This window comes from Amborella trichopoda, chromosome 3 (assembly GCF_054954075.1).
Source record: "Amborella trichopoda isolate Santa Cruz 75 chromosome 3, AtrichopodaSantaCruz75HAP2 v2.0, whole genome shotgun sequence".
Lineage (NCBI taxonomy): Eukaryota > Viridiplantae > Streptophyta > Magnoliopsida > Amborellales > Amborellaceae > Amborella > Amborella trichopoda.
Window position 1 is genome coordinate 1,796,678 of NC_142338.1, and position 144,179 is coordinate 1,940,856.

Genomic DNA, 144,179 nt, shown 5'->3' on the forward strand with positions numbered 1-144,179 from the left:
ATGCAGTCATTGTTTTTAGAGTTTTAAGAGCGGATAGCATCACGTAGCGGTGCGAGTTATAAATCTCTCGGAAACAAAAGGCCTCCTTGTATAAAAGATTTATTCACTTTAAAACTCAAGTAAGAAAGGCATATGATATTAAGCTTGTAGCTTAAAGTGAATCTCGAAATGCTATCATTTTTAGCTTTGATTTCTTTTATAATTATCTTCTTCAGCGGTCTAAGAAGGATGAGGATTTGAACTTTTCATTAACCCATCGCAATCCCAGGTAAAAAACGTGGCTTGTATTCGGTAGGCAGCCAACGTAAAACCTTGCAAAAATTTTGCATGAATCCAGAATAGAGCAAAATGGTGGATCCGGATTCTTGCAGCTGACCCCAAGTCATTGGGAAAGGGAAAGTATACAATGAGACCATTTACCTTTAATACAAAGTGGTCATAATTAAACTTGACCATTGAAATTGAATAGTTGTACTTATTCCATTGACCAAACTCGAACTTCAAAATAAATTTTCTCGCATTTTATTACACACCCAAACTATCAGATTTCACATCAGATAATTGCAAGTAATTGTAACCTCCTCGTATCAAATGTAAATGATCTCATAATATACAATCCCTTAGGAAAAAAACTTTGATAATAGATGGTATCTTCTTCAGATTTATATCTCAAATAGTGGCATAAAACTCCAATGATGATGATCTTTTTTAGCTCTATATAAGGCTGTTCGATCATTATTTATATTTTCTTTTGAGGTTGATTACCAAGGTGAAGTGGTTCCATCTTTAAAGTTTGAGGTTGTAAATAAGACCGGCGATGGGAGGGGCTGGCCCTGATCATACACGACTCAATTAGAAATAGTTAATAGATGAAATTTTACTCAAGCAAGTGAATGGAAAAAATGGGTTTATAGATGAAATTTTACTCGAGTAAGTGAATGGAAAAAATGGTCCATAGGAGCATATAATGTTTTTAATTTTACTTTTAGCCAAGGTTTAAAAATCCGTTCGGCAAGTTGAACCCGCAATCTGGAAAACCAGTCTGGGTTGGCATCACAATTCTGAATCAGCAATCTGGTAAAAAGAATTGGTCATTAAAAAAATAAAAATTGCAGCAATAAAAAAAAAGTGAGACTCGATTAACCGACTCCCTAACCGAACCAGCTATATTGAGTATTACAGATTCCCAATATATTGAGTATTCCAGTGATTTTTTTTTTTTATTTTAAACATTGATTTTACGTGCTACGGTGTCTCGTTGTTATCCTTCACCCAAATCACAAAGGAAATGTTCTCACCATGAACAATTGTTTGGGGTTTTTCTTTTACCGAAATCATCTTATACGTTCAAAGTTGGGTTCAAGGAGCAAAGCTGCAAAAACTTTAATTGTATAATTCAAACAAGAATTGTATGCAATGAAATTATTAGTTTTGATACACACACGTCACGAGCACTCAAGTCATAAGATGTAAAATTGATTAAAAATAAATAAAATATCGTCATATGTAAAATTCAACTGATCAAGTGTGCCACTTGCATTAGCATTAGGGTGCGGTTTGTATAGAGGTTAGGCTCTAAACAATCAAATTAGAGCCCACCTTCAAATAGTGTTGAGAAATATGGTTTCAATACTAAAAACCTTTGTGATAGCCTTATATTATATTTTCATCTTTATTTATAAAGTTTAAAACTTCAAAAATAGTGTAGATCAAGAGATCTATGAAAAACTAGAAAATATTGAAAATTGCTGATCCAAAAATGAGTTACAAAATATACTATTTTCAAAACTTGAAATCCATTTTTTTCTCATGTCCATGCATCTTGATGGCGAGATGATAAATTTGAGGATATTCGGACATCAAAACAACATCTTCTAGTGAAATTTTTGAGGTAGGCTCCAATTTGATTCTTTAGAGCCTCAACTCTATATAAACTTTTCCCTTAATATTAATAGCTCATGAACTTTTTGCATCAAATATAACCATCTCAATGTATAGATTGATACAAATACCACAAACATAGTTTTTTAAAAGTATAGTTTCATTATACTATAATGACATGATATCATTTATCATATATACTTCCCCCACCATCCAACCATCCAATTCACATATCAAATGAGCCACTAACCATTTGATCTAGGTTCGGTGCCTCAGAATATTTTATTTTTTAAATTTTTTTTGTACAAATTTGATGAATATAAAACTTGGTAGACATCATCTTCTCAATAAGGCGCACCTAAAAAAAATATTAAAAAGAACTTTTTGATAAAATATAATAATCAAAATATCCCTTAAAATTTTAAAAGGTATTTTGATCATTTTATTTTATTTTAAAAAAGATGATTACTTTTTGTTTAAAAAATTATTTTAATATATAACTTAACTATTAAGCAATAACAAATTTGAAATTTGTACAAAAGTACAATAACATTTTAGAAGTTAGTGTCTAGAATTTTATTTGCAAAGTGCTTGTCTTTTAGTAAAAATTTCAACTTTACCTTTTATAGAGATGACAAAAGTACCCTTTATCTCGTAGTAATATTTACAAAACTGCTCTTATTAAATGATGATGATATCACAAAAAGTAGCTTTTTTTAAAAAAAAATAGATTATCCCTTCACAACTCTCTCTACCTTTAACCTTTGTAATTTGAAGGGTGGTGAAATTTAGATTATCCCATATATATATATATATGCAAAATGATCCTGTGAGTCAGTGGGCTCACAAGAAAAAATAAGCCCAACAGCCCAAATTGAATCCGAACCTATCGGACAATCAAAGATGTACAATAGTATTTTAATTTTAATTTTTTTTCTATAAATCCAAATCACTTGAAATTTTAGACATGCAATATTCTCATCAAGCCGCATATAATAAAAATATAAAAATAGTAATAATCCGCAAAAAACAATTAACCAAAATACCTTCGAAACTTTACGGGGGTATTTTGATCAATCTTTAATGTAAAATATTTTTTTCATATTTTTCAAAGATTAACTTATTTTTAATAAACACATGTCTAAAATTTAATTTGGATTTGTAGAAAAAAAATTAAAATTCAAACACTATCAGGCATCCGTGATCATCATATCAGCCAGATTCAATCAAGGCCGTTGGGCTCATTTTCCTATATATATATATATATATATATATATATATATATATATATATATATATATATATATATGTTGTCAACCTACAGGCTGACTACTACAGTGTTAGCCAATGGCCCAGATTGAATCTGGACCGATCTGATGGTCACAACCTTATTTCGTATTTGAATTTTTTTATTTTTTTCTACAAATTCAAAAAAATTCAAAGGTATTTTGATCAATTTATATTTTTTGAATTATTTTTTAATAGTTTTATAAGATTCTACTATTTTTTATGAATAGCAATTCAAAATTTCAAATGATTTGGATTTGTATTAAAAAAATGAAAATTCAAATACGAAATATGATCGTGACCATTGGATTGAGCCCAAATTGAATATGGCTAACACTATAGCCGCTGACTATTATATCTATTGCGGTACAACCACAAACAAAATAGCTCCTTGGCAATCATTTTTTCATGTTAAACCGCTATTCATTTCACTTAAGGCATTAGAAAGTGTTTTTCTATACAGAAGAAAAGCCTTACATAACTCCTATATGTTAAAATGAATAGTATTTTCGCCTATAGGCTCTCCACCATCCGTTTTTATTGCACGGTGGGGATTTGACACTACCACGGACTCAAGAAAAAGAAGAAAAAAAAAAAAAAAAAAAAAAAAAGGAGGCAAACGAAAATAATCTTGTAGTGATTTTTAGGTGGTTCCCAAAATATCAGATCGGAAAAAGCCTCCTGCAGGAACGTGTTATACTCATCTCTTAAAATAGAAGCATATTTTCTAAGTCACTTCACTTAAGAAGATTAAAAGTTCGCATAAAAACTAAAGTTCCCATTGATAAGAAGAGCAAATTTTATGGATATTTGGACTTTGGAGTCTCGTTATTTATTACGAACTAGCAGTAAGGGTAGCAGAGTTCAAAACTCGATGATGAGTAGGCCGATTCTGATTAAGACAGTGGGTGGATGGATCCGGTTTGACGGATCCCAAATTTGTGCTGATTACCCTGGTTTTCAACTTTTTCTTTTTTTTCCCCTTCCCTAATATGTAGCACTATCCAACTCAGGAATTGCCTAAGTTGGACAGAGCGCATCAGAATCATATCTCTAGCAATTCAGGGGCCAATTCAGATTTTTAAAATACTAACAGGTAGTAACAGCGTTACAGAAGAGAATAGGATTCCAAAAGTGGTGTGGACTTCTGCACATCACTCAAATCTATAAACTGTGAAAAACACCAAACAATCTGTGTACTTCTGTAGACAACCACATAGCGCAGTAAATCCTTTGTTTGTTTCTGGTGAGCTTATACCAATAAAATGTACAAAGAAAAGAGAGTGAGAAGTTTTCGTAAGTTGCTCAAAACGTTACACAATATGGGACCAATGCCACAAAAAGCACAAAAGATATAGCAGACTGGTATAATTAAATAGAATTTACAGGAAATTAAGAGCTAAACAAAATCAAACAATTTGATAAAAGTGCTACAATAGTAGTATAGTAATAATGGGACAAGAAAACAAGCTTTTGAAGAGGAGCAGACATCAGGAAAAATGTCTCCTAAACTGAGACAAATGACAAAAAATTTGCGGTGACTTATATGGAAAATATAACATAGCTTTTTGTAAATTATACAAATACAATATATGAAATTTAAAATTACTAGCACACCCGTAGTTGTAGCGGCAAACCTGGCAGTAACAATAACAAAAATAGCAGTAGCAAGTGATGAACAGAATTTGAGAAGCATAAATGAAACCTTATATCACAAACCACCAACCGAGAGAAGCAGTGATAAATTTACATTTTTTATATTTATGTACCAACATAACTTAAAAAAGTATTGCAGTTAAAAAATTGCAACTCATTGAGCTCAAAAGGAATAAGAGATTGAGTAAACCACATATATCAGAATGGAGAAGTACCAGTTATTTTAGGTAACCATCTCGCCGATCCTGCTCCTCAGATGCTTTGTTGGCAGCTTGCACGGATTTGAACCACAAAAAAGCCTACGTTGATATTTCAATTTAGAGGATAAAGAAAACGTACATTGCTATTTAATCTAGAGGAAAAAATAGTATGAAACCTGGTGAATTAAAAAAATATCAAATAGATCGACTTACAGAAGTGGGTACACCAGTAATGGCGAAGAATCCTAGCAGAGGAGCATAAAATATGCTATCTGAATTGATTACTCCAAAAACAGGCCTTTGATTAGCATATTCAAAGACAGAACCAATCTGTAGCCATGTCAAAATAACAATTTAATTTAGCATGTGAGATCTGAACTGAAATCAGCACTGAAGTCTCTCCCTCCCTCCCTCCTTGTGTGTGTGCACGTGTTTGTCTGTGTGCGTGAACGCACACAAGGAAAAAATGAATTTGCAGAGATTTTTTGGTCAACTAACATTCTTAGTCTGATTTTGGCTAGTTGAAGCCACTCCGGTTATATCTTCAAGTGTAAGAAACTTACCACATCAGATAGTTCCTATCAATGTTTTTATATTCGCCTCAGGCCAGGAACTTGCTGCTGCCCCAAGGTGAGTTACTTGGACGAGTCCGATTGGACTCGCCCCAGCAATGTACACCATGGAAAAAGGTTAAGAAATAAAAAATCATTAAAATAATAAAAAATATCAAAAATTAAAATAAGTACTAGAATGCACTGAAACACTATAGAAGAGGAAAAAAATATCTAAAAGAGGGATTATTCGAAAATTTAATGTATACCCTGAATATTTCAGAAAAATCAAGAAAAGGAAAAAATAAAAATTGGATCCAGTGAGAAAAAAAGTTCCCAAATCATCTTTAAAATCATCTAAAAACCTATTTCTAAATATTTTCTGGTATTTTATCATTGTTCTATTTTTTTTACTTTTTTTTTTTGTTGTGCCTGCTTAGTTGGGCGCCCCAATTCGCCTCGCTCTATGGGCGAGGTCGAGTAACTCAGCAGAGTCCACTCTTAAAATGCTGGTTCCTATAGTTAAAAATCCATGATGAAATAATAACAGCACCAAGAGTATTGAACTCTTAATCAAGAATGGCCATAGTTGATGAAAGAATCTCACTTTTTCATTAAAAAACAATCCATTCACCACTGATTCGAAAAGACAACCACTTTGGACAAAGCCCTAACAATTTATTCAGATCGCTAGTTAGCTAAATCAGTAAAAATACCGCTGCAATGGCAGTTATGGCAGAGGCAAGAAGATAGGCATAAAAGGGAATCTCAAAAGGGGATTGAGAACCATCAGCTTTTCCATCATCACGAGCCCAAGGAGGAGGCTCATCCGAATCAGGCCTTGCCCAAGATGGGATTGTTTCATCTGTCTGACTTGGTTTCGCTGAACCTTCAGTGGCTGCCATTACTCTAAACATGAGAGCCTTTTTGCCCACTTGGCTTGAAGATCCATGGTTTATTTTCTTTAGAAGACCATACACATTTGATGGCTTTATCAGTAAGGTGGGATGCAATTTAAGATGCAATGGATCACAATTCCTCAGTGCATGAAGCACTAGATGTGAACAACATAAAGATAAAGAGACAGCCATTTACTCCTCCTCCCCTTCTCACCCTTCAGTGACTCCACATAAACAGACCCAATATAGCTGCAGAGAAATATACAGAAACAAAACTCTCAAAATATATATAAAGGAAAACTAAAATAAGCATAAATTTATGCCGATATGCTGGGATTAAAAATTACCAAAGATTAAAAAGATAGCTTCATTTTGTCCAAGCAATCATAAATGAATAGGAATAGAGACCAAATTTCTTGCACAGAAAGCAGACTGTATTTTTTTTGTAAGGCGACTATATCATTAGTTTAAAGATGAACTGAAAGATTTAACTCTCCCAACCCCCCTCAAAAACATAAATAAATAGATACAAGGATGATTCTTTTTTCTGCATAGTAGCAGGAGACTTGTTAAATCATCTCAAAAAACAAAAACAGGCAATGAAGAAATCGAAAGGGCCACAAACTTAGTGAGACTTAGTCATCATGGCAGTATAAAGATTTCATTTTTCAATCATATCATTCTTACAGGTTTGAACTTGGAAAGACAGTACCGAACAACACACAAAATATCAAAATGAATGCACAAAATACATACTCCCACCCTGCTTGACTAGATCTTTTTTGTAAATAATATTAAAAGTATATATGAAGTCAAACTCCAGGAGTAAAGAGTACAAACAGACAGAGGCATATACATGAAAGAGGAGGATACAGGGAGAGAAAAGCAGGCATAAAAAAGGGGAAGGGGAGGGTTGGGAACGCAAGAGAATTAAAGGAAAAACAATATGCGTAGTAGTGAAATGGTACAAAAGACCGAGGGAGGGCTCCTCTATATTATTGCATAAACATGTCAACTGTCAGACCCACACCATCTTGAGCCCATTTTCAAAGTCTATATTGGCTTCTTAGAGGATGTGAAAGAACAAAACCATAAGTGACCACATCCCTGTAACCTCATTAAAATACAATCAAACTCCATGGGATAGGTTAGATACCTGTGACCCATCTGATAACATTGATGAGAGTCACCCCAAACGACTGATGCCTTGAGACAAAGCTCCGGTGAGTTCTAAAGTCCTATGAATAGAGCTCGAGCTTAAGCCTCTATCTGGTCTAATAGTCGCCCTGTGAACAACTGGAAAAACTCATCTACACCATAAAACTGCTGCTATAATATCTCTAAACTCTCCATAGACCAAGCAATTATTGTTCCACAAATTCTGTTACCCATTCAAGCCCTTTGTTAAGATGTGACATGAATGAGGCTAAAGCATGTCACTATTAATACACCTTAGGAATTTTAAACCAGAAAGGAAGGAGAATAATAGTAGGGGATTCAAAGAATTCAATAGCTTCAGTGAGGAAGGAAAAATCAGTAAAGCACCCCCATGGAGATTGAGGAGCATTTTTTATGAGATTCCTTCAGCAATTAGTGATTTTTCTGTTTCAATTCACCACTTGTAGAGTAAGACTAGGGTGCTAGCTGATAGATAGGCGTGGGAGGCACTCCATAAATCAGCTATTTTGAGTATCTTTTTTGTAGTCCATTAGGATTCTGTAATTGAGACAAATTTTGTAAACACGTACTTGTGATGCTTTTTGAAATATTAATGAAAGTATTGATTAGCTATAAAAAATGTTAAAAAAAGAAAAAGAAAAAAAAGCAACGACTGATGAAAGTAAAACAGTTCATGGGAATTAGCCTTGGGAACTTGTTAAACACCTGGAGAGGAAATACACCTAGGTACCAATGGATATAGTACGCACTATTAAGACCAGATGCTATGAATCTACCATATAAGACACATTTGGTTGCAAGATGGTACTCATAACCATATTCCATATACTATGAGAAGACCATTCCCCTGTGAGAAAGTGACAACTATTCAGAGTCTTTTTGCTATCAAGATTCAGGACCGTCAATGGGCAAGCAAGACGTGGTATTTCTATCAAACGTCCAGAAAAAATTTCTAATGTCCCCACCTCTGTTAACAAAAATGCCTAGGGAACATGTCCAGGAGTGGGCAGGGAGTCGCCTAGGTACTACGTTTGGCTAGACATTGCACATACCACGCATAACAGTCCCCAGTACTTGTACAAAACTTTTCTTTTAGAAGGAAACTGCACCAACATACAAGAAATGTGTACCAATTGAGTCGATTAGAAGTGTACAGAATCGGTAAATAAAAAAATGAATTTATACAAAATTTATTTCATTAGTAAAACAATGTGTAAACATCTTCCTATAAAATTTTGATGATTTTGATTATGACTTATCTACTTTTTTTTTATCATTTTCTCTATTTTATATTTCCCCCCTTCAATTTTCTGAGTTATTTCAACCTATAAATAATCGCCCCCCCAACCCCTCCCTTTTAACAATTTTCTGAGTTATTTCAACCTATAAATAATTTTTTTCCAAATTCCATTTTTCATATTTTCTCATCACTTTCAGACTTTTAGTGCTCTTCATGGTTCAGCTTGGTTTATTGATCTATTTTACTTGTAACTTTTTTTAAAAAAAAAATTCATAGGTGTTCTAGAAATGTACAATACTTGAGCAAGTACACCCAGACTTGCCCAAGTAACTCAGGCCCTGGTTGAAGCTGATAATTTTTCTATTTTCTAAGTTTTAGGTTTTTGTTGGCTTATACAGGGCTCGCCAAGTTACTCAGCTTCAACCAGGGCCTGAGTTTCAGGCCCACATCGAGCTTGAAAATATTGCAATTATGTGTTTCTGGGTTCTATGTGGCCATAAAACTAGTTCTCCTTATATATCAATTTCCATCATCCATGTAGTAGCAAATAGAATTAGCATCAAGGAATTATTTTTTTTCAATTAAACAGAGAAAGGAACCAATAATCACAATAAATGAAATCTTCCGGTTGAACTTTCGTATGAGAATCACATAAAGTGGAATATAATTCAAGATGCATGGAAACCCAAAGAATCAGAGAATGTTCAATAAAATAGATGAGAAATTACAGGGAACGTAATGAGATAAAAAATATGCTCCCAATTAAAACAAAGAGAAAAAAAATGGAAGAAAAAATAAGAGGTACCGTGGATATATGGTGCAGAAAAACCACAGCTGTGAAGCTTCAAGAGCAGAGTGAAGTTGCCGTCCTAAATAATTGAGAGCTCCAATGGCTCTTGGTAAATTAGGGTTTTGCAAAGATCAGGCACCCCAAACCAGAGCCTCACGTTGTAGTTCTGTAAAAGAAAAAACAGTGGTGCGATAATATTCGCGGTAAAATGAAAAACTGGAAATTTACGAAAATATTCCTTTGGAATTTAAAAATAAAGAAAAATACGCGGTTAGCATGCGGGGCAAGCCCGCACATGTAGAAATGCGGGCTTGACAATAAATATAATTTGATCCTAATTTTTTAGAATATATAATCTTTAACATGGACATCATGAAAAAAGTGAATCCGTTGTAAATTTAAAAATAAATCCTCGACCATTTTATAGGGAATACGACAAAAACCTCTTTTGACTCAACGTTTTTTACATTCGCCCCTGATTAAATTTTATCGCAATTTTTACTCCAAAACTAAGTTTTATAGTAAAGTCTCTCAAGTCAAAAAATCATAGTTTGAATTAAAAATATATTGTCCATGCATTACATTCTCGTAAACGCTCAATCCTCAAAACAGTTGGGCACATATTACTACCGGACTAGAACCCATGATACATATACTACCAAACCGCAGCAACAAACTGCTAGATACGCATGCAACTTATAGGGCTCGCAAGAAAATCATAGGGCTCGCAAGAAAATCTGCCAAACCAACAGACTTGGCAAACATGTTGGACTGCAAATATGCCGAACTGAATAGCAAAGAGAGAGGTATTTTAACTAAGGTGACGGCATTTTGGTTTGTATTTTACTATTTTTCTTTTGTTTGGGGGTTCTTTGCTATAAAATATAGTTTTGGGGTCAAAATTGAGGAATAAAGTGGTTGGGGAGGTTATCTAGAAAGCCTATTTTAGAGGGGTATCTGTAATTTTTTTTATTTTATTTATATTAATGTCCCACTTCTTAGAGTATGTATTATAATTTAATTTTGATATTTTTTATGAATAAAAAATTGGGTTGTTCATACGTCTCACTGTTATTCACCAATAAAAATAAAAATTTAAATTAAATAAAATAACTAAAATAAATTTCAATTTTGAACAAAATAATTCAATTATTTATTATTATTTAATCATTATATGTTTTGAGCATATAGAAAATATGAAATTAAACTACCAAACACATTATTAACAAGTAGGGCACAAATATAGCATATAATATATATAGGGAAAGCATATAACAATACGATTTACCTTTGGTACAAGGTGGCCATAATTGATCTTGACCATTGGATGTGAAATTGGGTGGCTACATTTATTTCATTTATCAAGCTCAAAGTTCAAAAAAAAAAATTCAAACTTTGTGACACACCTAAGCTATCAGATTTCACATCAGATGGTTGTAAGTAATTGTGACATCATTGTACCAAAGGTAAATGATCTTATTGTATAATATATATATATCTATATATATATATATTATATAGAGCCGAGGCTCTAAACAATCAAATTAGAGCCCACCTCAAAATTTTCACTAGAAGAGGTTGTTTTGATGCTCAAATATCCTCAAATTTATCATCTTGACATCAAGATGCATAAGAGAAAAAAAATAGATTTCAAGTTTTGGAAATAGTATATCTTTTAACATATTTTTTGACAGTCAATTTTCAAGTTTCTATATATCTACTTGATCTATATATTTTGACCAGAATGAAAGTGTCTTGCATGTATGTTTTGTCGGATCGTAGTTTTGACCAGAACGACAAGTGCCAGACCACTTGTTTTGACTGCATGACCGCAGTTTTGACCATAATGAAAAGTGCCAGACCACTTGTTTTGACTGCTGGACCGCACTTTTGAACGAACGAGGGAAAGAGGAGAGAGAGAGGTGTGGGTAAAAGTGTTAGGTAGTTTAGTATTTTTTTTTTCGGTTGGGAGGTATTTGCTAGGAAAGTATGTTTTAGGGTAAAAAATGAGAGAAAAAGTTGGGTTGGGGGTAAGCTGCATAGGAAATGTATCCTTACGATTTTTCTGTAATGTACTCATATATGTATATATATATATATATGAAAAAGCTAACAACAGCTGAGCAGCTATAATGAATAGTAATATAGGTGAAATAGGAGCCGTCAAATCTTTATTATGTAGTTCAAAAAATATATTACTATATGAATTTTAATATTATTTAAAAAAACCGGTTCATAATGAAATTTTAAACTTGTATACTAATAAATAGGGTGCACAATTAAAAATATATAAAAAATACTTCCCAAAATATAAAATTACTGAAATACCCCTAAAAATGATAGGGTAATTTGGTCATTTAAAATTATTGAAAATAAATTTTTTATATTTTTATTTGGTACACAATAGTGTTAGGTATATACACCCAAAATTTCACTTTAATCATATTTTATGAAAAAAAATTAAAATTCATATGATGAAAATCTGACGGCTCTAATTATGCATATATTACTATTCATTATAGCTACTCAGCTATTGTAATGTTTACACCTTCAAATAGTGTTGAGAAATGTGGTTTCAATACTGAAAATCTTTGTGATAACCTTAAATATATTTTCATCTATAATTATTAAATTTAAAGATTAAAAATTAATGTATATCGAGTAGATCTATGAAAATTTGTAACTTGAAATCTATTTTTTTCTCATGTCTATGCATCTTGATGTCGAGGTGATCAATTTTAGGATATTTGGGCATCAAAATAACCCTTTCTATTAAAAGTTTTGAGATGGGCTCTAATTTGATTGTTTAAAGACTCGGCTCTATATATATATAAAAAATTTTAAATTTTAAAAATGGTTAAAATCAAGTAGATCTATAAACATATGAAAATATCGAAAATGGACGGTGTTGATAATATGTTGTAAAATGCACTATTTATGAGACTCAAAAGCTTTTTATTTCAAAGTCATACATCTCGATGTTGAGATGATCAATCAAAATTTCAACATTAAAACTACCTTTTCTGGTGGATTTTTTAGGGGCATACGTAGTTCTACATTATAAGGTAGCATATTTATGTAAACTTTTTCCTATATACATGTACACGCATACATATATATATATACACACACATACACACACACACATGGTGACAATTGTTCGGAAGTATTTTAATTTTTATCTTTTTTTACTAATTGGAACGATTCGAAATTTGAAGTGTGTGTACGTCTTAGTGAGGGGCACCTAATAAAAATATGAAAAAAATAATCCACTAAATATAAATTGACCAAAATACCCTTATAGATTTTAGGAGGGTATTTTGATCAAATTATATTATGTAAATTATTTTTTTCATATTTTTATTAGGTGCACCTCACTAAAATATAGACACATTCTAAATTTCAAATCATTTTGATTAGTAAAAAATAAAATAAAATCGAAAAACTATCAGACAACTGTGACCGTGTGATGAAGTTTGGATGGTGATGAGGGTAGGCGAAATCACTGTTCATTTTCGCCCATAGACGTTTTGTAGTATCTTCATATATATATATATATATATATATATATATATATATATATAACACAAAACCTTACAAAGAAGGGTGCGGTTTGTATAAAGCCAAGGCTCTGAACAATCAAATTAGAGCCTACCTTCAAATAGTATCGAGAAATATGGTTTCAATACTGAAAATCATTGTGATGGCCTTAAAATATATTTTCACCTTTATTTATAAAGTTTAAAGCTTAAAAATTAGTGTAGATCAATAGATTTATAAAAAGTTGAAAATTGACGGTAAAAAATTGTGTTACAAAATACACTATTTTCAAAACTTGAAATCTATTTTTTCCTAGTATCCATGCATCTTGATGTCGAGATTATCAATTTGAGGATATTTAGGTATCAAAACAACCTCTTTTTATGAAAATTTTAAGATAGATTAAAATTAGATTGTTTAAAGCCTCAGCTCAATATAAACTTTTCCATACACAAAAAGTATAAACTCAATGAACTTCATCTCTCTTTCTATTTAGAGCCATAAGGAAGATTTATTATGCTCAAAGTGCTTTCCGGATAGTATTTGAGGTGAGGCTTTTATTTTGCTTTCATAAACCTTATGTCCCGTATAAACTTCATCTATTTTTATTTTTTGTTTTCCATTTTATAAATTATTTTATAGTGAAATTTAGGGTATGCACGTGTCCATAAAAACAATAGAAAAATATCTTTGATGAAAAATACCAAAATACTTTTGAACTTGAGGGTTAAATTATATCCCATAGTCTCCATCATTTAAGTGATTTAGGTTAAGCCCTTGGTAATTTGTCATATCGTGAATCTGGCATGTCAGATTATGAATATGGCATTTTTAGAAAAACATCAATGTTGAGATCCCCATAATAAGAATAGGGATTGTGTATGATGAGACCATTTATGTTTGATACAAGGAGGTCATAGTCATTTTTAGCCATTGGATGTGAAACCTAATAGATTGAATTGTGTCACAACATTTGAGAAATTTTATTTTTGACTACATACCCAATCAACGGTACATCCACAAACCACCCAATATCACATTCAACGTTTAACAATATTGTGACTTTCTTATATCAAAAGTAAATAATTTCATTGTATACATTTCCATAAAAATAAAGTTTACACTAATTACTGAGATGTTATCAATATTTTTATTTCCATGCTTTTGTCAATAAATCTATTTGGAATCGATAAGCGAAGAGGGCTTGACAAGCAGTTCAACATTTGCTCTCTAATTATTTGTAATAAATATGGTGGATCTATTTACTAAAATGGTATAATTATAATTAGGCGTTTTTTAGTTGGAAGAAGTTCATAAATTATAATTAGGTGTTTTTTATTTTGGAAGAAGTTTACATGAGGTGTTACTCAAAAACTCATTGGAAAATGCTGTTTTGATGTTGAAAAACCTTCTCATTGATCGTGTATACCTCAAGATGTATAAATGGTTAAAAAAAAAAAAGATTACAAGTTATACAAATAGTACATCATGTGACCCGATAACTGAACCATTTATTTTCTAGATTTTTTGTTAAATATTAATTTTTTTCCATCTGTATTATTTTTTGAGTTTAAAATTTTATAATTTAGCATATTGTCAATTGGTCACAAAGTTTATGGCACCATAAATGTATCATATGTCAAAATTTGAACGTGCACCCTTTGATTATTTAAGGTGGGCAGGTGGGCACCTTATATAAACCTTACATTTTTCATTTTGTATATGTTTTTCCTTTGGCTTATGTTGGGGACCATATTCTCTCCCTCGATAGTAACACGTGAGCTTGCTCTAGTCTACTTCCGAGTAGTATCAGCTATCAATTTCGATGATTTATTGGAATCTCGATGGAGTATACTATCTATTTACTCCGTTGGGTAAAACCCAATTTGAGAGTTGTTTTATGACCCCAAATCTTGGGATGTAACCTCCATAATTCATGTGCTATAAGATTGAAAAAAATAATGGGATTGTCTACAAAAAAACTATTTATCTTTTGTATATAGAGGTCACGATCATTCTTGTCCCTTCAATTTCAAAATGAATAGTTGTAAGAGTGATATTGAATAGACGCAAAGTTCTAAAAAAATAATTCATGTACTTTGTGACTCACCTTAAGTCATCAAATTCGATATCTAATGAGTGAGAATGATTGTGACCTTCATATACAAAAGATAAATAGTATTTTTATAGAAAAAAAATACCTCAAGATTGAATAGAAAAATCAAAATTTTGAAAGGTGAGATCTAAGTGTCAAAAAACTCAAATTTGTTATTATTATGATTTTTCTGATGAATATAATCATCTAATTATTTTTCGGTGGTTCCTAATATTTTGTATCGATGAAATCTTCTTATGCTAGTTTCTACCCAAGGGATTAAGTTTTACAATATGTTCCTATAGGAATGGGAGTACCATATGCACAAGAAAAATATTTTCTATAATTTTCTAAGGGGATATGTCATCAATAGCTCATCGTCCTCCAATCCAAGGGTTGGATGGAGATGGAGAGAGAGTGGTCGACCATCAATCTATATCGTGTTTTTGAGGATCATCTCTCCATCGCCCTCCAGTCCGTAATTGAACGGTGATAACCCGCAATAGCAAGTATGCCCTCCGATCACGAGTACGTGTATCTTACCAGAGGAGTGGAGGACTTTTCATTGAGCGTGGGTTATTGCTAAAAGGTTTTATACTCCCGTGGGGGTGTAATGTACATTTACTCCCTCAGGTAAAACCCAATGTAGGTGTAATTTTAGTCCCCAAATTTTGAGAATGTTCCCTCTTCAACCCGTAGATTAATTTCAGTATATAAAATTCTAAACCGAACCATCTAAGTACTAGAAAAGAAATAAGGTGCAATTTGTACGAGGTTGCAATAAGGAATAAAGTTGCAATATTATGTACCGCCATTTTATTTGATCGGTATAGATTTAAAATATTTTTTAAAATAATATTAATACATTATACATCTTTCAAGATATTGCTCAATTTATACGGTACAAATAAAATGGGTGGTGTAGATTATTGCAACTTTATTTCTACAACTTTATATAAACTTTTTTAAAAAATAATGTCTCAAGATTGAATTGAGATCATGTAATTTTTGAAAGGTAAGATCTAAATATTAAAAACTCAAAATTTAAATATTTTATTTTGAAAATAGTAATATAGTGACTTTAGGGTAGTTCCCAAAATTTAAAACTGAACAAAAAAAATCATCCAAATTAGGTCTTATGATTGCAGAGTACCTATGCGTTATTTTCCCGTGGGAGTACAATACATGCGAAACTCTTATTAAAAAAAAAAGAAAAAAAAAAAAAAAAAAAAAAGGATTAAGGTTTTATAGGGCTATGACTTTATAAATATAAAATAAAACCTCATCACAAATTCTCATCCGGAAAGTACTTTCACATCAAAAGTCTTCATAATAGTGTAAAATAGATGATGGTAGCTAACCCTTATTTTTAAAGTAAAATAGATGATTTAAATGATTTGTTGTAATATATATTATTTTAAAAATTTAAAATTATAATGTTAAAGCTGAGATAATCGATTTATAGGTTTTTTTAACCTTTGAGGTTGCAATTTTTGATGGGTTATGAGGTGAGGCTTTATTTATTTTGATAGGTCTCAAGCCCTATTCAACCATTTTCCTAAAAGGAATGGGTAGGAGTGTATTTCAATGCAAAGATACGGATATTTTGAGTTTTGACCATTACCCATATTTCATCGTCATTAATCATTCACCATATCGTTGCAGAGAAACCCTAAAAAGGAACCATTTAAAATATCTCTGAAACTCCTGCGTCTTTTCATTCATAGCATGTGTTTTGGATGCAAAATCTCAGAATATGTACAAGGAAGTTTTCTAGGGTTTATTCGGAGCTATCGGTAAATTTTTGGGCTTTTCTGGTGCAGAGAAATCCGAAAAAGGTTTCCTGAACTCCATTGAAGAATTTGTCGGAGGTCCAAGCTTTCTTCTCTAAGATCTGAAACTCTATTAAAAGGTTACCAGAACTTTGAGGCGCATGTTTTAGGGCGTATAGAAGGCCCGCTCGTTCCTTTCATATCATGTGAGATCTTGTTTGCTCTGGAAATCTTTTTAATTCACAAAACCTCTTAACCCTAGATCCCTGACCACAATTTGCAAAATGTACGGAAGAATGGGTTTTCAGCCACATAGAGGGGTGCCCTTATGCTAATTTTTTAAAGTCACTGAACTGAGCCACTCAACAGAAATTCAATTCTGAGTGCAGTCAAGCTATCACAAAGGGAACACCTATTGTTTTCAGTATTGAACACTTTTTTTGGTTGTTATATGAAAATTATAAGCATGAGATTTCATTTGCATTTTGTAGATGAACTTTAATTCGCATTTTATACTTGGAGTGATGAACGTTAATTCATAGTATAATTTAGGTAGTATTCAAATATATCAATAAGATTTTTGGAAGTTTGAATTTTGGTTAAGCTTGAATTCTGGTTCAGAATGAACCATATAATGGATCATGAGGAACTAGAACTAGAGGAAGAACATGAAACTCCAAATCAAGTTGATACACAAATTGAAGAACCCAATTTGACTGGAGACCCATCTGAAAGCTCAGAGGATGATAGCTCTGAAGCTGAAGAAGAAACTCTATTAGATAGCCCCCCTGTTTTTGTTGAGCCTTCTGATGAACCCAACTCTTTAATTCAAAACAATGACCAAAATCTAGACAATAGAAACAATGGAGTAAGAACCCCAATAGCTATTGAGGACCAAGTTCTGAACCAGTCTGGTGTGGCCCATGAAGATTATCATCCCATAAATGGAGACCTTGCAAAGAATGTCAAGATTGAGGAAGAGAATGGATTGAAAGGTTCACACCATGAAAATGGTGATAATTTGGAAGACATCCGAGCCCAAGGGAATGCGAGTGAGGTCCGACAATCTGAGGAAAATTGCTTGCCATCTGTGGCTATGAAACAGGAAGTAAATGCAGATGGCTTAAACCATTCTTTCCCTCTTGATACTCGAATAGTAGAGGGTGATGATTCTGGTACAGAGGAGGAGCAAGCTGCATTTATGAGGGAGCTGGAGGCTTTCTTCAAGGAAAGGAGCATGGAATTCAAGCCCCCAAAGTTTTATGGAGAGGGCTTGAATTGTCTCAAGTAAGTTTTTCAAGGCCTCTTTACTCGTTCTGCTAGACTTTAGAAATCTGATGTTTATGGTCGTAAAGATAACTCCAAATGCCTGTTGTTCTGTTTTGTAGACTGTGGAGAGCTGTCACTAGGTTGGGTGGTTATGATCAGGTATGTTTGATTGTAGGTGTTTCTCCTTTATTTATTTATTTTTCTTTTTCTTATGTTGTTTAGAGGTGTTTACCTTGATTTTATATAGATAATTCATTGCTATATTGTCCTTTTTAATTTCAATCGATACTTTCCTATTTGTTTGTTAATTTTATGACATGCTACACATCTATTCATTACATAATGTTCAATTAGTTTGGTCTTGGATGAAACTAATGGTTGCTAGCTTCTCTCATTTCAAAGTATCAATTATGCGGTAAGCATCTTGACTTCATTGCTATATTTGTTTGTTATACATTCAGGTTACTTCATGTAAATTGTGGCGCCAAGTGGGAGAGTCTTTCAAGCCCCCAAAGTAAGAAGTTACATAGTTTTTTAACACTTTTTATGAGTATATTAGATCTGCACATTTATTCAAATGGAAAAAATCTATCATTTTTTCTGTTTTGCATAAGGGGAATGTCATGACTGGCAAGGCACTTCATTATTTTTCCTTTTCCTTCTTAGTTTTTACCACCTTTTGTTTTTAGTTCTGCCTACGATGAATCATTAACACCTAATGGTCCATTAAAACATTTGCTAATGACTCCTTTGTTACTAGTTAATTTTCTTTAAAACGTTTGTCAAATATACGTTTGAAATTCTTGGTTGTAAGTAGGCTATTGTCTTGAATGAATCTTTGTTTCATTTTTTTTCTCTTGTTTATTTTCTACTAATGAAAACTGTTAATTGAAAACATAAAGGAAGTGAATGTTTCCTTGGATCATGCATTAGTTATTCAGGCTGACATCAATATTAGGATGCTTACACTGAGTCAGTATTTCTTTTGGCTCAGGGCTGTGTGGCGCTCTCTCTCTCGCTAATTCTTTTTTTTTTTTGGGTATTAGAGGAACTGAGTATGAATTGCGTTATGAATCTTTTTTTTTTTTTGGTATTAGAGGAACAGAGAATGAATTGCGTTATGAAAAGAATAAGGTTATTGCTAGTCAGAAATGCAAATGGAACTTTGCAGAAATCATGCACTTGGAATTGTGTATATTTGGATTATGTTGATTGAAATTCATTAACTAAGTGGAGTTGCATAATTTTTTTTTGCTTTATTGATTCCAACCCATTATTTTTATTTATATTTTACATATCTTCATTTTTTCGCTGCTGCTTTTTCACCGAAAGATGTGTTTATTTAATGATTTTATGATGTCTCCACTCTTCTCCCCATTATTCATGATACTTATGATGATGGCTAACTCTCTGTTTGGCATCTTCCCATATTGCAGGACTTGCACTACAGTCTCATGGTCATTTCGATGTTTCTATGAAAAGGTGATACTTCTTGATGAATCTAGTCATCTAGTGTATTGGCAATATTTAATTTCTGGTTCAATGATCTTTTGTTCTTTGGCGGCGTCATTAGCACATATGAGGTGTATATAAATTGAAATGCTTGATTGCTCCTGGGCCTTTAGTCCGGCAAAACACCTGCTTTGTAAGATGGATTGTGAATTCAAACTCTTGATTATTGTCCAAATAGCAAACCTAGCTGTCCTACTCGTTCTCTTACACATGAAAACACCCAGTAGATGGATTTAATTAGTAATTTAATGCTTCCAGGTCTTCAAATTCTCTAATTTCTGATCTGTGCATATGTGTTAGTGTGTGTTTTGGATGTGAGTGCATGCGTGTGCGTGCATGTGTGTGTGTGTGCCAAATGCAACAGTATTCTCATTCTTGGAGTGGGTTTGCATACCTTATGAGGACAATTTAGGGCTTAGTTAAGATCTGACCATCTTATGCAACTATGGAGAAAATGAATATTTTGATAGCCCAAAAAGAAAAAAAGAGTTGAAAATCTGATTCCACTTACTATTCTCTGGCTTGGCATTGATGGAATTAATCTATTAGAATTTTTTATGATTAATTTCATCATTGAAGGAAAGCAAGAGTTTGAATGACTGTGTTGTGAACCATCAATTGAAATATACTTCTAAACTGTCAAGAATAGTACTACGGTAACTAACCCCCAAAAGTGTGATTATTAAGACATATTACCTCCTTGGAAGTCCGTGTTTTCTCCACCATGTTTGCTTGTAGTAGAAAAACCAACTTAAAAAGAAAAAAAAAAGGACAGATGTTCTGATTTGGTTATGTAGTTAATGCTGCTGGTTTTCCTTTGGCTGGCAATTGCTCAGACCCGGTCCAGTGAAAGCCCAGGCCTGGGCCATTTATGTCGCCTGGGGAATGGTCCGGATTTCTTATCCGGCCAGGCCTGGCCTAGGCCCATCACATATAAAAGGCCTGGCCTGGCCTAGGCCCATCACATATAAAAGGCCTGGCCTGGGCATGACCTGGCCCGCCCAGCCAAACCATGTCAAAGGGCAAGGCCTGAGGGCCAGGTTCGGTTTGGCCTGTTGCAAGCCTAGTGCGGACTTTGGACTCCCACCACTGTCCTGCATTCTCATAACAAAGGGTATCTTGTGTAAACATAAAATGTATCTAAAATAACCTGAGTGGTTGGGCTTGGTGAACTGGCTCAGTTGGTCTGTGACTTTTGGGTTTGGCTGTATTCCTGTTTGGTGCCCTTCCTGATTCTCGTGTCTTCGATGCATGATATGGGCAACTTGGACCAAAACTGATTTGTACCAGCAGATCCAATCTTGTTTGCAAACACTAACTTTATAAGTCATGGAGTTATTTTTGACATATGATGGAAGGAGTTATTTTTGACATATGATGGAATCACCTAATGGGCTATGCGTCAGTTGGAATTAGAAAAGTCATTATTGTTAGTTGTTTCTCAATCATGTAATTTTTCTTTCTGATTGGTTTTACAGGCACTTTTGGATTATGAAAGGCATAAAACCCATGGTGGTGAGCTCCCAACACCTGCTGCTTCTCATCAAGATCCTTCGATGCCTTTGGCTGGTGATGGCCAGGTGAGCTGTTTAGGTTAGTTTATAAGTATGGATTAGGGCTTTGTTGTGGTGATAGAAATGCTTTACTTTCTTTTGTTTTAGAATTGAGAAACTTTGTGCACCATTCCTTCTCTCCGAGTGTGAATGATGATTGGTATGGGAAGGAACCACATGATTTTTACAAGGATGTGCTACAGTTTAGCCTCAATCCATGACTGTATCAGGTACACAATGAAGATACTGCTCTTGTTCAGGAGTTCCATGATATTTAGAAGTTGGAACATTGAAATTGTTTCCGATTACAAGAATATGGTTTGTAATTTCTGGTCTGGTAGAAATCTCCAGGCTAGTGGTGCCACCTGTAGGCCTTTGTGAAATTAATTTTGGTGGAAGTTCACATGGTGATCCTCTGCTTTCTGTTATGGCAGCAGTTCCAGAGACAGTTCTAGAGATGTGACCAATGGCATTGAGGGTTGCTAGACTCTGATCTTACTGGGCTTTGGCAGTCATTCTCAGGATCATTGATGATAGCGGGGAATCCTGTGAATGTTATAGGATTGGCTTATCGGAAAAATGTTATACATGGAGGATGGTGGATGTCATGAAAGAGATATTAATAACATAGAGTGTATAAGTTTTTATCATGTCCTTTGGATTTGAAGTTCAGATTTGCTAATGGGGATGCTAACTTCATGAGGATACAAGGGATGAACAAAGTTTCAATGTTCTTTGGGAACTTCTTTCTTACACTTCACTTTTATTTTTTTTGGGTATATCAGTGGGGAATACCGGCCCCTACCCGTTTTTATAAATAATTAGCGGTTTTCGAATGTGTCAGTGAGACTGGAAACCTAGACCGGTAGCTGACGCTCAAGTGGTGTTACCACCACGATCTCAACCCCATTCCCTTCTTATGCTTAACTTGGCTATCAATAGTTGCATATCTGTTATCCTTAGCAGTGATACAGTTTGATATCTACTCGTTTAGTGAGTCCATTCTTGTAAAATTCAACCCACCTTGGTGCCTGGATCTGGAGGTGGGTCAAGTTTGTTTTAAAATTCAGTCTGCCTAGGCGCCTGGGTCTTGAGGTGGCCGAGTTCCTAGGTGCATTCCCTAGGGATATGTGGACACTGAGTGTGGGGACTTACAAAACATGCTGGCCTTTTGGGCCAAGATCCCAACTAGGAAAAACATGCTGGCCTATTGGGCCAAGGTCCTGACTAGGCACCCACCTATCACCTTGGGCCCCTTATGGGCCAAGGTGGGCACCTCATTCCCCTTGCCTGAGGTGGAAAATGGCCTTGGGTAGGGAATTTTGGGTCCTTTCCTCTCCCTAAAAGGAACGAAAGGGTTTTAGTGGGTACTCTTCCCATCCAGAACTTTTAGCTTGATTATGAGAGAGAAGAAGAATCAAGAAGATCTGTGAGATTTTTCTTGGTGATTTAAATTTTTTTTTGTGCTTAAGAGTATAAAAACTGATCTTTTGTGCGACTTGAAGTGGTGGGAATAGCGGTGTTTTGGCAACCTGAGCTCACTGATTTGAGCCAACTTCGATTAGGTTTTAAAAAACTAGTACATTTCGATTTTGGATTTATGTTTTGGCAACATTTTTAACACTGGGTTTGGATTTGTTTGTTTTTCAAATTTGGTTTTTGTTTTCGCTTGTTTGTTCAAGTTTGGGTTTGGATCTGTTGCCCATTTTCAATATTGGGTTTTGGATTGCAGTTATTGACATTTTATCAAGATTGGTTTAAGTTTTGTGACTTTTTTATCGTATTTTAGTGTCCCTTTTCAATATTTTGATATTTTTTCTTAATATTGGGTTTGGGCTAAGTGACGTTTCTATATATATATATATATATATATATATATATATGAGCAATGATCCAATGCAACGGTTGTATCATAGTATATTGCAACAACACTTCTAGAAAACCATGGTTGTGGTATTTATATGACCTCAAATTTTGCACACACGGTCTCTTCATCGCAATAATCAATCTCCCAAAAAACAAAAGTTCAATTTGAACCCTAGATATGGTCAAAATGAGTCCCCTCCAAAAACGAATCTAGACCATTCATTTTGTGAATTTCAAGATCTTAGCCTTTATAAACTCAAAATCAAATTTTTTTTTTTTAATATTGTTCATCTAATGATAATAAAGCCATCCAAAAAAATTGGAAATGAAAAAAATCCTTCTGAGGCCTAAATCTAAACATCTCACCAAAATGAACTGCGTATGTTAATTGGGCTAAAAAAATAATTTCTAGGTTGTGTTTTCAAATTTTCCTTTTTTTGTGATTATTCATTAGAATGAAAAGAGTGTATATTTCAAAATTTGGATCAAACAAATGGCCATAAGATGGTTTTTTAAGGTTGTTGCATCATATTACTATGCAACGGTTGCATGAAATCATTGCTCTATATATATATATATGGAAAAAGCTGGGATTAGCCCACTAGCTCATATGAACATATGAGCCCAACAGCCCAGATTGAATCTGAGCCGATCTGAAGGTCACGACCTCATTTCGTGTTTGAATTTTATTTTTTTTTGACAAATTCAAATTACTTGAAATTTTAGGCGTGTGTTCTACTCATCAAGACGTATCAAATAAAAATATAAAAAAACTATTCACGGAAAAAAATGACCAAAATACCCCCAAAACTTTTTGGGGGTATTTTGGTCAATTTATTTCATGTAAAATATTTTTTTGATACTTTTCGAAGATTCAACTATTTTTGATGAGCACACTCCTAAATTTTCAAGTGATTTGGATTTGTAGAAAAAAAATTAAAATTCAAACACTACCGGACATCCGTGATCGTCAGATCGGCCTAGATTTAATCTGGGCCGTTGGGCTCATATGTTCATATGGGCTAGTGGGCTAATCCCAATTTTTTCCTATATATATATATATATATATATATATATATATTTCATAAGTTCATTCTGGGTTTTTTTCTTTTATGTTTTTGAGTATGTATTTCTGACGGTTTATTATCCAAATCACCCCCCCCCCTTCCTCTCTCTCTCTCTCGTAGCGCTTCGAACACGAGTTGCCTGCCTAGGCAGTGTATTCTTATTGGTTTAGTCGATAAAAAGTTAAAAACTTAAAGAGAAGGATATCAGTGGAAGGATTTTACCTAGTAGGTTTTGGAGAGGGTTTGTACTGAGTAGGTTTTTGGAGAGGGTTTGTACTGAGTAGGTTTTTGGAGAGGTTTCTTTGGGGTCAAAGGAAAGACTTGGGAAGGTGGTTGGGAAAATGGAAGAAAAGTTGGGGGCATATTGGGAGTGTTTGTCAGGGAGGGATGTGCAGAAGCTGGGTCCCTCGCACTGACATAGTAACTTCAGCTCTTTTGAGGTCCTTCTACTTCTTGTTTTCTAAGATACTAAGCTTGCTCATAAATAAAACACAAAACGCACTATTGTATAATCGACAAAAAACTTTTGATGTTATTAGACCCATACCATTTCTGGGATGATACTTCAATTTGAGATTTATTTGGAACATTGTTAATTGTAATCAACTGTTATTTGATTTTTCTCCCCTTCTGGAATTCATTTGGTGTAGGTTTGCATTTTCATGATTAGGCATTTCCTTTTTAAATATAAAACTTGCCTTTCCAAGAAACCAGCTGAAAGTATGGAAATCTCTGCAGCTCACCAACCAAGCATCTGGATCAGGTAGGGCTAGAAGAGACGCAGCAGCTCGTGCCATGCAAGGATGGCACTCTCAACGCCTCCTGGGTAATGGTGAAGTTGGGGACCCAATTATCAAGGTGAGTGAGTTTTGAAGTGCCCCCTAATAGATTGTAAAGCTCAAGTATGGCTCCATTTTTGTTGGACTTCTATTGATGTAAATATCTTATATTTGTAGGATAAGACCCCAGTTTCTTTAATTAAGCGTGAGAAGCAACTAAAGAATCTTGGTATGGTTCTTCATCTAAATTCACTTCATTCATTTGTTTTCAGTATCCATTACTGTTACTTGTCTTACCATGGCTGTCAATAATTCTCTCAGGGACTCCTAAAAGAAAGAAGCCATCGTCCTTGGAACGTGCCGTTAAAGCTGCCAGAACAAAATCCATTACAAAGCCACAGTAAAGATCATAGGCTTAAGTATTTCATGTTCTTTCTGTTCTGTCACCCTTCACATAACCTATATGGATATGTTTGATGGATTATGTGTTTTTGATTCTTCTATGATTTATATGGTAATCACCTTTTTATCTTGTATGGGTTGGAGTTGATTGGTTTCTTATTTTAAGAATTCGAGCTCTTGGCTTAGAATGGTCAAGGTGTTGAGGATTGCAACACTACTTCCCTAGTTTGAATCCTACCATTGAACAACCAACAAAAAAATATGGAAAATTGTTTCATGCGGGCTGGATCGCATGACTACATATGTGGTCCAAAAAGTGTAACGCATCCATCTTAAAGATGGATGCAAGTAGGTGTTCCATCTAAAAACAATGGAAACTAACGGTCCAAATATTTTCTTACTAGAATTATTATTTGTAGTTTTTGAAATTTACTTACTTTTTCATATTCATGATCTCCATGTTAGAGATTACATGTCCTTAAAATTAAGTAAAAAAATCCATCTCAAAAATAGATTTATTAATAGGCCCACATTTCTACATATGCGGGCTTGGGCTCATAGAAACCAGGTCCAAAAAATATGTTAACTGTTTTGTTGTGTTTTGGAAGATTTCTACTTAAATTATATCATTTTTTGTCTAAATAAACTGTATCATTTTTTTGTCTAAATAAAGTATAGGCATTTTGCACGGATTGTTTTCACTTTTAGCATTTCATTTTTTTTATTGGTACATTTCGTATTTGGAAGGGAAAAATCTTCTTATCAAGGGGACTAAGCGTTAATGCCTTATTTTTTCTGCTTTTACCAGGATGGATACAATGGTTGTTGATGTTGGGCCATGTGCTGATTGGGTGAAGATCAATGTTAGGCGAACTGTAAGTTATTTCACTTGAGTAGGATGATGATGTTTCTAAAATTGTTTTGTGTTGGATTATGTTCCCCCTTTGAGTTGTCCTTTTTAATATTTGATAATAGTTTTCTCTTTGTTTCTTGTTTTTTAATATTATGTTTATTCTATACTTATTGTTACCCATGTTGAGTTGCTGTTTTTATATGGTTTTGGTTACTCTTGTTTCATTTTCTGACGTTTTATTTATTTAATTTTGTTTATTATTGGTGAAATGGTTTTACTTTTGATGGGATTTGAATCTCACTATCCAGAAAAGTTTTATGAGATATCAATTATGTGGAAGGTTTAACTAGTTGCTTCTGTGCTTTTGTACAGAAAGATTGCTATGAAGTTTATGCTTTAGTTCCTGGGCTTCTGCGTGAGGAGGTAATTAAAAAGCATTATGATTCAGATCTGTATGATTTGATATTGGTGTTTCTTTATGGAAGGGGAAACTGGGAAAAGTACACTGCTCGAAATAATTTAAAAGGTGGTGCCTATTTTGAGATATTTATTGAACTAATTTGTAAAACAATGAAAAGCCTTCTACCAATTGTAAGAAACGATAGACTTACCCTTAGTGCATTCTGAAGCCGTCGACATAAGTACAATAGTTTACTACTTGGACTCAGCATGGGACTTAGTCACATGCTGAGTCCATGATTTTGAGAATTTATTATTTTCTAAAAAATACAAAGAATTCACAAACAAGAGGCCAAAAAAAATCTCATCTCAGGAATACTTTACCCATTCATTTGGAGCATGCTGCATATGTGCCATGTGTACCCTCACACTATGCATGCAGTGTGTTGATGGTCTGTTCAGAAAATAAATGGCAGAGGTGAAGTACTCTATGGACATGATACACTAAGGCCGTTCCTCCCATTTTTCCTGAACTGATTGTGGATGTGTTGCCTGTGCACATAACGACATATGCACTCTGAATATGCAATAATTTTCTTTGTATGGAAGCTTCTACCTCTCATTGAAGTGCCCTGCTTTATACTTGTTCTATGTGCATGGGTGGAGTTATATTCTATATGTTTGGTCGTATGGTTACATTTGCATATATTTTCTGGATATGTAAGATGAAGTTTTGAAAAACCATTTGGCAAATGAAATGTCTTATTTGACCTAGATTAAAAGAAAAATGAAATATGTTGCACAACTTTGGCCCTTGCTGTTCTGGCCTTAAATGCCACCAATAGTCTGATAATAGTAGTGATGCAACATTTTTTTTTGATATCAGTGATACACCAATAATCTATGTTGTTAAGGTAGATTAATTGGGAGTGTGAGTTTTTATTTCTTTCCGTTACTTTTTTTTCCCTTTAATTAGTGTAAAGAATATCTCTCTTTCAACTTTGTAACAAGAATTCCTGCCAAAATAGGATTCGCAATCAAATCAATTTTTTTTTAGAATCAAGGGATTTTAAATAAGGAATTCCTGCGAAACAAGGGATTTTCATCAATTATTAGAACAACTGGTATTTATCTCAACAAATTAAATTTATAAATTAGAAAATAGATAAAGTATAAAATTTCATCATCCTCGTCAAGGCATTTCCCAACTAATTGGGGAAAATACATAAAATTTAAGAAATAAAATTAAATAGTGAATGAAATTTTCAAAAAAAGATATTAATTGATTTGAGAATTTAATTAAAATAATAAGTTTTATTGAATCTGGAAGATCTCTTGTATAATATCTTTATTGAAACTAGACCAATGTGCAACGCCCTCGCCATTTGCTTGTTTATTATGATTACAAGAAAGGTGTCATTATTTTATTCCTGTAGAAAATGAAATCTGAAGTTATGTGCTGTGCAAATTCAGGTACGTGTACAGTCCGATCCAGCAGGACGTCTGGTCATCTCTGGTGAGCCGGAGCAGCCTGATAATCCTTGGGGTGTTACCCCCTTCAAGAAGGTCAATCCATTCTCTTGTTCAACCTTTATTAAACTGTGTGCTTTATTAGCTTCCTAGGTGCAAGGAATGGGTGGCTTGGCTTCGGTGATTAGGCTGGTGAAGCTACAACTTGGCATCATGGGTTCCATTGCTACCCTGTTGATGTGTCCCAAAAAAAAAAAAAAGAAAAAAAAAGAAAAAGAGTCCCAGTCGTAATTTAATCACAATAAAACCTGATTTATTCCGGCTTATAACTGCCGAGGTTTCCAATAGTGGGACTTTGTTTGTCTCCCCAAAAAGTATTTCAAATTTCTTATAAAATAATGGAGAAGTATTCTATGACCCATATGGTCATAGAAAAGTTTAAGGTCGCCTGTCTAATCAATTGATTGACGATGATTGAGAGAGTTTTCCCGATGAGAACTTGATGTGGACGCAAGTGTTATGACCCACTCTTCTTCCATCTGTCCATCGATCTATTTGATATAGCACATTAGGACTCATGAGTTAGCCTTTTCATGATAATATGGATCATGGGCAAAGGGTAGGCCCAAAATGATATGGTTGGAATTAGTGAGAAAATATATGAAGATTGATAGAGCAGAATGACAGACCAGGATTTGTGTAGCAGACCCTAAATAGTTGCGAGAAGGCTCTGATTATCACGGCATAGTTTTTATAAAAATATTTGAGTTGTAATTCTACTTTAGCTTTGCTCACATGTTTAATGTGGTGAAATTTGTTAATCTGTAAAAGAAAGGGAAAATAATTTCTTAACACCATTTAAAAAAAAAAAAAAGGCACAAGAAAAAATTGGGTAAGACAAATTGGATGCTTGATCTTCATGCCGTTTGGCGCAAAACATGTGTGGGTGCTCTCTAATATCATTTGTCTCTTACTTTCTTAAATTGCTTATTGCATTTTATTTAGGTTGTGAGCTTGCCTTCGAGGATCGATCCACACCAGACATCTGCAGTGGTCACACTTCACGGGCAGCTCTTTGTGCGCGTGCCTTTTGAACAGTCAGAATTATAACATGCTCTAGCTTCTGATGGTCCCCTTTCATGGCTCTTGGATATTTTGTGATCTTCATACACAGAAAATTAGCTGAAAATTTCTGAAAATTAAGGGCAAAGAAATGAAGAATTCCAAGGGAAACAGGGAAGCTGACTGTATCCATGTAAATGGGGTGGGCCCATGTTTTAGGGGGGCCCTATTGATTTGGGATGCTGATCTACTTGAAAGTATGTGATGATGCCATGTGGCCGTGGAGGGCTGGTGAACATGGTGCCTGTAATTATATTATTAGGTTTTAACTATGGGTGGCTAAAGCTCGGTGTTGGTCACAATGGCCTCCCTTAACAAGTAGGTTCTAACAATTTCTTTTTGGATTTATATATTGGAAAGTAGCTATTTAGAGTATTGGAAGGTTCACATGCGTTACTGTCCTTTTTATTTGACTCCTTTTTATGTTGCAAATGATGTATATCTCTACATGATAATTAGATATTGTTTATCTCTTTAAGGGCTTGAGTTCTGTTCTTCTGTCCCCTGTATCATTCTCTCTTTTTCTTTTTTGTTCTTTTTGAATTACTTTTTTTTTTCTCTTTTGTTAACGCAGTTTTTGTCTTTCTTTTTGTTTTGTATTGTTATGATATATGTCTTAGATCCATTGTCCACAGCTTCTCAAGGGTTGATGTTCACTGACAAACCTTGAGAAATCTGAGAAGCAACTTTCTAGTGAGTAGACATGGTTGGCAGCTATAGCGCAATTATTTCAAATAAATTTCCATGACCTTTTAATGGAGGCAAGAAGCTCTCTCTCTCCAGAAGCAACTGTCTAGGGAGAAGACATGGTTGGCAATTATAGCACAATTATTTCAAAGATATCTCCTTGACTGTTTAATGGAGGCAAGAAGCTCTTTCTCTCTCTCTAACGTTTTAATGGAGGCAAGAGTCTCACCCTTTCATTGAATGGGACTTCTCCATTTTTCAATGAAGTTTTAACCTTGCATATTTGAGTGCTCTCTTAAATTTTGTTGGTATATCGTTTTTTCAGTGGATTGTATTGATTAAAGGATTTGGTTTAATCAAAATTGATCCAACCACCAATAAAATAGATTGGATTGAATTTAAAAAAAATAAAAAAAATAGACATGATAGTTTAAAAATATAAAATATATTTAAAAAGTTGTTCAAATTCATTTAGCTAGTGGAATAAATTAAAATCGGTTGGTCTGATAATTCAAAATCAATCAAATTTTGATTAGTTTTCGATCATATATCTTTTTTTACCTCGAACATAAACAACCAAGACACTGGTAAGAGGTTTGAGTTGACAAGCCGGCTTGGCCCGATATTGATAACTATGTGTTTCTATGTTTTTATGTGTCGTTTGAATGTCCCTTTTGATTTTACACGCATCGTTGTTGAAAAATGAGCCAGATTTAAAATCAAAGTCATTGTACTGGACCATTCTATCTGTTCAATCAAACTGAACATTGGTACCTTAGTCAGTCTGGTCTAAAGAGCTTAATTTGGTTATGGTCGAAGTCTAATTTAGTTTTGGTCGAAATAAGTGTTTGATCTATTTTAGCTGGTCATATTATTAAGTTTTATTGGTTAAAAAAAAAGTTGAGAGCCTTGGTTTAGTATTTTTCATAGTTTTAACCAATGGTTTAAAAACCGGATCGGTGACTCGGATCGGGCTTTTCAAAAACCGATCCGGATCGGCGAATCGGCGATCCGGATCGGAATCGGGTGAATCGGTCAGAATAAAGCTTCAAAAAAATCCGAAAAAATTATTAAAATTCATTATAAATATTGGTTTTTAGGAATTCAATAAAAAATGAGGGTACTCCATTAAGAATTTTCATGTTTTTGAATGAATATGCGAATATTGATATGTTCTTTCCCTGCATGAACCGCCATTCAGCATTTAATTTACAGTATTTCGTGCTCATCCCTACACTGTTGCTGTTGGGACTCGATATGTGAATAATATGGCTGGGATAGGGTGGCCTCAGAATCATCATCTCTCTCGTTTTCTCTTTGAATAATATGGATTAAAAAAAAAAAAAAACAAATTTTCAAAAAAATCTATCATGGATTAAAAAAAAAATCACAAATTTTCAAAAAATTCTATCATGGATTACAAAAAAAAATTCGATCATGGATTAAACAAAAAAAATCACAAATTTTCAAAAAATTCAATCATGGATTACATAAAATTCGATCATGGATTACATAAAATTCGATCATGGATTACAAAAAAAAACAAACAAAAAAAACAAAAAATTCAATCGTGGATTACAAAAAAAGAAAAAAATAGTTCGATCATGGATTACAAAAAATTCAATCATGGATTACAAAAAACTCTATCATGGGTTACAAAAAAAGCAAAAAAACAAAAAATTCAATCATGGATTAAAAAAAAACAAACAAACATTTCAATCATGGATTACAAAAAAAAAACAAATATTTCGATCATATATTACAAAACATTCGATCATGGATTACAAAAAATTCTATCATGGGTTACGAAAAAAAAAAAAAAAACAAAAAAATCGATCATGGATTACAAGAAAAGAAAACAAACATTTCGATCATGGATTACAAAAAATTCTATTATGGGTTACAAAAAACCAAAAAATTCGATCATGGATTACAAAAAAAATCTATCATGGATTACCAAAAAAAAAAAAAAAAAAAAAAAAAAAAAAAAAAAAAAAAAAAAAAAAAAAAAAAAATTCCGTACGGAATCGCCGATTCACTGTTCGGACTCGCCGATTCCGTACAGTGAATCGGCGATTCACTGTACAGAATCGTCCCGGTTCTCTCTAGAACCGGACGATTTCCGATTTTCGGGCGATCCGGTTCCTTTTTCACTATTTCCGAGTCGAACCGGGCGAGTCCGATTCGACTCGGCGTTTTTTAAAACGCTGGTTTTAACTATTATTTTAATTTTTTATATTTTTTAAAAGATGATATGGTTAAACTGATTTTGAATTGGCCATAACCCTCTTTAGTTGGATGGTTCCTTGTAACTATATTTCCCTCACAAGTTTGAGGGCATGTACAATCCTTGCAATGTTATCAAGATTGAACTAATAAGTGCCAAATTGGTAATGGATATGGTTTATTCAAAATTGATATAGTCGGTCAAATCGGTTTAATTGGATTTTAAAAAAATATCAAAATATATATTATAGTTAAATAATATATAATGTATTAAAATAATAGTTACACGCTTTGTTTGGGTAGTCCACAGGGTTGAAACTGGCCAGTTGGATTGGTTAAAACTGGTCAAATAATGGTTTTGACCATTACCAAATTAGATTTTTACTCCGAGCCACCAGTTGAAGGTTTGAGCGGTTGGACTACCAAAGATATATTAGATATTGATTTTGGCCAGATTAAATTCAGTTTTTACTCTAGATCCGACTAGAAAAGGCACCCACAAGGTCGTGATTTCTCACAGCCCACAAAGACGGAACCTAAATAGTAGACCCATGGGACCAAGTTATACAATTAAACCGGTGCCTAAAACGCTCAGCTGAGAGCATTATGGCCACCTAAAAATTTCTAAAACCATCAATCACATGTACGTCGAGATCTCAATTTCAAAGAGGAGAAAGAAAGGATTTTAAATTCTCCAGTTCCCAAATTTGAAATCAATCATAATCAAGAGTCCAAGCTTAGTCTTGTGACGATGGCAAATTTTGAGCTCCAAATCTGATTTTTTATTGATCGGTTGACCTTTCTGAAAAGTCTGATTTTTATTGATTTTATACTCTTACTAACGAATAGCCCGTGCACACACGCGCACCAGAGAGAGAATTGTGATCTATTTTTGTGAAATTTCTTGGATTGCATTACAAAATATTTACGTATTTAATAGCAAAAACTAATGGATGCAGTTTATATGAGAACCAGGTTTTACGATTACAAAGTAAAATCTCACCCTAAACCCTTATTTTCGGCATCGAAAAATTTTCATGATGACTCTAAAATTAATTTCAAAATTTTTCATAATGATTTTAAAATTAATTCTTAATACCAACTATGAAATTTGAAACTCCAAATATTATAATATTGCAGATCCGTAAACACTTATTTTTAAGGTGAAATGGATAGTCTAAAACCCTATTTACCGTTAAAAAAAAAAAAAAAAAAAAAAAAAAAAAAAAAAAAAAAAAAAAAAAAAAAAAAAAAAGACAGCCTACAACCCTATTTGCCAAATTATCGTGCATAGTCTACTTTGGTGCAGTTTGAACTTCTAAAATTTCAGATTGAAAAAATCATTGTAAGCGGCTCATTTGACAAAGGTAGAATTAAACTATGCTCCCTCGTACGTGCTCTTTCAGAATGCTCGTTAAGTGGATCGCAAAATTTTGGGCCTGAAAGATGCTTGTAATACAATATGGTCGGATGGGAGCATATCGTACAATCTTTCATATTACCTATGAGCAACTTTCAATACACTTTAAAGTTTAAACTTTTTAAAGTGTTCTTTATGGCTTGAATTTGTGCAAGAGACTCAATTCTTGATTTTGATGTCAAACCAGATTGCAGGCGTATGCACAGTCATTCAGTAGGAGGATTCTGAAAGGTTGTTTTCCTTCTTGGACCATTTAGTTATTTTATTTGTTTGATATACCAATTTCATGTTTTTCTCTTTATTTATTCTATTCTTGGGGTTTATATTTCTTGAAATCTGTTGTTATATTGTGGGGATCTCATTTCATGCAATTTTGAAGTTTTTTGCACTCTAGTATAAAAGTGATCTTTTGAACTTGTGAAGGGGAGGAAGCACAAATCTTTATTTTTTATGATAAATTTAAAGAAAATAAGGGAATTAAGGGTTAAAATCCCCTATTTATCTCATCAGAGTGGATGAGGAGCAAGCGTTTACTGGTATCTTTTGAACTTTGAAGGGGAGGAAGCAGAAATCTTTATTTTTTCTGATAAATTTAAAGAAAATAAGGGAATTAAGAGTTAAAATCCACTATTTATCTCTTCAGAGTGGATGAGAATCAAGCATTTATTGGTATCTTCTTTATGTTCTGTAAGACTTCAATAACAAAAAAAATCTAATTCTTTCTTCTCTTATTAATCCAGACCCAAAAGCCATGGCACCTCAAATACCATTCAACCCCATATGGTCCTCCATCATGGATTATTAGAAATCATTATTATGAATCATGGAAAAGCAATCCATGATGTTGTAAGAAACTCCTTCATATTTAGCCTGTTTAAAAACAAGAACTTGTTCCCCATGTATTTAAAATTCAACAAATTGGAAGAAGCTCACCATGTGTTCAGGACAAAGCCTGTGAGGAATGAGGCATCATGGAAGGGTCTTCTTCTGCACTGGCATCTCCATTAGGGTCAAGATTGTCCATTGCTCTACTTAATTGCTCTAACTCTTAGTCACGGAACATCAAATTGAACCACCATTTTCTATGGAACCCTCCTGCCTCATGTTTGGAAATACAGGAGGCTAAGTGCCATTGGGTCCTTGAAGAGAGATGGTTTAAAGCTCATTTGGAAATCCTAAGAAAGCACAAAAGTAAGGCTAAACTTAAGGCACACAATAATATATACAGTAAGCTAAGAATAAGAAAAAGCAAAAAAGATGTCTTTAAATTAGCAAAATGAGTGAGAAAAAGTGTAGAGATCTAGACTATATTAAATGTATTAAGAGTGAGGATTTGGCAAAGGATGAAGAGGTAAACGAAAGGTGGAGAGGTTATTTTAAAGTGTATTGAATGGCGAGCCAATCGGTACAAGGAACTGTTGGCATAAATGAGGGTAGAGGTTATAGATACATTCGTAGGATTAAGATATCGAAAGTGAAAGATGTTTTGAAGATGATCAAGATAGGAAAGATTTTAGGACCAAATGGTATCTTGATAGAGGTTTGGAAGTGCATGGGGGAAATTGACATTGATTGGTTGACCAAGTTGTTCAACAAGGTGTTGAGAACAAATAAATGCCAGATGAATGGAGAAAAGTACTGTAGCACTTATTTACAAGAACAAAGGAGACATAGAATTGTGTGAATTATTGAGAGACCGAAGTTATGAGACACACTATAAAGTTATAAGCCATAGGAGGACAAAGGGTTTTGGGGATGTGGGAGAGAAAGGAAAGTTATCTCTGAAAGAGTTTTGAAGGTTTCTTTCCACCAGCATAGATTAGTTTCTCTCTCAAAAGGCTAGCTTTTAAAGCACCTCTATCTTGATTATCCTTTTTGTTCTATTAATCCTGTCAGTCCAGCTTACACTATTCCATAAGCTAATTGGCTTACAGAATATTCTTCCTCTGTGTGTGTGTGCTCGCATGTGCACACGTGCGTGTGTGTATATGATAAATCATATGGCTTTCTTCTTTTTATTTATTTATTTACATGTGTTGTATCTCAATGTCATTGAAAACTTGTGGTGACATTATTTTTTCTCTGGTTAGGAGAATTATGAGAAAGAACTCACACAGGTATTGTTATTGGAACAATATGAGATATGATATAATTTAGTCTCACTCCTAAGAATTAGGAAGAGTGATATTCCAAACAATATGTGGAATTGATCTCTCCGATAGAACCCTAATATGTGGAATTGATCTGTCCGAAAGAACCCTAATATGTGGAATTGATCTTGGCACCTCCTCTGATAAGAAATCAGGTGAGCACACCTCCTCAGCCATTGGATGTCAATAAGGAGCAACTAGAATGCATTGTTAAAATTTTGTATAGTTCTGTTACACCACCCCAAGTCGTTAGATGTTAACAACAGACAACTAGGGTGTGTTGTTCATGTGCTCTAAATGATGAACTATAGTAGAAAAGTGAACTCCTTGTATATGAACCCTAATGTAATCACTCGTGGTCATATTATGCATCTCTTTCATGCACACATTTTACCACTCTCTCTCTTAATTACATGCCTTCATAATATCCATTTATCTCTTTTTATTTTAATATTTTCTCTCTTAATTACATGAATATAAGTCCTTTCCCAAGGGTGATACTGGGTATTATGTTCTTTTCTAAATGATAATGAGTTTCAGGCTAGTGGCATTTTGGTAATAGTCAAGCAAAAAAGGGCAATTGGCTCAAAAGTTTATATGTGCTCGTCTTCTCCTCTTTGCTCTCTCAGACTTAAAGCAAGGAGCAGCATTTTGCTATGCCTCGAGGAAGCCTCAAACTTCTGATAAAGACTACCCTGCCTTCATGTAAGTGTCTAATTCTCCATACCACCCTTCTAGCTTTTCATCACAGACAAGCTTATACTGTTATCTCTCTCTCTCTCTCTCTCTCTCTCTCTCGCTCACACACACACACACACACACACTACATAAAAATTGTATTTTTATGTCTTCTTGGTTCCTGTCAAGTTTCTCTCTCTAGAATACTTATCCAATTTCTCTTTTGTTCGTTATGTGATGGAGACGATCCCTTTTATTATAATTTCATCTTATGTGTTTATTTCCTTTTCTCCTGTACCTATAAATATTGTTTTTTTATCTTGTCCTAGCAGGATGTAATTTCATCGTAATTCTTTTCATTGTTGTTTAGATTTTTCAATTAATCTTCTATGGAAAATCCTAAAGTGCTTCTTTGTTCAGTCACATCATCATGGGTTTTATTTCATTTCTTCAATGTGTTCTTCATATTTACCAAAGGCTTGTGAGAAATGATTGATTTGGCTATTTTGGGACATGTTCTGTTGAAGCCTTTCCCTTTCTTTCTTAACTCACACATATTTTCCCCTTCCAGGTCCGATTGGCTTTGTGCTTGCTGACTCTCTGCACTTATCTAGTGGAAAGACTAGTCTTGAGCGTTCTCCTGCGTATTATGTTCCTAATAGAGACTTCTCTGTCAAAAGAAATGCAGAGGAAACTGAATTTGCCTGCCAATTAGAGGAGACAATCACATCCAGTAACATCAAAACTGATGGTGTCTCCCATTCCAAATTGACTAGCATGTATGATCATACAGAACCAGAGTTGGATTCTTGTAATTTGGCTCTTGAAGGTGCTAGTGAAGCTGGAATGGTTCAAAAGCTTATGAAGTCATTTCAAACTCGTGAGGAACTAGAATTTGCTCTTGACAATTCTGGGTTAATTATAACTAAGGAGTTGGTTTTAGTGGTGCTACATAGGCATCGATCAGATTGGAAACCTGCGCTTTTCTTCTTCCAATGGGCCTCTAATCGAGGGAATTATTCTCATGAATCTGGTGTTTATAATGTGATGATTGATATCTTGGGTAGAATGAAGCGTTTTGATGAAATGTGGCATCTTGTAAAGGAAATGTACTCATCCAAAGATGGGCCTTCATTTGTAACAGAGAGAACATTCGAGATCCTTATTAACAGATATGCAGCTGATCACAAAGTCGAGAAAGCCATTGAGACATTTTACAAGAGGGAGAATTTTGGCCTAAAGCTTGACAAAGTTGCTTTTCAAATTCTTTTATTGGCTCTTTGTCGTTACAAGCATGTTCAAGAAGCAGAGTCTCTTCTTTATTTGAAGAAAGAGGAGTTTCCTCTTGAAATTAGGAGTAGAAACATAATCCTTAATGGGTGGTGTTTAATGGGAAATTTACGGGAAGTTAAGAGGTTATGGAATGATATAATCTCTTCAGGTTGTGCACCTGATCTTTATACATATGGGATTTTCATAAATGCATTAACCAAAGGTGGTAACTTGGGCAGCGCTGTAGAGCTTTTCAAATCAATGTGGGAGAAAGGATTAACCCCAGATGTTGCAATATGCAACTCTATATTGGATGCTTTGTGCTTTAAGAAGAAGATACCCGAAGCTCTAAGTATATTTAATGAAATGAACGAGCGAGGTTGCCTCCCTGATGTTGTGACATACAACTCACTTATTAAGTACATGTGCAAAATAAGGAGGATGGAGAAGGCTTACGAGCTTTTGGATGTAATGGAGCAAAACGGGTGCACCCCAAATGCTAGGACTTACCATTTTTTCCTTAGGTCAACTAAGAACAAAGAGGAGTTCTCTGAATTATTGAAAAGAATGAAAAGAACAGGGTGTGTCTTTACGAGTGATACCCAGAATTTGATTTTGAGGATTCTTACAGGCTGGGATGATTTTCAGGGGGCTTATGGCGTGTGGAGAGAGATGGAGAGAGGGGGGAGAGGCCCTGATCAAAGGTCTTACACTGTGATGGTACATCGACTCTATGAAAAGGGAAGGATGGATGAGGCTTTTGGATACTATGCTGAGATGATATCGAAAGGTATGATTCCAGAGCCAAGAACCAAGTTGTTGGCTGATGCGTATGAACTCAAGCAAGCAGGGAAGTACCAGATACGTGATCAATCAGATACAGAAAAAAGGCCACTCTTGTAGTTCTACCAATCATATGCCAGAATTTCCAAGTTTGATTTAAGTGCCTCTTTGTAGTGTTCATTATAGAAAAAATGTGAGGTGGCTGATAAATTGGCGAAGGAAGGACTGGGTCTTAGCTCCAGTTATTTTGGGTATTTAGTGCTTGTCAGCTGAACGTGCCTTCTCATCATATTTACTTCATGTTCTTTTGTTCTCTCTTGCATTTTAGTCATGCATTAATATTTCTATGAATACAACTTGATGCATTATATTTTTTTATCAATTCATGGTTACATGTTATAAGTAAAATTTAAAGTTTGATAAGAGATGTACGTGTCCCTTGAAATTGGTGGGCACTAAACTAAGATTGTGCTAAATATTATCATGCACGTCTTTTTTATATTCAGTAATCAAGCTATCCCCAATGAGAAGTACTTAAAACTTTGTCATACAATTGCCCGTAGGTACTTAACCCAAAAGAATTACAGATCAGTCATACATGTCTGAAAATTTTTTAGGACAGATTATATGATTTATGAGTTCTGACTTCTGGTTCTGGTGGAACTTGGCAATGGGAATATAGTACATTGGGACGTGGGTGTTTTAGAAACTTGTACTTGGGCTTGGACACACCAGAGGACCAAGCCCGACACCCCTGTGTCACTCAAGTTTGACTGGCAATTTATAATAAGAAAAGTTTCAGCACTATGAAAAAACTGGGAGACCCAGTGATGCCAAGGTTTCTCGGCTGAGAAGTAGGCCAACTTGGGTGAGTCCCAAGACGGCTTGTTTATATTTTGAACACTGGATGTAACATACAGGGCCATATGAGAAGCACATGTTAGGTGCTCAGGAGATGCATAATGAATGGAAGACCTATATAGGGAATTGTATTGCACTAAGTTTCAGATAAAAAAAGAGAGAATAATATAAGCACTTTGTGATAATGCATGTGTTGTTAAATATTATGCTATAAATTCTTTTGATCATTATTTGCCTGCTTTTGTCACCATTGTATTTTTATGCTATAATTCGTGAGTAGATGATTGCTTTCTGTTGTTACTTTAAAGGCCACCAAAAGTAATTTGTGCACAACTAGAAAAGTTGTTATCACAGATACATTGTCATTCAAATTCTAGATCCGAATTTTTAGCATCATCCGTCTTTTCATATTTGTTAAGGGTGCAGTTCGCATACGGATGCATCCGTAGGTGTAGAGGTAAGGTCCACCTTCAAATTTTATCATGGTATATAATTTTGATGTAAAATGTTACTTAGGATTATCTCAAAATCTATATTTATATCTAATTATTAAATTTTAAATTTAAAAAATGGTTAAAATCAAGTAGATCTATAAACATATGAAAATCTTGAAAATAGACGGTGTAGATAATATGTTGTAAAATGCATTATTTTTGAGACTTAAAATCTTTTTATTTTTCATAGTTATACATCTCGATGTCGAGATGATCAATCAAAGGGTTTTTCAACAATAAAACTTCCTTTTCCGATGGAATTTTTCGGGGCATAGGTCTACATTATAAGGTAGCATTCTTATATAAACTTTTTCCATTTGTTAATATCCTGAAAGCAAGATAGGGATCCTTTATGCACGCAAAGCATCTAATTGAATGCAATCATTTCATAATAAACTTATTCTCTAGTAACATTGATCACCATGGTCTCTCTCTCTCTTGTGAAAACTAATCATATATTAAATGAAGTTTAATAATGTATACTATATACAATATTGACACTTTTTTTTTTTTTGAGAAAGTGGTTAACCAATGTTGACAGTTCCACCGAACAAAAAAAAAACAGCCATTATTTCGGTAAATATTTCCTCTGAATTTTAAATTTCTACTGATACATGTATTCTAAAAAAGTTACTCTAATAGAAGTACCAAAAATAGTTTGAAAGCAAGTGCAGCAGCCAAACAAACAAGGCAGAAACAGAGTTCGACAGGTTCAATTCATAAGCTATAATCATGTGAAATTCATTGAGAATCAACTCTTTCCCGCACAACCACATATTGCAACCTACGTTTCCAGAGGTTACACCGCATTTTCAACAAGTTTTTGTATTGTTTTCTTAAAGTAAGCTGGCAACGTTTTTATCTATTCCTATTTATTTGGTAGTTAAGATGATCACAACTTCATGGTTGCAATAATAAATGCCTCCTCATAAGTAAACTCTCTCAAACCAAACCTTCGCCAAATTTAACTTTCAATCACCCCAAAACAAAGGCGACAAACAATGACTTGTAGGTATTTGTCTTAGAATGTCAGGCGTCTCTCTCTCTTCCTCCCTCATTCTGAATCACTGGTTCAGATTGATCCAGACCCGATTTGGATCAATGGTCCTATGATTCAAATTTGTGGATAAACGATCTGCCGAACCAGCTTTTACAACACTAATAAAATTAGAAAAGCTTTAAAATTAAGATGAATCAATTGTGTAGGATTAGGGTTTGGTCTCACTGTCAGCTATCTCCCAATCTATCACCACAAGCATAATATATGGCAAAAACCAAAATTAATCCCACAAAAGGTCTAAAAAAATACAACAAACCAAATATAATCCAAACAAAAATTATGCATAAATAATAACAAAAAAGAAAAAACAAGTACGTAATTAAGAGAAACATACGGATAGTAATTTCCCAAACTGAACAAAAACCTCAGTGATGTCAAAACCCTTCAAGATAGGAACACGTGTCCAAATATTTCGATGACACATCAAGCGTATTTGTTTGGTGGCATTTTTTAAAAGTGGAGCCAAAAGTCCCATCAAAACATTCATCCCATTTTTTTATGTTAACAAATTTGGAAGTGCGTAAATGGGCACTGCCCATCCACGCACGTCCAAAAAAAACTTCCATGCCGGACGATGGAAGCCCACTCTTGGACCACTCTACTTAATTTCTCCTCCCCCACTCTCTTGTTTATTTACCCACTCTCATGTTTATTTTCCCACAAGAAACCCTCCTTCCCCTTGCAAGCCAAAACCCTTGGCACAAGAAACTCTTTTACCCACCAAAATAATCTCCCCCCTCTCTCTCTCTCTAAACTTTCATGGTAGAATAGCCTCTCTCTCACACTAAGTAAATAAAGTGTCTTTCAAATTATGAAATTACATAGTAAATATGTATGAATTTTGCTTATTTGGTATAACACAAATAAGGTTGTGTTAGAGCTATTGACAGGGCGCGCATCCTAATCCAAATTAGTTTTCACATGTCAATGTGCTATTTAGAATGCATGGGGATAATAATAAATCAATATATTTTTCAATATAAATTTAACCATAAAATGTCATATAAAAAACAAGTGCAAATGATGAGAAGGGAGACAGTTTTCCGTACTTCAAAAAAATTCCCAACAACTTATCAAACGCAAGCTCGCAAGCTTCGAAAAAGTTGCAGGCAGCTTATTAAACCCATTACATGGTATTTGCCCATTCCAAGTGTCCATGGACCATGCCCTCAGCGTCGAAGTCCGTTACCGTTAGGCAGGCGCCGTTAACGGCGATGCTGTCTCCTAACGTAACGCCGGTGAGAACGGTCCTGGCCGTTATTTTCATGTCGAATGTGACTTCGTCTTTGAAACCTGTGTGTTTTATGTGGCCGATCTCTTCAACCAGACCGGTAAATAGGCAAAAGATGGGGAAAAAATTGGGGATTTTAGAGGGGTAATTCGGGGAGAGAAGATTGGATTTTAGGGTTTTGCAGCCATGAGAGAAGTTACGTTGAAACGGGAAAGATAAGGGGTTTTTTGGGTATATTGTTATTTGTGGACTGAAAAGAGGTTTTGTGGGGACGGCGGTTTGGTGGAGTGGCGGTTTTGGGGGAGACGCGGTTTTGTTGCAGAGTGGTAGCGCGCTATGTCTGCTCCCGCTTTAGCTCTCTCTCTCTCTCCCTTTTGCTAGACACACGCACTCTCTCCTCTTTTCCTAATCTCTCTCTTCCCACTTCTGATTTTTATAAAAAATTCATTCCAGCTAAGGGGAGGTTCTGCGAGAATTATGGGACAATGGTATTAGCAAAACAGAGCTATTTTTGGGGAGCAATGATCTGAGGCAACGGTTGTATAGCAGCATAATGCAACCACACACTTGTAAAAATCCATGTGTGATATTTGTATGACCTCAAATTTTACACACACACCCTTGTTATCTCAATAATCAATTCAAAAAAAATATATTAAATTTTAAATTGAATTTTAGATATAGTCAAAATAAGCACGCTTCAAAAATGAATCTAGATCATTCATTTTGTGAATTTAAAGATATTAGCCTTTATAAACTAAAAATTATTTTTTTCTTCTTTAACATTGTTCATCTAAAGATAATAAAGGCATCTAAAAAAGTTAGAAATAAAAAAAATCTTTCTAAAGCCTAGATATGCCAAAATGAATGGCCTATATTAATTGAGTTAAAAAATACTTTTCAAGTTGTGTTTTCAATTTTTTCTTTTTTTGTGATTGTCCATTAGAATGAAAAGAGCGTATATTTCAAAATTTGAATCAATCAAATGGTCATAAAGATGGTTTTTAAAGGTTGTTACATCATATTACTATACAAGAGTTGCATGAAATCAATGTTCATTTTTGGGAACCACTTGTATCAGTTTTTTATAGAAAAAGTTTATATAGAGCCGAGGTTCTAAACAATCAAATTGGAACCCACTTCAAAATTTTCAATATAAGAGGTTGTTTTGATGACCAAATATCTTCAAATTGATCACCTCAGCATCAACATGCATATACATGAGAAAAAAATGGAGTTTAAGTTTTGAAAATAGTATATCTTGTAAAGTATTTTTCGACTGTCAACTTTCAAGATTTTTATAGATCTACGCGATCTACACTGTTTTTGAAGCTTTAAATTTTATAATTAGAGATGAAAATATATCTTAAAGCTATCACAAAGATTTTCAATGTTAAAACTATATTTCTCGACACTTTTTGAAGGTGCGCTCTTGATTGTTTAGAGCCTGGGCCATGTAAAAACCGCACCCTTCTTTGATTGACCATTTTTTAGAAGATAATTTTAGTGAGAGAGAGGTCTATTGTAATTTGGTTTCCAATTGATATTTAACATTATTATACCGATTGAAAAAACATATGCGATTTTGTATGGATCTCTAGAGTGGAGTTTAACCCTTGAAAGAAAGTTGAGTTGGCTCGTGACTTCAAATTCCCTAATTTTGGTCCCAATCAAATGGAAGTTTATGTTCACCTTGCACAGTGAGCCATGGTGATAAAGAAAATTAAAAGAATGATGTGTAATTTTCTGTGGAGGTCTTTTGGAGAAGAAATGAAGTATCACTAACTTAAGTGGGATCATGTTTGTACCTCTAAGAGTGAAGGTGGTATTAACATTAGAAAGATAAAATATATGAATAAGGTATTGTTTTGTAAGTGGTGGTGGAGAAGTTTTCAGTATATAAATCAGCTTTAGTTTCAAGTTTTATCTTCGAAATATGATCTGGATAGGCAGGGAATGTAGTTACGAGGGGGTAGAAATAGAGATATGTCTTCTCTGTGGACGTCTATTTACAGATGCAGGCATATGATTGCGAGTTATTTTCGTTGAAATGTTGGTTGTAGTGACAACATCTCTTTCTGACATCATAAGTGGATAGGTGATGTCTTTTTGAAGCTTACTTATCGAGAATTTTTTGCAAAGGTTTCACAACTTAATGCTAAGGTTTCTGATATGGTTAAAGTGAGAGATAATCGTGTTGTTTGGAGTAATAATTTCCCATATAATAGGCTGAGTAAAGATATTTATCTTCAATAGAACGATTTGATGGGTATCATGGATTCGGTTTATATTTCCCAAGGAGCAACAGATGAAGTGATTTGGGAAGTTGAGTTCGATGATGTATTTTCGGTCAAGTCTTGTTATAGGCTCTTTTTTCACGATCGATGGAGATGACATTTACCTGCTGCAGCCAAAGTATGAAAATGACCTGGTCCCCATAAGGTGTAGGTGTTTTTATGGTTATCTATCCAAAATAAAATTTTGGCAATGGATAATTTGATTAAGAGGAGTAAAATTTTACCTAACATATGTTTAATGTGTACAGCAGATGAAGAATCTGGAGAGCATCTTCTCATCCACTGCCATGTTACCTTGAGAATTTGGTACTGGTTATTTGGGCTACTTGAGGTTCATGCTTCACTACCCCAATCTGTGATGGGTTTAGTGTCACAGTTAACCTTTAATCATTTACCATCCGAGAGTATTTTGGTGTGGTAAATAGTCAGAGGGGCTACTCTATAAGAACTATGGAAAGAAAGAAATAGACGGACTTTTGAATAAGAGAGTTTATATTTTGATAAACTGCTAAGTAAAGTCAAACTGTCTATTTGGTCTTGACTCTCAGTTACTAAGGAGGGTTGGGGAATTTCACAACCAGATGTTCTATTAAATTTGCCAAATTTGTTTTTGATGGGTAGAGCAAAGATGAAATGAGACCGAGGAGTATTTGAAATAAAGACCTATGTGATCTTTTGTGGGGAATATATATATATAATTTTTTTTTTCTTCACCCCTTTATTTTGGCAAAAGATCACTTACATGTGGTCTCTATTATAATAAGATAAATTTCAAAATAAAATTAACATAACAATAAAATTCATACCGAGTCACCACCATATTTACTAGCTTCAATCTCGAACCGGGAAAGCAAATTTCGGCCAAGCCACACTAATGGAACATGAACCCATTTGATCACAAACTCAAACCTTAGGTGAATTCTCTTAGCAACTTAGTTTGAGAGAGATGGATTCTCTTTTTGCTAAACCCTAAAACCCCTAGCCATAAATTCATATTTGAGAGATAAGAGAGAGAAAAACTCCATAACCTAAACCCTTAGGTTCTTTCACAATGTGGGAGTGAGAGATCAAACATGAGCGAGAGAAACTTTTTTAAGAGAGAGAAATAGAAAGATAAGATGTACAGATTTTGGGTAGAGACAATCCCTTTTTATAAGCTTCGAATAAGATTATGATTTCTTAGGGTTTTCTTTGGCTTGTCTCATCTTGTAAGATTGAACATAGACCGTCGATCAATGGTGACTTGTGGGGTGAGAGATCTGAGTCATCCATTCCATAGATAGGCCATCAACATTATGGAAGGTGCATGAACCATTATCTTCTTTTCCTAAACTATTTTCTCATAAATAGAAATTAAATAAATTAAATCTAATCAAAATATTGTGCATACCATAAAATAACACAAGTCTACTCAAATCTTTCCACAAAATCTTTCAAAAATATATCAAGTCAATATCTGCCAACCATATGGCCACATTCCATATCACCAAAAAATAGGAGGCACTCAAGGGAGGCACTCATAGGCCCCACTTTTTAAAAATATGGCGGGCCAATGTGTACAATGGCCCTCATGATATTTTTATATATTTAAAATTAATAAAAAGATTTTAGAATATTATTTGAATATTTAAACAATTGTAAAATCAATATATTTAATTTTATAAATCCCAAAAGTATAAATAAAATATCTATAATTTCCATCATAAAACAAACACAATTAAATTAATTTGATGGGAAAATGATCCATATGGTTTAGGAATCAACAATCATGGGACACTCCACCTTCAACTGTGGACTACATACCACACTTGCTTTATCAGACGGACCCAATGTTTTTCATGACCCACAGTCCAAGCAGAGGTTCATTAGCGGGTCACCAAAGTTCGGCAGATGAGCCAAGGGATGGCAATCCTAGTTGGATTTCAGGTCCTCCCCTAGAGACAAGTCAAGGACACCAAGACCTTATGCGACCGTAGTTCTATGACGCATATGGGTATCTGTCGTACATGTGCTTCACCCTAAAAGGTGGATTTCTGGCTTTTTCGAACGATCTATCGATATGCATGCCGTGTGATGATACATAGATGAGGTTTTGACCCCTGTCTCTGTAGGCCACCATCACACACAAGTGTCACACAGTTTCTTGGCTCACTCATCCGCGCATGTTCTCCGACCTCATCAAGGGCTAACTCATAAACCCTCATAGATTTGTTCTTTATGCCCAGGTAACATGGGTTTTTTCCAACCGACCTGCCTAGATCGTTAAGCACAGATCGGTATCAGCAAACCATCATTTTCTTAGTATAGTTCACGAGGGACCACACTCCCACTAAGTTCATCTTCCATTATATCATTTCATTTTACAAGCACTCATAAGGCCTTTAAAGGCCACATAAACCCAACAGTATTTGGGTGGCACCAGAGAGTGGGAGATTTAAGTTAAATTTTGATGGGAGCCCTCTAGGTAATCCAGGTTTGGCAGGCATTCAGGGTGTGGTGCGAGACTATTTTGGAGAAGTCATCTTCTCATATGTTGGCCCTATTGGTATAGCCACAGCTAATTGATCGGAGTTATGGGCTTTGTTGCAAGGGTTAAAAATTTGTATATCTAGAAACATCGAGAATATCTGCATTATTGAAGGAGATTCATTGATCGTAATTAATTGGTGTAAGAAGGAGCAGCGTATTACATGGGAACTAAGGTCTAGCTGGTTGCAGATTATGGATCTGGTGGCTTTACTTTCAATTTCTTTTTGTCAGTCTTTCGCGAGGTAAATTTTTTGGCTGACTTTTTCTCTAAAAGGGGGCCTCTTTGTCTGCTCTAGCTATCTCCTCTGATGTAATTTCTTTTGAATAGATTTTATAAATAAAGTCAAGAATATTTGTAAAAAAAAAAAACATAACTCTCTCTCTTCAAGTTCCTTAAACACAAATCACTCTCTCTCTTACTCTTTTGCAAAACATAGTTGGGAGTGTATACAATGAGATCATTTACCTTTGGAATAGGGAGGTCACAATTACTTACAAGCATCCAATGTAAAATTTGATAGTTGGGTGTGTCACAAAGTTCGAAAAAAATTCTTTTAAAATTTGAGCTTTTTCAATAAAATAAATACAGCCACCAAATTTTATATCCAACAATCAAGATTTATTATAACCACTATGTACCGAAGGTAAACATTCTCATTATATTCTTTCCCTACATGGTTCTCTCTCTTGCTAAACTTCTCTCTCCCACAAAACATAGCTCTATCTCTCTCTCTAGCCAAAGCCTAAACATAGCTCCCATTCTCTCTCTAGCCTTTTGTTGAACATAGCTCTCTCTCCTACAACTGTATAACATATTTGTTAATTGTGTATAGCTAATAGTAACATACACGCCCATCCTTAAGGGCTCTATCTTTAAAAAAAAATGAATGTTTTCACTGGTTTCAATAGCCTTGTCAAAAACTAAATATCGTTCCTTGATTTTGGTTAAAGTAGGCATAATCTTTTTTCTGTTGCTGCCTAGGCTATGCTCCCGCGAGGGCAACACTATGTGTATACTCCCTCGATCAAAGCACTTGAAGATTTCGTTGGTCTAAGATTTGGGAAACCATATGAGAATTACTAGATGATTATTTTTAAAAGAATAAGATTGAATTTTGAGTTTTAACACTTAGATCTAGTATGTTAAAAATTGAGGCAGTTGTTTGGTTTTTTTTTAGTACGTGGAGAATTTATTTCATAAAGTTTTTAAACTGAGATTAGTCTATGAGTTGTAGAGATTACATCCCCAAAATGTAAGATTTAAAAGGTATCCGTAGTGCATGTTTTGGTCAAAGGGATAAATAGATAGTATACTCCCGAGGGAGTAGGAAACCTTTTGGCAAAAATATATCGTAAAACTAATTAAAAATTAATTGCACTGCAGTAACTAAAAATGTGCAACTGTATCCTATGTACACTGTTAAACTTGGTCTAAAGTGGTGCTATATGGACAGTGTGTCTCACCAAAGGGATCTAGTCCTTTGACATTGAAAGGTTCATACTGCTAGACATTCATGAATATTATTATTTGGAAATGAAGTATTGTACCTTTTAGTACATATATAGTATTATGGTCTTTTTAGTATAAGAAATAGGCACCTCAAAAACATATGTCGTGTGTTGACATGTGACACCAGTCAAGGGCTAAAGTGGCATTGTGATAGTGTACTAATATTAAGGGTGGCAATGGCTAAGGTCAGGTCCCGGTTGACTTGGACCCAGATCCAACCAATACCCAACTCAGGTCCAAGGTTTTGGACCTAACCCCAACTTGATTTGTTTATATGTCTAGAACCTAATAAAGACATTTTGGAAAAAATATTCAAAAAAAAATATTTCATATATATATATATATATATATAGGCAAATTTATCAAAATATTATATATTTAAAAAAGATTATATACACGTATGTATGTGTATTTTAAATATATATATGTGTGTGCGTTGGGCCGACCTAGACCCGGATCCGACTCGGGTCCAGGGTTTTGGACTTGGACCCAACCCATCAGGTCCAAAACTTACTAGAACTAGACCCGGATCGGGTCGACTTGGACTTGATTTCCACCCCTAACTAATGTGTGTGTGTGTGTTCGGGTTGGGCCAACCTAGACCCGGATCCGACTACGGTCCAGGGTTTTGGACCCGGACCCAACCCATCAGGTCCAAAACTTGGACTAGACCCAAGCCCGGATCGGGTCGACTTGGACTTGATTTCCACCACCAACTAATATGGCATGGTTATGATGTGATTCTTATTTTAAGAAGGAAGTTTGGACACTGCGAATGCTTCTTCCAATCTCCAACCAGTGTAAAACATATCATGAGTTTAGTTTCTTTGGTATAAGTTATAGAAGAAGATCATAGAATTGTGAGACATGGTATTCAACTACCATAAGTTTCTGAATTAGAGTAGTTTTTTCCAAGCATATATAGAAGCTTCTTCTTCTTCTTCATTTTTTTTTTTTTTTTTTTTTGTGCTAGGTAAAGAAGAGGTTGATTTTCGTTCTTTTTTCCGTGTAAAGAAGACACTACCTTCATTTTTATTTTTTTTGTTTTTGGTAGCTAAGAATTTTCTAATAGATTTAGTTTATCAGCTTATTGGAGGATGTGCCGGATTCACCTTGTGCTTGCAACCTTTGCCACCATTCACCAGGGCAGGGGTTTCATGAAATTATGGATATTATTTGTGGAAGGTTCTGTCACTGGGGGGATTTGTATAGAGGGGTTATGGATCATAAGATGAATTCTTAGTTAATTGATCTCCTGTGGAAAATATTGATTGATCGCATGCTTAAAAAATTACAGGTTTCTTTGGATCATCACAAAACATAACTAAATTTTGTGTGTTCAGGCATATTCAGAGTGTAATCAGAGTCTCTAGTTTAAAGATGGAAGGCATTGCAATGGTTACTCTTGGCATGTAACAACTTCGAGAATGAAAAAAGTATTTCACTAATTGAGGCATCATTGCCTTCTACACAATGTACTAGCGGAATTAAAATGGCCAAATACCTCTATAGAAGAGAAAGTGGCAGTGTTGGTTCTCTCTTAAAAACACAGAGGAGTTCACAAAATTTTCAATAGAAAATATTGGACAGTAAAAAACCAAATGATTACACTACAATGGACTCCACCCAATTCGGTAGCAGCCATGAAAGAATAACTCTCTCTTGTTTTTTTAGTTACAGGGGAAATTACATTCAATGGACATATAGATTTGAATTTTGAACCCCTGTCCTTTGGCTTCTTCCTCCACTTTCATTGCCTTTAACCTGCCACAAAAATAAGCATTCTGCATTTATCATGCCTTGAACATTTTTCCTATGGGACTCGCTTAGCAAAAAACCCTCTGCAACAACATCAACATTGACAAACAACAACAGTGACAAAGTAACAAAATGTCCTCTGGTTTTCTCATGGAAACTGGAAAGTGCCCCCAATCTGTGTGGTCCCCTTAGGAGGATTGATTGCTATCCAAAGTAGCGAAATAGTGATGGCAATCAGGCCCGACCATACAAAAACAATTGTGGGTGTCCTTCCCCTTCGGCCCATCAACCCTTTAGCGAATGGATACAGGTGTGCCAACACCCAGAAACTGAAAAACACCCCTCCCAAAAGCTTGCTCCATTGTGGTATCTGACTGTAAATGGTCCTTGAGAACCCAACTGCAATTGCTATCAAATTCACCATCATGATTGTTATGGGTGGGATCATTAAAGAGGTCCACTTTACCATGTAGAGATCAGCAAACATGTCGTCATTATCGTCCCCTCCCGACTTAGTAGTCAGGGTAAAGGAAATCTCTATTCCTGCAATCACCTTTAGAAGCCCTTGCACCACGGCAGCAAGGTGTGCGCTTGTTCCCCCGATGAGCCAGAACTGTTCATTTCTCCACCATTCTTCTAGCCCAATGCCCGACCACTTCACCTCGAGTATGGCCAAGAGAGTGAGGGTGATGGTGATTATGAGGAGATAGACAAGGAAGGTGACATTTAGGGTTTGAACTATGAAGTGACCGGAGAAGAGAGAGAGGGCCGGAAGGAAGCAATAGACAATCAGGAAGATGGAGGTGAAGGGATAGATACCTACATTGAGGTAGGCTATCCTCTGGAGAATCTTCATCTTTGTACTGGCGAGTAATGCATTGTTGCGAGAGAAGAATATCTCGACTGAACCAGTGGCCCATCGAAGCACCTGGTGTAGCCTGTCGGTGAGGTTGATGGGTGCACTCCCTCTAAACGCGTCACGCTTTGTGATACAGTAAACCGAGCGCCACCCCCTGTTATGCATCCTGTATCCTGTGACCACATCTTCTGTTACCGAGCCATAGATCCAACCCACTCTATCACCCCACTCGGTCTTGTCTTCATACCAACACGAGATAACAGATACGGCCTCGGCCACTGTATGTGCATCAAGGGGCTCACGAGGGACGCAAAGGGCTCCTGGGGGCCGCCCGTGCCGCACAGCAGGGTGGTCCGCCAGCGGCCTGCCCTGGTACTCAGCGACACGTATGGATTGAGCCAAGATGGTTGAGTTTCCAAACCTCTTTGGATGGATGGCGGCATCGAGCTCGTCATCCTCATTGTCTCTCAGTGCCTGAGTCTCAGAGTCGACTGGGGCGCTGTGATCCTTCTTCTTTTTGCCGAGCCACGATCGAGTAGAGTCTTTGGGGGGGTCAAAACCGTAGAGCGCAAAGCGTCGGAAGAGGCACCCTGTGCCCACATAGACTGGGCCTTGTAAGCCATCGAGGGCACGCATGTTTCCGTCGAAGAAGACCGTGTTATGATTAGCATATCTATCAGAGGGGTCGATGCCTTCGAAACGCTGGGGAAATTGAATATAGCATATGGTATCCCCTCCCCTATCCATCATGAAACACATTCCTTCTCGGATGGCAAGGCAGTTGTAGATGTAGTGGTCGCAGTCGAGGTTGAGTATAAATGGGCCATTGGACATCACGGCTGAGGCTCGAACCAAGGCGTTCATGGCGCCAGCCTTTTTGTTGTGGTCGTAGCCGGGGCGCTTCTCACGGGAGACGTAGACGAGCATAGGAAGGCGGATGTCGACGTCAGTGAAGTCGATGATTTTCTCGTCAGTGCAGCCGAGAAGGGGATCACTGCTTGGGGCCTTGAGCATCACCTGTGTAAAGAGCAAACAGTGTTCGATGGCAATTAGCATTTGGCAATGGCAATGCTATGGTGGGGCTGGGCTCGTCTGTCTCATGCAATTGCCTCTAGGCTGGTCTCGTGTGCAAATTGTATGTATGTGGGTGTGTCTCGAATATGCATACCTGAAGGATCCCTGCATGGTCACCCTTTGAGTGGTCCGGGCCCGGGACGGCCCACGACCCAGGCCAGTGGGTCCCATCAGCCATCCACGTCGCCTTCTGCACCTTGAGTGGCTCTAAGGGGTCGCCTCCACTCTCCCTCATGTGCTTCAACATCTTCATCTCCTCCCTTGCATTAAATGCATCTGACCTCCTCCTAATTGAATCCGGTAAACTGTTAATCCTTACCTTGAACTCATCATACTCCCTCTTAACCCTCCTCCTGTCCTTCACAAAATCCGACCTCAACTTATTCTTTGTAGGGTCCCCTTTCACGTTAAAATAACTATCTGGGTTCCTCGGTTCTATCTCGTGCTTTCTACAGAATGGGACCCACACATCAGCAAAGCTCGCAGCCTCAGCCATGGCTTCGAAGGTAAGGAGGGCCCCACCATCATCCGAAACATAGCATGAGAGCTTCTCGACCGGGTAATCAACAGCGAGGATCGACAAGATAGTGTTGGCTGTGACCAAGGGGGGCTCCTTGTCTGGGTCCGCCGTTGAGACAAAGACATCAATTCCTGGTAAGTCTGAGCGGCCGGTGGGGTTGGAGGGAGAGGGCATGTCGAACTTGTCTCTAAGGACCGAGAGGTCAGTGGCTCTGTTGATGGGGCAAAGCTTCGGCATCTGGTCGAGGAGCCATGAGAAGGCGAACCATAGCTCGCACACGATGGACATGCCCCATAACCACATTGCCTCCTCATTGGGGTGGCGAACTCGCCATATGAGAAAGAGGATCAGAACCACAAAACGGATGAAGATGAGGAGACGATATGGGCTGATGATGGCTGCTGGGATTTGGATTACGCGTGTCAGGGGCTTCCATGGCTTGTCTGCAAAGTCTGACATAGGGCCTCCGGCCCCCATTCCGTTATCTGGAATATCAAGAAAAAGTGAGTGGCAATGAATGTCGTATTCTAGGGACAGTATAGTCAATTGTGAGTGTCATGAGCATAGGTGAGCGTATTTTGGTCTATTTATTTTTTGTGGTATTTTAATGGGATTAACAATGCCATACAAGGGCAATATGAAAATTGGCGCATATATTTAAGAGTATCTTAGTCCCTCTTTCATAGGGGCATTGCATATGATAGCATTAACACTTTGGTTCACCTCTTAAGTTAATGGAATGATGAATTAGAGTTGCAACCTCTTGTAAGTGTATCTCAGTCTTTTATGTTTTCTTCATCACTCCGAGTCTCCATAGAGCTATCTATCTTAATGAAAATTATACACTAGGACCGTTTACCTTTATTAAAAGAAGGTTACAATTATCTTTAATCGTCAAATGTGAGATCAGATGGTTGTTAGTTTCATCGTTTCCAATTGAAGTGTACTAATTTTTTCTCATACTTGTGATAAATCTCTAGCCATCCGATTTCACATCAGACGGTTCACATCAAACGGCTAGGACCGACTATTTTGGCTCATTTCATACATGTTATTGAAATCATTTTGATACCATACTCATGCCCCCTTTAGCCCACATGGTTTTATGGGTGCAAAGAAGCATTAGTTGTCATATAATACATGCACGGGAAGGCTCCAAATATACATTGTAATCACTACCAAGCAATGGTGCCTAAAAAACTTCTCTAACAATTAAGAAATTCTGATCTTGTGAAGTTACCGGATTTTGATTATGCGAAGTCTCAATATACATAATTACGATGATAATGATGTTGATGATGATAAAAGAAAATTTAAGGGGGAAAAAAAAAACGAGCACATAAAATCCACTCGCTCCCTCAGGCAAAGAGTTCATTGAGTTTTTTTTTTTTTAAAAATTTAATATGAAATTTTGTGATCAATTTAAGAATCAACATAAATTTACTTTTCAAGCCAAAAAATGGACGTTTAGTTGTTCAGTACTTGGATCTTGCCTTCTAAAAATTGAACGGTCTTTTTTCATTCTTGGGATATTTTATTCTTTGAGGTTAGTAGCTAGGCTTAAGAGGTTACATCTCAAAATTTCTGGGTGCTAAAAGGGTTTTGCTAGAGGGAGTAAATGGACAGTATGCTCCCACTGGAGCATAGAATCTTTTCAAAAGAAAAAAAAAAAAAAATGATCTCCCCCATCCAAGAGCTAAAAGGAAAAAAGAAAAAGAAAAGTTTGTTGATCTCCACTGTCCATCAGAAAGATCGAGGGCTTACCATCACCACTGTAGACATTATCCTTTGGCCAAAATGCATTCCCGTACCCGTACGTGCCCTTTGTCTCAAACAACCACCTATTGTGATCAAAATCCCCTGTTTGGCTCCTCATCAACAATGACTTGCTTGGCGTCATAACTGACATCCTCCTATCCATCTTTCCTCCACCCCCTTGAGGTGCAGGCAGCGGCAAAGCGCCAGCCGAGAAGTCGTGCATGCCATGGCCGCCGTCGTCATCATCATCAAAATCACCCACCTTGTAGGGCTCCTTACAACCAGGGCAATTTCCGCTGTCTTTTTGGGCATCGAGATAACAATCTCGGCATATCTTGAAGCCACATTCACATGGGCCGACGTCATGGCCTCGCTCGTCACGCATGGCCTTACCATCGCATGCAGGCATGGCACATGCCGACCCCTTGGCACCAGCCATCTGGGGATGGGTCACCTCTGAGTCGATCACCTTCAAGGTAGAAAAACATCCAATATAGCATTACAATAAAGAAATCTAACGAACAAAAGGAATAAGAATGTCTTTTTTTAACATAATAAACAAATCGCAATCACTTTTAGCAGTTAGATATGGAATTGAAATGTTGGAGGTGTGCAATTAATCATGCCATATGTATATATGTTCTCGGATTTTATATAGGAAGAAGATACCTCTAGCTAACCAATTTTACATAAAAAAAACTACAGGTAATCGTGATGTCATTATACCACGTAAAAGGATCTTACACTGTGCAATCCCAAGTATAATATGTTATGTAAGGTCACATTAACAACCATGACCATGTGGTTTATCACCATCCAATCGCCTAGTTAGAGTATCGTGGAGAGAGTAGAGATGGTAGAATAATTACGAAAAACAAAAAAAAAAACAAAAGGAAAGGAATTATGAAATTTCTTTGAAGGGGAACTATACTATATTCTATGTATGATCAGAGTATCAGGGTCATCAAGAAAGGTTTGGACGGTGTTAAGGGGGTGTGGCATGTATAATTGAATCAGTGACATACATCACCGTCCAAAACTTTGGTCGGGCTGTGATTATTGCCATGATAATATACTTTTATGATCCATTGCCATGACACATCGTCAATCATTTGAAAATTTATATTTTAAACTTTCTACCCAAAGAATAACATATTCTCTCGATTTTAAATCTAACAATCAATAATAATTATAACCTCTTCCTATAAAAAAATAAATAGCCTCATCCATACATTTCCTCCTAATATAGTGAGACTTTGAAACAATATTTTGTTAAAAATGGGGGACTTCCAAAAATGATCATTGCAATGGCCGTAATTTGATAAGATGGCAATCATTCATTTTCCACCCATCTGTTCTGAAAAATTAAAAACACATGATAACAAGCGTTAGTTTCTGGTATAACAACTGTTATCTTCATAAATGCTCGTTATTTGGATAAGATTCATATTGTTTCCATACAACTAACATTAGGGGTGGCAACTGGTTCGGTCACATCTCGGTCTAGACCTGGACTTAGAAACAATGACATGGGACCCGGACCTGGATCTGAAAACAAAAATATAGTGTTGGACCCGGACCCGATCTGATCCAACCCAAAACTTAAAAAATCTATGTATTTAACTATATTTCATGCGTTGGGATCCAAAAAAGATTACTGAACGAACCCGGAGCTGAAGGTCCAATATTTGGACCCATACCAGCTTACCCCTTGGATCCTGGGTCGGGTCCCAATCCATTTCCACCCCTAACTAAAATCTTGTTTCATCAACCAATTAAGATAACGGGCGACGGGGCATCTCTATTATTATATTATAATGTAAAGCCAAAATCACATTAAAACAACGCAACGGACCATAACGAGTGGTTAGGCATCACAATTATAATGGAGAGCCTGGTATGACCAAAATTAAGGTGCGGCAATGGGCCGGTGTTAGGCAGATTAGGCCCCGACAAGCTCGAAAACTAGCTTGGGCCCGATCCGATCTATTGGAAGGGCCGGGCCTTGGTATGCCAAGCATGGGCTGAGCCCATCGGCTGCCCAGACATGCTGTTCAGCCAATTGCCACCCCTAATGGAAGTAAAGCCCTTGATTTGAGATCATGACTCACCTTGTCCATGAGATGTGCACGAGTAACGCTATTGAACCCGCCGGTAAAAAGAGAATTCGACACATATTGCTCCTCGGCCTTGGCCGCGACGGAGGACTCGGCCGTCATCGGTTGATTATCGGGGGTAGGGGGGATGTGGACCGTGTAGTTTGTGTAGTCCGCACTGATCTCCCCGGACATGTCTAGGTCCTCTCTGGAGAGGCTCACATACCGCCCGCTTGACGTGCGGCGGGCGAATTTCACAGTTTGGCTGCTGGTGCTGGAGTTGGAGTTGGGGGCCAGGGGGGGAGTGCGGCCGCTTTGGGTGCCCGCACCACCCGGGGTGCGGATGGCCTTCTTGGAGGGCTGGTGGGATAGCGACGCCATTGCGCCCGAGGCCTCTCGCGATCAAGATCAAGACAACTGTTCGACTCTAAATCAACCGTTCTCCAAATCAATTCCCTCCCCCTAAAAACGTTTCTCTATCGATCCCTGGATCACTACAACAACAAATCTACGTACATGAATAACAAATGCACCACTCTCTCCATCGATAAATCTCTCTCTTTCTGTGGGCAATAAAGAGGATTAGAAAACTGTCTCAATTCCCTCTAAATGCATCAAAATCCAAACTCTTTCCAACTTTTTTGATATCTTCTCTGGTTATTTGTCCAGACTTCATTATCCTTCTGCAGCTTCAAAGCAAAGCCAAGATTCAATACTCTAACCTCAAAAACCAGGAGAAGGCGCAATTTTTTTTTCTCTTCTTTTTGATCAGAAAATCACAGTGAAATCCTGGGGCTCCATGACTGATCCAAAAAACACAGAGATCAAAGAATTGGAAGATCAGAAGCTCCTAGATCACAATGTGCCATCTTTGGTTCACGTATAAACAGCATTTCTTCAAAACCCATTTCTTATCTCTAATCTGTACGCCATTAGAAGAGCCCCAGATAAAAAATATATAAAAAATTACTAAAAAAACCAAGAGAATCAGGTTTATGTGATAAAAAGGAATTGGCAGTATGGGGAGCACGTCTTAGAGAGAGAGAGAAGAGAAGGTGGTGGAGAAGGTGTTGGGGAATATGGGGATAGTATTAAATGTTTGGCCAAGTCAAGCTTTTTTTTTTTAACTGTAAATTGATTTTTATTTCTTTTTATTGTTTGAGAAATTGTGGGAGGAGTTTGTGGGGGTGTGTATAAAAAGGACTGGGTCGAAGGTGCATCGAAATCCACTGGTTTTAGAGAGAGAAAGCGTGAGTTGCGGTGGAGAGAAGATGGGAGAGTTTGTGGAGAGAGAGGGGAGGGAGCTGGCTTTGCGTTGGTAGCACCACGCCTTACTTCATTTTCTTAATTTGGGAGCTGCATGCTCTCTCTCTCTTCTTTCTCTCACTGCAACTGCGTGCTATCTCTCTCTTCTTTCTCTCACTTCAAGTGCGTGCTCTTTCTCTCTCTCACTGCAACTGCATGTTCTCTCTTTCTCTCTCATTTTGGGAGCTGCATAGTGTTGTGCCATGTTCTCTCTCTTATTTTGGCACTGCAACTGCATGTTCTCTCTCTCTCTACATAGCGTTGTGCAATGTTCTCTCCCTTATTTAGGGATGAGAGAGGTACGTAGTGTTTCTCTCTCTTATTTTGGGAGGTGCATGGTGTTGCGTTGCGGCAGGTCTTCTGACAATGCGAGCTACTGTTTAGGTGGCAGCTGGGCCAATGATTTGCACGTAATAGGGTTTTTGGCAAGGGCCACAGGGCTGGTAATGGGGCTAGGGCTAGGTCCTGGGCCACAAAATTTGCACGAGGGTTAGGGCTAGACAAGGCTGGCCCAACCGCAATGGACCGGGGACCTGAATCGTAGACCCAACCCAAGTCGGCTGGCCCAACCGCAATGGACCCAGGACCTGAATCGTAGACCCAACCCAAGTCGGCTGGCCCAACCGCAATGGACCCAGGACCTGAATCGTAGACCCAACCCAAGTCCGGGTACGGGTAAAAAAAAATTGGATCCAACGAGTTAAGTATATTTGGACCCGAACCATTATTTGGGTCCGGGTCCGATTGTGCTTGGGTCCCACATATATTTTAAGGTCTTAACTTATGAAAAATAGCTAAAGTATATTCAAACACATATATATTTGAATTTTTGGATTGGGTCCTAGTTTCACATTAGATTTTTGGGCGTAAGTCTGGATCTTGTTACTTTGGACATGGGTCCAAGTCCAGCCGAACTTCGACCCTGAGTTGACCTGACCCGTTTCCACCCCTAGCCCAACCCAATTCTATTTTATTTTTTTCGTTTTTTTCTTTTTCTTTTCTCTCAATTTGTTAAGATGGGCCTGGCCATGCCTAACATGGACCAGGATCTCTCTAGCCCGGCCTAGTCTAGGGTCAGTCCGGCCCGTTGTTAACCCTAGGCAACCATGGTTAAACTCGATGCTCTGAATAATACACGAACTTCAGTGAATGGAAGAAAGTTCATACAGAATGCGTACAAGGTGTACTGCATAACCCCCTTAGAAAAGTTGTTCGGATGTAGAAAAATCCTCTAATTAATAATCATGACCTCTAAAAGTTTTTATAAGGTTGCAACATTAAACGATCCAATTAAAGCGCATCTCAAAATTTTATTATAACATGTAATTTTGATGTAAAATTTTTTAAGATTATTTAAAAAGAAAAGTTTATATAAAACCGAGGCTCTAAACAACCAAATTTAAGCGCACCCCAAAAATTTCACTAGAAAAAGTTGTTTTGATGCCCAAATATCTTCAAATCGACCATCTCGACATCAAGATGCATAGACATGAGAAAAAAATGGATTTCAAGTTTTGGAAATAGTGTATTTTGTAACACATTTTTAGACGGTCAATTTTCAAGATTTTCAAGTTTTCATGGATATGTCGATCTACATATAAATAAATATAAAAATATACTTTAAAGCTATCACAAAGATTTTCAATATTGAAACCACATTTCTCGACATTTATCTAAAAATATATTTTTATATCTAATTTTAAAATTTTAAACTCCAAAAATAGTTAAAATCAAGTAGATCTATAAACATATGAAAATCTTGAAAATGGACGGTCTAGATAATATTTTCCAAGATACACTATTTATAGGACTGAAAATATTTTTTTTTTTCATATTTATACATCTCGATATCGAAATGATCAATTTGAGAATTTTCAACATTAAAACAACATTAAAACAACATTAAAACAACATTTTATATGAATTTTTTATGCACTTTTTTATTTCTGCATTTTTAAGGTTGCAACCTTATATAAACTTTTTCCATATATATATATATATATATATATATATATATATATATATAGAAAAACAAAGTACAACTATTTTCAAGATCTCCCATTGTTTATAAGTTTACTCGATCGTCACCCCTTTGGAAGTTTAAATTTTATAATCATGGTGGAAATGGATTTCATGTAAGGATTTTCAACCATCAGAACTGCATCTTAAGGTAGGGGTTTAGTAGTGCTTCTTACTTTGATTGTTTAAAGTTGTCACCTTGTGTAAACAATACCTTACATTTTTCTTCAAGGGATAACCATTGGGCTCGTCTGTGAGTGGATTGGGATAACTGCAGGTGGCAACGGGCTGGACAGCCCAGCCTAGCTCTAAAAATATAGGGTAGGGGCCGCGAACGGGTTAGGGTCAAACCAGTGCTGGCTAGTTTCGACCAGGCCATCTTTTTTTTTTTTTTTTTCATTTGTTTTTGCCCCCGCCCTGCCCTAACAAGGCCAAGGCTGGGCCTAGACCAACCCTATGAGTGCAAGGACTGGGTCAGGACCAAGGTTGGCCCGCCCTGTTGCCACCTTTAGGGATAATGTCTTCTCTCTCTCATTTTGGGGACCCCAAGGGCATTCAGTTTACCCCAACTTTGGTGCTCAATATGTTTGGCCCAAACAAAAGAACTCCCAAAAAGAGCTTATTTTGAGAAATGGACATAAAACCCTTATGAATATTGGAATTCAAAAGAAGCATCCTGTAAGTCAGATTGTACACTTATGATCTCTTATTTTTCAATTTACCCTTACTTTGGATAAGTGTTTTAAAAATCGACGACCCGATCTAGATCGGGTATTGATGTCACAGCCCGGATCTGACTTATTAACGTTTTTCTATTAAAAATTTTCTGTTGGTCCATGAATTAAACAATCCAATCTAGATCGGGTATCGATGTCACAGCCCGGATCTGACTTATTAACGTTTTTCTATTAAAAATTTTCTGTTGGTCCATTAATTAAACAATCCGATCCAGATCAGGTATCGACGTCACAGCCCGGATCTTACTTATTAACGTTTTTCTATTAAAAATTTCCTATTGGCCCATGAATTAAAGCCCCCAAACCACTTATGTCAACGTGCACAATACCACTTTTACACTCAACTTCTTACATCAGAAGATGAAAACCACTTTTACAAACTTCTTACATCACAAGATGAAAACCCACCAACACAGCGATGCAACGACATCGAATAGTGTGGGATGGTTTGATTGTTTTATAGGACATGTTCTTCCCACAACGCTTCGAATGTGGAACAACTTTCTAATACACTTTTGCTTACGCACGGTGGTGTATGCCCATCGTGAATAAGAAGGGTATACGCCCTAGGGTCGCAATTAAATTATACGATGAAAAAATAAAAAAAATTAAAAAAATAATAATTGGATGCCCACCACCTCTATCTTTCACCAAAAACAACTAAATTTACTTACCTAAAAAAACATAAAAACTCTATTAGGCTATTATCTCATGGGATCATTTCATTATATGATTAATAATTAATTAATTAGTTAATTGGGATTAAAAAATTAGTACTAACTCATAGGATATTAAAAATAATAATAATAATAATAATAATAATACTAATTGTAGTCTATTGAACATTAAAAAAATATTACTTTAGAATATATTTTAAGAGAGAAAAATAACACTAACTCATACCACATTAGAATTTATATCAAGTTGCTTTATCAATTATCCCACATTGCAAATATGATTTTTCTTTAATTTATTAATAATCAAATCTTGTATTTTATTTATATTATAAATTTCGAAATATATTATTTTTCTTATAATTGTAAATAAGAATTTTAAATTAGAAGATATTATAAGACATTTTGTATTTTTATTTGTATAATAAAGTAATTATAAAATATAAAGTTATACACCAGCAACTTTAATTTCAATATATATTATTAAAGTTAGTTAGGTTGTAATAATTTTCGATGAGTAAAATGAATTAATAAATGTTTGATACTTTGATGTGATACTAATTTCTGTGGGAAATTAATTTTTTTAATCTCATAATATGGAAGTGTTTTCTAATATTTTTAAATTTTTTTGATATAATATTATAATACTATAGTACAATTAATAATTATAGTGACATCCAGACATGAAAACAACATCTCAATATGCATCTATTTTTTCACAATAATGAAAGTAAATAATGCATTACTCCTAATTTCTTTTAGAAACTAACATACCAATATTTTTAGATATTTATAGTGATTTTTTGAAAAAAAAAAATTAAGAAAAAAAATGAGAAAAATAATAATTGGTTTGATAGGGTCCACCACCACTATCCTTCACCAAAAAAATTAAAATTTACTTATCCAAAAAAAAAAAGAGTAATACTATTAGGCTATTAGCTAATTGGGATTAAAAAATATAGTACTAGCTCATATGATATTAAAAAAATCAAAAAATAATACTAATACTGGTTTATTGAACATTAAAAAAATAATAGTTTATGAGATATTTTAAGAGAACAATAACACTAGCTCATACCATTTTAGAAGTTATTTCAAGTTGCTTTATCAATTATCCTACACTGCAAATGTGAATTTCTTCATTTATTTTCTAATTTTATTAAAATATGTTTGCAAATTTATGTTACTAAATTCTATATTTCTATCAACACTAATTATTATACATTAGATTTATTTATTTGTGAAAGTCGTACCATTGTTTTTTGAATCACATTGATTATAATACTGTAATTAATAATTATACTTACAATGATAATCAAACCTTATAATTTATTTATTAATTTATTTCCATTATAAATTACGCAATGTATTATTTTTTGTTATAGTTGTAAAATAGATTTTTAAATTAAATGATATTATAAGATAAATTTTAAATTTATTTTTACTTGTATAGTAAAATGATAATAAAATAAAAACCAATAATTCAAATAATAAAATACAAACCAATAATTCTAATTTCAATGTATAATATTGTATTTAGTTATATTTTAATAAATGTTTGATGAGAATCTTCATACAGAAAAAGAACATCTCAATCCTCATTTCTCATTGGATTCCTAAAAAACACTTATAATAATTTTTTAATATTTTTTTTAAAAAGAAAAATCCAGTTGATTCCCGATTCAAAACACCAATTCACCAATCCGGATCGATTTTTGAGATGCCCGATCCAGAACACCGATCCGTTTTTAAAACCATTGGTTTAGACATCTAATGTTTAGATCTTTTAAACGCAGTTCGAAGATTAGATGTTTAATATTTTATTTTTTGTTGAACTAAGGCAGTTTGAGCATCTAATGTCGAACCATTTGTTTAGATCTTTTAAACACAGTTCGGAGATTGGTTTAGACATCCAATGTTTAGATCTTTTAAAGACACTTCGGAGATTAGATGTTTAATATTTTATTTTTTGTTAAACTAGGGCAGTTTGAGCATCTAATGTCGAACCCCTCTTTCACTAAAGACATGCCAATTGTGGGCGGTTTGGACATCTAATATGAACCGCCCACATTTGTCTTTGTAGCCCAAAGAGTAACTCAAACACGGATGCTCGAAGGCTTCAAATGTTGCATGTCTGAAAGCTTCGAATATTGGATATAAAAAACGCTTATATCACCCCAAAAAAAGCAGTTATCCTTCTCACAATCACCCATATGAAAAAATGAAAGGCAAATAAATTAAGAAGAAAAAAATGACTACCTCTAATATTTAAGCTTAATTTGATGCACTAAAAGAAAATAAAATACAATACACACTCCTAGCCATCCATTCAAGCTAAGATGCTTCTCCTGAAGAGTGAATATAAGGACAAGGACATCCAATGGGAGGACACCCTAAATATTGTTTTATTTTGGAAACATTTGACATGATTTTATTAAGGAAAATTTATGATAAAACCATTTTTTTTTGGTACAAGGTGGTTACAATTAATCTTGACCATTGGATGTAAAATTGGGTGGCTGCATTTATTTCATTGACCTAGCTCCAATGGTCTCATTGTATACAATCCCTTTCATTAATGAGACTCAAATGTACTACGAATGATGTACACAATTAGTTACAAAAAAAAAAAAACCAAAATCTGCAGTAACCACATACCTAAAACCCTTCATATGAAGGCTGCTTCAACTTGTAACCATAAATAACTCTCTCTACCGCTCTTTGGCTACCTAATCTCCCTCTAAATGGTCCTAAAATAGTTCAATTTTACTATGAGGTCCCTTTTTTTGTGAATTCATTTTATTGCCCAAATTACCCATAGTTCGACCCTTGAACGGTGAAACTACCTTGACTTTACTGTTTTAGTAGTTTGGCTCTCAAAAGGAAGTAGCTCCACCCTTCAATGGTCAAACTACATTTTTGTTTAGTTGACCTTTCAAAGGCCGTTACTATATATACAACTCTAAATATATAACATCCCCCTTCCTAAATTACTCTATGTAGGGCTATATAGAGTCAAAAATTTCAACAAGGATGTTTAGTCACAGTTTACTCATGATTAGCAAGTGTAAAGGATGAAAAACTACAATCACAAATATATGAGGTAAACATATATTGGAAAACAACAAAATCTCTAGTAGTCACAGTTTACTCAGGATTAGCAAGTGTATAAGATGAAAAACTACAATCACAAATATCTGAGGCAAAACATATATTGGAAAACAACATCTCTACTTCTCTATATAAGGTAAACAGAATTAAAGTTTTCAACAACGATATCTCATCACAGTATGCTCTTGATTAATAAGTGCATTAAATGAAACCCACAGACAAATATACACAAACAAAAATATTTCTAATATATGTCCACAAGGTCCTGAGAATGATAGCACTGTATTGATACTTCATACCTTATTAGGCCACCAATACCCGCTCTCATTTTGGCCCTTTAACATTTTCATCAAAGTTTAGTTTAATCCATCCCCATGCAGGCTTCCTACTTCGCTACAAGGCGACTTGCTACAAATTGAGCATGATATATTCCTTTGGTAACCCCATTAAACTCTTTCTGTCGCCAATGCCAATACTGCAATAGTGGCCATAGTTCTAGCTTTTACATGTCCACTGGAATGCTTTACACCCTCAAAGTACCTACTATCTCTTTCTTTACATATATGCCAAAAAGTGTGGCTGTCATTGCAATCCTCCTTTACAAAATACCTGATTTGGGTAAGGAGAGAGAAAACCAATGTGTCACCAAATTCTAGCTTTTACATGTCCACTGGAATGCTTTACACCCTCAAAGTACCTAATATCTCTTTTGTTCCATATGTGCCATAAAGTGTGGCTGTCATTGCAATCCTCCATAACAAAATACCTGATCTGGGTAAGGAGAGAGAGAACCAATGTGTCACCAAATGACTCAGAACACAAGGAGTAACCCAGCTGAGTTCAGATTTATTCAATAAGCAGCACCAAAGGTTTTTAGAAAAGGAGTATGTCTCCTCATCTTCCCTACAAAATAAACAACTGTTGGTTAGTATCAACCCTCTTCTTTTCAATTGTTCTATGGATATGGTTGTTTGTCTCCTCATTAACCCTAACACTTGTCATAAGGGCCATTAATTACCACATAGCAGAGTTGCTTATAATGGTTTAGGGCTTCTTTGGCTGTCCTGAGGAAAAGTACGTAGTTGCACTGGTCCACAAGTAGGCATCCTGCAAATTTTGTGGAGCTTCAATTTAGTGTTTCTAAAAGCAAGCTGCTATTCAAAATCTCAATCATTTGTGGATGCAAGCGCCACTTAAGGGGGTAGACATAAGCCAATTTTGGAGGGTGTTGCTTGCAGGTGGCATGCCCTTGAAGACTGCTAAACCACAGTTCAGTGAGGTGCCAGTCCTTGGTTTGGAGAATATGATTCGAGAAGAGTTTCCTTGAGAAGCTAATTGTCTTGTGGTACAATATTCTAGTATTTATGTGAGAGAAAAGTTACATCCAGCAAAAAACGAACAAATTAAGTAATAAAACAGTAGATGCATCGTAAGAATCTCTTCAAAGTATCATATTATACCAGTCCAAATGCCTGCAATTTGACTATGGCTAAGACCATCCACAGCAAAAAAGTGATCCATTCGAAGTTGAATTAATCCATTGTGGAACATCAATTTTAATGGATTCCAAAAGTAGTTGTATAGAAAGCGTAAACCCACCTCAAAAAGTGATACACCCTCACAATTAATTTTTTTTGCTACATGAGTTCTGCTGAATTTTCATTCAGGTCAGTGGACTTCACGAATGTGATTGATCATACATTTAAATAGAAAATTCTTTTATTCAATACAACAACTCCTCGGCTACTACAATATGGCCTTAGTAGCCTTTGGTTTTACCAGATATTTCCTCGTTACCTACCAGCACCTCCTTGGTTGCATCAACATCGAGCAAGCTCTTCAAACGGAATCTCACAATCCTCTCTCCAATCATAGATTGAAAATCAGTACCTGTGTGACAGAGCTTCTCTCATGACATGCCCAAAATAGAAAGAGAAAGAGGAAAGCAAAATTCTTACATGCAAATTACTGTTTGATGTCCATCATATCCGGTGCAGGAAACAAAGAGAGATCCAAATTGATATGTCAGACAAACAATGAAATGTGAATGAGGCTTGGACGCTTGGCTTAGTGATTAGCATTGAGCTTCATGACAATGCACAATGTTCAAATCCCAGTGTATCCTACAAAAAATTAAAAATAAATGAAAAGTTACTATTTAAAAAGCAGAATATAAACTACTGATTGAAGAGCCTAAAAGAACAGACAACAAAGGAGAACAAAAATTTGGCTCGTACATACCTCTCTTCTCATAACCTCATCATATCAATCAGCTCATCTCCTATTAAAATTACAAGCCACCCACAACCATTGCCCATTTGGAAAGCACAGCCAGTTGAAATTTACAATTATTCAATTGATCCTAAAGCATTGTGGTTTGAGATGATGTGATCCATATCTCTATGGTGAAAGGTAAGATTGCAACTTGCTATGATTGTATTTAACAAGAAGGTCGGCTCGCATCTTCTGAAAGTGAGGTGAAAAATGTAGATTCAGACCCAAACCAAATCATTTCAATAATTAGTATTACAGATAGACAACAGATCTTCATGGATAAAAGTACCACAAGTCCTTCCCCTAAATAAGCTTTCAAGGATCCTCATCCAAGTCCCCATCCTCGGAATAAACCCCTGATTTATCATCTGCGTGAGAACTGCATCCACATCACGTAGCAAGTCCATGTCACATAATCCATCAATTAGCATTTTGTAAGACAAAAAACTAGGGAAAATACCCTTCGAAACCATCAAGCTCAAAAGCTTATTTGCCTCGACAAAATCTGAAGCATCTAGCAAGCCATAGATAAGTGCTTGATATGAACCTGAATTAGGATAACATCCCTTCAGCTTCATCGTATGCAAAAGGTCCATTGCTTGCTTTACACTCCCTTGTTTGCAAAGCCCAGATATCAATATATTGAATGTTATTGTATCAGGGTAGCACACTTCTCTCTCCATTCTCTCATAGAGCTCAAAGGCTTCACTCACTCTCCCTGATTTACATAGGCCATGCATAAGGGTTGCATATGTGGTTGCATTAGGCCTGCAACCTTGTTTTGGGGCTTCTTGCAACAATGAAAATGCAGCATCCAAGTCCCCACACTGACACAAGGCTTTGATAAGAATGTTAAAGCAACAGGTATCAACAGCAACACCCAATTGAGAGGCACTCAAGTAAACTTCATGTACCATCTCATATTGCTTTGCACAAACAAGCATATTGAGCACAGAATTAAAAGTCCTAACAGAAGGCCAACAATGGAAGTCAGGCATTCTATAGAGTATATTCACCGCCTGAACAGCGTTTTTTCCAATATTAGCATATAACTTTATCAAATGTCTGAAGAATTCATCAGATAGCTTGCATTTTTCCATTTTCATTCTAGTCAGGAGTTCTTCGATGGCATCAAACTTCTTTGCACTAGCAAGCATTTCGATTAAAATGGTATAAAGAGCCTCATTAGGCTTATAGTCCTTACGCCTAACCAACTTTTGGAAAAGATCGAAAGCCATCTGCGGATCCCTCACACTTTTGAATATTTTCAACACTTCATTGGGAGCAAGCCAGTCCTTGTGATCTAATCTCTTAGCATTCGTACCCAATTTCTCTATACCTCTTTCCCATAACCTGTTTGATCTAGAGACAGAGGAAACCGAGCGTATTGATCTTTTAATGAATTTGGGGTCGACTGAAGAGACACGAAGAAAGGCTTTGGAAACAGTTTCTCCCCAAAAAATAAAACATGCTGTCATTTCTGGAACCATATTTTAAGGACTTCCATCAAATTTTGGGTTCTTAGGGCAATAAACACAGCTCCAGAAACTGGTAGGAAATGGAATATAAGAAGCAGCATCAGAAATATAGAGCAAAAACTCAAAATAGTGACAAAAAAACGTTATACAGAAAAAAGCAAGAAAATCAAACAAACATAAAATGAACAGTTGATATACATGTTAGCTTATAGCTCTGGCTCAAATGAAAAAACCCTAACACATTAATACATCTAAGCAAAGAAAATAGAGGCCCCGTGATTCAGAAATTAAGGGCTAAATTGCAAATTTTTCAAGAATCATCAAGCGAGAACGCAAAAAAGACAGATTAAATGCATGCAACAAAATTGAATACAATAGTATAGAGGTAAGCATAAAAATCAAATGAGAAGATACAAAAGACGAAATTTAAACCAGAATAACTGATTGGGGGCGACATTTTCAAATGGCAAACCATCATGCTGTCCAATGAACAAAATACAGAGAAAAACAGTTAAAAATATCATTCAAATAAATACAATTCTACCAAGTATCAAACTTTCCGAACCCCTACACTAAACTACATCCAAGCCCTACATAAAATATATCCACAATTAACAAGAACGAAACCCAAAAAAACATATTTTAAGGCCAGAGCTCATACCTGGTTTGTGTTATCTTCACCATTAATGTAGGAGTCCAAAATGAAAGCTTCTGAGTGTCCAAATGGAAAGCTTGATACACCCAGGTAGAGTTCGCAGAGAGGAAGAGAGAGATTCGGCGGGTAGTTAGAGAGAGTGTGTTTTGGCTAGGGTTTTGAAATCGAGGGACTATAGAATGCATCACTTATAATCTTAGCACGGACAATAGGATGTAGTGGTCGTTTGGCACATAGGAAATATCTTGAAAGGGGTGGTAATGGACCCGGGCAGACCCGATACCCAAAGGGTAGACCTGATCGAGGTCCGAGCGTGGGTCAAAAAATTGGATCTGGCAGGTCTTTGGGTCTGGTCGGATCCGGATTTTGGGTCCTAATATACAAAACATATTTAAATATAGTTAAATATATAAATATTTTAATTTTTGGGTAGGGTCCAACCTGGGTCCGATCACATCTGGACCTAGGTCCAGCTCCAAGTCCCACACTATATTTTTGGTTCCGGTTAATTTGGGTATGGGTCTGAGCCTCGTATCATTTTTTGGGTCCACATCAAGGTTGCCACTCCTAATGTCTTCCAATATGTTTGATAACTGGAAGGTAAATGTTCCCGGGAAATTGGAAGTTCTTCTTTGCTGAGAAGAAAGCAGTTACTCTAAGAAGTTCTGGGTTTCTGAGTTTGATAAACTGCTGGAATGTTAAAGAAGTTTTGGGTTTCAAGGTTTGATAACCTGCTGGAACGTTAAAGAAGTTATGGGTCTCTGGCTTTGATAATCTGCTGGAATATAAGGAAGTTCTAAGTTACATAACAGGCCTTACACTGTAGTCTACAAACACAGACAAAATAACGATGTACTCTTCACATACATACAAATACTTTTTAATCAGTTACATAACAGGCCTTACTCTGTAGTCTACACACAGACAGAATAACCATATTATTATTATTATTATGTGTTTATCAAACATCATTAGAAAAGACCAAAAGAGAGCAACAAACATCTAAAGCTATGTTACTATCGATATATTCATTCGTGAGGAAAATAAGTCCAACACAGCTATATGAAGGGCCAATTTTCAACTGATAACATACTATAAACTGTATAATAGTGAGCAGCATTGACATTATAATGGTAAGCAACATTGACATTCTTTTTTGGATAGTTCAGTCATATGAAAGAGTCATACAAACTTTAGAAGCAATAAACCTTTAAATATTTCACAATTACCCCAATCACAATCATAACTAAACTTCACCTCAATCATCAAAGATAATCATTTTTCTCTCATTCAAACTTCATGGCAATGATTTGTTCTGTTTTGCCTAGAAAACTATTCTATACATCAAATAGTCAGGATTAATTAAATTGAATATTGGATTCTTCAACCATTTCCGGAACTAAAATTCCACAACAAACTCAACAAATTTCCTGCTGATTTCCTTGAGAAATGTTGTTATTTGCAAAAAATTCCAATCAATCTATAACAAGTTGTTTTTTTTTTTTGTTCGCTGATTCCATAACTACATTCTCAATGGTCAGATAAAACCCTATGCTTGATATTGAAAAATAAAAAGTAAGATTAATCTAAACCTATTAATCTAAACCTATGGCAAAAAGGACAGTAATACTGCAAATTTTTTTCTTTCTTCCCTCATGACCAACAAAAGAACTATCAATGAAGAAAAAATAAGCTAACCATGAATCAAATTTAAGCAATCTAATTATTTATCTCATTTTCAGATGATAGCAGTCACAAAAAAGAAATAAAGTAAAAAGGCACACCAAATGGTTATGATTGTCATCTGTGTAGTAGAAGAAACCAGATGAAAGAAGAATTGGAAAATGAGAGAACTGTGAAATTTAGCTGGAGTGCAGAGAGAAAGGCTTGAAAGGAGGGATGAGGGGCAAGGTTTCTACATAGAACTGTTTACCAAAAAAAACTGCCAAATTATTTTTTCCCTACAGAGAACAAATTACCACAAAACAATATTCAGAGAAAACCCTAGATCCATTTTTACCATGTTCGGAACCTAGAGAAAAAATCAGATATAAAATGCGACCGCATCGCCGCATATGCGGCCACATCATGCGGGATGCGCTCGCATCCGCATCGCGTTCAAGCGCATATGCGCTTTTGACAGATACAGCCGCATCATGGCCGCATCCCGCATCAGACCGCATCTCGCCGCATCTATTTCCGGGAAATGTTTTTTCGATTTTGCCCCTGGTTGAGGGGCAAAATGGTCTTTTTGTAGTTCCAAAGTTTAGGGAAACTGTTTGGGGGGTTACTATACCCCCTACACGAAGATTTCCAGCCACTTTTGTGGCTTTTTTGGCATCAAATCGAAGGAAAAAAAAAATTTGGCGAAAATTTTTTTTTCATCCAAATCTTTGATTTGGCGGTTGTTTGATACTTTGATGTTCATTTGATGCTTTTGATTGTTGATTTGGGGATGTTAAGGTGAATTTGTGGTAAGAAATTGGCGATTTCAGAGGCCGTGAAGAAATCGAGCACTACTTCACAGAGTCGGTAACTTTTTATTCCTTCTTGTACAATAATACCGTTATACTTATTTTTGGGGCAATGTCTTCTTCCCAATCTTCTAGTAACAAGGATCCGGCTTGAAAATATGCTAAACTAAAAAATCCGAAAGATAGTAATTGTGTGATATGCTTGCTCTGTGAAAATACTTATATGGGTGGTATTTTTCGACAAAAAGAGCATTTAGCCGGAATTTCTGGGAATGTAAGAGCATGCCCACAAGCTACAGATGATATAAAAAAGGAGATTAGAGAATATTTGGATAGATTGAAAAAAGATAAAGAAAAAAAAAGAGAGGAATTACTTGACAATATGCAATTATTTGATGTTTTGATGATGTTGATGATGATGATATGTCTGAAGTTGCTATGAGGCAAAGGGGTACTCATTCTCCAACCTCAAGAGAGAGGGTTATAAATATTGGTGGTAGTGCTGAGAGAAGAACACCTCTCTCTAAGGGGCCAATAGATTCTTTTTTCACCCCTAGCCCCGAAATTATGGTTTAGGAGAGAAACAAAACAACAAAACAAACCACAATTGACAATAAATATAAGAAAAAACAAAGGAAGTCGGTATGTAAGTGGATTGCAAAGTGGATTTACATGGCCGGCATTCCTTTTAATACTATAACTCTAGATAGTTTTGCATGTATGGTCCAGGAAATTGGGAAATATGGGCCAGGACTTATTCCTCCTTCACTACATGAGGTTAGGGAGCCCTTGTTGAAGGATGTTGTATTTGATGTGAATAAAATTTTGATTTCTCAGATAGAAGGGTGGGAGAAATATGGGGCCACTATTATGTGTGATGGTTGGTCCGATGGGAAATCAAGGGCATTCATTAATTTTCTGGTTAACTGCCCAACAGGTACTTTTTTTGTTAAGTCTATTGATGCATCAGACAAGTCACATGATGGTATATACTTATCTGGCTTGATGGATGAGATTGTCGATTTTGTTGGGGAAAAAAGTGTGGTACAAATTATCACTAACAATGGTGCCAACTATGCTGCAACTGGGCATTTCTTGACTTTGAAAAGGAAGCATATGTTTTGGACTCTTTGTGTAGCTCACTGCGTTATCTTATGCTTAAGGAAATGGGTACATCTTTATTTAGTGGGGTGATTTCAAGAGCTATGTTTGTTGTTGGATTTATTTACCATCACACTATAGTCCTAAGCATGATGAAGACTTTTACAAAGAAGTGAGAATTAGTGAGACCGGGTATCACTAGATTTGCCACGTCATTTCTCACACTTCAAAGCTTAGCCAAGCAAAAAAGTGCCTTAAAGACCATGTTTGCTTCAAAGCAATGGAGTCAAAACAAATGGTCAAAGCATAAGGATTGGAGAAAGGCTGGAAAAATTATTCTGAATACATCTTTTTGGAGTCAAATAATTATTGCTTTGAAGGTAGCTTGCCCTTTAGTGAGAGTGCTTAGACTGGTTGATGGTGATGCGAAACCCACCATGGGCTACATACATGAGGCAATGACTAGGGCAAGAACTGAAATAAAAGATGTTTTAAAGGATGATGAAAATATGCGCACGGCTATACTTGAAATTATTGATAGGAGATGGGATACCCAGCTTCACAAGCACCTCCATTCAGCCGGTTATTTTCTAAAGCACCCATCCATTGAGTCAAATCATGTAATAAATGGTGGGTTCTTAGATGTGCTGGAGAGGTTGGTGCCAGACCAAGATATCCAGGATGAGATCCAGAGCAATAAATTGATTAAGTTCAAGTTAGCCTTGAGAAACTTTGGGAGAGATATTACCACTCGAAATAGGGATACTACAGATCCAGGTAAAAGCCAAAAGCCCAAAAATAATCTTACTTGTCTCTTACTTTATGTATAATTACATTGTTTATTTTATACCATTAATTTTTAACTATATTCTAAATTATAAAATATTATACAGCTGCATGGTGGGCATTATATGGAAGCGAGACACCAAATCTACAACATCTCGCTATTCGAGTCTTGAATCTCACATGTAGCTCATCTGGTTGTGAGCGCAATTGGAGTACATTTGAGCATGTAGGTCCTTTACTCTTTATTCCTTAATCCTTATTCCTTATTTCTTGAATTTCAATTTTCTAATCTAAAATCTACTTTATCTGATTTCAAATTTCTACCACAGCTCTATACAACAAAAAGAAATAGGTTGGAGCAGAAAAAGTTGAATGATTTGGTTTATGTGCGGTATAACAAACGGCTTAAAGAGAGGTATGAAAATCGCACGAAGCTCAACCCTATTCAATTATATGATGCTGATGATGATTCCATAAGTGAGTGGACCGTAGATCCAAGACGAGCATGTGTTTGAGGGTGAGGATCTTACATGGCTTGATGTCAAGCTAGCAACAGGGGTTAATGAAGAAGATTGACCTAACACTAGAGCACCAAGGAGTAGAGGAGCTGCTGGGTCTAGTCGCACTCGCACATTAGCTTCAGAGGTTGAGGAGGAAGCTGACTCAGAAGAGACCGATGAAGAAGAATACATGGAAGTCGTCAAGGATGATATTGATGATGTGCATGACAACTATCAAGATGACTTGTCTGATTGATATTTGAAAAAATGAAGTTCAAGTTTCAAAATTGACTCTCAAAATGGATGATTGTATTAAGTTATTATTTATTAACTATTAACTCTTCTTGAGCTGGACTTTTGATTTGTATTTTGTAATATCATTATTTTGTGCTTATGCTTGTACTTATGGTTGTTGATGGTTATGCTTAATTATAGTTGTGCTTATGGTGCAAATTTGTGCTGATGGTTGTTGATTGTTGAATGCTTTATGAAGCTGGTTTCAAGTTTCTAGTTTCTATCAGGGGATAGTGAATAACTGGATACAGAATCTCTGACAGCTAATAGTTTTGAAGTTAATCATTAAACTAAAATACTTACTATCACATATATCACCTTCATATTTTTTTCTATGCATTAACTTATTTTTTTAGATTTTTTAGATTTTTTAGAATTTTTTTACATTTATTGACCGCATCATCGCGATGCACCCGCATCCGAGCCGCATCGAGCCGCATCACCGCATCGGCCCCCCACTGCATCAGGGCCGCATCCGGCATTTTAAAACACTGGATAAAGCAAAATAAAAAATGGGATAGAGAAAAAACCCGAGAGAGAAACAAATCAGGGGAGAAAGACAAACCAGAGAGAGAAAAAACTGAGATGTACCTTTGTGATGAGGCTCGTAGGAGCAAAGAGAAGGTGCGAGATGGTCTCTACTCTGTGGTTAGGGCAGTCGAGGGCAAAAAAATACCCTCTTCTTCGCGAGGGCAGTCGGGGCTGGGTAACTTACTTTTACCCTTCAGCGATGTCTCCTTTTCAAGTTTGTGTTTTTACACTGAACTTGTCCTAAGCCTAAAAAGAGGTAACAGGTAAGTACCTAGTAAGTTACCTTTTAACTTGCTTGTTTTTATCAAACATGAAACTGCTACAGGAACAAGTAAGCTCCATCTTCTAGTAAGTATCTTCTAGTTATCAAACAAGCCCATATGGAAGATTTTCCATAAATTGGCTTCGTACTTCATAGAGATTTTTCACATTTTCTAAAAAATTTGTTGTTAATAAATTTGCCACAAGCTAAATGCAAGTAACAACTTAGATAAATAATCTCTATCTAGAACAGAGATTTCCAATGAAGTAAACACAATTAAAAGATATATAAATTAATTAGAAAATCACCATAAATAGGGGAACCTTTTTGTACCGCACTAAGTATAGGGAACTCATAAATACCGCCCCTCTCTTAGTCATTTGATCAAAATGGACGACCTGGATAGCTTCAATCATAATACTACAAGAGAGCCTCTAGGGCCTGTTTAATAACTGGAAGCAAGTTCATGAACTGTAAATTAGAAGTTCCTCTTTGCTGGGAAGAAAGAAGTTACTGTAAGAAGCTATGGGTTTCTGTGTTTGATAATCTGCTGAAATGTTAAAGAAGTTCTAGGTTTCTGTTTGATAACTACTTCATGTCTTTTAAATATTTACAAATTATCTATGTTTTTATTATTCTATTTAGTTATTACTACATTCCAAGGAATGGGCAACGTTCATATTTACTAAAATTTATCACCCATCGGATTTATGGGCTTCCAACAATTCAGCGAATTGGAATTACATGGCTACTCAATCATGAAATTGTTAAAATTTATCTTCAAGTCTTATTACCATTGTAAATCAACTAAGTATAGGGAACTCAAATATACCTCCCCTCTCTTAGTCAATTGATCTGAATGGACAACCTGGATAGCTTCAATCATAATACTACTAGTGAGTCTCTAGGGCTTGTTTGATAACTGTCTCTTTGTCATTTGATCTGAATGGACCACCTGGATAGCTTCAATCATAATACTACTAGTGAGTCTCTAAGGCTTCTTTGATAACTGGAAGCAAGTTCATGAACTGTAAATTGGAGGTTCCTCTTTGCTGGGCAAAAAGAAGTTACTATAAAAAGTTTTGGGTTTATGGGTTTGATAATCTGCTGGAATGTTAAAGAAGTTCTGGGTTCTGTGTTTGATAACTACTTCATGTCTTGCAAATATTTACAAATTATCTATGTTATTACTACATTACAAGGAATGAGCAGCTTTCATATTTACAAAAATTTATCACCCATCGGATTTATGGGCTTCCAACAATTCAAGCGAATTGGAATTACATGGCTACTCAATCATGAAATTGTTAAAATTTATCTTCAAGTCTTATTACCGTTGTAAATCCACCTTGTCGGTACCAATGAAGCACCGAATGATCGTTTTTCCATATCCACAAGCACGTGATAGGCATCAAAGCTCACCATTGAAAATATTACATAGCAAGCCATACATTTCATTCACAAGAATCAACTATGAAAGTAATAATCAAAAAAATCAGAACATAATTTCTCGTATAATCCATTCCATACATTTTATTCACAAAATCAGAGCATAATTTCTAATACTATGCAAAAAAAAAATCATAGCTCCGAGATTACAATTGAAAGTAACAAAGAAAAATGACATTTAATAAGGAGGAAGAAAAGTAACAAAGATGAATATTAATAGTAAACAATGAAGAAAAAAAGAAGATTAAGAAAAATGACACTATCAAATCTGCACCGAAAACTCTCTCTCACAACCCAAAAGACAAAAAATGGACACCCTCCCTACTTCCCTACCCCTCCCTTCCAAACTCTTAATCCCCCTTGTTCACTACCATATTTTGTTTGTATTTTTTGTTGCACATGTAGACGAGTAAGAATAGCAAAAAGTAAACGAGAGTAATAAACAAAGATGAAAAGAAGAATCACTGGACGTACCTGAGATGTCTTCAACGGCTTAAGCTATAGAGAGTATATAGCATTGGGGTTGCAGAGGGACTCGGCTTGCAGAGAGAGATAAAAGGCGCTTGGGTAGGGGCTAGAGAGAGAGAGAGAGAATGGGCTTGGGGCTGTAGAAGAGAGAGTGAAGTTATGAGTCCTGGCACCCTAGGTATGGCTCTCTCCACCATTTTCTGCTAGATATAAGAGAGCGAGAAACAGAGACAGAGAGAGCACGGCTATGGCGGTTGGGGAGAGGAAGCGGCCAGGATTTTCGAGAGGAAGCGGCTATGGCAAGGGTTTGTCACGCAGGTGGAATGCTTATTCGAACTTCCCCTCGAATCTTCCACCTTCAGTCCATTTGGTCCTATAAGTGGTTTTTTTGGGAAAGGTTTTATATAGAGCCGAGGCTCTAAACAATCAAATCGGAGCATACCTCAAAAATTCACCGCAAAAGGATGTTTTGGTGCTCAAATATCTTCAAATTCATCATCGCCACGTCAATATGTAGGAACACGAGAAAAAAGAATAGATTTCAAACTTTAAAAATATTGTATTTTACACCACATTTTTTTTGACAGTCAATTTTTAAGATTTTCAAGTTTTATAAATCTCTCGTCATTATTTTTTAAACTTTAAACTTTACAAATAAAAATGAAAATATTTTTTAAAGCTATTAAGAAGATTTCAAGTATTGAAACCTTCATACTATTTGAAGGTAGGCTCTAATTTAGTTGTTTAGAGCCTAAGCTCTATATAAACGGCAACTTTTTTTTTTCTACAGTACCAACAACTTCCCATTTTAAACTTACCAACTTCTATCAAACACATGAGAGCTACATAAGAGCTATAGGTAAATTATGGGAAGCAACTTCGTTTTATCAAACACGCCCTGATTATTTGATATTTAGCTGATGGCTCAATTATTTTACTTTTACTTCTTTCTACAAATCATATGATATCGAATTTTGGGGTGTCTCATCCTCTCAAAGGGGAACCTAAAAATTATATATTAAAAATATCTGACAAAATAAAATTGCCAACCTATCCTAAAATTTATTTATTATTGATAGCAAATTTGGGCTTGCCGACCTCTCAAATAGCGCATCTAATAAAATATTAAAATTTTGACAAAATGAAATAAGCAAATTACCTTCAAAAATTTTAGGTGTATTTTGGTCAGAATTTTTTTAATATATTTTTCAAGTGTGCCCCTTTAAGAGGATGAGATAACCCAAATTTGGTGTTAATATAATTTTGTAGAAAATTATAAAAAAGCAATAATATTTAGGCGCAATCAGATCAAACGGTTGGGAGAGGGGTGGCACATGTGATTTCCCTGTATCCAATGGCATATAGAAAGGTTCCCCATGCACATAAGGCCTTCCCAACCGTTTAAATTTAAAAAAAAAAAAGAACACGGGCGTTTGATTTTGAACTACTTCCAAGTTTGAAGGTCGCAACAACCTGGGCCTAGGCTAACCTTATTAAGCTAGGTATATCGTAAATCATAAATATTTTAAAGCCAAAAATATCATAAATAGTTTTTTTCGCCTCATAATAGCATAAATAGCTTTGTTATTTGCAGACAATACCATTTCAGAGAAATGAAATTTGTAACTTTAAAAAGTTTCTAACGACCTTTATGTATTTATGAGTTTGTTGTTTTTTGGTTTTTCCATTTGTTTTTCCAACTTTTCAGTTTTAACAACTTTAATGACATGTTTAGTTCACGTGAAAATGTTTTTTCATATAAAAAAATTCTCTCATGCAGTCAAGTATGGGAATAATTTTACATCAATTACTTACCAATTGGTGTGAAAAGATGTACTAAAAGTCTAAAACCAATTGGTATGAAAATATTCCCACACTTGACCACATGAAGTAATTTTTTCATGTGAAAATATTTTCTAGAAAATATTTTCCCGTGAACCAAACACGTTCTGAAATTTCAGCGTTTCTGCCTTGCAATTTAAACCAAAACACCAGCCCTTCTGCTATGTTATACCTGCTATTTGAACATAAAATGTCTTTTATGTTTTATCCAATTCTTGATTTTAAATGAAGGAAACATTGTCAAAATACTGGTGTGAGATAAACTATTTACCATTGTACCCATATTGTATGTTTTATCCGATTCTTGATTTTAAATGAAGGAAACATTGTCAAAATATTGGTGTGAGATAAACTATTTACCATTGTACCCATATTGTTTGATTTAATTTCAAAGTACTTATAAAAAGATACATGATCATGAGTTCGTATGGCGTCAAAATTGTAAAAGACTAAATAATGCATCTCTCGTATGTATTTTGAAGATTTTCCCTTAATGCATCTCTCATGGGTATTTTCATAAATTTTCCTTAAAATGATATTATATAAAGAAAAATAGGAGAGAACATAAAAAAAATTGAAGAAATAAATAAATAAGTAGGAGAAAACAAAGGCAAATTCTTAAAATATTTTAGAAAGGGCTGCTTATTATGTCTCTCAAATATATGAAGTATAAAAAATAATATTTATATATCAGTATTTAGCTTATCTAGAAAAAGGAGAGGAATATAAAATGCCATATATAAAACCTAGGGAAATGTAAAATACAATGCAATTGCTATAGCTCTATTTATATCTATACTACATTATTAAGTCAGAGTTAAGGAGTGACCATATCTAACAAGAATAAAAAAAGACCCTGGAGAGGATATAAGACATGTGACATCCAAAGCGATAATAAAGTATTTATCTGTTTCTATTATTTGACAAAAAATATATGAGATAAAAACTCTCGTGCTAAGGATGACCTTGGCTAGTAGACCCCAAAAATAAAAATATAGATAAGTAAGAGAATTCCAAATTAGATATATCTTTATCTAATTAAAAGTTCTCTCAACACTATATTTTAAGAGGCCGTTTGGATACCTAGAAATATATTGTTTGTGAAATATATTACCTGCAAATGGATTCTTACTGTTTGGATAGTATTTAGATGCAACATGGGAAATACATTGCTATTACCTGCGAATAGATTATTACTGTTTGGATAGTATTTAGATGCAATATGGGAACTACATTGCTATTGTTTGGCTGTATCCAGAAGAAATATGGGAAATGCATTACCAACATTTTACCAGCACTTGTTTGGCTGTATCCAGAAGAAATATGAGAAATGCATTACTAACATTTTACCAGCACTTGCCTATAAACTATCAGTTCTTTTTCTTCTTCTTTTTTGTCACATATCTCCTACATGTAGAAATGTTGGCTTAGCAATAAACTTATTTTTAAAATTTAATTCGATCTGAATTTTTAGAGAATATATAATGTTTAACATGGAGACCATGAATATGAATAAATAAATAAAATTTGAAAACTAGATTTAATAATTATATTAAGAAAACATTTGGATGATTAGTTACTATTGTTTTTAGATAGTCTGCCTATTTTCATCCATCTTTAAGATAGATGCTTTATACCTTTGAACCGTATATTGTAGAAATGCAATCCAGCCTGCATAAAACAATTGTTCACGAGGTATAGATAGTAATCTAGGGAAATATTAATTAGGCAGTTTTTAGATAAGGGTTGAGTTCATAAGAGAGAGACAATAGTTGAGAAGGGTTGAGTTCATAAGAAAAAGAGTCCCGGGTAGAGAAGGGTTGAGTTCATACGAGAGATAATGAAGGGGTGACGTAGGGAAGGGTTACAAGCTAGAGTTATGAGACGAGCAAAGAAAAAAAAAACACACGGTTTCTATACAGCCAGCCTGCATATTGTAGAAATGTGGGCTTGATAATAAATATATATTTTAAATATAATTTAACTTTAATTTTAAGGGAATATATAATCTTTAACATGATGATCATGAATATGAAAAAACAAAAATTGTAAATTAGAAACAATAATTATATTGAAAAAACATTTGGACCATTAGTTACACTTGTTTTTAGATGGAACACCGACTTGCATCCCTCTTTAAGATGGATGCTTTATACTTTCTGGACCGCATATGTAGAAATGCGGTCCAGCATGAAACAATTTTCAAAAAAAAATTCATATGAGCTTCTTTTAAAGTCCGATTTTTTTTCTTGAAAGTTGTGATAAATATTGATATGTTAGATTTGACATAATAGCTAAGAAAAGTTGTGACTTTCTTGTACAAGAAATAAATGGCCTCATAGTATACAATCTCTAAATTAAATAGCTTAAATCTATCTATATTTTATTCGAACACCTTTGCCTTCGATAGGCCTCATACATTGATGGTGGTCCTACAATTGACTTGTATAACCTTAGTGCAAAACTGAAAATAGGGCTGAAAATGGGCCTGGCGTAGCTTGAGCCAGCCCTACAAGGTCTATACAGGACTGGCCTAAGTTTGAGCTCAACTTAAACTCAACCAGGTCTGGACCAAAGGAACCCTAGGTCAGGCTTGACTCAATCCGGATCTTATTACTCAAGAAAAACAAAAAAAACAAAAACAAAATTTACAAAACAAATATATTTTTTTAAAAAAATTTTGACAATAATCCTGTATATTTCATATTTTATATTCAAGTCTCAAGTGGTATAAAATTTATTTTAATCATATCATTTTTTCTATATGTTGGATTAAGCTCTAATTTGGTATGTCCATACTTCTCACTCTATAAGTTAGATTAAAATATGTCCATACTTCTCACTTTCACACGCTTGTAAGAAATATTAAAAAATAAAGTTAAATAATAAATTATCAAAGGGAAAAGTTTATATAAGGTTGAAACCTTAAAATGTAAAATCACAGATGCACCTAAAAAATCTATCGAAAATATTGTTTTAATGTTGAAAAAACCTCCTAATTGATCATCTCGACATTGAGATGTATGAATATGAAAAAAAAAAAAAAAATTGAGTCCCGAAAATAGTGCATCTTGCAACACATTATCTAGACCGTCCATTTTCAAGATTTTCATATATTTATAGATCTACTTGATTTTAACCATTTTTGGAATTTATAATTTTCTAATTAGGTATGAAAATAGATTGTAAGATACTACTAAGAATTTTTTATAACAAAATTACATGTTATGATAAAATTTTAAGATGCGCCTTGATTGGACTGTTTAAAGTTGCATCCTTATAGAAACAGCACCCTTATCAAAATACCCCTATAGTATTCATGGGTATATTTGTAATTTTATTTATTTTAGATTAAGCTTTAAAAAAATGTAGGTGTGTGACGGAAGAAAGTATGAACACACTAAATTTGAGCTAATTTGATCTATAGAAAAAAAAATAAAAATAAAAGAGAGAGATAAAATTAAAATACATCACAAAATTTAAAAAATAGGATTCGAGTGTAAAATATGAAATATATAGGACTAGTTCTGAATCCTGAAAAGTAAAGTAGAATTTTTGTGTAAATCTCTTGAAAAAAAAAAAAAAAACCCTTGGGCATATCATGTGGCCCAAGCCTAAGCCTTTTAGGATTGGCTGGGGACCCGACACATTATTAACCCTAAAAATATGAAAAATGGTCATGAATAAAGTAGTTCAAGTAGCCTAGCAATGAAGGCGTTTGGACTACACAAGATCAAATTCTACGTTTTAGGTAGCTAGGAGCATTTTAATTTTAATCTCTCCTTGTTTTAGGTACCTAGGAGCATTTTATTTTTGAATTTCTCCTTGTTTTAGGTACCTAGGAGAATTTTATTTTTAATTTCCCCTTATTGTATTTGAACAAAGCACGTTTAGCAATCCAGCTAAGATGACTAAATCAATAATTGTATCTATGCATGAACTCACACGGACTATCATACGCAATTCCTGATGGTAACCACTTGAGTAACACTGAATTGGTGAAAAAAATGCCGATTCATATCCGAATTGCTTTATTAGAATCAAGAAACAATCAAATTGATCAGATTCTTACCATATATGCAAAACCGGCAGGCCAGTTCGTTCTCTAACAAAACCGCCCTTTTCCATTAGGGAAGCGGTTGATCTAGCAGCACCTTTTATTTCTTATTATCTTTTTAATTTTATTCTCTATTTTTATTTTTTTATTGGCCAATTCAATCGACTGAATCACCGATCTGTACCGATTTTCAAGGGCCCTGATCCTTTTCCAGTGTTTAAAAGATCGGTTGATTTTTAAAAAATCAACCGACTAGGGATTAGTCCCTGACCGATCCCGATCTGGCCCGATTCCAATAGTCATGTATGCAATAATTTTTTTAATCGGGTGATTTGTTCTAAAAATTGGCTGGTAAGTGCACTGCTACAGTGCATAGTTTGCAAAGTTGTCCTTATAACTTTTTTATATATTTTTTTATCTTTTACAATTCTTCTATTTATCTACTTAAAACTTTATACATTATTACAAATTTTTTATTTACTAACTGCAAGGTTTACCGCCTTGGGCAAGTAGATTCAGACACACCAAAGTTAGTCGGGCACGACAAGGTGCCAAACCCGTTAGTCCCTCAACTCGGGGCACATAAAACGTATTTGTTGTTCATCTGATTTGACCTTCAACCTAATACCTACACCACCAAGCCCCGAGGGGTACATAGACATACACATAGACACAGATATTAGAGAGAGATAAAAATTTATCAAAATTGTCACAAAGAGACCAACAATTTTAGATTTTACTTATATTTTTAATGGAAAAAGTTTATATAAGGTTGCAACGTTACAATGTTGAATTAAAGATGCACCTCAAAAATCCATTGGAAAAGGTTGTTTTAATATTGGAAAACCCTCTAATTGATCATATATATATATATATATATATATATATATATATATATATATATATATATATATATATATATATATATATATATATATATATATATATATATATATATGGATCCCATAAGTAGTACATCTTGCAACACATTATTTAGACCGTCCAATTTCAAGATTTTCATATGTTTATATATCTACTTGATTTTAACCAGTTTTTTGGAATTTAAAATTTCATAATTAAAGATGAAAATAGATTTTCAGATAATCCTAAGAATTTTTAACATCAAAATTACATATTATGATAAAATTTAGAGGTGCGCCTTAATTGAATTGTTTAAGGTAGCAACCTTATACAAACCACATACATTTTTAAGTTACCAAAAAACAAACATGGTCTTGTGTTGAAATATTATACTATTTTATAATATTATATCATATTATATTGTATATTATATATTTATTTTTATTTTTATATTTTTTTTTATTTTACAATTGTAATTTGTATTATACAGTATATATTGATTACATATTATATATAATATATAATATTAATATATATTTATTATATATTGATAATTGAAAAAGTATTGCTTCAGGTGCTTAATTATTTTCTCCGAAACCCAATTATGCTTATAATATTTATTTTTTCTTTTTTTATGTGACAATATAAAAAAACAATATGTGTAAATTTTAAATATTTTTTACAATTTTTTTGGGATATTTAACAAAATTACATTTTTCAGAAAAAATTAGGGCGCTAATCGGCCGATCTAGTTTGAATCGGTCATACTAATCGGATCGGGCCAGGACCGACTAATCGGCCCGATCCGTTGTTTTGAACACTGGTTTTTTCAGATTCTAGCTAATAAAGGATGGTCAAGGCACTAATTTTTGGTGATGTTTAAAAAGTTGCATAATTAGGTGTGCTTTTCAATCCGAGCAGGGTTTGAAATCAACAATATTATGGTCACCAATATTTGTGTATATATTATGTTACATAGAAATGTATACGTGTTAAACGTGTGTGATACCTATGTGGTGTCAAAACGTGAACCACCAGAAAAATGACGTTCCTATAATATGTACGTATATGCACAGGTCTATTGAAATCTGCATTTACATATTCAACAAATCATGTCATAAATATAGTAAAGCATCACAAAAAATTAAATTAAATTATTAGTCCATAAAAGGTTATCTAGTGAATCAGAAATTTATTCATAAAAAAATTCTTATTGTTCAATGCAATGTTTTGTCATAAAAACATAAAAAAACTAAAAATTATTAGCTAATTTATTAGTTAAAAATGTTGCGCCCTTATTGTATGGCTATTAAATATCATCCGAATATATTCATCCAAAATCATAAGATCACACCTTTCGCATCCTAAAAAAAATAAAGATATTTTTTATTGTCATTCTAAGCTACTTTACTATTCTAAAATATTTTATTTTTATAATAAAATATTTGTTTATAATAAGATATTCTTCATTGAAAAATGACGGTACCAAACAAAAAAACATGTCATACATACCAAACAAATAAACATGTCAAAGTTTAAAAACTAAATGTGTCAAACAATGGGACATGCCATTGGAGACTCCATAGAATTGTTGTATGCATTTCTAGAAATGTCGACATACGTGTCCATCATAACGAAGTGTTGATACATGGTCAGACCCTTAAATACAAATGTCTCATTGTACATAAATTGACTGCATTGTGTGATACAACACATTGGTTTGCAGAATATTAATAAGATTAGCATTTTAAAACCCGTGAGATTGATTGGGAATTATATTTACAGATCGGATTCAATGTGTGGGCAATCTAAGTCATTGTTTCGACTAATCCAGATTAAGACAGTGGTTGGGTGGGCAATCTAAAACCCGTTTCCAGGTTTTAAAACATCGATTTCACAGGAGAGAATTGAGATCAAAGTTCATCGATAAATTGTAACTATAAGACATCGTTGTTGCAGCCTTGGTATTGTTGTGGTTGCAGATAAAGGTTGAAATGCGATTGGTTAATTCAAATCTCTTAGACTTATTAAAAATAATTGGTGACATTAAAGTTGTTCAGTGATTTAATAATGTAGTTTTTCATTCATTTCCAGACTTTGTTTTTTATCAAACGCCTGCATATTTCTGTTAAACCCCAGTGCGTCTACATTGAGCAAAACTCACGCCATCAATGAAAGTTAATATTGGGATAGGGGCGCTATAATAATATATATTATAATATTTTAATAATATTATAATATAATTAATATATAATATATAATAATATATTATAATATTATATAATATAGTATATTATATTACATTATTATATAAACCCGGTTTCTATGCGGCTAATATCGCATATGTAGAAATGCAAGCCTCTTAATAAATCTATTTTTGAGATGGATTTTAATACTTAATTTTAAAGGACATGTAATCTTGGAGATCATGAATATGAATAAATAAATAAATTTTTAAAACTAGAAATAATAACTCTAGTAAGAAAACATTTGGATCGTTAGTTTCCGTTGTTTTTACATGGAATACCTATTTGCATCCATCTTTAAGATCAATGTTTTACACTTTATGGATTGCATATGTAGAAATGCACTCAAGCCCATATGAAACAAAAATTTGTATTATATTGTTATATTATATATAATTTATTATGATATATTAATGTGATATGATATAATAATTATTATATTATATTATGATATTATAACATAATAATATAATACTATATTATTATAATATATATTATAACAATCCTAAAATTTCAAAGAAAAAAAAAAAAAGAGAAAATATGCTTATAAATAGGTGATGTTCTGTATGAGTATGATGGTCCTTGGGGACCATCACTGTTTTCAAAAACTTTTGCTTTGAATTAACTTTTGCTTTGCCTTTACTTTTTTTCCTTTCCCCGCTTTTGCCTACTACTGCTTGCAGCTGGCAGCGTCCTTTAGCGGACGTGGTTTTTGTACGATAAACGTTTGCTTTTAACGCAACACCTCAAGTATGAGGTAGAGCGTAAAAAAATAATATAATAATACGTTATAAGAATTTAAATAGGGGATGTGAGCACTCCAACCCTAAAACAAAACTTTGAGATCTCTCTCTGGTCGAAACACAGTGAACTTCTCTCTCGAACCGAAAATTTTTATCGGAAGCTCCCTCTCAAATAATTGTGGGTAAGTGACATCGTCTTCCTGAAAAATAGTCTGTTTTTAATAAATAGTGATATTTCCGTCCAGGATCTTTATTTTATAAGTTTTGTGTGTAAGTGACATCGTCTTTCTGAAAAATAGTCCATTTTTAATAAATAGTGATATTTTCGTCTAGGATCTTTATTTTATCAGTTTTGTGTGTAAGTGATCTCATTGTCTGGAAAAATAATCCATTCTTTTTAAAAATAAAATGAAACAATTATTTATGCTTATTATCATGAATTTTAGGTGCGATAAATTTTATGCGCACGTGACCTCATTATCTTGAAAAATAATCTTTTTAATAAAAATTGTGATATTTTATCTATGTTAGAAGTTTTGAATGCTGTAAATTAGAAAAATAAATTTATTTATTTTTCTTGTTTATTGTTAGAAATAAATGTGATAGTTCTGCTTTTAGTAAAATTGTGATATTTCTTTCTACTGTTTTGAATATTTAGACATTGTAAAATTCGTGTGCAAATAATTGCCGTATTATTTAAAAAATTGACATTTTTGCAATTGATTATAGTATTGTTGTGAAATGTTTATTTGTGAATTGATATTCCATAAATTGTGATAATTCCGTATTCTTGAATTTTTATAAGAGTTTTTCTATACATATTAAATTGGCAATTATGCTAGAATGCCTTTACAAACTGCTACCTTTCTAAATTTGAGCCCACAATATTTGATTGGTTTTTTTTGAAATGTTATAGAGAGTGACTGTTATTAATGGTTTAAGTGAAATTCATATTAATGGTTTCAGTGATATGTTGAGTACATGATATTGCTGCTTTCGAATGTTTAAAGAGATTTAGAAATAATTTAAGTATGCAAGTGGACTCATCCGGTTCGCTGGTGAGGTATAAGTGGACCTATCCGAGACGTCGGTAGGGACTAAGTGGACTCATCCGGTACGCCGGTGAGGTATAAGTGGACCTGCAGGGATTAAGTGGACTTATCTGGGACGCCGATAGGGATTAAGTGGACCTATCAGGACGCTGATGGGGTATATAGGTGACCTACTTGGGACGCCAGTAGGGTATTTTGTGAAATCCTTTGAATTATATACTGCCGTTAAAAGTGTTATAAGCATTTCAATTACTCGGATTATACTTAATTATGCATTTTTTTTAAAGTGAACCTGTTAATGTATTTCTGTTAATAGATCTCATTTTGGAAAATATTGATATCTTTCAACCATGATTATTTTTAGGATTATGATGATCACTTACTGAGTAGCCAAACTCATCAAACTATGGTAAACATTTTTCAGGATAACTGCGGTTTCATTTGTGTCCTCGTCAAGATCAACTTTGGGAAGATATTGTACTTTTGCTTAAACTTTTTTTTGTTACTTTGTAAGACCTCGCCACTGTAAATTTGTCCTATCAATAGATGTATATATGTTTTGTCTGTCACATCTCGGGGTGTGACATATATATATATATATATACCAGCTTTTTCAATGTCAAACTGGTAAAATTACAAGTACCATGATTTATCAAACAAGGTCCCCAACTTTCAAGCTACCAATTTTCATTTGCATCCCAAAATCTAATAAAGTTTGCAGCAAAAATTTCCCCATGAAACTACAATGACAGATATCCAATGCCACCTTATGCTTCTCCAAAAGTATGTGTCACTTTTGCTCTCTCGTCCAAATCCCAATCTAGGCACATTTTGATGCTCAAATTTTGGGAATGCAACACCTTCAACTACGGGTGGCAATGGACCCTGACCCGACCTGGGACCCGTTCGGTATACCCGACACGAGTTTGGGTATATGTCACAACATTTGAACCCTACAGGTTGGGTCTAGGTTCAAAACCTGGACCCAAACACTATTCGGGTCCAAGTCTAGGTCTGGTTGTAGGGGTGAGAATTGACCCAATCCGGATTCAAAACTCGGATATCGGATCCAGGTAGACCCAAAATTTGGATCCGAAATGCGAATCCTGACCCAAAAGTCAGGTCCAAATTGAAATCTAGATCTGATCTGATTGGGTGCAAGTGGATCCGATCCAGATATAGATCCAACCTGATTTTTTTAAATAGTAAAATTTTACCTGATTTTTTTAAATAATAAAATTTTATTTTACATATATAAATTTTTTTGTAAATAGTATATATAGAGAGTAATCTAGATCCAATATATACTATTTGGATCCGGATCTAGATAAGAACTTCCAGGATTCATTTTGGACCCGGATCCTATAAACTGTTGGAGATAAAATACTTCAATCCCTATTCATTTTGGTGTATTAAAGATTGTATACAATAAGAACTAATGAACTCATAATCATCTTTAGCTATTAAACGACAAATCAAATGGCTTGAAATCTAATGGCGGGTGATCGTGATCTTATTGTCAAGAATATGAGTATATGATGGTAAAAAAAGGCAAAAAAAAAAAAAACACATAGCGAGGGTGGCAACGGACCCAACCAGACCCAAAAACCTACGGGTTGGTATGGGTCCAAAACCTAGACCCGAATACTATTCGGGTCTACATCAAGGTCCAGCTGGACCCGATCTGACCCATTGCTACCCCTACCTTCAATGCAACGACTAACCTAATGAATAAATAAATACACTTTGAATGTACCTAAAAAGAATAGCCTCCTAAGATTAAATAGAGACCATCCAAAATTTGGATGATCATATATGCAAGTGTTTAAGAACTCAATTTTTGCTTTTCTTTTTTTTTTTTAAAAAAAGGACGAGGTTGCATGCGGGCCAAGCTTGAAGATGTAGAAATGCGGGCCCCTTAATAAATCTATTTTTGAGATGGATTTTTTGACTTAATTTTTAAGGATATGTAATATCTAACATGGAAATCATGAATATAAAAAATAAATAAATTTTAAAAATTAAAAATAATAATTTTATTAAGATAACATTTGAACAGTTAGTTTCAATTGTTTTTAGATGTAAAGATGGATATTTCTTCTAGATCTTATATATAGAAATGTGGTCCAACCTGCATGAAACAATTTTCCTTTAAAAAACCATGAGATTTTTAGATGGAACACAAACGTTCATATTAAAAAAAAATCTTAATCGGCTCTTTTTGCCTAAGGGAGTAAGAGTGCAGTATGCTCCCACATGAATATATCTTAGGCCATTGTAAGGGTTTTGGGCACTAAAACTGCATCTGTTAGTAAGATTTAGAGGTGCCTTTACTTTGCTTTAATATGGACACTTTGTACAAACTCCACCCAACATCCCAAAGAAGAAAAAGATGTCGAAAATGCGGCCTAGCGTCGAGAACCATCCATGAAGGCTAGAGAGTAAAAAATGGTATATCAAGACAAAGAAAAATGGCAACCAGTACAATCCTTCATAACTTCTATACCAAAGTTACTCGTACAATTAAGTGATATCTTTGTCGGTCTAGTCTAAAGTTAAAATCGGCTTTGGTTAATAAAAAAAAAAGACAAAATCATTGTTTTGACAAATCCAACTAGCTAGTTTCTATCGGTTCAACCAAACACAAAGTGGTAACTTTTTTTTAAATATATAATATACTTTAATTTATTATTTTAATTATTTTAAAATCTAGACAGATCGATTCAACCAACTGTCTAATTGATTTTGATTAAATCCAACCTAGCACTAGTTCAATCGCCAGTCCGATCTTGATAATTTCGGTCCATACATTTCACTTTCCATATGCACCACACATATATGACATGTGTGGATTATTAAAAAAGGGGTACTTGCGACACCTTTTTTTTGGCGTAATCAGTCCTGACGCGCACCAAACCAGTGTCCCCCATGTGAACAAGAAAAGGGCATTTTGGTGCTCCCAACATAGTCACATGTCCCATTTGAGTGGGGATCTAAGGAGACAGTACAATACTGAAAAAGCTGAAAAATCAAAGGCTATAGATCCACCTTTTTACATCTCCAAAAGGTGTGGATCTCATGATAGGCAAAAAAATAAAATGAATAATATAAAAGAAGTTCAAAAATATTATTCTAAAATTTTAAATATTATTGGTTTCTTTAGATTCATGATTATCGTGGTCCAAACTAACCAAAACTTTGAATCCAAAATGTATCTCTGATATAAATTTAGACGGCGCAAATAGAGTCAGCTAAAAAACACGTAGGAAGCTTTTTAGAGTGATTGAAGGCCTTCTATTTAAGTTTTTTTCCGCTGCTAATGTTAATATGTGTAAAATTGATTATTATTATTTTTTATCATTAAGTGGGAAAGACAAACCCCTACGTGTTTTTTAAATATATTAGAGAGTTAGCTTTTTTTAACCACAATATAGTAACTAAGTATAGAGGTGCTATCACCACGATCCAACCCCTTTCCTAAATGTGCTAGTGGGAATAAAGGCTGGGGTGCTACCACCACGACCCAATGTGCTAGTGGGAATGAAGACCTAGACCGTTAACTGAAGCTCAACATAAAATTGATTTGCAAGTACGAGTTTGCATAAGGAATTTTACAAAATGGAGACCTTGTACAAGATTCTTGGATAATAAATTAATAAATAGTGATGCTTTCTTCACTATTTCTTTTGTGAGTGAATCAACCTGCTTTCGAATTAGGATCTCTTTAAAAAGTATTTAAAAGTCATTTTAAGTTTAATTAGTAGCCGTGTTCCGGGACTCGGCCAAGTCTAATTGAGACTCTGATGAGTTACTGGTCTCGTCCTACGTGCAACGCCTAGTACCCACACAACCTTTGCCCCCTCTCCCCGAATATTTAAAAAATTCAAAAAATAAAAAAGTTGTAAAAAAATCAAGTTATGTTATACAATTTTATTACATGATTTACAGGTATTTAGTAAAAATTGATGAGTGTTTTTTGCCATAATCACATTTTTATATATTTTTTTGCTAGATTTTTAAAAATAACCCAAACTGTAAATTGGGCTTTTTAAATCCATATTTTCTCTACTTGTTTTTAACCTTGTTTTAACTTTTAAAAGATATTTTAAGTTTGAATTTATTTTTAATATGTATTTTTTTTTTCAATTTTTTTTTTTTTTTTTTTTTTGGGTTTCTTGGGCTTGAACCTTGACTCAGCTGAGTAACTCGCATCGACCATGACATGAGCCCTCTGATTGAGGCGAGTTTTCATACACTTATTACTAGTATTCAGAGTTCTTCCTACGCTTTATGCAACTCCCTTAGGCAGTAATTGATTAACAGAACATGAGAGGTGATCAAAACCTTATACCATTTTTTATTCAAGAACATACATCATCATAACCTTTTCTCAATTAATTGGTTGGTTTTACGAATCCTGATCTGTCATTCTGTTCTATTAATGGTCATATTTTTAGTGAGGCTATAGATTCACATATTTTTCTCCCTACTTCTAACCATATATTTTTGCCTTATCCTATGCATTTTTTTAGCCTCCCACTAGAATTATTTCGCACATCCTAATAGGTGTTGTACTGGGTCTGTGCGACATGTGATCAGCCCATCTAAATCTATTTTCTCTCATTTTATTGTCGATTGATGACATACTCAATTTTTTTTCGAATGAAATAAATAATATATCGTAATATCAAGACAAAGGCTACAACAAGCGAGGGAGAGATCCTTTAAATGAGCTAGATCGGTGAGAGAGAGAAATCAGGCTTTCCTTTAAGATTAAATGAGCAAGGTTGGTGAGAGAGAGAGAGAGATCAGGCTCTCCTTTAAACTTAAATGAGCAAGATTGGTAGGAGCAAATATAAAATGTCTATACCATTTTAAATTAAGCAAGAAAAAGGTCAATTACCTTACATATTAGTACCAAAAAAGATACAGTATTATACAGATTTTAATTCCACGTAAAGTAATTCCCACTAATCTTCTTTTATAAAGAAATCCCATTATATATGAATCTTTTGGGGTAAGAGAAAATTCTCAATCATCTTAACTTTAACTATATTGAGTAACTTTTCGATTTTGCTGCAAAATAGATAAAAATAAAAATAAAAAGTAGGCTTTTTTACATTAGTCAAAAAAAAGAAAAGAAAAGAAAAATAGGCAAAATATAAAAAGAGCAGGATTGAATCAAATAATTACAATGAATGTCAGTTACTGACTTGCTGTAGATTTTTTTAATATTTTTCAAAATGCCCCTCAATATGAAAACATCATCTCCAGGCTGGTTTTATTTTTTTAATTTTTAGTTTTTTCATTGTATCCTATGTTTTAAGACAGCTTGTGACCGGTCTAAGGTCCCCATTTTAAGACCGCCCACATTGTGGTCTTACACGACTTTATAGGCAGTTCGATGTCTCCATCATTGGACCCCTTTGATTGTAGTGTTATATCACATTACAGGTGGTCCGAGGACTATACCTTCAAACTGCCTATAATCTGGTTGAACATCACAATGTAGCGGTCTGGGGATGGGGACTTCGGACTGCTAACTGGATTGAGCCTAAGCAAGCGATCCGAGATCTCCTTCTTCGGACAACCTATAATGTATAGTATAACACCACAATCTGGGCAGTCCGATGATGGGGATCTCTGACCGGTCGTCAACTTCCCTAAAATATATGATAAAATGAAAAAAACTAAAAAGAAAAGAAAAACTAAAATCGACCATCCCCGTACCAAGAGGCATTTTGAGAAAAAAAAATTAAAAGCCTACAATAACCGATTTTTTTTTGTAATTTTTAAGTCAATTGACCCTTTTTGTATTTTGCCTACTTTTTTGTGTGTGTACAATAAAAATTTTATGAGTAAAGATCCTATGAGACCCTCCCCCACCCATCTGTGTAGGACCCCAAAGGATCACCATTAAATTTGGTGTAGATCTCTAGAAAAGTCAAGTCCCACACCCATGTGATAACTTTTTTAAAGATCTGTACCAAATTTAATGGTGATCCGTTGAAGTCCTACGCACATAAATTATATTGATCTTTAGTATGAATTATATTGATATGTATGATGATGACAAAACGTATTGCACGATTTAAGGGCACTCGCTTTCTAAGCCTTTTGAAAAGAGAAAAAAATTGCAATTTTTTTTTTAAATCATCGGCATTATTAATTTATGTGTATAAATGTCTGGTTCGACAAAGGACATGCAGGACTCGGAACAGGTGACTCGAGGTCGGGACCCTAGCAACTCGTGGCGCAAACCTATAATTTTAATCACTGGCTGACACCTTAAATTATTTCCGATTCAAGGAGAGTTTTGAAGGTTTTTACTTCATACTCTTCGGGCCTCTGATGCAAACCGTGCAAGCCGAGTCAGTTTAGTTTTTTTTTTTTTTTTTTTTTTAACCATTGGACATTGGCAATTTTTTGCATAAAAAAAGACCTGGTCTGACACTGACAATATTTTTATCACTATTATAGACAATTAACTATACCATTTTAATTAGGGTGTAGTTAGCAGGAGGCCCAAAATTTGTATTAAAAGGTTAAGCAGAACCTTTTAACCTCGTATTTCAATGCCGAAAATCTCTATTATAGCTTGAAAATCAAGTCCTACACATAACTACAAAATTTGAAGCTCCAAAAATAACGTAGATCCGCTAAGCTAGTAAATACTTGACTATAGATTGTCCATACAGGGGGTTACAAGATACATTTTCCTTGGGACTTAAAATCCTTCATTTTCTAAGGTTTAGATGATCAATTTGAGTTTTCCAAATGCATGAAGAAACATCTCTACTGGATTATTGAGGTGCTGCTTTACTTTTAACGGTAAATCATACCTACTTATATAAACATTTTCCTTTTAATTTAGTACTAAATATTACATTTTACATTGTTAAACTACGCTAACATGACTTATATCAAAAAAGCCCAGCAATGTGCTTCACATAACGTGGTTCACATGAAGTAACCCCTAATCATGCTGCCCATTTTTTGGTCAAGGTCCCAGCTTAGTAAAATCATGTGTGGTAAGGGAAATTTCTCATAAACCAAAGGAAAAGGTCAGTGTAGGGCCCCTTAAATCTTGCAATAAAATTTGGTCTTGGTGCCTGAAAATTCTCAAATTCACAATTTGCATCTTGACAAGTCTCAACACGAAAGAAAAAAAAGTCGGTTTTCAGTTGGCAAAACACCATATTTTTTATATTAACATTATCAAGATCGGGCTGGCCAACAAATCGTTGAGGGTTTTGATTCATTCGGTCTAACCATTAGTTCAACTAGTTGGGATTTTAGAAAAAAAAAAAAAAAAGTTTAAAAATATAAAATATATTTAAAAATTCGTTGAACTTCATTTAGCTAGATAAATCGGATAAAACCATACCGATCAAACTTTAGTTTTGACTTGGTTTCGACCAAATCCAGTCTTTACCTTTAACCAAACCAACTATGGCACCTAGTTGGTCGGACCACCGATTTGATCTAATCTTGATAACTACGTTTTATAACACAATATTTTTCAAAATATGTGGTTTGCATAAGGTTGTAATATTAAAAAATTTACAGATCAAGCAGGTCTATAAACACATAAATCGTTCGAAAATAATTAGTCTAAATAATTTGTTACAAGATGTATTATTTGTAAGACCTTAAATTCTTTTTTTAATATGTATACATCTTCAGGTTGATATGATCAATTCAAAAAATTTCCAATATCGAAACACTATTTTGTATTAGATTTTTGAGGTACACCTTGCTATTCTATAAATTTGATAAATTTGCAAACTTTTATATATACTTTCCAAAAGATTTCCTACTCCTAATATCCATTTACTCCCTCGGGCAAAACTTACTCTATAGATATCTTTTTTATCTCAAAATTTGGAGATGTGATATCTAGAATCCGCAAAAATACCTAAAAATAAAATAAAAATTAACTCTCACTTTCTTTGTGCCTAAAAAAAATATCATCCCAAAAATTGCACTGGAGCTGTCTAATTTTTGGAGGACATAATATAGATGTTCATGAACTCAAAATCTATTTGTTTTCTTTAAAATAATCATCTAATTATAATTAGATGAATTTCAAAACTTCAAACCCAAAAAAATTCTTCAAGGTTATGAATGTATAGCATGCTCCCAAAAGTGCATGGTATACGTGCTCATAAACTTTTGAGATTGTATATAATAATATCATTTACCTTTGATACAAGGAGATCATAATTACTTACAAACCATCCGATGTGAAATCTAATAGCTTGGGTGCGTCATAAAGTTCAAAAAAATTTATTGTGAAAATTTGACCATTATCAATAGAATAAATGCAGCCATCTAATTCTACATCCAATGGTTAAGATTAATTGCGACCACCTTTTACCAAAATAAATAGTTTCTGTGTTTTTTCTAAACATTTTATATTTTTCTAAACGACACGTTTTCCCATATCCAATGAATCATACTCACATTTACAACGATGACATATAGTACAATACATCTTCTTTGAAAACTATGATACATATGCTATGCCTTTTCTAATACATTAATTGGCAATGTATTTTACAGTTCTAAAACAAAAAAAATAGTACTATTTCTATCAAGGAAACTCCAAAAACATCAAATTTTTAGTATTGGGTGTCTAAAAAGTAGCCTACTATTTAGGCGAAAGGTACCAATAACATCAATAATTGATCTAAATTGTGATGTACCATTCACAGGCAACGAAATGCCAATTAACAATTTTGGATTCCTTCCACGAAAAGAAGAAGACTGGCTTGTGTCTTGACACGTTAGCTTGATTCAAACTCTAAGATTCCATGACCTCACATCAAATGGCACAATGACGAACATGAAAAACCCAAAACGTGAGTAACATCTGCCACTTTAAAAAAACAATTATGCAAAACATTTAAAAAAAAAGGAGAGGATTTTCTACGTAGGGACCATTTATCATTGGAAAAAATTTATATATAACCTAGGCTCTAAACGATCAAATTAGAGCCTACCTCAAATATTTATTTGGAAGAGGTTGTTTTGATGTCCATACGTCTTCAAATTGATCATCTCGACATCAAGATGCATGGACATGAGAAAAAAATGAGTTTCAAGTTTTGAAAATAGTGTATCTTGTAACGTATTTTTGGACTGTTAGTTTTCAAGATTTTCATAGATCTTCTTGGTCTATACTATTTTTTAAGCTTTAAATTTTATAAGTAAAGATGAAAATATATTTTAAGGCCATCACAAAGATTTCCGGTATTGAAATCACATTTCTCAATGCCATTTGAAGATACGCTTTATTTTGATTGTTTAGAGTCTCAGCTCTATACAAACCGTACCCTCTTTATCTTTTGTATATAGAGGCAGCAATCATTCTCACTCATTAGATGTTATATTGGATGGCTTGGGGTGAGTCGAAAAGTCCCACTCATTAGAAGTCAAATAGGATGATGGCTTGGGATGAGTCGAAAAGTCCGATAAATTTTTTTTGGAACTTTGTGTCTATTCACTGACAGTTTTAGAACCATCCATTTTGAAATTTGAAGGACAATAATGATTTTGACCTCCATGTGTAAAAGATAAATTATCTCTTTATAGACAATTATTAAAAAATAAATAAAAAATTAAAACCTCTTACAATTTAAGTCTAGGCAATGATTTGGGGTGTGTCACAAAGTTCTAAACTTCTTTTTTTTTTTTTTAACTTTGAGTCTAGTCAATAACACATTCACAATTACTCAGTTTGAAATACAATTAACATCAGTCATTATGTCCTTAATGTATTAAAAGTAGATGATTTCTTTGAATATTTTTTCTTTCATTAAAGGGTCAAGCGATAATAATTTATTTTCAAGAGTATGCTTTTAAATTTCTATACCAATTAGTCTATTATTGGTAAATATTAAAGAATTTCAAATTATCTCTATTCATTATTGAAAAGCCCAAACAACTAAAGATATTTTATTAACTTTACACAGGTACTTCTATCGTTTGGTTAAAGATTCGTTAGAGATAACCTTACTAAAGTACCTCTAATTATTTTGGCTTCCCAACCCCAAATAAAGGCAATACAAGTATTTTTCATCATTTTTTGAGGATGCACCTAATTGATATTGATATATAAAAACATACCCTCCAAGTGTAACTTTTAGTCTTTTGACCGTTTAAGGATATTGTAAGGGCCTTCCCTTTTTTTATTTATAGAAAAAGTTCATATAATGTTAAGAATATCTTTGTAGAATGAGGTTTCAGTAATCTAGATCATAATGTACATTTCTATTTTGGCTAGGGTACAATTCATATGGAGCATTAATATTAAATTATCAAAGTTAGGGGCACCTTTAAACTCTGCTTGAGTATGTAGTTATAATGCCAGAAACCCCTACAATGATAGAAAATCTATAAAAAAAAGATTAACAATCTTAACAATCGATGGTCCAGATAATGTGTGACAAGAAGCATTATTCTTAAAACTTGGAATCTATTCTTTTCCTGCCGCACATCTTGATGTTGAGATGATCAATTAGAGGATTTTTTATTGTATTCTTTTCCTGCCCCACATATTGATGTTGAGATGATCAATTAGAGGATTTTTTACTGTAGAAACAACTTTTTTAGTGGATTTTTGAGGTACACCTTATGGTTGACGCCTTATTTTGCTTTATTTTTCTTTAGCTGGATGGTATAAATTTTACAAACTTTAATGTTGATAATCCTGCAGCTCTGAGTACCATATTGTGTCCATTACCACCCCTTGGTTTTTCTTTTTCCCAATGCCATGTCAAACCATATTGTGTCTTGGTAGGTTACATAGGAGCTAATTGTTCATTGTGCTTCGTTCTATGTGGATTATTTTCTCTTCCTTCAATGGTGATATTTGTATTACATTTATCTAGGGGAAATTGTTTTATGTGGGCTAGACCGCATTTTTATAATATGACGTATAAAGCATCCATTTTAAAAGATGGATGCAAGTAGGTGGTCCATCTAAAAACAATTATAACTAATGGTCCAAATATTTTTTTAATATAATTATTATTTTTAGTTTTCAATTTTATTTTTTTCATATTCATGATCTCCATATTGAAGATTATATATTCTCTAAAAACTACGAGCAAATTATATTTAAAAAATATATTTATTGCCAAGCCTACATTTCTACAATATGCAGGCTGGCCACATAGAAACCGCGTCCTTCATCTAGCATCCCCTTCATTTAATGCTTTTGCCATTTCAACATCGAGATGAGCTACTTTGTGCTCATGTTCCATCTATATAGCATACTGTTCATCTGCTACCTTGGAATCTTAATGGAACTCAACTCGACTCTATTGTTGGACTTGGTTGAGATTCACCTGAATATATGGGGTTTTTCTGTGTCAATTAAATAAGAGAAAAGATCCTATAAGACTATCCCCTACCTATGTGTGTAGGATCTCACTAAATTTGATACGAATCTATAGAAATTTAATCATCACTAAATTTGATACGAATTTATAAAAAAGTCAAGTCCCACACCTATTTGATAACTTTTTTAGAGATCTGTGTCAACTTTAATGGTGATCCTTTGGTGTCGTACACACATGAGTGAGAGAAGGTCCTATAGGATCGTTACCCATTAAACAAATACAAACGAAGATAGGGCCAATAATCTAAAAAAGGACACGTTTTCTATAAGTCCACTGACTCGCACATAGAAATGCGGCCCCCATAATAATTTATTTTTGAAATAGAATGTCATCCTAATTTTCAGGTAATATACAATCTTTAACATGGCTGATTTATCTATAAATGTAAATAAATTTTAAAATCTAGAAATGATATTTTTTTAGATAAAATATTTGAACAAGATTTTACTTTTTCTTTGAAAGACTATTATTTATAGTGTAGATCTACACTTTTTTTGGTGGATGGTGTAGATCTCCAAGTCGCATAGTACCAGGTGCAGGCTCGGACACACCAGACAATTTTCCTTCTAAAAATGATAAATTGTCCAAAAAGTAAGAATTCTCTTTCTCATTTATTCTGGGGGGTGGGAAGTATGACTATTTTGTATCTCTTTTAGTACAAGTTTTAATATTTTCAAAATAACTATCCATTTTGTTTTCCTCTTAAATATTTTTAAAATTTCCCTTCCAACTACATTTTTCTAATAGAAAATCATTTTTCAATTTGTTCAATTTTAGATTCAAAATTCATGGTTGACCGTTAAGCTATTTTATTAAGGACTTTAAAATACAAATGAAATTCACTTTTGAAAAAAGATTTTACGTTTTGGAAATAGTTGACTACAAATTTCTAAATTTATTGTAATGAATTTTTAAATGCTTCTATTTGTATTTTTGAAAATCTATTATGATTTTAAATTTTAGTTATAACTAATTCTTATTATTATTTAATCCAAAAAATTTATTATGAATTTTGAGAGTTATATTTTAAAAATATATTATTTTTTATTCTATAGAAATAGAATACCAATTAAAAAACCTTTGTGTTTTATATTTGTATTTTTTTATGGTCTCAAATTACATTTATTGCTTTTTTATTTTTTTTTAACTCTAGGATAGTAATGTTGTTAAATTGTATTTAGGAGTATTACTTCTTTCTTATCTATATATGCCACATTTTTATAGGGGACGTTTGTATAAGGTTGTCTCCTTATAATGTAAAGATAAGGCGCGTTTATAAAATTTACTTAGAGACCATTTCAGTGTGGAAATGTTATGATGGCTCGAACATCTCTTTTTATCTTTAGTTATAAAATTTAAAATTTTAAAAATTGTACAGATTGAGCCGATCAAGAAATACTTGAAAATCTTGATAATATATTGTCTAGATAACTTATTACAAAATACATTTTTTTTTTAGATGGAAAATTATTATTTTTCTTCATGTCCATTTATCTCGATGTCAATATGATTACTTGGAGAGTTATTCAAGGCTGGAACACTCTACCATGTAGGATTTTTGAGGTGCACTTATTTCAACATATAAGGTTGCAACCTTATATAAACTTTTTTCTATTGTTATTCATGATTGCATTATCGTAATTGCCATATTTGTAAATGCTTTTTGAAATTTATTAAGCACAAGTTGTAAGTGGAATGCATAAAAAAAATGGATAATTTTACAGAGATACCCTGCAAATGCCCATTATTGAAAAAATATCCCTCAAATTTCTATTTTTCATGTTCATAGCCTTTTTTTTTTTGACAAAATTGTCTTACTCTTAATTTTAAAGATCAGGAGTTTAATCTTTTCTTTGCTCATAAGCTTACTTCGGGGTTGTTCCAAAGTTCAACTTTCGACAGTTTTCTTTATACAAATGTTTCTGAAGTCATTAAAGTATTAAATGATGGAGCGACCACAATGTTTAATGGGTGAGGATACTAATTCCTCCAAGTCTCATAAACAATTTTGAACTTTGAAGGATTGAAATCGATTTATGTGGACAAAAACCAACTTCAGGCTCCGGAGTTGATATTTGGAAAAAAACTAAACTTCAAGCCCTTTAAGGTTCAAACAAAATAGGGGTAATTAGGAAGAAATCGAAAATTTTGAGAAAAAAAAAAAGGGTACGAATGTAAAAGTAGAAATTTACATTCGGTTTTTTCAAGAGGGAAATGCGTATAAATTTCTCAAAAATAATTTTCTTAAGGAAACGGAGAATAGAGAGAAAAGCAGCAAAAAGGCGAAAGAGAAAAATGAAAAATAATGAAAATAAGGAGAGGAAAAAGAGCACTAGATTATAGTAAAAAAGTAAGAAAAGGATCGTAACATTCATTTTTTTAAAAAAAGGACAGCAATAGTATGAAAAGTATGGTAACAGAGGGTGAGAGAGAAATTTTTTTTTTTTTTTTCGTTTTTAAAGACAAGAGGAGAGAAGGCAACGGTAGTAGAATAAAGAAAGGGAGAGAGAGGGTCATTACAAGGGAGAGAGAGAGAAATACGAAGAAATCGGAAATAAAAAAAAGGAAAACGTTTATATAAGATTGTAACCTTAAAATGTAGAATTAAAGTGTATTTCAAAAATCCATCATAGAAAGTTATTTTGATGTTGAAAAAACCTCTAATTGATCATCTCAACAATGAGGTATATGAATATGAAAAGCAAAAAAAATAGAAAATTGTTTCATGCGGGCTGAACTGCATGACTACATATGCAGTCCCAACTGTAAAGCATCAAACTTAAAGATGGATGCATGTAGGTGTTCCATCTAAAATCAATGAAAACTATCGGTCCAAATATTTTATTAGTAGAATTATTATTCTACTCTTTAAAACTTACTTATTTTTTTATATTCATGATCTCCATGTTAGATATTATATGTCCTTAAAAATTAAGTGCAAAAATCCATCTAAAAAATAGATTTATTAATAGACCCACATTTCTACATATGCGGGCTTGGCCGCTTAGAAACCGGGTCCAAAAAAAATTTGAGTCCTACTTACAATAAATTATCTAGACCGTCCATTTCAGGACTTTTAAGTGTTTATAAATCTACTTGATTTGAACTGTTTTTGGAGTTTAAAACCTTATATTTAGAGGTGAAAAAAGATTTTCAAGTCATCCAAAAAAAATTTGAGTCCAAAATTATATTTATGATAAAATTTGGAGGTGCACTTTATTTTAGTTGTTTAAGGTTGCAACCCTATACAAACCACACCCATAAAAAGAAAGGCGCAAAAATTAGAAAGTAGGTTTAAAAAACACGAGGGCAAATAGGTAAACCTATAAATAGGGGCCAATAAGATAAATATCTTTAAAAAGGAGGGTAATTGAAAACCAACCCTATCCAAACCCCCTTAACCGATAAGCAACAAAGTAAACATCTAGTAAGCAACCCGTGCATTGCACAGAATCTACTAAAAAAATCTATGAAATTAAATCTAATAAATCAAATAGAAATGATATTATGAAGTATAAATAGAATAATTTATCAAAAAATTCACATGATGAAGCAGAAATAGAATATAAATGTTTTTTATATTTATAATTATGAAATAAATATAGAACAATAAATGGCTTTTATATCTTCTATAAGCAATAAAAAATAAGAGAAATTAACAAAAACAAAATGTTTTCCTTTTTTCAATTTTTTGGATTTTTTTCACTAGATTCAACCACGTGATTATTTTTTGTATTACTTAATGTTTACTTTGGAGAATGGAAAAATAATTTAAATAAGTTATTTTTTGGTTGGTGCATTGTTTTTATTTTTTACCCCTTTTTTTTTGTAATTTCAATTTGGAAAATCTCAAAAAGGAAGAATAAAATTAAAGTAATTATAGAAGTAATTAAAATGATTTTTTCCATTTTTTGGAGTATTTTTTGTCTGTTTTTTTTTTTTTTTGTAATTTCATTGAGAAAAATGCAAAAAAAAAAACAATACATATTTTTAATAGAAATAAAATAAATGCGCTTGGTTTAGGAAATTAAGTTTTTACAAATTCTATTATCTTTTCATATTTTTATTTGCGTACTTAGGTTATTTTCTAAGGTTGGAAATTAGGTTTTTACAAATTATATTCTCTTTTCGTGTTTTTATTTGTGTACTTAGGTTAGTTTCTAAGGTTTTTATAACTTCTAAAATCCCTTCAAAATTTTATGCTGAAAATGTATTAAAAAAAGAGAAAGTCTAACTTTTTTGGGGCTGCCTTTTGCGTTTTAAATATTGGCAAATGAGAGAAATTTATTTCATATATTTCTTTGGGATTGCATACAATACGACCATTAACCTTTGGTACAAGGATATCACTACTACTTATAGTCATCCAATATAAAATCTGATAGTTTGGGTTTATCACCAGATTTGATAAAATTTGTTTTGGACTTTGAGTTTGGTTAATAGAATAAATGCAACCACCTAATTTCACATCTAATGGTCAATATCAATTATGATCACCTTGTACCAAAGATAAATAGCCTCATTGTATACTTTTCAATTTTCTTTTTACTACTTTTGGTTTTTAAATTGCAACATCTAGTGACTTCTATAGTTTTATAAGCAATAAAGCGAGATAAACAAAAATTGTAATTTTTAATCTTTATATTGATATTTTCCCCCAAGATTCAAAAGAAAGTGATTTTTTTTTGTATGTACTTTAATATTTACTTTGGAGAATACAAAAATAATTTAAATAAGTTGTAACCTTGGTTGGACCATTTTTTTTTCGATTTTAGTTTAAAAAATAGAAGTAATGCAAAAGTAATTAAAACGAATTATTTTTTCCTTGTTAGGAGCTTTTTTTTAAAAAAAAAAATTCTTTTGTGCAAATTTAGTGCGAAAAAGAAAAATAGAAAATACAATAAAATGAAAGAAGAAAAAATAGGAATAAAATTGAGGAATATGAAATTAATTTTCTAGTTTAGTAATTTATTTTTCTCTTTTTCGGAATTTGATATTTATTATTTTTAAATCAAAACAGGCAAAAGCATTGAATAAGCGTGACAAAATCTAGAAGGACAGTAACGAAATATATTGGACAAAAGTACAAAAATCAAGTGAAAACTTACCAATATTTGCACCAGTACTACTGGTTGCTGAGAAAAAGAGAGTATACGAGAGAGAGAGAGAGATTTTTAAGGAGAGACAAAAAAGATAATTATGGAATAAAATGAGATTTAATTAGGCAAAATGAGCAGAGATAAAATAAAAGTAAACTTTAGAGTGCATATACTATGCTCTTGCGGGAGCACTCTTTGAATATAGTCCCTCTCTTAAAATACCCCATTCAGGAATTTTTTAGTCCGAACCACATAATAATTACTTAATGATTATTTTTTTTAAAAAAAATGGAATTCTGAATTTTATGACACTTAGATCTAACCCTTGAAAAATTGGGTGGCCTCTTCTAAATTGAGGCATTAGTTTTTTTAGTATATAGAGAGCTTATTTCAATTTTTTTTAATTGAAATTGTCAATAGGTTATACAGATAGGATCAGGTTTCTATAGGGCCTTGGTTTTATGAAAATAAAATAAAACCTCATCTCAAATCCCCATTTGGAATGCATTTTCAAAAATATAAGTTTTCATGATGGTTCTAAAATCAATTTCCAGCATTCATAATGAAATTCCAAAATAAAAAAATGGTACAAATCTTGTGGATATATGAATACTTACCTTTTTATGGCGAAATGGATGGTATAGATAATTTGTAACATTATATACTATTTTTAGAGCTTTGCATCCAATTTGTTTTTCACAACTACAATGTTCAAGCTAAGTTGATTGGTGTAAAGATTTTCTAACGCTTGAGTTGCAATGTTTGATGAGTTATGAGGTGAGACTTTATTTATTTTGATAGAATGTGTTTTCACTCAAGGGTAATAGTATACTCCAACAGGAATAGGACATCTTAAGGGTATGTTTGGTTTGCCCGTAAATATTTCCTGAGAAATATTTGCATATGTAATACTTTACCTGTGTAAATATTTGTATGTGCATTCTTCTTACCCTGTTTGGTAGCATATTTAAAAAGCATTCTTCTTACCCTTTGGTAGCGCATTTAAAAAGCATTATTCTTACCCTGTTTGGTAGCATATTTAAAACTATCATTTAAAAAGCATTGTGTAAACCGGACTCGTCTGATTCGACTCGAGAACCGGCAGACCCGATCCGAATAATTATTCGTTTCATGACGTCATGACCCGCCGATTATTCAATGGGCATTTTTGTTAATTTTAAAAAGTACATGTACCTTAAGGTCCACACGCCTCCTCACATGATTTCTCCTCACTTCCCACATGTTATCCTCATTAACTACAAAGAGGTATTTATTCACTACAACTTCCTTCTACCTCTTCGATGTGGGATAATGTGAAGGTATTAACTTGAAACATTAATATATTATCTATTTTGTTTGCGCTTTTAATACTATTAAGTAGCATGTGGCTTACTGGTTATTTATTTTTATTTTTTATGCACGTGGAGGGCGTGGGTTCCATTCTCATTGGGACTAAAGGGGATCTTTTATCAACTATTTTTCTTGTCAATTTTATTTTTTTGAGGTCAAATTTTTTTCTTATAAATATTTTTCTTGTCAATTTTATTTTTTTGGGGCCAATTTTTTCCTATAAAAAAAATGAAACTTTTTTTTTATCAATTTCACTTTTTGTAAAAATTGTTTATTATTAAAAAAATGAAAGGTTTTTTTTTATCAATTTTACATTTTGTCAAAATTTTTTCTTATCAATAAAATAAAAATTTTCTTATAAAAAAAAAATGAAAAGTTCCTATCAATTATTTTTCTTGTCAAATTTATTTTTTTTGTCAAAAAAAATAAAAATTTTTTGTCAAAAAAAAAAGTAATAAAATGTTATTGTCAACAAAAAAAACGTTCTTATAAAAAAATTATAATACAATAAGTATTTTTGTCATAAGAAAAAAATGAAAGGTTTTTTTTATCAATTTCGCTTTTTGTCAAATTTTTTTCTTATAAAAAAATGAAAGGTTTTTTTTATCAATTTTGCTTTTTGTCAAATTTTTTTCTTATCAATAAAATAAAAATTTTCTTATAAAAAAAAATGAAAGGCTCTTATCAATATTTTTCATGTCAAATTTCTTTTTTTTGTCAAAAAAATAAAAGGTTTTTGTCAAAAAAATAAAAAGCAATAAAAAGCTTTTGTCAAAAGAAAAAGTTCTTATAAAAAAATAATAATACAACAAGTATTTTTTGTCAAAAAAAAAAAGGTTCTTGCTAAAAACAAAAAAAAATGTAATACGGCAAACATGTCTTGTAAAAAACTATAAGGTTTTTGTAAAAAAAACTAAAATGTTCTTATAAAAAAATTATTCTTTATTGTAGTCCATGTATGATTGTATACTTTATCCATGGTAGTTCTATGATTTTTATTTTTGTGTGATGCAATTTAATAGTTAAAATCAATGATTTAAAAATCGCCGAGTCGAACCGGACTCGCCTGGTTCGACTCGGGAATCGGCACAGGCCGTGCCGGTTCTAGCGGTTCCCTCATGCATGCCACACACACCACTCACACACGTGTTTACGTGTGACAGAAGCCGTACACACTCCCACATGCGCCACAAAACCGGGAATCGCCCGATTCTAGCGGTTCCCTCCCGGTTCTAGGCTTCACACGCGTGTACGCGTCATGCGTGCCACACACACCACTCACACATGTGTGTACGTGTGACACGAGCCGTACACACTCCCACACGCGCCACAAAACTGAGAACCACCCGATTCTAGCGGTTTTCTCCCAGTTCTAAGCTTCACACCCGTGTACGCGTCATGCGTGCCACACACACCACTCACACACGTGTGTACGTGTGACACGAGCCGTACACACTCCCACACGTGCCACAAAACCGGGAACCGCCCACTCACACACGTGTGTATATGTGACACGAGCTGTACACACTCCCACACGCGCCACAAAACTAGGAACTGCCAGATTCTAGCGGTTCCCTCCCGATTTTAAGCTTCACACTCGTGTATGAGTCATGCGTGCCACACACACCACTCACACACGTGTGTACGTGTGACACAAGCCGTACACACTCCCACACGCGCCACAAAATCGGGAACCGCCCGATTCTAGCGGTTCCCTCTCGGGTTTAACCTTCACACGTGTGTACGCGTCATGCGTGCCAAACACACCACTCACACACGTGTTTACGTGTGACACAAGCCGTACACACTCCCACATGTGCCACAAAACCGGGAACCGCCCGATTCTAGCGGTTCCCTCCCGGTTCTAGGCTTTACATGCGTGTACGCGTCATGCGTGCCACACACACCACTCACACACGTGTGTACGTGTGACACGAGCCGTACACACTCCCACACACGCCACAAAACTGAGAACCGCCCGATTCTAGTGGTTCCCTCCCGGTTCTAAGCTTCACACCTGTGTACGCGTCATACGTGCCACACACACCACTCACACACGTGTGTACGTGTGACACGAGCCGTACACACTCCCACACGTGCCACAAAACCGGGAACCGCCCACTCACACACGTGTGTACATGTGACACAAGCCGTACACACTCCCACACGCGCCACAAAACTAGGAACTGCCCGATTCTAGCGGTTCCCTCCCGGTTTTAAGCTTCACACTTGTGTACGAGTCATACGTGCCACACACACCACTCACACACGTGTGTAAGTGTGACACGAGCCGTACACACTCCCACACGCACCACAAAACTGGGAACCGCCCGATTCTAGCGGTTCCCTCCCGGGTTTAACCTTCACACGTGTGTACGTGTCATGCGTGCCACACACACCACTCACACACGTGTTTACGTGTGACACAAGCCATACACACTCCCACATGCGCCACAAAACCGGGAACCGCCCAGTTCTAGCGGTTCCCTCCCGGTTTTAAGCTTCACACTCGTGTATGAGTCATGCGTGCCACACACACCACTCACACACGTGTGTACGTGTGACACGAGCCGTACGCACTCCCACACGCGCCACAAAACTGAGAACCGCCCGATTCTAGCGGTTCTCTCCCGGTTCTAAGCTTCACTCCCGTGTACGCGTCATGCGTGCCACACACACCACTCACACACGTGTGTACGTGTGACACGAGCCGTACACACTCCCACACGTGCCACAAAACCGGGAACCGCCCACTCACACACGTGTGTACGTGTGACAAGAGCCGTAGACACTCCCACACGCGCCACAAAACTAGGAACTGCCCGATTCTACCAGTTTCCTCCCGGTTTAAAGCTTCACACTCGTGTACGCATCATGCGTGCCACACACACCACTCACACACGTGTGTACGTGTGACACGAGCCATACACACTCCCACATGCGCCTAGCGGTTCCCTCTCGGGTTTAACCTTCACACATGTATACGCGTCACGCGTGCCACACACACCACTCACACACGTGTGTACGTGTGACACGAGCCGTAGACACTCCCACACGCGCCACAAAACTAGGAACTGCCCGATTCTAGCGGTTTCCTCCCGGTTTTAAGCTTCACACTCGTGTACGCGTCATGCGTGCCACACACACCACTCACACACGTGTGTACGTGTGACACGAGCCGTAGACACTCCCACACGCGCCACAAAACTAGGAACTGCCCGATTCTAGCGGTTTCCTCCCGGTTTTAAGCTTCACACTCGTGTACGCGTCATGCGTGCCACACACACCACTCACACACGTGTGTACGTGTGACACGAGCCGTACACACTCCCACATGCGCCTAGCGGTTCCCTCTCGGGTTTAACCTTCACACATGTATACGCGTCACGCGTGCCACACACACCACTCACACACGTGTGTACGTGTGACACGAGCTGTAGACACTCCCACACGCGCCACAAAACTAGGAACTGCCCGATTCTAGCGGTTTCCTCCCGGTTTTAAGCTTCACACTCGTGTACGCGTCATGCGTGCCACACACACCACTCACACACGTGTGTACGTGTGACACGAGCCATACACACTCCCACACGCGCCTAGCGGTTCCCTTCTGGGTTTAACCTTCACACATGTATACGCGTCACGCGTGCCACATACACCACTCACACACGTGTGTACGTGTGACACGAGCCGTACATTCTCCCACACGGGCCACAAAATCGGGAACCGTCGGTTCCCTCCTTGTCTAGCGGTTCCCTCTCGGTTCTAGCTTTCACATGTGTGTACGCGTCACACGTGCCACACACACCACTCACACACGTGCGTACGTGTGACACGAGCCGTACACACTCCCACACATCACTCCCACATGTGGGACACGTACACGTCACACATGCGACACACACCCCACTCCCCCATGTGCCACACATGGGACACGCACATACACGTACACGTCACACATGCAACGCACACCACTCCCACATGTTCCACGTGTGCGACACGCACATGCACGTGTGCATGTGCACTGATGCCCTAATGTTTTCACACTCATTAATTTTCCAATTACATAGTTATTTATATAGCATATTTGAATACTCATCTTTCGATGTGGGATAATTCCCAAACATCATTAAATGAAAACACAATGTAAATATATGCTATTAATAGGCAATTTTAAACATATATGTTAAGGAGGTATGATGGCTATCACTAATGTTATTTGTTTTGACATCTCAAGTTCGAATCCCCTCTTTCCCCTTTGGGCATATAATAAGTTAAAGTGTTTTTTCCAAAATTTGTACGCATTTTATTAATTTTTACATTGATAACCAAATCTTTTATTTTATTTATTAATTTTTACATTATAAATCATGTAATGTACTATTTTTCTTACAGTTGTCAATAATACATTTTAAATTAGATAATTATAAAATATTTTTAATTTGTTATTATTTATCTAATAAAATAATTATAAAATACAAACTAATTTTTACAATTTCAGTATATAATATTATAATTAGTTAGGTTGTAATAATTTTGGATTATAGTTAGTTAGGTTGTAATAATTTGGGTTTTTTAAACGGATTAGGGTTTTTCGCCAAAACGAGATTTTAATAGACACTCTTTCATTGATTTAGTCTATTCTTTATTATAGTCTATATATAATTATATATTTTATCCATGATAATGCTATGATTTTTTTTTATGAGATGCAAATTTAATACTTAAGTTTATACAGGGAAAGAGCATCTCAATTTTCACAAATTGATGAAAATACTGAAAGTTAATAATGTAGTACCCTCATTTCTTATTGGATTCCTAAAAAACAACATTTATAATGAATTTTAATAATTTTTTCAGATTTTTTTGAAGCTTTAATCCGACCAATTCCCGATCAGAATCTTCGATTTGCCGATCCAGATCAGTTTTTGAGGTGCCTGATCCGGGTCACCGATCCGCTTTTTAAATCATTGGTTAAAATAAGTTCATGCAGAGAAAAAATATCTCAATATTCACATATTGATGAAAAAAATAAAAATTAATAATATAGTACCCCAATTTCTTATTGGATTCCTAAAAAATAACATTTATAATAATTTTTTTATATTTTTTTTACAGCTTAATCCGACCGATTCGGCGGATTCCCGATCCGAATCTCCGATTTGCTGATCCATATGGGTTTTTAAAATGCCCGATCCAGGCCACCAATCCGCTTTTTAAACCACTGATGTAAACAATTTCATGTGGTTGGTAATGCTAAGTTGGTGTGAAAACATTTACACATAACCTTAATATGCATATCTATTCAAGGTTACGTGTAAATGTTTTCACACCAATTTAGCATTACCAACCATGAAACTGTTTACACAATACTTTTTAAATGTGCAACCAAACAGGGTAAAGAGAATGCACATACAAATATTAAAGTATTACATATGCAAATATTTATCAGGAAATTACTCTTATTACTCTCATAGGATCATTACTCGTATATATATATATATATATATATAGGAAAAAAGAGAAATTATTACCCAATTTATCACATTAACAAAAGCAAAAAATAAACCAATTCTATTATTCAAACCACCAGAGGATTACAATTTTGCTGAAATACTCAAACGAATTAATAAAAAAGATATACTTCAAAGAGAACCCACAATATCTGAATTAAAAAAAGAAGTAAATGAAATAAAAACTGAAATAGGACAATTAAAAACTAGAATAAAAATATTAGAATTACAGAATGACATATCAAGAGCTGTAACTGATACAGACGAAATCGAATTCGATCAACTAGCAGATCCTAGTGATAAAGAACCAGAAACCTTCAAAACCAAAGAAGTTGAAGAAAATATATCGGTAAACTTAGTAAATAAAATTATTTCTCAAAAATGATTTATATTAGTAAAAATTGTCATCGAAGAGGAATATAATTTTCAAACATTAGCTTTAGTAGATTCAGGTGCAGATTTAAATTGTATTAATGAAGGTTTAGTTCCATCAAAATATTTTGATAAAACTACTCAAATACTTAATACTGCTGATGGTAGTAGATTATTTATTAAATATAAATTATCAAATGCCATGGTATGTAATAATGGACACTGTTTTCCAACACCTTTTATTATGGTAAAAAACTTAAGTCAGGCAGTCATACTTGGAATTCCATTCCTAACCTTACTATATCCCATAACAATTAATAATACAGGAATAGAAACATCTAGAGTAGGACAAACAATTAAGTTTGAATTTTTAAAAAAACCAAAACTTAAAGAAATCAATAGAGTCAAAGACAAAATGGATAATAAAGAAAAGTTTCTATGTTCCCTTAAAATAGAAATAAAATATAAACAAATAGAAGAAGACTTAGAAAACCCTGAGATAATAACAAAATTAATAATCTTCGAACTCAAATAGAAATAAATATTTGTAGTAACCTTCCTAATGCCTTTTGGGCAAGAAAGAAACATATAGTAGGATTACCTTACGAAAAGGGATTTGATGAATAAAAAATTCCTACCAAGGCTAGACCAGTACAAATGAATACAACCTTATTGGAATTTTGTAAAAAAGAAATTGATGAATTACAAAGCAAAAATCTGATAAGAATAAGTGCAATCTCCTTGGAGCTGTGCTGCTTTTTATGTCAATAAAAATGCGGAAAAAAAAAAGAGGCGTACCAAGATTAGTAATAAATTATAAACCTTTAAATAAAGTTTTACAATGGATTAGGTATCCAATACCAAATAAAAAAGGACTTACTAGATAGACTTGCTACTGCTACAATCTTTTCTAAATTTGATTTAAAATCTGGTTATTGGCAAATACAGATAAAAGAAGAAGATAAATATAAAACTGCATTCAATGTTCCATTTGGGACAATATGAATGGAACGTAATGCCATTCGGATTAAAAAATGCTCCATTAGAATTTCAAAAAATAATGAATGAAGTATTTAACCCATATTATAATTTATGATAGTATATATTGATGATGTTTTAATCTTCTCAGATACTATAGAACAACATTTTAAACATATTCATACATTTGTACAAGTAATTAAACATGCAGGTTTAGTAGTATCTGCTAAAAAGATAAATCTTTTCCAAACAAAAATAAGATTTTTAGGCCACCATATTCATTATGGTACAATTATACCAATAGAAAGATCCATTCAATTTGCTGATAAATTTCCTGATATTATTTTAGACAAAACTAAATTACAAAGATTTTTAGGATGTTTAAATTATATAGTAGACTTTTATGAAAATTTGGCTATAGATGCTAAACCATTATACGAACGGCTTAAAAAGAATCCTCTTAAATGGACAGAGGAACATATTCAAGCTATAAAGAAAATAAAAATTAAAGCTAAAGAATTACTTTGTTTAAATCTAGCTAATCCTAATGCTTTCAAAATAATAGAATGTGATGCTTCTGAATTAGGATTAGGAGGTATTTTAAAACAACGAATAAACTCTAATGAACAACTAGTCCGCTATACTTCGAAAGCTTGGAATTCTACTCAACAAAATTATTCTACCGTGAAAAAAGAAATACTTTCCATAGTTCATTGTGTTATTAAATTTCAAAGTGATATACTTAATACACATTTTCTTATTAGAATAGATTGCAAAGCCGCCACTGATATTCTTACTAAGGATGTGCAAAACCTTGTCTCTAAGCAAGTATTTGCTCGATGGCAGGCAATATTATCATATTTTGATTTTTCTATCGAACACTTAAAAGGCACTACTAACCATCTTCTTGATTTTCTTACTCGTGAATTTTTGTAGGGAGGGCAACACTGATCATTTTGATCCACCAGCTTTATCTTTTCCACTAACTTTGTTTTATGCAAATCTCCATCACTTGATAAAGAAAAATTTAATTTTGGAGAAGATAATAAAACCCTAATGGATCAATTAATATCAAAATTATCTAAATTAGAAATTAAAGAAAAAACTTTTAACATTCAGGACAAAGGAAAAGAGAAAATTACTACAGAAATCCCTGAATCATCTACATTAACCTTACAAGAAGAGACACCTATAATTGCCAACACAATATAAAATATGGAAGAAGCCTTCACGGAAAATAGTCATGAACAAGATAATAATAATATTCAAATAATAGTATATGAAAAATCATGGAAACCTTTAACAGCTAGGCCTTATCATCATAGACCTACCCCTGTTGATATACAATTCGAAGAAGATTTGGTAGCCCAGAATATTTCCTATTCAGGAAGATCGATAGTAAATTGGAATATAGATGGATTATCTGAACAACAAATATTAGACACTATGAAACATATGACCATGTATGCCTCTGCGTGCAAAATGGTAGGCAACCATGATCAAGAGGTCGCCAAAGCCATTGTTTGTGGTTTCACAGGAAGGCTTCGAGGTTGGTGGGATTTCCACTTACCTGAAAATACAAAACAACAAATTTTGAATAATACTCGCCAATGAACTGTTAAAAATGAAAATAATCAAGACGTCCTATATTCTGAAAGTGATGCTGTTAATACTCTCATTTACACCATCACACTTCATTTTGTGGGGAGTACAGCCTTACTTGAAGTCCGATCTGAAGATTTGTTATCTAATTTAAGATGTCCAACCCTATCCCATTATAAATGGTACAAAGATGTTTTCTTTTCCAGACTATTAAGCAGAGAAGATAGCCAGCAGGATCATTGAAAAGAAAAATTTATTGCTGGACTACCATATTTATTTGCAGAAAAAGTAAAAACTAGATTAAAAAATAAAAATGGAGGAATCATATCATATTCTGTTTATACTTTAGGAGAATTATCTGCAGAGATATGTGCAGAATGATTAGCCCTATGTACTGACATGAAATTAAAGAAACAATTAGATAAACAAAAAATGACTGGTAAAAAAGAATTAGGAGACTTCTGTGAACAATTCGGATATCATATAGAAAAATCTAGAGATAAATTTCATAAAAAGAAAAAATATAAGACAGAAAGAAAAAAAAAGAAATCTTATAAAAAATACAAGAAAAAACATTTTTGGTTTCTTTTATTGTTACATGTCTTACTATATTTTCAATTCTGGATGCTTGCCTTCCTAAAGATTGCATATATAAATTTGTATAGTTATTTTGTTCTATTACATGTAGAATTAATTCAGCTTTATGTATTATTTCTCCTGTAGTTATTTTATATGGTGTAGCCTTTGTTTCTAATTTTAATTCTGGTTTTGATCCTTTTATAATAATACTTTTTTCAAGAGGGTGAATACTTGTCATTGTATTTCCTTCAGTTGTTTCATATGAAGCATATTGACTTTGTATTGTATTTATTTCAAAATTAGGAATATGTATTTTTCGTTCCCTACATATTTCTTTTAACCAGACAAAAAATCCTTTGTTATATCGTTCTCTTTTTCGTGCCTTATTGTACTTTATATGAAATAATTCTACTAATCTATGTTGAAAATGTTTTTTATACCAAGTTCTTATCTCCTTATTTTCTTCAGATAAGTAATTCTGTTCTATAAATTGTTTGCTAAGTCTTTTTTCTTCTGTAAGAGTTAAGACTTGAAAATCCATTTCTGAGTTAGTTATTTCTGGTTCAGATTTTTGTATGGACCTATATTGTGGGATGATAATATTTTCTCTTGTTCTATATAGACTTTCTAAGTTTGGATTTATAGAAGAAGTAGAACTTCTTGGTAATTCTATTATAGGTTTTTTAGATGATTTTATTTCAGAATCATCTTTACTGTTATTTCTTCTATTGTTGGTAAATTGGATTTCTATTTTACCATTAGGATTTTCTAATATTCTTTCTGGAAGATTATTTATTCTTGGGGCTTGGTACTGATGATTTTCATTGTAGATTGACCATGATTCGGGTAGAATAATTTCTGACCATTCTATGGTTTTTGGTATAATAGTATTAGATTTTTCAATATTGGTTTGAAAAAGTATTGTTTTTCCTTTTGTATCATGTTGTGAAACATTAGGGCATAATGTGGTCATAACTTTGTAACATATTCTATATACTATGGTTAAATTCTCAGATCCTGGGATCATATCGAATCCTTGGGTTTTCAGGTTTAGGGTTAATACCTTAAGGATATTTGGATCTTTTAATGATATAGAATAATTTGGGAAGCAATTAAAGTAAACTGGACCATTACATAAACTAGATTCTATCATACCTAATAAGGAATCATTAAACTTATTATGTCTAGTATCTCTTAAACATACTAATATTGAATTATTAAGTCCTAACCTAGTTAATGGTTTAATAGCTACTTGTATTAAACCTATATGAAGGTAATTGTAACTTTTATCATTATGGGATTGTATTATTTTATTACTTAATAACTGAAAGTCTTCCTGGGTACTTGTTATTGATAAAGTTTGTTCTACGGTTTTTATAGCATAACCTACTTTGAAGTTAAAAGATCCTTTATTATATATATCATTTATAGGGACTTTAAGTATATTCCAGTTCTATATTTGGTTTTCAATACTATCTATTACTATCTCTTCTTTATGCCGTGCCTTTCCTACTTTGACAAAAAGACTTGCCGAGCATATTGGATAAGTATTATATGCTATATATATAATATAAAAAAATATTTATATGATATATAATGTAAATAGCTTATATATATATATATATATATATATATATATATATATATATATATATATATATATATATATATATATATATATATATATATATATATATAATTTGTATTGTATATTATGTTATGTATTTATATATTTAATTAATATATAATAAGTTTATGTATTATTTTATAATATATATATATTATTATATTATAATATACAACAATATATTATTTATATAAAATATTATATATTAAATATTTATTATTATTAAATATATAATTTATATTTCAATAATAATTAATATGATATGTTATAAAGTAAACAGTGAGTAGTGGGTCCATATGTGAAAATAAATACGTAAGAAATATTTCACCGCTTCAATAGAAATGATTTTACTTTACTAATTTTACACCATAATGTTTTATCGGAAAAAGTTTATATAAGGATGCAACCTTATAAAGTAGAACTACGGATGCACCTTAAAAATCTATCGAAAAGGTCGTTTTAATATTAAAAACCCTTTGATTGATCATCTCGATGTATGACCATAAAAAATAAAAAAATTATAAGTCTCAGAAATAGTGCATTTTGCAACATATTATCTACACCGTCCATTTTTAAGATTTTCATATGTTTATAGATTTACTTGATTTTAACCATTTTTAAAATTTAAAATTTTATAATTAAATATAAAAATAGATTTTGAGATAATCCTAAAAACATTCTACATCAAAATTATATAGCATGATAAAATTTGAAGTGCCAACTGGACCCTATTTTATTTGCATATGCATTTCCACAAACACAACTCATGTAAGTAAACGTATAAAACTTTTCTTCAAGACATACCTAAACGCGCTGCTCTCCGCCCTCTCTTTCTTCTCTATGGGACCCCTCTGTCTCTCTCTGCCTACTTTTATTTTTCCTCAACTCTCTTTCCCTCTCTAAGACCAACCCCTTTCTTTCTTTCTCTCAAACCCAACGCCCTCTCTATCTACGTACTTTTTGGGGTGTTGAATAATAGGAAGCGAGAACATGAACTGAAAATTGAAAGTCACTGAAAAACTATAAGTTAGAAGTTACTCAAAAAGTTCATGGTTTATGTGTTTGATAACTTTTTAAGAAAGCTAAAAAGTTCATAATTTATGTGTTTGATAACTCTTGGGATATATGATAAATATATTATATTATATTTATATTTACATAGATAATAATTTAAATAGATATATATATAATATTTATAACATACTATAATATATGATATACTATATATATATATATATATATATGAAATTATCTTATATTACATAAATATATAATATATAAATATATATTTTATATAATATATAACATAGTATAATATATAATATAGTGTATTTTTTTAATTTTATTTTATAATATATAATATTATATTACATAAATATATTTATTCTATGAATATATATTTTTATTATATAATATTATAAATATATATTATATTTTATAATATTTATAACATACTATAACATATAATATATTGTATTTTATATTTATTTTTAATATGTATATATGAAAGTATCTTATATTACATAAATATATAATATAAAAATATATATTTTATATAATATATATAACATAGTATAATATATCATATAGTGTATTTTTTTATTTTATTATATAATATATATTATATTACATAAATGTATAATATATGTATAACATAATAATGTATTTTTTATTATATAATATATATTTATATAAAATAATTTAGTATAATGTACATTGTATTCTATATTTATTCTATTAATATATATTTTTATTATATAATATTATAAATATATATTATATGAATAAATATAATATATAATAAAATATACTAGAAAAATATTATATATTATACAATAAAATATATACATTTATACATATATCATATATAACGTAATGTAAAATATAATATAGTGTATTTTATATTTATTTTATTGATATATATTTGTATTATATAAGATATATTATATAGTGAATTATTTTATTAATCTTTATTTTTTATTATATAATATACATAAAATAATATTATAATATATATATATATATATATATATATATATATATATATATATATATATATATATATATATATATATATATATATATATATATATCTATATATACTTTTTTTTTACTTTGCTCAAGCTGAAAAGGTGGGAACTTCAACGGCAAAGAGAAGTTCTCAAATTATCTTCCACTTTTTATCAAACACATAACATGACCCGGTAAAGTTCGTCCTTCGTCTTCTAACTTCTTGTTCTCAAACACATCCTTTAGCGAAAATTGCATAAAACTCCTAAAAGTAAGCTTTCGGGGTATTTTACTAACTCTAATTTACGTCCTTTAGCGAAAATTGCATAAAACTGCTAAAAGTAAGCTTTTACTCACTCTAATTTTTTTTAGCATATTTTTTTCAAAAGTCAAGTTTTATAGTAAATACCCCCTAATACAAAAAGTTTTTATTTTGATGAAAACTCTCTTAATTTATATAACAAATCATTTTTGGATCCCAATAAAAGAAAACGCCAGACTGTGGTTATATATTGTTGGACCCATCCATTATGCCGGACCGGAACTGTACAATATCGGGCTACCTATTCTAGACACAATTTTACCTAACCGTAGCTCATAAATGCCGGACAACTCATTAATCCAAAAACAAATGTCGGACCACACTTGTAAAAAGTTGGAACAAGCTCTTCCAAATGCTGGACCGCCATGGTGAAATGCGGAAACGCCATGGTGAAGTGCCAGCCCGTTCCAAATAGTGAAGTGCCAGACTGTTACAAATAAGTGACTTAAGTATTGGAACGCCTCTTTCAAACGGTGAACAACCATGGTGAAGTGATGTATTATATTTTAGACACTATTTTACCTAACCGTAGCTCATAAATGCCGGACAACTCATTAATCCAAAAACAAATGTTGGACTGCACTTGTAAAAAGTTAGAACAAGCTCTTCCAAATGCTAGACCGGCATGGTGAAATGCGGAACCGCCATGGTGAAGTGCCAGACCGTTCCAAATAGTGAAGTGTCAGACCGTTCCAAATCAGTGACTTAAGTACTGGAACACCCCTTCCAAACGGTGGACCGCCATGGTGAAGTGATGTATTATATTCTGGGCAAGCTTTCTATGCTTCCCCTACGACATAGAAGTTCTATCCTCCCCTTATACAACCGTCCATTTTGAATGAAGGGCTAAGATTGTCCCAATTACAATGTCACGTCTCTACACTATTTTATTTTTAATTTTTTTTCTATAAACTATTTTGACACCGAAATTTGGACATCCATTCCTCTATTAAACTCGAACTAGCGAAAAATATCTAAAAAAATATTTTCTACAAAATAAAATAACTAAAATACCCTTGAAAATTTTAAGGGGTATTTTGGTCATTATATTTTTATCGAAAAATTATTTTTAGTATTTTTTATTGGTGCACCCCTATGAGAAAATGATATGTTCTAAATTTCATATTCATACAATTTGTATTAAAAAAACTAAAAATAAAATATTTTAAGACGTCAGATCTAAGATCAAACGATAAGTGGCTCTCTTGATCAAAATTGGACGGCTCATTGGTAAGGGGAGGATATAACTTCTAAGTTGTAGGAGAAGCATATAAACCCTTCTCTTATATTTTAGTCTTGTTTTTTTTCTAAATGAGAAGTGCCAGCCCGTTCTAAATCAGTGACTTAAGTATTGGAACGCCTCTTCCAAACGGTGGACCGCCATGGTGAAGTGATGTATTATATTTTGGGCAAGCTTTCTATGCTTCACCTACAACATAGAAATTCTATCCTCTCCCTTATGCAACCGTCCATTTTGAATGGAGGGCTAAGATTGTCCGAATTACAATGTCACGTCTCTATACTATTTTATTTTTAATTTTTTTTCTATAAACTATTTTGACACCGAAATTTGGTCGTCCATTCATCTATTAAACTCGCACTAGCAAAAAATATAAAAAAAATATTTTTTTATAAATAAAATAACCAAAATACCCTTGAAAATTTCAAGGGGTATTTTGGTCATTATATTTTTATCAAAAAATTATTTTTAGTATTTTTTATAGGTGCACCACAATGAGAAGATGATATGTACCAAATTTCATATTCATACAATTTGTATTAAAAAAACTAAAAATAAAATATTTTAAGACGCCAGATCTAAGATCAAACGGTAAGTGGCTCTCTTGGTCAAAATTGAACGGCTCATTGGTAAGGGGAGGATAGAACTTCTATGTTGTAGGGGAAGCATATAAATCTTTCTCTTATATTTTAGTCTTGTTTTTTTTCCAAAAGAGAAGTGCCAGACCGTTCCAAATCAGTGACTTAAGAACTGGAACGCGTCTTCCAAACGGTGGACCGCCATGGTGAAGTGATGTATTATATTTTGGGCAAGCTTTCTATGATTCATCTACAAAATAGAAGTTCTATCCTCCTCCTTATGCAACCTTCCATTTTGAATGGAGGGTTAAGATTGTCCCAATTACAATGTCACGTCTCTATACTATTTTATTTTTAATTTTTTTTTTATAAACTATTTTGACACTGAAATTTGGACGTCCATTCCTCTATTAAACTCGCACTAGCAAAAAATATAAAAAAAATATTTTCTATAAAATAAAATAACCAAAATACCCTTGAAAATTTCAAGGGGTATTTTGGTCATTATATTTTTATCAAAAAATTATTTTTAGTATTTTTTATAGATGTACCCCAATGAGAAGATGATATGTACCAAATTTCATATTCATACAATTTGTATTAAAAAAAACTAAAAATAAAATACTTTAAGACGTCAGATCTAAGATCAAACGGTAAGTGTCTCTCCTAATCAAAATTGGACGGCTCATTGGTAAGGGGAGGATAGAACTTTTATGCTGTAGGAGAAGCATATAAACATTTCCCTTATATTTTAGTCTCGTTTTTTTTCCAAATGCCACGTTACAAATCAGTGACTTAAGTACTGGAACGCCTCTTCCAAACGGTGGACCGCCATGGTGAAGTGATGTATTATATTTTGGACAAGCTTTCTATGCTTCCCTTACAACATAGAAGTTCTATCCTCCCCCATATGCAACCGTCCATTTTGAATGGAGGGTTAAGATTGTCCCAATTACAATGTCACGTCTCTACACTATTTTATTTTTAATTTTTTTTTGCTATTAGCTATTTTGACACCGAAATTTAGACGTCCATTCATCTATTAAACTCGCACTAGCGAAAAATATAAAAAAACTATTTTCTATAAAATAAAATAACCAAAATACTCTTGAAAATTTCAAGGGGTATTTTGGTCATTATATTTTTATCAAAAAATTATTTTTAGTATTTTTTATCGGTACACCCCAATAAGAAAATAATATATACCAAATTTCATATTCATTCAATTTGTATTAGAAAAACTAAAAAAAAAATACTTTAAGATTTCAGATCTAAGATTAAACCGTAAGTGGCTCTCTTGATCAAAATTGGACGGCTCGTTGGTAAGGGAGGATAGAACTTCTATGCAGTAGGAGAAGCATAGAAACCTTTCCCTTATATTTTAGTCTCGTTTTTTTTTCAAATGAAAAGTGCCAGACCGTTTCAAAGGGTGAAATAACATACTGTTCCAAATAAGTGATTTAAGTATCGGACGGCCTTTTCCAAACGCTGGAACACCATGGTGAAGTGATGTATTATATTTTAGTCTCTTTTTTTTTCAAACAAAGGTATTTTAATCTCGATTTTTTTGTTTAGAGTTGGGGAGGTATTATTTAGGAAACATAGTTTTGAAAAAAAAAGCGCTAAAAAAAATTTAAATTAAGGTAAATTATTTTAGAAAGTTTTTTAATTTTTTTTATTTTTGAGTTTTATGTCAATCAAAGCTCCGCTTTCTCTTTCTAAAAAAGAGTAAAACCCGGCAAGCCGATCTCTTAGTCACGATCTCCTTCCACGGGGACTTGTAGACCCCACAATTTTCCACTATAAAAGACGCTCTTTCCTCTCTCCCATCGCTCGAGCTCCGCACCCCTCACCAACCCGAACCCATCCCTCGAGCCTACGAATCCATCCCTTGAGCCCACTCGAACCCTCCACCATGGACCTCCTCCGCCGAAGAAACCAGCGCCGACCTCTCGCCGGGAAACGCCTCTCAGCGGTGAAACGGCCCTTGAATGCTGGAAAACCGCTAGCCTCCGACGCCCTCCCCCTCCCCGTCTGGTTAACAAACAAGGTCTTCGTCGTCCTCTTCTTTGCCGCCTCGTATTACCTCATGCGCAGGTGGAGAGAGAAAATCAGAAACTCGACTCCTCTGCATCTCTTGACCCCCTCCGAGCTTATCGCCATTGTCTCTCTCATCGCTTCTATTATCTATCTCCTTGGTTTCTTTGGGGTGGACTATGCCCAGCATTTCATCTCAGAGCCTGAGCCCCAAAACCACCCAAAAAAGCCGGAAAATCGCTTAAAAAAACCAGAGAACCGCACCAATAAACCAGAGGAGGGCACCCCAAAATGCGACTCGGCCCCAAAATTCGATTTGGGGGCTGGCGATGATGAATTGGTCGATTTGGTTGCGTCGGGCTCGGTACCATCCTACAGTCTAGAGGCTCGGTTGGGTGACTGCAAGAGGGCTGCTTTGGTGAGGAGGCGTGCACTCGAGAAATCGACAGCCAAGATCCTCGACGGGCTCCCATTACATGGCTTCAATTACGAGACCATATTCGGGCAGTGCTGTGAGATGCCGGTGGGCTATGTTCAGCTCCCTGTGGGCGTCTGCGGGCCATTGGTCCTGGACGGGGCCGAGTACACGGTCCCAATGGCCACGACCGAGGGATGCCTGGTCGCAAGCACGAACAGGGGGTGCAAGGCGATTGCGATGTCTGGCGGGGCGTCGAGCGTGGTGCTGCGGGACTGCATGACAAGGGCCCCGGTTGTGCGGTTCAGGAGCGCCAAGCGGGCGGCCGAGCTGAAGTTCTTCTTGGAGGAACCCATCAATTTTGATACTTTGGCTGTGGTTTTCAACAAGTATGTATGGGGCTTGCTCTTTCATCTCTGTCTCTCTAACTCTCATTTGAAGGTTTTCAACAACTATGGGGGTTGCGTTTTCAAATTGTCTTTCTTAACTCTCATCCCTCTCTCTTTCTTTCTCTTACAGAATTTGTGATATGATACTTTCTATACCTTTCTGCAATTCTCGTTTCAGATCCCCCTCTCTCTCTAATGCTTTGAGATCTCTCTATATCTGTCATTTTGTTGGGCTTTCTTGGATGGGGGTTGTCAAAAGTAGGGGGTTACATTTTCATTTCTCTCTGTACTTCTCTAATTTCAGATCCCTCTCTCTCTCTCTCTTTCAATGTGTACGTTGAGATCTCTCCATCTCTCTCATTTTGGTCTGACTTATTGTGATGTGGGTTCTCTCTCTCTCATCTCATTTTGTTAGGCTTTTTGGGATGTGGGTTCTCTCTTTCATTTGAGAGATACACAGGTTCCTCTCTCTCTGTTGGCTTTCTTGGATTATGGTCTTTCTCTCTCTGTTTTTGATTTATTGGATGTGGGTTTTAGTGGATTTAGGGCTTTCTTTTTGTTGGGTTTTCTTGGTTTTTTGGCTTTGTGTGATATGTGGATCAAGCGTGCAAGGTTTTAGGAGATATGATGCAAGTGATCTATTTGTGTTTATTTTCATTTTTGTTTGCTGGCTGGTTTTCTCTTCATCTTCCTGTTTTTGTAACATATTTTTTTATTTTCTGATAGCGGATGGGATTTGGGTTATTCGTGATTTTGCTTAAATTTCTGATATTTTTTAATTTATTTGAATTTTTGGTTTGCAGTGGTATTTGTTTTATTTGTATTCTTATAATCCATGTTGCATTTTCTCTGTTTTCTTTATTTTTGAAGGATATTTCTTTAAATCTTGTGGTATATTTCTTATTTCTTGGATGAATATCCAGACAGTTGATGTTGTGGGAGATTTTTTTCTCTGTATTTCCCCTGTTTCTGGTTTTTCCTTTTTTTCCTTTCTTTGGTTTTTATTTTCTTTATAAAAAGCTTTTTCGGTAAATTACAGGATTAGTTGAATGGAAAAGTTTATATAAGGTTACAACCTTAAAATGTAGAATTACAGATGCACCTCAAAAATCTATCGGAAAGGATATTTTAATGTTGTATTTGATCATCTCGACATCGAGATGTATGAATATAAAAAAAAAAAGGTTTTTGAGTCTCAGAAATAGTTCATCTTGGAACACATTATCTAGGCCGTCCATTTTCAAGATTTTCATATGATTATAGATGTCTTTGATTTTAACTATTTTTGGAGTTTAAAATTTATGGATATGAAAATAGATTTTAAGATAATCCTAAGAATTTTTTACAACAAAATTACATGTTGTGATAAAATTTGGAGGTACGCCTGAATTGGATTGTTTAGTTTGCAGCCTTATAGAAACCGCACCCTTAGTTGAATAGCGAGAATTCTATGAACTGCACAGTTCTTTAAATTTTTTCTCCAGTTTTTCTCATTTTCCTTTTTTGTTTGGCATTTTCCTTTGTATTGCGCCGATGGTGTCTTCATGTGTGAATTGGATGTCCACTTTCTTTTCCTAGCTTCAATTGGATGTCCAGTTTCTGTGCCATGCTTCAAGGAACAGAAAACCCACTTCTTTTAATACTCTCTCTCTCTCTCTCTCTCTGAGGTAGAAATTGAAGTTGGTTTTGTGGGTGAATTGCAGGTCTAGCAGGTTTGCAAGACTTCAAGGGATACAATGCGCTCTCGCTGGTAAGAATTTGTACATGAGATTTAGTTGCAGCACAGGAGATGCAATGGGAATGAACATGGTTTCAAAGGGTGTTCAAAATGTGTTGGATTTCCTTCAAAGTGATTTCCCTGACATGGATGTAATCAGTATCTCAGGTGAGTTCTTCTCCCTTTGTTTTATCATTTCTATCTTTAATTCACTCATACTAAACATTTTTGCTAATTTACTTTTTGGGAATTTCTTGGTGTTCTCTATTGCTAGATTTCCTCTGTTGGGTTGGTTTGGATTGTTTCTAGTTGTGATCTTCTTTTTTGGTCGGTCTAATACATTTCTTTTTTGGATTTTGATTATTCCTCTATTATGGAAGTTATAGCTTTTGTGAATTGAGTTTCAGTAATTGCATGAACTTTTTTGGGCTTTACCTCTGTTTTTGGGTAAATATTTTTGGCCATTTCCTCTAGAGAATTAGTTAGCATTTCTTTTCTTTTTCTTTTGTGTAAATTTCCTAACTTTTCATGATTAACCGGAATGCTATAAATGTAAGATCTATTTATTGCTCTTTGTAGCATAATTCCAAATGGGTTTTCTTCTTCGTGGGTTCCCTTGTGTGATATGTTGTTGCAACATCAAAACCCAAATTCCACAATAGATTGATATGTTTGTCCTTATATATTATTTGGTATTAAAAGCTCAACTTAAAAAGGATTGAAACGTCTGTGTGTCCTTTTCTCAATTTGTTTATGGAGTTTTAGCGAAATTCTGGTCCTCTCTCTTTTATCACGTTTACCTTGATACCATCACAAAAAAAAAAAAGAAGAATCCCATGTTTCCTTTACTTCCAAAAGAAGTGAAATAGGGGTGGTTCTTTCTCAGAATGGATGCATAATTTGTCCTATATCTTTGTTGATAAATGCATAGTTCTATGAGTATATGATGTTGATAAATACTTGGTTGCTCTTGTGAAAACTGTTTGAGATTGACATAAATCTTCACCTAGCTCATTGTCATGTAAATTTTTGTCTGTCGTTTCTACGAACTTCCCCCTTCTTTTTTTCTTTTTATTGAATCATTTGGTGTTTTCATTTCTTTTCTAATTTTATTCCTTTGACTCTTTAAGATTCAAATTTATGGTAATTAAAGAAAGGGCATCATATCTCAGATCGCTTTCCTGTATCATAGCAAAACATCTGAGATTGACGTTAAAACTTCCCTAGTTTTTGTTGCTAAATCAACTTGTCTTGTCATGTCCATTAACCTAGGATGCGTCATGTTTTTCTCAATCAGGCTCTCATTCTTTTCTGTTTTTTTCTTTTTCTTAATCCCTTTAAGCTATTTAATAATTAGGACCATATTTACAATTGGATAGAAAGGTTTTCCATTAGAATGCTTTCCTGTATCAGATACCAATTTCTCCCCCCAATTATGTTATATGTTACATGATCTACTAGTTACCACTTAAGTAAATCAATTTTATTCTTCTTGACAACCTAAATATTTTATCCACTCGAGCGCGTTACCTGATTCTATTTAACACTGAAATTATCCATATTCATGGTGGTCCCTTAGCTTTCTAATACTACTCAAACAATCAACAATCCTTGTGGACCATTAGACAGCTCATCTTCTTGAAACCACCACAGAGATGTCAATAATTCACTAAAGGCTTTTCAACTTTTTCTCAGTAGCTTTAGCTGTACATACCAGAAAACAAAGCAATTAATCCCAATGCACGCATAGATAGGTAATGTAGTATTCCCCTTTTTCTTTTTCTTTTTGAATTTGGGTATGGCTGATTTCTGTTTTTTCTTTCTTCTTTTTAACCTTGTGAACACTCCGCCCTAATAAAGTAAGTAATCCAACAAATAACATGTGGTTAACTTACCATGTCTTTCGGAACCTGGATATTTAATTTCCATGGTTTTTCTTGTTAGTCATAGGTATCGAAAAATTAAGCCTGTAAATAACATATGCCTCATTTAGAATTTCTATTTTTTCGAATATGCGCAGGCAATTTCTGTTCTGATAAGAAACCAGCAGCCGTGAATTGGATCGAAGGAAGAGGGAAATCAGTTGTTTGTGAGGCCGTAATCAAAGAAGAAGTGGTGGCCAAGGTTCTCAAGACCTCTGTTTCTGCTCTTGTAGAGCTCAACATGCTTAAGAACCTAGCAGGCTCTGCAGTTGCAGGTGCACTTGGTGGGTTCAATGCTCATGCTAGTAACATAGTTACTGCCATTTACATAGCAACTGGTCAAGATCCTGCTCAAAATGTAGAGAGCTCTCACTGTATCACCATGATGGAGCCTCTGAATGATGGCAGAGATCTCCACGTCTCTGTTACAATGCCCTCCATTGAGGTAATCATCAATACGGTCAATTAGCAGTGAACATGAATTCATGGTAATTAATGTGTTCCTCTAAACCCCTTAATGTTACATCAACATGGATATACATGTGTGTGTGTGTGGGTGGGTGTGGAGAGAGAGAGAGAGAGAGAGAGAGAGAGAGAGAGAGAGAGAGAGAGAGCCAAATGTTTTGGTGGGGCATGCTTATCTTGGGATCCCCAGACTTTTTTTTATAGATTTTTCTTTCCCTTTTATTTTCCTTCAAAGGTATCAGAATCTTAGGCCTCTAAACGTTTGAACCATGATCTCTAACCTCTATTTTTAATCATTTTTCTCAGTGATTGAATCTTTTAGTCATTGTTTTTTATTTTTTTTCTTAAATTCTCAGGTGGGTACAGTTGGAGGAGGAACCCAACTGGCTTCACAAGCTGCTTGTCTGAATTTATTAGGAGTTAAGGGGGCAAACATGGAATCTCCAGGTGCAAATGCAAGGCTCTTGGCCACCATTGTTGCTGGTTCAGTTCTTGCAGGTGAGCTCTCACTCATGTCAGCTTTAGCAGCTGGTCAGCTTGTGAAGAGCCACATGAAATACAACAGATCAGGCAGGGACATTGCTTCTACAGCTTGTTGCTCTTCCTGAAATACTCCTTCACCTGAAGAGAGAGAGAGAAAGTTTGATAGAGAGAGAAAGAGAGAAGGTCTGTGCTTTTGTTGAGTTGGGGCCCATTTGGAAGAATATCTCTCATGAAAGGGGCTGCTCAAATGGCCCAACGTTTCCTCATGTTCTGTGTATGTAGTTTAGTCATGCTGTTGGGGGCTGGTCTGGTTGTGGGGGCAACAGACAGACCCCTACTCTTTCTTTTTAATGTGATTATTCATTCTCTCTCTCTCTCTCTCTCTCTCTACTTGCTGATACCCATCCCATTCCCTTATGAGTTGTGACCTGTCTTGGCTGCATTGGTGGGTCCATACTCTTTCTCATTCTGTGGCTCTCTCTCTCTCTCTCTTTCCACATGCACATACTCCTTTCTCTTGTCCAAATTTGTAGTGTACTTTTTGGTTTGGCCTCTCCTCTGGCCTTATATTTTTTCTTTTCTGGTTGGACTCTCTCTCTCTCTCTCTCTGGATGTGCCTTTCTCTATCTAAAATTTGTAGTGGGCATTGTCTGGAGTTGTTGCTCTCTCTTCTTATTGTTATCAATGTTATGTAGCAGGCTTTGCTTTGTCTTCATGCTTGAGGCCTTCTGCGACTTTCTCTCTCTCTCTCTAAGGTTGCAACCTTAAACAATCCAATTAAGGCCTACTGCTGCTCTCTCCCTATAAGATTGCAATATTAAACAATCCAATTAAGGCACGCATCCAAATTTTATCATAACATGTAATTTTGATCTAAAAAATTATTAGGATTATTTAAAAATCCATTTTTATGTCTAATTATAAAAAATTAAACTTGAAAAATGGTTTAAATCAAGTGGATTTATAAATATATGAAAATTTTGAAAATTGACGTTCTAGATAATGTGTTGTAAGATACATTATTTTTGAGACTCAAAATCTTTTTGTTTTTCATAGTCATATATCTTGACATATGTCTTGATGATGTTGAGATGAGAGGGTTTTTTAATATTAAAATAACTTTTTTCATTGGATTTTAGATGTGCATATGTAATTATAAGGTTGCAACCTTAGAATTAGGTCTGTGTTTGATAGGTAGGAGCAGAGTTTGAAAACTCGTCGAGTCGAGCCGGATTCGTTAGGTTCGACTCGGGAATCGTCTGCAATCGAGTTGGTTTCATAAAAAAATAGGGAATCGCTCGTGTCTAGAGGGAACCGCGCGATTCCCAATAGTGAATCACGTGTCTTACATGTGGCCGTCGCCCGTGTCCAGAGGGAACTGCACGATTCTCAATAGTGAATCGTGAGTCTTATACGTGGCCGCCTCACAGGAGCAATACGTGGCAAAATCGGGAATCGCCCGTGTCTAGAGGGAACAGTTGGAATCGCCCGTGTTTAGAGGGAACCATGCGATTCCCAATAGTGAATTGCGAGTCTTACACGTGGCCGTCGTCTGTGTTCAGAGGGAACCATGCGATGCGATTCTCAATAGTGAATCGCGAGTCTTACACGTGGTTGCCTCACGGGACCAACACGTGGCACCTAAAAATCCTCCACACGTGGTAACTCACATCACATGTCGGCCCCATCGCTTTTCTACACGCGCAATACAACATCTATTACACAGGAATTTATAGAAAACAAAGCAACGCTCATCCTTCGATATGAGATAATTCCTACAAAAAGTCATTAAAGCAAGAAGATTGAATATATTATTAAAGAAACTAATAAAATCCCATTAAGCAACGTGGCGGCGTTGGTTGACATCTTCGATTTTTCGGTAGACGTCTAGAGTTCGAACCCCTTAGCGCGCGTCCTCGTTTATATTTTTGTTGTCAAAAAAATAAACAAAGGCAGAAAATACTGTTGTAAAAAAATAGAAAAAATAAAAAATAAAAGACTTTTCAAGATACAGATAAAAAAGATAATACAACATTTTTTTTATTTTTTTTGTAAAAAAAATACAAAGTAATATAACAAGTATTTCTCGCAAAAAATAAAACAAAAGGCATAAAAAAATAAAATGTATTTTGGCTGCATCATTTTTTATTTTTCTTGTAAAACAAAATAAAAAGTAATACAGCAAGCAAAAAAAAATGTAGTACAATATCTTCTTCTTTTGTCAAAAAAAAAGAAGAAGATAATCAACAAGTATCATATTTTTCTTGTAAAAAGAAATAAAAGATAAGACAAAAAGTATTTCTTGTCAAAAAAGTTAAAGGTATTTCTTAGTACAACCTAGGAATAAATGGTCTAATTATATTTTTTATTTTTATAACATGATGGTTTTTAACATAAATTTAGTAATATTAATTTAAAGATAGGATTCATATAATGAGGCCATTTGAACTCTCTCTGTTTCTACTACCAATCTCTGCCACTTATTTATTCTAGAAACCTAAAAAATTTAAAAAAATTGGTACGCATGATAATAATTTATACATTGATAACCAAATCTTTTATTTTATTTATTAATTTTGTATTATAAATCATGTAATGTACTATTTTTATTATAGTTGTCAATAAAACATTTTAAATTAGATGATATTATAAAATATTTTGGATTTGTTATTATTTATATAATAAAATAATTATAAAATATTTGTGGTATATAATAATATAGTTAGTTAGGTTGTAATAATTTGGGTTTTTTTAGCGGATTAGGGTTTTCCGTCAATTCGAGATTTTAGTGGCCAATTTTTCATCGATTTAGTCAACTCTTTATTGTAGTCCGTATATGACTATATATTTATTCCATGATAATTTTGTGATTTCTTTTGTGTGATGTAAATTTAATGGTCAACATAAGTTAATACAAGGAAAGAACATCTCAATATTCATAAATTGATGAAAACAATGAAAGTTAATAATATAGTACCCCAATTTCTTATTGGATTTCTAAAAAACAACATTTATAATGAATTTTAATAATTTTTTTGAATTTTTTTAAGGCTTAATCCGAACATTTTGGCCCGATTTTCGATTCAAATCGTCAATTTACCGATCCAAAATCGATTTTTGGGATGTTCGTTCCGAGTCACCAATCCATTTTTTAAACCAGTGGGTAGAAGGATTAAATCATTTTGACTCTCTCTCTCAATATGTGCGTGAGGAAAGTAAAGCACTTCTGAGTTTTCACTCTCTCTATTTGAAAATTTGACTTTTGGACACCAAGCAAGGCAACGCCGCCTTGTCACATTCGTTGCAGAGCGCCTATGCTCTTGGGAGCACACTATGTATTTACTCCCTTTAACAAAAAAGTCTTATTTTTTTCAATGAAATTTTGGGTTAACTTAAAAAGCCTAACACAAATAGTTAGAAATAAAGATCTGATGATGAAGAATAAATAAGGGATTATTTTTAAAAGAAAATATTTTGGATATTCAGTTTTTAACATTAGATCTTACTTTTAGAGATTTAGAAAATTGTTTCATGCGGATTGGACTGCATTTCTACAAATGCGGTCCAGAAAGTGTAAAGAATCCATCTTAAAGATGGAGGCAAGTAGGTGTTCCACCTAAAAACAATAGAAATTAACGGTCCAAATGTTTTCTTATTAGAATTATTATTTTTAGTTTTTAAAATTTATTTATTTTTTCATATTCATGGTCTCCATGTTAGAGATTACATGTACTTAAAAATTAAGTCTTAAAATCCATCTCAAAAATAGATTTATTAAGAAGCCCGTATTTGTTCATATGCAGGCTTGGGCTTCGTTGCATAGAAACAAGATCTTTTTAGACATTAGACAAATTTTGTTTTATTATTTTTTGTTAATTTTATGTCTTACTCTATATAGTTAAGATAAGGTTTGGATGATAATGATGATTTTTCATATATAATATAAATCGTTCCTTTTCTTCTTTTTTTTCCGAAGTAAGTTGCTAGGTTGAAAAGGTCACGTCCTAAAAATTTGGATTTCTCACAGTTCTAGGTTTTTCCCGAAGGATTACAAAGATGTTATTCTGATATGGGAGCACAAAATCTTTTGGTTTACTCGTAGACTTCAATTTTTTTTCAGATTTTAATGTTGGATAAAATGTGAAGTTTGTATACCAAACGATAATGGAAATGTTGCAGAGTGATGATTTTGTCATGAACCACTTCTTTGATATTCAGGGGTGCATTCAATACTTCTGCCACTAGGATTCTACGTTGTGCCTGCATAGGCAATTTTGAAGGTGAGATTGAGGGGTAGATGGATACTTTCTCGATATCGTAGTAGTGTGAAACTTAATTTTGATGGGAGTTTGGAATCCAAGACAATAGGAATTGGAGGGATAATTTTTAACTCAAAAGGACATGGATATTTTATTTACTCAGTGCCATGTAGCGAGGCTATAGCTAATATGTAATGGAAATGTCCGGATGATAAAAAGGCCAATTCATCTCGACATTGAAATTATTGAGAGAGAGATGTGATGATTTTTATTGGATGATAGAAGGGAATTTTTTAAATGTGATCAATTGATACAGTAATGCTGGAGGACAGCTTGAGGGTTGCTTGGATGGAAATCTTGGACCAAGTACTGATATCTTAATAAGCAATGCAATTAATGGAAAAAAAAAAAAAAGAAAAAGAAAAAGAATTATATTAAAACCTAAAATAAAATAGCCTATAATCATACCATTAGTCACAATTGACGAATCAAAGTAAATACTCAAATAAAAATAATATAATAATCATACAATAAATAACATTAAAAAATATTTAATAAATAAAATAATCATCAGACTCGAACCAATTAATGGCGAATAAATGGCCTGTAACAAAGCTTCTAAGCTTACACTTCCTATCCTTTGTGAACAAAGTCCTATACCTTTGTTTAATAAAATTATCCAACAATAAAACTATCCTTCGTGTCCTACTTTAATCTTTGCGGTTTCTATAAGTTTGCAACCTTAAACAATCCAATTAAATTAAGACGACATGTAATTTTCATGTAAAAAATTATTAGGATAATCTGAGAATCTATTTTCATATCTAATTATAAAATTTTAAATTTAAAAAATGGTTAAAATCAAGTAGATCTATAAACATATGAAAAATTTGAAAATGGATGGTCTAGATAATGTGTTGCAAGATGCGCTATTTCTGGAACTCAAAATATATATATATTTTTTCATATTTATATATCTCAATGTCGAGATGATCAATTAGAGGTTTTTCAACATTAAAACTAAAGTGCATCTATAATTCTACATTTTATGGTTGCATCCTTATATAAACTTTTTCCAAAGACTAACGGACTCTCTATAATCAATAATACTAATACTAATAATAATAATAATAATAATAATAATAATAATAATAATAATAATAATAATAATAATAATAATAATAGTTATAGGACTCTTCACAAACATCATTGGTACAAAAAGATTTAATATTAATTATTCCCAAAACATTGAAATCTCTATTATAATATGAAAAAAATTTATATAACGATGCTACCTTATAATGTAGAACTATGGATGCCCCTAAAAAATCCATCGGAAAAGGTAGTTTTAATGTTAAAAAACCCTTTGATTGATCATCTCGACATCGAGATGTATGACTATGGAAAATAAAAAGTTTTTAAGTCTCAGAAGTAGTGCATTTTACAACATATTATCTACACTGTCCATTTTCAAGATTTTCATATGTTTATAGACCTATTTGATTTTAACCATTTTTGAAATGTTAAATTTTATAATTAGATATAAAAATAGATTTTGAGATAATCATAAAAATATTTTACATCGAAATTATATACCATGATAAAATTTGAAGGTGCATCTTACCTCTACACCTACATATGCCGTATGCCAACTGCACCCTTATAATATTGAGAAAACATAATATAACTTAATAAGATTATATACAAGGGTGCACTTGGCATACAGGTGCATCCGTACCTGTAGAGGTAAGGTGCACCTTCAAATTTTATCATAGTATATAATTTTGATGCAAAATGTTATTAGGATTATCTCAAAATCTATTTTTATATCTAATTATAAAATTTTAAATTTAAAAAATGGTTAAAATCAAGTAGATCTATAAACATATGAAAATCTTGAAAATGGACGGTGTAGATAATATGTTGTAAAATGCACTATTTCTGAGTCTTAAAATCTTTTTATTTTTCTTGGTCATACAGCTAGATGTCGGGATGATCAATCAAAGGGTTTTTCAACATTAAAATTACCTTTTCTGATAGATTTTTGAGGTGCATCCATAGTTCTACATTATAACGTTGCATCCTTATATAAACTTTTTTCTATATACTATGAGATCATTTACCTTTAGTATAAGGAGGTTACAATTATTTATAACCATTCGATATGAAATTTGATAGCTTGGATGTATTGCAAAGTTTGAAAAAAATTCTTTTGAACTTTGAGTTTGGTCAATAGAATAAATGTAGCCACCTAATTTCACATACGATAGTCTTGGATTAAACAAAAGATAAATGGTTTTATTGTATATTTTATCTAAATTAATCATATAAATGCACCTTACATGGAAAGATGATAACCCTTTTTAGAAGAATGGTTCAAGTATACTCTAGGTAAAAAATAACATATAAGAAAATTTTCATGAAAAATGGTATTTCTAAATAAGAAACGCCACATTTTCACGTCGAAATATGTCTTAAGACATAAACATGGTAGTGGATAGTCATTGGCTCTGTCGTATCGTTTTTTAGAAGCTTTGACACATACGTTGGTGTCATACAAGTGTCCACACATGATCAGACCCTGAGATGTATAAGACCAGATTTGAGTCATTGGAAAACAATAAAAATGTACATTAAGGGAACCAATGGTTTAAAAAGCGGATCGGTGACCAAGATCGGGCACCTCAAAAACAGATTTGGATCGGCGAATCGGCGATCTGGATTGGGAATCGGTCAGAATAAAGCTTCAAAAAAATCCGAAAAAATTATTAAAATTCATGATAAATATTGTTTTTTAGGAATTCAATAAGAAATGAGGGTACCCCATTAAGAATTTTCATGTTTTTGCATGAATATGCGAATATTGATATGTTCTTTCCCTGCATGAACTACTATTCAGCATTTAATTTACATCACACAAAAGGATAAACATAGAATTATCATGGAATAAGTATATCAACATACATGGACTACAATAAAGCATACAATTAGTAACAGACGATCTAAAAATAAAATGACAGACGACGTTGTTGTTCTTCTTGGTCACGCTGGTGCCATTGATTGAATTCGTTTGACAATTCATTGATTAGATCTAAAAACGAATCATCGATATTAGCAGGCGTCTGATGATACCCAAATCCCCGAGTGTTAGTGTTTTGTTGTGTTCCCAATCCAAAATCCCCGAAGCTTGTCCATCCCTCATGCACAGCTACACTGTCGTGCTCATCTCTACACTGTTGCTGTTAGGACTCGATATGTGAATAATATGGCGGGGATAAGGTGGCCTCAGAATCATCGTCTCTCTCATTTTCTCTTAGACCCCTTTCCCACTCTCTGTCATTAGGTGCAATATCACCGACATCTCCGACGAATTGTGGATACATTGGTAGATTGTTTCCTTTTTCATGCTGCTCATCACTTTCTTCAAGATCTTCCTCACCGATATCCTCAAGGAACGCTCTCTTGTGCAACACTGGCTCCTCCTCTTCTACTACGCATTGGTCTGCTGTGTTTGTGACAAATATTGTGTTTAAGTCTATCGGCCCATAGTCTTCAAGCCTCCTTCTTATTTGTCGCTCTCGGAGGTTTAAATTATAATGAACGTACACTAGTTTATGAAGCTTCTCAGAAGCAAGTCGATTCCTCCTAGTAGTGTGCAACCATTGGAACGTACTCCAATTGCGCTTACAGCCAGTAGCAGAACATGTCTGGGAGAGCACCTTGATTGCTATCCTCTTTAAGTGAGGTGCATCAATACCATATATCTCCCACCATTCAGCTAGATTAAAATACAAAAAGCATGGTAAGGGCAAGAACAATTCATAAGATTAAGTATATGAATGAATAAAATATTAGCGAGGGGATAACCTGGATCCATCATAGTTCGAGAATTCTTGGCAAGTCTAGTTCCGAAGGATCCCATAGTATCCCTATACATCGCAAGCTAAAACAAATATATTACGTTTTAGTGCATTATTCCTCACAAATATAACAACTCAATGAAGTTCTTACCCAAACATTAAATAATACCTCTTGTAGTGCTGCTATTTGGTTTCGATGGCTTCTCTCCAACCTTGCAATAATGTATCTGACTCCTTCCATAATCTTGTGGGGATGTTCAGGTATCAAATAGAAAATTTTTGGGTTGAAGTAGTAACCTACAAAATATATAGATAGAAAAATGTCATTTACAATTTCATAAAAAAATGATTTAAAATGAAACACTATAATGATATAAATATATATTTACCAGCATAATGAATTGGACGTCCAAATTTAGTGTTCCACCTCCTTTCTATAATCTCGATCACTTTGCTAACAAAACTACACTTCTCCTCAATAGCTGGTTTTGCCCTCTCAATATCTTGATAAAGGATACCCATGGTACCTTTCTTGTCAGCATCCACTATTCTTAACACCGTGACCAAAGGGGTAGTGGCCTCTACAACACTGAAACATCGAGACCAGAACCGCCTATTTGAGACTATGTTGTCCACTTTTATACCGGTACTGGACTTCGAGAGGTGGTCATTTAACCACTCTTCACAGGTAAACAATCTCTTTAATGCACTTTCAGATTCTCGAATAGAGTCTATAGCTAAGTAATCAGTTGCAAAGCAGGTCATGGCAAGCTTGATTATCTCTTTTTTCTTAGAGTGTTCTCTAAACAGAAATAAAATTTTAGAGTGGTTGTATCTAAATCTCGACACCAACCTTGCTTCCTCTAGAGTCTCCTTCACAATTTTAATCGAGTCTCCTTCACAATTTTAATCTCACCGATCTCCTCTAACATAAGATCGATGCTGTGTGCAGCACACGGGGTCCATACTAGATGTTTCCTCTTATCCATCAACTTGCTGCCCGCAGAAACACATGCACGCGCATTGTCTGTAATAAACTGGACTACATGCTTATCTCCCACCTCCTCCACTATCTGATCATATAGTCGTACGTAGAAGTTTGCATCATTTTTTGTCTTTGATACTTCTTTGCTAGACAAAAAAGCTGTACTTTTTGGGGAATAGGCCAAGAAGTTTAAAAACTCCTTTTTGCTAACTTTATTCAACCAACCATCACTCATGAGAGTAATGCTTGTCCTTGACCAACTCTGTTTATATTCTTCAATCCACGTTGTAACTTCCCCCACTTCTTCATCTAATAGTGGCCCATTGAGCTCATATGTCGTCGGGGGTTTTACCCCGGGCCCGACTCTCTGGATTGCACTGACCATAGGTGGAAAACATGGGCTATTGGCTGCATCAAAGGGAATCCCTTTATCATAGAACCATTTACCAACATATCTCCCCAACATATTTCTTGTACCTTTAACCATGCCTTTTAGGATCATCTGTTGTGACTTAGGCTTTGAGAGAAATGGGTCTTTACGACCATGACCTGCAATACTGGCACTCCTAGGTAACCTAAAAACAATTTCTTCAACATCTGATTCTCCTTGATACATATTGCCACCAACCCCTCCATACATATTTGAGCTGGGCCCGCCATATGCTCGAGCTGGACCCACCATGCATGTCTGAGCTAGGCCCACCATGCATGTCTGAGCTAGACCTACCGGGCATTCTAAACCCACGTTCCCTCTGATATTGTTCATGTAAACTCAATCTTGTGGCCATGTCTAGGTCATTATTATATTGCTCTTCTAGGTCATTATTATATTGCTCTTCTGTATCATTCCTGCTTGATGGCGTATATAAACTAGCTATCTCCTATTCATCCTATTTTTGGCAATTTTTTTACCTTTGTTAGCATTAAGAATTGTCGCCATCTGTTTTTTACATTACTAGGGATACTAGTGCATGCAGAAACATCTCCCTTCACCCTTGCCAAGTGTTGCTTGAACCTATGTGCCCCACTACTTATCACTCTTTAACAGTAATTACAAATAATTTTGTCTTTTTTGTTGGGATCAAGTCTGACCCTATGTTGCCATGCAGGGTCCTCTGCAGATCTTGACATGATTCAACTGTTTTAAGATGTAAAAAGTTAAAAATTAACCTGACAGTTCAACAACAAAAATAATCACCATGTGTAGTGATAATATGTTGGGGTAGTTCATGTAGTCATATTTGTTATTGCAAAATACCTCTATTGACAATAATATTTTCGTACATATCAATTACAAACATTCAGGATAATATAATACAAAATGCAAGCTCCAAACATGGCTACAACTCAATTATCAAGAACATACATTTTTTGCATTAAAAAATTAATGATAAAAACAATTCTTCACAGAGCCACCTAACATCAGTCATTCCAACTAAAAAATGCATTAACAACAGATTAAAAAAATGCAGTTTTGCATTAAAAATATAACAACATGCATTTTTTTGCATAAATAATCTATCAACATACAATTTTTTCAACAAAAACTTTAACAATAAAAAATTTAAATATGGTTTAATACCTCATGATAATTAAAACCTTGTCCCGATTTTCACATCTTTTCGGAAAATCATCATTTTTCCAAAAATTCGATCTTGGAAAAAAAAAAAAAGTACAACAAACTCAAACAATAAAAATTTAAAATTGGGTTTAATACATCATGATAATCAAAACCTTATCACGATTTTCACATCTTTTCGAAAAATCATCATTTTTCAAAAAATTCGATCATGGATAAAAAAAAAAAAAAAAAATACAGCAAATTTTCAAAAAATTCGATCAATGATTACAAAAAAAAAATTCAATCATGGATTAAAAAAAAAAATTAACAAATTTTCAAAAAATTCGATCATTGATTACAAAAAAAAATTCGATCATGGATTAAAAAAAAAAAATCACAAAGTTTCAAAAAATTTGATCATGGATTACATAAAATTCGATCATGGATTACATAAAATTCGATCATGGATTACATAAAATTCGATCATGGATTATAGAAAAAAAAAGAACAAAAAATTCGATCATGGATTACAAACAAAGAAAAAAACAATTCGATCATGTATTACAAAAAATTCAATCATGGATTACAAAAAACTCTATCATGGGTTACAAAAAAAAAAAAAAAACAAAAAATTCGATCATGGATTACAAAAAAAAAAACAAACATTTCGATCATGGATTACAAAAAATTCGATCATGGATTACAAAAAATTCTATCATGGGTTACAAAAAAAACAAAAAATTCGATCATGGATTACAAAAAAAAAAAAAAAACAATTCGATCATGGATTACAAAAAAATAAAATAAAATATGTTCTTCACGGAGCCATCTTACATAAGCCATTTTAACTCAAAAATCCACCTCTAAGATAATAAATTATATCCAATTGAGTACATTTTCTGATAAACAACAACATAAGGAATCAAAACCCTAAATTTTGAACACATTATCATCAATAAATCAAATCAAATAGATTAAATTGAGCCAAAAAAAAAACACACGTAGTTCTTCACAGACAACAGTCTTTGAATCTAAAAAATGAAGCTCAAATTGAATAAATCAGATCAAATTGAATACATCTAATTATAAACAACACTATAGTGATTAAAAACGCTAGAAATCTAACACATTATTTGTAATATATCATGAACAAAAAATCGAAAGGCGGAAAAAAAAAAAAAAAAACAGCAGAAGTGTTTTTTCACAGACATCACTGTGTTCATCTAAAAAATCATGTTGTAATTGACCAAATTAAATAAAATTGAATATGTTAAATCATAATAGGCACAATAAAGATTAAAAACCCTACAAATTGAACTCATTATCTTCAAAATATGCAGTGAAATTAATCATATGGTGGAAAAAAAAAAAAACCCAAACTTCTTACCTGGTTTTGTGAACCCAAGTAGCTTTGTTTTTCTCAACGATTATCACAAATTCGTAACAGAAAGTTTTGATGAACAACTTTATGATCAAAATGCCTACAAATTTTGACAGATTCATGCTCTATTTAGCATGAAACACAAGGAGAGGCAGAAACCCTAAAAATGCAACTTTCGTGATCCAAAAACACAAAATTTCTCAACTATTTAATCCATGAAAAAGCTGTTTAAAGCCTGCATATTAGATCACATGCCAAAAAAAACAAGAAAAATGGTCAAAAAATGATAAACTTTGAAGAATCCCGTGAAGAACATTGTGCAGCTCGTGTTCTTCACGGGACTCGTCGATTCTGTACAGTGAATCGACGAGTCACTGTACAGAATCGCCTGGTTCTCTTTAGAACCAGGTGATTACCGATTTTTTGAACGATTTGAGACGTCTATGGCCGATTCTCGAGTCGAACCGGGAGAGTCCGATTCGACTCGACGGTTTTTTAAACACCGAAGGAAACACAACATCTAAAATTGTGTTTTCAAGCATATAAGCTTGAAGTTGTAGGATATTTAGATGTATATTTTGCTGGGTATATGGATGATAGTAAATCCACATCAAGACATATTTTCCTCTTTAGAGGGGCATCTATTTCTTGGTTTAGTAAGAAACAAGGGTGTGTAGGAGGGTATACACATGAAGCAGAATACATTGCATGTAGCACTGCTTGTACTTTCGTGCTCTGGATAAAGTGTTTCAAAGATAATTTGAAGCTGCAAAAAATCGACGGACCAATCCAAATATTTTGTAATAATCAAGACGCAATTAAATTAATTCAAAGTGGAGCAAATAGCTCTAAAAGAAGACATATATATGTCCAACATTACTACATTTAGGATGTAGTTGAGAAAGGTGAAGTAACCGTTAGTTACTTGCCCTTATCAGATATGATTGCTGATCTATTAACAAATTGTCTAAGTGTTGAACTACTGTTTAAACACACTAGCTTAATGAGACTTAAAAATGTTTAAGTCAGACAGTTTTTCCTGAGTGAAAAATCCACATTAGCGTGAAAATCCTCATGATAAACTAGCTTAATGGGATTTAAAAAATGTTTAAGTCAGACAGTTTTCATGAGTGAGAAATCCGCATTAGCGTGAAAATCCTCATGATAGACGTTTGTTATGAGAGACATATCCGCAAAAGTGTGAGAAAAGCCCCATGACAAGATATTTTTTTAAAGATCATACTCAAAAGTGGGAGTATGCATGTGTCTTATTATGCTCGGCCGTCATAGCCAAGTGGGAGATGTTGGTCTTACGTGCCTTAGCCTATATATATGGGAATTCCATATATCCAACAGTTATATCATATGAATATAACTCTTCATCCAACGGTCATATCCATATGGCCGTAACCCTTTAGAAACCCGTTGGAGATCAAGGAACCCTTTCGTTTCTCATAGACACGTTAGAGAAATACAATGATTACCCCTTCTTATCCCTATAAAATGGGAAGCCAGAGAGTGGATGCATACAACAAGGAAAAAATGTACACCTCTCTAAAAGGCGAAAGGATGAAAATTCGAGCTCTGCGATCGCCAACCTCATGACAACCATTCTCTGATATCGAGTTTGATCTTATACTATCTTCATCAAGTTTTGCTAACAAAATCATCGAAGGGCAAATGTAAGTGGCTACTTTAGCATCTGGCCGCACAACATTACCAACAACTTGCGGAAATCAGAGCATGTAAAAGCACTGCATGCCTCTAAAACTCACAAAACAAGAATGCCTACGAATCTTAGCTGGAAGCGGTACAGAGAGAAAGTGAGAAACAATTATTTAAAGGGAAAATATCTCCTTATCCCCTATTTTTAACTTACATATCTCATGAAACCCAAAAATTGAAAATATTACTTGCAAGCAAAATGTCTCCATCTTTGCTCTCTTACAAACCCTTGGACCATGACCATAAATTTTTGACCTAAACAAACACTAAAATGACAACATATTAAAACTCCATCTCTCTTTATTCGCTTCTCGATGAGTTTACCAACGAAGGGGTTTATCTTGAGCTCGAACACGAGCACATCTTCTTATGTGTGTGAGAGAGATGGAGTTTTACAGAGAGAGAGAGAGAGATGGAGTTTGGGTTTTAGAGAGAGATGAAGTTTTAGAGTGAGAGAGAGAGATGGAGTTTGAGTTTTAGGAAGAGAGATGGAGTTTTGAGAGTGAGAGAGAGAGACAATAATGTGAGAGAGAGATGAAGTTTGGGTTTTAGAGAGAGATAGAGTTTTGAGAGAGAGAGACGATGATGTGAGAGAGAGATGGAGCTTTAGAGAGAGAGAGAGAGATAAAGTCATTTCATAAGTTGTTGAAGTCAATAATACATGGTCAAAAGGATTTAGGGGGTTAGAAGATAGTAAAGATGTAGTCTTTTTTTGCTTACAAGTAATATTTTCAATTATTGGGTGTTATGAGATATAGAAGTTAACAATAGGGGAAAATATGATAGTTTTCCTTGTTTAAATGTGTTTCAAGAGAGAGAGAGGCGTTCGACCTATGTTGTGGGCTTTTGAGAGGGAGAGAGTCCTCTCTTGTGGGTTCTTGAGAGAAGTCCTCTTTTGAGGGTAAGGGTAGAGAGAGAGAGCGGGGGGGGGGGGGGGGGGGGGGGGGGGGGGGAAATGGAGTGGCGAGAGAAACTTCGCCGTGAAAATTCGTCCTAATAAAGAAAAGACGAAAATAACTGCATTATTTAAAGGGAGCGGTTTCTATAAGATGCAACCTTAAACAATCCAATTAAGGCGCACCTTAAAATTTTATCTTAACATGTAATTTTGTTATAAAAAAATTCTTAGTTTTATCTTGAAATCTATTTTCATACCAAATTAGAAAATTTTAAATTTCAAAAATGGTTAAACTCAAATAGATCTATAAATATATAAAAATCTTGAAAATGAACAGTCTAGATAATGTGTTGCAAGATATACTATTTGCGGAACTCAATTATTATTTTTCATATTCATACATCTCAATGTCGAGATGATCGATTAGAGTTATTCAACATTAAAACAACATTTTCGATAAATTTTAGAGGTGCATCTGTGATTCTATATTTTAAGGTTGCAACCTTATATAAACCTTTCCCTTATTTAAAGGGTGTGGTTTCTATAACGTGGCAACCTTAAACAATCCGAGCCCCTTTAAATTTCATCATAATATTTAATTTTGGTGTAAGAAATTATTAGGATTATCTGAAAATCTATTTCCAGATTTAATTATAAAATTTTAAACTCAAAAAATGGTTAAAATCAAGTAGATATATTAACATATAAAAGTTTTGAAAATCAACGATCTAGATAATGTGTTGCAAGATGTGCTATTTCTAAGACTCAAAATCTTTTTTTTTTTTTCATATACATACATCGAGATGATCTATTAGAGGGTTTTTTTAATATGAAAACAACTTTTTCAGATGGATTTTTGAGGTGCATCATTAATTCTACATAACCCTTTACAAACTTTTTCCTTACTTAAATGTGTTTTATTTGATTTTGTGAGTTTTTAGTTAAAAAATGTTGAGGACTTTAAGTGGTGTAGCCTAACAAAACCATATATATATATATATATATATATATATGAAAACTCTAAAAAAACACTTATAGGCAAATATAAATAGTATTTCACCCCGCCACAGGCTTACGATGTCCGTAGCGGTTCATTGAACAGACCCGCAACAGGCAGCGCAACATCCATGACACTTTTGCATGATTTTTTTGATCGTAACGGTACCACCACGGACTTGCTAAATCCGTGGCACTTGTTTTATCCATGCCACCCAGTTTTTTCAGACAGTGATGAACCTATGGGTGAAAATACTGTTCATTTTGGCCCATAGAAGTGTAGATACTTTTATTTATATATATATATATATATATATATATATATATATATATATATATATATATATATATATATATATATATATATATATATATATATATATATATATATATATATATATATATATATATATATATATATATATATATATATATATATATATATACTGGTGAAGTACTTTTTGAAACTCAAAACATCTCATGCATACGTGAAGTTGGAACCAAAAATTTTTTAAAAAAATGGAGCATTGAAAAGCTAGTTTATATGAATTATTATAAGAATTTACAAGGTTATTGGCCTCTTCAAAGCCAAGTGTTTTTTAATGTTAGAAGGATAAAATGGCTATTTTCATGGAAGAGAAGTTTTCTTTCTTTTCCGGCCAAAAATATAATTATTGTTGTCTAACACTTTGCGGCGGTAATACCGCCGTGGTATTAAATAATTATAGTTCCTCTTCTTCTTATTTTCACCAATAAATTCAGATTTTTGAGATTCTAATTTTCTTTCTTTACAGTCCATTAGAAAATTTTCACAACGTGTCTGAACTTGAAACCCAAAATTCGT

At 34.0% G+C, this 144,179-nt stretch overlaps 6 protein-coding genes across 31 annotated transcripts; 3 read left to right on the forward strand and 3 right to left on the reverse strand.

Moving 5' to 3' along the window:
• Positions 1-415: 415 nt before the first annotated feature.
• LOC18439719 (uncharacterized) lies at positions 416-6,673 on the reverse strand. 6 transcript variants are annotated; one of them, XR_016052687.1, is made up of 5 exons: positions 6,292-6,673; positions 5,238-5,354; positions 5,040-5,123; positions 984-1,074; positions 416-833 (listed from the first exon to the last, which is right to left on the reverse strand). XR_016052687.1 is itself a non-coding variant. In XM_011627112.3 (4 exons), the coding sequence occupies exons 1-3, from the start codon at positions 6,664-6,666 to the stop codon at positions 5,043-5,045; spliced, it is 573 nt and encodes a 190-aa protein (XP_011625414.1). In that variant the 5' UTR covers positions 6,667-6,673; the 3' UTR covers positions 416-833; positions 5,040-5,042. The 6 variants fall into 6 exon arrangements, 5 of the variants coding, with proteins under 5 accessions (XP_011625414.1, XP_020526497.1, XP_011625413.1 ...); XM_011627112.3 differs by lacking the exon at positions 984-1,074; XM_020670838.2 differs by lacking the exon at positions 416-833 and having other exon boundaries at positions 860-1,074.
• Positions 6,674-17,100: 10,427 nt separating this feature from the next.
• On the forward strand, positions 17,101-29,860 carry LOC18439720 (AT-rich interactive domain-containing protein 5). The gene is made up of 12 exons (XM_006849878.4): positions 17,101-18,377; positions 18,479-18,518; positions 18,821-18,873; positions 19,796-19,841; positions 21,350-21,451; positions 25,096-25,215; positions 25,314-25,365; positions 25,458-25,536; positions 26,347-26,413; positions 26,764-26,814; positions 28,264-28,356; positions 29,266-29,860. Exons 1-12 carry the CDS (start codon positions 17,713-17,715, stop codon positions 29,368-29,370), a joined length of 1,473 nt encoding a protein of 490 aa, XP_006849941.2. The 5' UTR covers positions 17,101-17,712; the 3' UTR covers positions 29,371-29,860.
• Positions 29,861-33,453: 3,593 nt separating this feature from the next.
• LOC18439721 (putative pentatricopeptide repeat-containing protein At3g15200) lies at positions 33,454-39,006 on the forward strand. Of its 7 annotated transcripts, none has more exons than XM_020670873.2 (4): positions 33,454-33,760; positions 33,903-33,946; positions 36,495-36,570; positions 37,115-39,006. In XM_020670873.2, the coding sequence occupies exons 3-4, from the start codon at positions 36,522-36,524 to the stop codon at positions 38,716-38,718; spliced, it is 1,653 nt and encodes a 550-aa protein (XP_020526532.1). In that variant the 5' UTR covers positions 33,454-33,760; positions 33,903-33,946; positions 36,495-36,521; the 3' UTR covers positions 38,719-39,006. The 7 variants fall into 7 exon arrangements, with proteins under 7 accessions (XP_020526532.1, XP_006849942.1, XP_020526533.1 ...); XM_006849879.4 differs by having other exon boundaries at positions 33,456-33,662; XM_020670874.2 differs by having other exon boundaries at positions 33,456-33,640.
• Positions 39,007-50,137: 11,131 nt separating this feature from the next.
• Positions 50,138-57,816, reverse strand: LOC18439722 (cellulose synthase-like protein D4). The gene is made up of 4 exons (XM_006849880.4): positions 56,661-57,816; positions 54,556-55,018; positions 52,366-53,276; positions 50,138-52,214 (listed from the first exon to the last, which is right to left on the reverse strand). Exons 1-4 carry the CDS (start codon positions 57,024-57,026, stop codon positions 50,487-50,489), a joined length of 3,468 nt encoding a protein of 1,155 aa, XP_006849943.1. The 5' UTR covers positions 57,027-57,816; the 3' UTR covers positions 50,138-50,486.
• Positions 57,817-64,594: 6,778 nt separating this feature from the next.
• LOC18439723 (pentatricopeptide repeat-containing protein At3g14580, mitochondrial) lies at positions 64,595-77,108 on the reverse strand. 15 transcript variants are annotated; one of them, XM_088862781.1, is made up of 9 exons: positions 76,770-77,108; positions 74,645-74,830; positions 67,313-68,313; positions 67,055-67,144; positions 66,733-66,957; positions 66,450-66,614; positions 66,293-66,381; positions 65,510-65,598; positions 64,595-65,394 (listed from the first exon to the last, which is right to left on the reverse strand). In XM_088862781.1, the coding sequence occupies exons 3-5, from the start codon at positions 68,253-68,255 to the stop codon at positions 66,932-66,934; spliced, it is 1,059 nt and encodes a 352-aa protein (XP_088718907.1). In that variant the 5' UTR covers positions 68,256-68,313; positions 74,645-74,830; positions 76,770-77,108; the 3' UTR covers positions 64,595-65,394; positions 65,510-65,598; positions 66,293-66,381; positions 66,450-66,614; positions 66,733-66,931. The 15 variants fall into 15 exon arrangements, with proteins under 15 accessions (XP_088718907.1, XP_088718910.1, XP_088718908.1 ...); XM_088862784.1 differs by lacking the exon at positions 74,645-74,830 and having other exon boundaries at positions 67,479-68,313; XM_088862782.1 differs by lacking the exon at positions 74,645-74,830.
• Positions 77,109-122,073: 44,965 nt separating this feature from the next.
• On the forward strand, positions 122,074-128,385 carry LOC18439724 (3-hydroxy-3-methylglutaryl coenzyme A reductase 1). Its single transcript, XM_088862787.1, has 4 exons — positions 122,074-123,083; positions 124,787-124,968; positions 126,821-127,167; positions 127,544-128,385. The coding sequence occupies exons 1-4, from the start codon at positions 122,158-122,160 to the stop codon at positions 127,793-127,795; spliced, it is 1,707 nt and encodes a 568-aa protein (XP_088718913.1). The 5' UTR covers positions 122,074-122,157; the 3' UTR covers positions 127,796-128,385.
• Positions 128,386-144,179: the final 15,794 nt, after the last annotated feature.

Bases quoted from the DNA above. Each gene is read 5' to 3' on its own strand.
- LOC18439719 (XM_011627112.3), bottom strand. From the start codon at position 6,666: ATGGCTGTCTCTTTATCTTTATGTTGTTCACATCTAGTGCTTCATGCA. The intron at 5,355-6,291 runs GTATTTTTACTG...ACATGGCTACAG, and splicing joins CCATAACTGCCATTGCAGCG to ATTGGTTCTGTCTTTGAATA. The intron at 5,124-5,237 runs GTAAGTCGATCT...ATATCAACGTAG, and splicing joins TTACTGGTGTACCCACTTCT to GCTTTTTTGTGGTTCAAATC.
- LOC18439720 (XM_006849878.4), top strand. From the start codon at position 17,713: ATGAACCATATAATGGATCATGAGGAACTAGAACTAGAGGAAGAACAT. The intron at 25,366-25,457 runs GTATGGTTCTTC...TAATTCTCTCAG, and splicing joins GAAGCAACTAAAGAATCTTG to GGACTCCTAAAAGAAAGAAG. The intron at 28,357-29,265 runs GTCAATCCATTC...CATTTTATTTAG, and splicing joins GTGTTACCCCCTTCAAGAAG to GTTGTGAGCTTGCCTTCGAG.
- LOC18439721 (XM_020670873.2), top strand. From the start codon at position 36,522: ATGCCTCGAGGAAGCCTCAAACTTCTGATAAAGACTACCCTGCCTTCA. The intron at 36,571-37,114 runs GTAAGTGTCTAA...TTCCCCTTCCAG, and splicing joins AAAGACTACCCTGCCTTCAT to GTCCGATTGGCTTTGTGCTT.
- LOC18439722 (XM_006849880.4), bottom strand. From the start codon at position 57,026: ATGGCGTCGCTATCCCACCAGCCCTCCAAGAAGGCCATCCGCACCCCG. The intron at 53,277-54,555 runs GTAAGCCCTCGA...TTGATATTCCAG, and splicing joins TAATGTCTACAGTGGTGATG to ATAACGGAATGGGGGCCGGA. The intron at 52,215-52,365 runs GTATGCATATTC...CTCTTTACACAG, and splicing joins ACCATGCAGGGATCCTTCAG to GTGATGCTCAAGGCCCCAAG.
- LOC18439723 (XM_088862773.1), bottom strand. From the start codon at position 68,255: ATGGTTCCAGAAATGACAGCATGTTTTATTTTTTGGGGAGAAACTGTT.
- LOC18439724 (XM_088862787.1), top strand. From the start codon at position 122,158: ATGGACCTCCTCCGCCGAAGAAACCAGCGCCGACCTCTCGCCGGGAAA. The intron at 123,084-124,786 runs GTATGTATGGGG...GGTGAATTGCAG, and splicing joins TTGGCTGTGGTTTTCAACAA to GTCTAGCAGGTTTGCAAGAC. The intron at 124,969-126,820 runs GTGAGTTCTTCT...GAATATGCGCAG, and splicing joins GGATGTAATCAGTATCTCAG to GCAATTTCTGTTCTGATAAG.